Genomic DNA, 129,239 nt, shown 5'->3' with positions numbered 1-129,239 from the left:
CCACTACACAATTTCGCTGATGTTGCTCGTCCTCCTGTTACACAAGCAGTGAACCAGAAAAATGACAACCTCTCAGTTTGTTTGTGATTTGTGGGACTTTAGCTTGAAATTGTAGGTACTAACATCTCTCTGTATTTGAGGTCTGTGACCATAAAAGCCATTGATCCGGGATCATCTCATCAGCAGAGTGCAAGCAATATAAATGTAAATGGTTCAGTGACTGTCCCATGCACTTTGATATCAAACAGGCAGCGTCAAATAAATGAAGCGAGATGTAAAAAAATGGAGAATAGGAGAAAAAAGGCCTGAGGCCAGCTTGTAATAAAATTTCTAATAAATGCATACATGCATGTAAACATGCCTGTGCACATGCACTGTAAAGGCTCACAGCTGTGTGTGCTTGCATTTAAATGTGTGAACGGAAATACATTTTTTTTAAAATTGCATGCAACAGTGCAGAAAAACATTGATGTGGACCTGCTGAGTGCAGCCAAAGGGACACTTTCACTTGAAAATAAGAACATTTCATCAGCTGCTCATCTCTTTAAGTCCTTTGATAACAGATGAGCCGTGAACTTGATAGAACTGAGCCACTGACCCACAAGGTCACTTATAAAGCTATAGGGTCCGTCACTTTGGTGGGATTCTATTGTGAACGGCAGAGTGGAAAAGCATCCTATACTGTACCTGCAGCGTTGAAGCTCATGTAAAGATAATATAAAGAGAACAAACTGGATTTTGAGATGCTTGTGGCTTCCCATGAAAACATATTGTTCTGCTTTGAATGTGCGTAAAGGAAGTTTGGGGGGGTACTTTAGGAGGAACTTTGAGAGCTCACCCAAGTGTGCCGTGACTCACTGGAGGTTGGAAAAACAATGTTTAATGGATGTAACTGCAATCACACCATGAAAAAGGAAAGGAATGAATCACTGTCATAGTTTTTCAGTGGGGAGGAATTTGCATGTTCCGAGTTTCCTTCTGTCCAAAAAAATACGTATAGAGCATGTGAATTCCTTTGGACTCTAATGCGTGGAACAGAATGATGGACATAGTGAACATTTTAAATGGAGAAATCATACTGATAATCATAATAATGATTATGTAAATGATCTTGATTAGAACAACAACTGAAAATACAAGGTTCAGTCTTGGTTCCATACCAGGTGAGAGATGACAGGAATTGATAAAAAACTATTAAAAAAAAAAAACCTTGAAGAATTTATGTCTGATTTTGTACATTTCTCTCTCACATGCTCTTGTGTGTTGCCTGTTATTACGGTCGTTTAATTTCACCCACAACACATCGATCAAAGCTTCAGGTTTAATCTCAATCCCTCTTTATTTTAACCCGGAATTTATCATGCGTAGCAGCGTTTCTAAAACTAAGGGTCGCGTTTCAAAGTGGGGAATGGTTCCGATGCCATTAGGTTAGATGTATTTGAACCTGTGGTCTATACTCCAACTGACGAAAGATGCAAATGTTTGTAAGAACAGTTTGGCACTGAGCCCTTTAAAAGATAGTTACGTACAAATACTTTAGGCTACTACTTCTACGGCATACTGTGTTGTTTACATGTTTATTGCCTTCCGCAGTACAAAAACATGTTTGATTCTTTAGCAAAAATGCTTTTAGACTGCAGAGTACCGAGTATATTGAAGTAAACTCACGTGATGTTTTATTTATGGTAAAAAAAAAAAAAAAAAAAAAAAAAACTTATGTACTGTTCTGTAATGTGTTTCACTGTGAATTCTTGTCCTACTCACCTGTAAATTATACTGTATGTACTGCTTTCTAATGCATTTACTGTTATCTGCTGTTCCATTGACTTAACTTTTGTGTACTGTTCTGTGCTTTCATTGTAATTTGTGTTATTGCCAAGTTTGTCATGTTTGCGTCTACAGTAAATGTGGATGCAAATCAGCTATTTTTTTGGTGCAAAAAAGAAAACAAAAAAAAGATGCTCATTAATGTGCAATGTTCTATGGAAGCCCATTTGTGCCTATATTACTTTACAGGAAAAACAAAAATTGTCTCAATTATGAGATACTAAGTCAATTATGAGATGTTAGATTATGTTTTTAGATCAAGTCATGATTATGAGATGCTAAGTCATGAGATAGTATCTCATTATGACTTAGTATGTCATTATGAGACACTAAGTCATTTTTATGAGATAGTGTCACATCATTATGGACTTGGACTTGATTTTATATAGCGCTTTATCACCACACTGAAGCAGTCTCAAAGCGCTTTACACATCAGCTCATTCACCCAATCACTCTCACATTCACACACCAGTGGGACAGGACTGCCATGCAAGGCGCTAGTCGACCACTGGGAGCAACTTAGGGTTCAGATACTGGGATCGAACCCCCAACCTCTCGATCAGAAGACAACCCACTACCACCTGAGCCACGGTCGCTTAGTTAGTTATAATTCTGACTTGTATTTTTAGATCCAAGTCAAACTTCTGAGATACTATGAGATAGCCTCATTCTGACTCAGATTTTTTATTATCATTATCCTTTTCCAAGTTATTGTTTTTCTTACTGGCAGGAATGTATGGAAGCCCATTCTCATCTCATAATTATGACTTAATATCTTACAATTATGAAATAAGATATTTTATTACACTTCTCCTAGTTTTGTTTGTTTTTTTTTTTTACTGGTGGGAATAGACTTCCATTTTGTCCCTTTTAAATAAACACAAAATAACAATGGTAAACATGTTTTTCTACACTGTTCACTTTGTATGTGTACCATCAAAAAAAAAAAAAAAAAAAAAAAAAAGAGGAACGTCTGCCATTAAAGTATATCTTGATTTTCACATTTGAAATCCTTTGTGGTGATTTTTCAGTATGATAAGCAGTACTGATGTAACTATACAGTGCAATGTTGCACAGCTCAGAAACCAGTCTCTTCACATGCAACTGTTCCTCTTGACTATCTTCTCCCTATGTGTACACACGGTCAAAATATTTGACTTTATACAGACAAGTGTCCAGGCATGTATGCAGCAGACCTTGAGATATAAATTGGAGCCATACTTTACATCTGTGATGAGATTACAGATGAAATAGGTGGAGAAAAAAAGGCAGCAAACCGTGGAGTAAAAGAGGTTTTTTTAAAATGAAAACCACTCCGACCCTGGAGATGTAGATCTCATCTGTCTTTGCAGAAGCTGCCCCTGGGCTCTACTTCAGTGTCAGCTTTCCCAGTACTCCCACCATGACCATCAAAGCTTCCCAGTGACTCTAGTCTGCAGTCTGGGCTTTAAAACCACTCACACTTGTTGTTTCTACGTTCATCCATGTGGTTCCAAGTCTGTCACAGCCAGTTCTTATGTGCACCACTGCCCTGAAGACTAGATACCGTGTTTTAGTTTGTATTCTGTACTTTACAGCAATAAATACATCATACACATCTGTGTAAAATCTACTGTTTCCCCCGAAGGCTGATTAAAACAATGCCAACCTTATGGAGACATCCTTGAAGCAAAATATCAGATATTGTTGCAATAATAAGGATGACCGAGCTGAATGTTAAGGTTAAAAGTGATACTTTTATGCAGATTTGAAGAGAAAAGGTTGCGTAAAACCCAAAACAACAGCCTTGGTTTTGCGTAACAGTAGAAATGTTCTCCTTTAGGTGAAACGTTCAGCTTCTGCTAGATTTATCTGACAGTGTCATTACACAACATATTTCCACTGCTCTTTGATTTGCTGGAAATATATTCCTAAAAAGAAAAAAACCCCACATTTGATGATGTACGTGATGACGCTACAAATGGAATAAAATGACTCTGGGATTAGGTTTTTACAACATTTGGTTGTAAAACTTATGGAATGTCATTCGTGCCAACATGTTAATTCTATAAAAAGCACAAGTGCGCTCGCTTATACACCGGATTCAGATGATATTTATGCGTTTTATGAATGAACCTCACAACATTAACACAGTGACCTGTTGATGGTCGTTGATTTGCTTGTTTTCTGGAGTTGGAAAGGATTGAAAACCAATGTTCCCTGTAGTTTGAAGGTAGAGGCTTATATATTTTTTAGGTATTTATGGGTAAACCACTGTTATGTCAGGATAACGGTATATCCTACAATATGTGGCTATAACGAAAGTCAATGGCACCAAATTGGTACATTTTATATCTCCTGTTCTATACATCTTGCAATAAAAGTAATCATGGAATTATGAACATGACAATGAAAGAAAACTTATTGTCGAGGTTCATACAATTAGTATTTATAGTGAGAATTTAAAACACTGAATAAGCAGAAGGTAGACATTTGGTCTCCAAAGGTGCCCAGAGGATTAAAAGAGCAGTTACGCACAGATACAACGCACTGAGGGAATATAATATAATATAATATATAATATATTATAAAATAATAAAATATATACTGACCGCTGTCGCTGCAGGAGTAAGCTCCATGAGCCGGTGCCGGTTGATGGAGCTGATGTTCCACGGTGTCCGGACTGGGTCCTCCGTCGGGACCCCCGGTCCAATCAGGAGTCTAGAATCCATCCAAAGAGAGAATGTACGTGCGTGTTTTTTTCGGGAGGAAACTAACAATCCAAGTGGTCAGTCATCCTCACCGTCTCATATCCTACTGAAGTGGCAACAGCAGCATCTGTGAGGGGTGGGAAAACTCACTCCGTTTCCTTCATCCAATCCCTGAGTCTGACTGAGGATGGATCAGTGTGTCAGTAGGTCCGTTTGTGTTCCACAGACTCACTACAGGCAGGGGTGGACATCTGGCATATACCGCGCATCGTCTCGGTGGACCGAGTGGAGGCAGACATGGGAACAGGTGGTCAAAAATGGCCCAAAAGTGACAAGAAAAGAGTGAAAAGTGACTAAAAAGGGCCAAAAGCAGCATGTCCAAAAGATGGGCAAAATGTGGCACACAATAGTAAAAAAAATAATAATAATGTGTTACGAAAAGAAGCAAAATGTAGGGAAGACAGGAAACAAGTGCATTGGGCAAAAGTTGGCTTTGACTTATTTGGATAAAAAGTGACCAAAAAAAAAAAATAGGGGGAAAAAGAAGATTTATTGGCAAAACGTAGCTAAAATCTAAAAAAAAAAAAAAATTCGGAAGTTTTTGAAAAAGAGGCAAAAAATTGGAAATAGGAAGTTGCAAAATGGCCAAAGAAAACGGGAAAAAACTGTTTTCTAGGGGAATAATAATTAAAACATAAAAAGCCACACGTTGAGCATCACTGACCTTATAAGTGCTTCTGCATGGTGTCCTCTGGTTTGGACACAAAATGCCAGGGCTGAATTTTTGTCCCAGTCCACCCACTACAGGACATGAAAACCATCCCTGATGAAGTCATTTTGTGGCTGTACAAAACTAAACTGCCACTAACACTGTGTCCATTCATTCTAGATATAGAGTATATAATGTAACCTTTCTATACGACTCATCCTTCCTGCTCCATGTGAGCCTCGTGCGCTCTCCTGCTCGTTGTCTCTCGTGCGTAATCATCACACCTGATTGTGATCAGCAGCTCGTTATCAGGGCTAATGATTAGCATTTGTCAGAATCAGGTGTGTCAGAATGAGGACTTTGATTTCTCAGATCAACAGAACTCAACATGAAACACTGGTGATAATTAAGGATCTCATCATGTGTGACATCACTGATTATCAGCAAATCAGTGACGCACAACATATAGGCTACATAGTATATATTTGACAGTAAATTCATCTTTCTATGTATTTATTTTTAATTTTTATTTATTTATTTATTTATTTATTTTTTTTTTTACTGTTTTTTCTTTTCTCTGATTTATATTTCTTTATTTTCATCATGCTGTCGTTGTTGGAAGCTGTAAAATAGGGCTGAGCGATATGGACCAAAACTCATATCTCAATATTTTTTGTCAAAATAGTGATATGCAGTATAAATCTCAATAATTTTAATTCAAATGACCAGAAAGACAATTTAGGGTTACATTTGCTGTTGCAAAATGCCACACAGGCACATTTATTAACAAACAGTTGCACAAAATGTGCCAATTTTGGCCTTTTCTCTCATAAGGGACAGCAAGTGTGAGTGAGTTCTGTAGTGTGGCTTGTTTCAGGGAGGTTCTGGGTTATAGGACGCACTCAGAAATCCATCTAGCTTAGCTCTGCGTGCTCCTCTGAGAAGTAGTAAAAGCAGCGACTCCTAAAACAAGTGTTTTTAAACAAAATGATCTATAAAATATATATATACCAATATAGGCGATGTTGTAATTTGGCCAAATGTTACTTACGTGCTGTGATAACAAAATAATAATCCCAGACCCTCCTTCATAGGAGCTTTAGGCCTTGACTCTTAGCTTGTGTTTGCACCAGTTTTAGATCAACAAAGGCACTGTATGAGTGTTCTCATTTTAATAACTGTGCTAACGTGTGACGGAAAACAAGCACTTGACAACAGCAGTGTTTTGCTTCACAACATGGTACGCAAGAATAAAAAAAATTGCATCAAAAAAGGCAGAATCCATCTGATTTCACCACAACAGTGTAAGACCTTTCTGTAAATGTTAGTCATACTGTATTCCTTATTGACGGTGCATGTAATTTCTATTTTGTTGGACCAACAGGGGCATGAGAAACTGAATACAAATGTTGAGGTTCAGCTGTGTCTGTTTAAAGGGAGGAGTGTGTGTTAAAACAATGCACACAGACACACACTAAATATCTGAAAAGAACACAAAAATTGGACAAAAAGAGCATTACTGAAACCAAAATACAATACAATACAATAACTAAAAAAATGTTTGGACACTTTCCCTCAGGACAACATGTTTTTAATTTTTTTTTATTATTATTATCAGAAATAGTTTAGAATTTCTTCAACAAACATCCTTTTTATCAGGAGATGTTGACTTCTGCGATGTCTCGCACGGCACCAATTCTGACAGGCTTAGTTATCAAACTGTTTATATTCCACACAAATCAACATTTAGCTGGAACTCGCATCAATGATTGTTAATCAAATATTTACATTTTTTTTTTTTTTTTTGGGTCTGTTTTGAGTTGGCGCTGCTGACTCCTGCATTAAAATCAGATTTTGATGCAGTGAACTGACGCCGTACCTTATCAGATGCGTTCCAGGCCGTGTGGGATAAGTTTTAAGTTTGTATTGCCATGGAGGCAGATGATGAATTACAATGATGCAGTGACGGCAAGTATAAGTGCCTGAGAAGAGGAAACATACCACAGCAAACCAAAGGGGAATCTAAAGTTCTGTGATTGTTTGAGGCTACAACTTCAACAAGAGCCATTGTTTGAATATGGGTCAGTCATCAGAAGCAGCTTAAAAGAAACACAAACAACTGGCAACAAATGGCAGGTTTGAAATCCTCTCTGAATTAAAGCTGCAGTATGTAAGATTGTTTTTTTTGGCTTTTTTTTGGTTCCTGAGTGCAAACCTGACCGCCCGTGATTTTTTTTTCACCGGAGTTTAACCCGACAGAGCCAAACCGAATCCAACCCGATATTTATATCAGTTATTTTTTTCCTCATACAAATGACATATTTATATTTGTTTTAACAATAAACCCACTTTTATTGGTAAATGGACTTGATTCATATAGCATTTTATAACCACAGAGGTAGTCCCAAAGTGCTTCACAATATCAGCTTATTCACCATTTACACTCATTCACACGCCAATGAGACAGAGCTGCCAATCGACCACTGGGAGCAACTTAGGGTTCAGTGTCTTGCCCAGGGACACTTTGACACATAGACGTATATAGACTGGGCTCGAACCCCCAACCTCAGGATCAGAAGCCAATCTACCACCTGAGCCACGTTTGCTTTATTAACAAACAACTCTTAATGTCAACAAAGGAAATCAGCGCACAGGGCAACAAGCGAACGTCAAACACATACGCATAACCTCAGTGAATCTATTTACATGATCCTGGTAGCTAAACCTACCACCAATTCTAAATATCTGTCTGAACACGACCTGACCTGTTGGGTACCATTGGGCTTCAGTCGGATATTCATTCTCTAGTTTACGAGGAAGCCTGTGAATTCGAAACAGAGAGGGGAGGGAGGGGAGTGGCTATTTCCATTCCAGTCTCACAATTCTACATACTGCAGCTTTAAGTGCAACGCACATATTCAGCAGTTCAGGTGTGATTGCTTGTACCTGCGTATAAATTGTTCCAAATTATTACACATAGCTGTGTGTTCATCTACTTTATTCCAAAGTCTAACACACAAGGTTATTATATTTTGTTTGCCCCAGGAGTTCAAAGGTCAAACTCTTCCAGTGAAGACACTTCCTGTGTTCTGACCTGGTTAAGTGTTGATGGTGGCTCTAAGCTCCCGCTGGGTAAAGTAGATGAAAGCTGTCTCATAAGAGGTTTCTTGGTGGTGAAGTGTAATTGTATTCAGCACTAATGGTAGGGCAGACCACTCTAACAAAGATCACAGGGTCACTTATAGTTTGTGAGAAGATACAAAGTGTCACCTGAGACCCCAGAGACGGCTTTGTTTGTGGCTGAGAGCGCTCGCAGGTGATAAATAAAGCATTCCCCTCAACTCCTCACTGTTAAGATGTTCTATAGCTGAGAGCACTCATCCTGTGGACAGACAAAAAGGATAGAGACACTCGGTGTTAGATTGGTAATATTGGCCCATTGTCGGCACAAGAGAGACATAGAGGAATCCAAGCTTGTTCTTGTGATGCTCCTCTCATTTCTGTTTGGATACCTCTGATTCCCTGACCTCATTTCTTTATCTGTGCTTTATTATTCAACTGTATTTGCCTTCGGGGTTACATTCAGCTTTTGCACATTAAGGCACACTAACCTCATCCCTTGTAACCCATTTTATTGTTTATGTAATGCCTCTTTCCGCTGCTTTCCGCTGTTAACCATATGCCGCTAATGCTCTCTAATGCTGTTCAATGCCCCATATTACAGCACAACGACCTCTTTAACTACGTTAAACTCACACTGGAATGCCACGTGATGTTGTGAGGAAAGTCCATGAGAGCAAAGCTCAAATGTCACCCTTTGGGAATTTTATTATTCGTCCATTAAAAAGGAAAATGAAAATGTGAGCCTGTTCCAACGAAGCATGAACAAATACTTGTGAGATCGACACTCCTGACAGCGGAACACATAAAAACTGGTCCCATGATTGGGGCGTTCTAGGACATTTTAAGAGGATCAGAGTCTGGGACTTACACAATAGTACACAAAACAATACCACTGTATGTGTATTAAACCCTGTCCTTCCTCTTTGACACAGTCGGTTATATTTACAGTGACTAAGCAAGTGTAGTGGGGCCTGGGGTTATCATGAGGTGTGCAACTATCGATTTTATTCATTAAATGTTTGTCAAATGTTGCATACATCATTAGCTGCGTTTCCCTTACAGTTTTTCACAAAATAAAAACAGTATTTATACAGTTTTGACAAAGTAGAAATGCACTTTAAACGTGTTTCCATTGAAGGTGTTTTGGAGCCTCGTAACTCTGGTCAAATCTCATCCTTTGTTGTTTCACGTCTAATGTGGCAGTAATAATTTTTTAAATCTATTGCTAAGAAACCATGTTTTCTCAGCGAGAAGTGGTCATGTGACCAGATACGTCCAAACTCAGATGTTTCCATTGCCATTTTTTATTGTGCTATTCAGAGACTGCGCATTTTCCAAGGGTAATGGAAACCCAGCTAGTGTCTTTGGTATTGTAGGCAAGCACAAAAATGTCGCTAAATGTCATCCAAAAGTTGTTCTCATAAATACTCTGATAAGGATTTACCTCAGTTTGAAAAATGCTACTTGCAAGTTTGGTTTTGACTCATCATCAAAAAAGTTCCGCACTTTGCATTGTGGGATTTGGAGTCCCGTAGAAGAACACAAAGGTGGCATCAAAGTGGAAAAGCTTCTTTAAAAAAGTGTTTTTATCGTATTCTTACAGTGATTTCTTGTGTTTCTTCATCAGACATGGAGGACAGTGATTTGTTTGGCACCATTTTTGTTCTGCTTTGTTTATTGTGTTGCCCGTGATATAATTTCATGCCAATTTGGGCTTATTGGTACTTTTCAGAATCAGCATTAGAATCAGAGAAAAACTATATTAATCTCCAAGGGGTAATTAGAAAGGCAAAAAGTGGTTTTTTAAAGAAAAAAACAGCACTAATAATAAATAATAGAAACACAAATGCGGAAAACCAGGAGCAAGACTACACAAAGAGGTTGTAAGGTAAACAAGGTGCAATGGAATGAATGTGCAAATTAATGATAAGGTGCAACGGTGGCCATGAGAGTGCCAAATGCTTATGTGACAAGTTCGAATGAACTACGGCCGGGCCCACAAAACGTCTCCACGCCGAATAGCAAGTACCACGTTCCCGAGAATTAAGTCAAATGACTCGGTTCCACCAAGTGGAAAAGGTCTCCAAAAGGTTCTTGACATCCGTTCATAGAATATCCATGTCAATGAGCATTAACGGAGGAGTAGTCATTTGATACCACCAACTGTCGCAATATTTGACTCAAATAAATGAGAATGACTTTAATGGAAAAAAGGGGCCCTCAGGCCCCTAGTGAAATTGTGTGAGGCATAATTGTAATCTACAGTTTAAAACAATGTTAGTTATCAGGTTAAGCAGCTTCAAAACTCCATCAGTTCTAATCCATGTCTGGTAAAACGTGATTTATTTATTTTTTGTCTTCCAACAAACAACCTAATTCTCATTTGGGGTTGCTGGTGCTTTAATGTGTGTTTTTGATTAAACAAGTGTGCACAGTTATTACAGCACAGCGTGACACTGAGGAGAGAAGCATCTGCTTTCGAGTCAGATGCTGACAAACGTGCTGCTGTGCGTCACAGTGTAAGCGAGCGCAGGAAATGCACTGGGATGCATTAACCATGGTCACTGATAATCAGTCTCATCCTGAGACCAGTGACCACTCACATGTACAGCCAATGAAATCCACATAGAACCCCAATTAAAGACTGTATTTACCTGTAACTCACAGACTGTCAAAAATACAACACTTATCAGTTATGGGAGAACCCAAAAATGACAGTTCCTGTTGGCAGTAGATATGGCCTGACCCAGCTGTGTGATTAGTGCTATTTGATGCCTGACAGGTTGTCTGGAAGATGCTTCCATCTGTGTCTGTGCAAGACAAGAGCCACCAGATGGGAAAATATGAGAGTTTTCATGGCTGGGGTGAAAAGGGACGGACGTAAAGGGCTCCGAGCCTCTTCTGTCAAAAAGAATTAAGCTGAAATTTGGCTCCTTTTGACATGCTGCTGAAACCTTAGAATGCACAAGATGGATAAGAGCTGCAGGGAGGGTTAGGAGCTTTAGCCTCTGATGAGATTCTGCAGAGAAAACCAGATCAAAGACAATATATTTATCTTGAGCTTTGTATTAACGTATTGAATATAGAATAGTTAAATAAGAGTTGGTAATAATGTGTGCAAACATGCTCCCAAGCTTGCAGATTTGAAAACGTGCGCTGCAGATGAAGAAGAGGATCATCTATCACTACAGACTTTATTCACATCCTCTTTACAAGCTTTTAAACCTGAGAAGTAAAACGTAAAATAAAAGCGCCTCAGATTCACTGCAGATTCAAAAATGAATAAATGCCATGGATGCAGATTTATGGCTGAAGTTTTCGGTGTTATATCATCCACCAGCGCCAAACTGTTTCTAATTCATGTCACCACAGCTACTAAAGTGAGGTCATGGAGAGCAATTCACATGTCTACAATGTACGAGGACAAAGCCTATAGGAGATGGATGTGGCATGGGTTCAAAGTCCAGGGCCGTGTTCTAAATGTCATACTAACGTACTATTCATACCAAGTTTGACGTCAAAATAACTGTAGTGCGTTCACATTAGATAGTAGGAAAAGATGTGAGAAATACCCAGATGTATATTATATTAGGACATTTTTGAAGTATACACGATGGGCACATTAGTCATACTCAACGACCCCATGATGCATTGCGAGCGGAACGTAAAATCGTCCTGGGACTGGCTTTAGGCTAAGAATCAAACATCCCCTTTCAAAACAAAAGCATCTCTTGTCTTCCATCAGTTTTTAACATTTTTGTAAATAGGGCTCTTGTTTAGAAGTTAATCGGACGGACAATATGGAATCTCCGAAATGTCGGAATGAAATATCTTTTTTATGGCTCAAATGAGCACATGTTGATACTGACTATATACTATTAAGTTTGCAGTGTATAGTACAGAGTGTGACATTTCCAACACAGCCTTGTCTCAGCTGACAGTGGATGTGAGGGGACGATCAGAGGCTTCACAAACTGTCCTAATTACATTGTCTCCATTCAGCTGTGAAGCTTTCGTTTGGCTGATTTACCTTATTCACTATAAATTGTGCACATGCTGACCTATTACATAAGCTGTACTATTGTTCTAAAGAAGCCACATGTTCTAATGGAAAAAGATTAAATCATTTCAAGAAAATTAATTTTTCCATTATCTATACAATTCTAGATAATAAGATATATGTTATATAAAAGAAAAATAACAAAAATTATAATTACAATTGAACATTCAAACAATTAAATACAATACTTTGAAAAATGTGAATGTATTGGTTATTATTAAATTCTATTCTGTTTTACAAAGGTCAAAGTTATGCATTTACCAATGAAAAACGTGTAAAAAACGATGCGACCACATTTGTGTCATTTTTAGAATTTCTCAAGAAAACAAACAAATTTTCTTTTCTTTTCTTCATCACAATGAATGACGACGCAGTGGATCGAACACAATGCTAACTATTGCTTCTCTGGAATGGTTCGATTCTCTTGGAGCTGCTTTAACTATTGCACATTTGCACTTACTGTATGTATAATTCTACTCATTTAGGACCTGGTAATGAAGACGCTTGTTATGGGGCCAATGCTAGTGGATTGCTTGAATGACCAAAGCATGCACTGTTTTACTATGTCAGGTTTCTGTCACCCAAAAACAAATATTCAGCCGGTCACACACACACACACACACACACACACACACACACACACACTAACGCACAACATCGTAGGAAAACTACAGTGGTGTAACAGCTCTTATATGCAGATACATGGGTGAATTCATTTGATTACACAAGCGAGAGCTGGCAGCAGCAGCAGGTATTTGCTGACACTGGTAAGCTGCTCTGAGAGCTGGCGTTGCTCCAGACCAACCAGTTCAACACAAACCAAGTCAGAGTTTCTAGGACACGACAGCTGACGCAGAATTTCTTGATCTCTTTCTCCCATGTGTGCATAATCTTCCCAGATTTGGCCTCCAGCTGAAAATAAAATAGGCTTTGTTTACAGAAGTGCGTCTGTCGTGCAGTGCAGGGTGCACGGAGGAGGAAACACATTTTTTCCTTACTGTATATATGTATATTATAATAATAAAGGCTATTTGTTATGCATCCTGTGGGGTTTTCATTTTGTTGCATTTTCCATTATTTCTTAGATTTCTAAACTCTGGACAGAAAGCACTTAAATTAAATACGCTAAAGTCAAGGAAAAATCAAAGCGATCAGCAGATGCCTCTGAAGAAGACTGATAGTTGAAGCATGCCAGGACATCAAAGTAAATTTCTTGAAAAACAGTTGTCTGATTAAATGAAACCTTAACATATTATACAAAAAGAAGACAAAAAGAACTTGCTGGAGTTATTACGCAGAAATCAAGGAAACATCAAAGCGATCAGCAGACGCCTCTGAAGAAGACTGGCAGTTGACAGTCAAAAAATTTCAGATCAAAGTACATTTCCTGAAAAATTGTTGCCTGAATAAATGAAACATTAACATATTACTCAAAAAGAAGAGAAAAATAACTTGCTGGAATTATTACTTGGACGTCAAGGAAACATCAAAGCGATCAGCAGACGCCTCTGAAGAAGACTGGCAGTTGATAGTGGAAAAATTTCCGGAGATCAAAGTACATTTCCAGAAATACATTTGTTTGAATAAATGAAACCTTAACATATTATTAAAAAATAAGACAAAAAGAACTTGCTGGAATTAATGTAACTTAATTCTTTGATGTTGTAAGTTTATGAATAAAAGACAGCCGTCATATTTTCCTTTTTGTGACAAATATATGTGCTTTGTATATTTCAGAGGTGAGAATTGTTTAAAGAATATATCAGATATTCACTAAATGTGCTTTATTACGGGTTGTAGAAAATTCAGAAGCAAATTATGATAATAATCTGTTCACACCTTACAGGAAGGTACATTTGCTTTTGCTGAATTATGTATGAAATCAATTTAGAAAATATTTGATACAAATTAATAATCTCAAAGTAAATTAGAATTTTGTTGAGGAATGTGACAAGTAAGAGATAAACGTTGTGTGCAGATGATTTTTTTCATTTTAGGGTAGTTTGGAGAAACGGGTTAACACAATATTGTGAGTGATAAGTTTTGATGATACGAGACGTCTGAAATTCAGAGAGTTTGAAACAGGCTGTCGGAGTTCATCTTGGATTTAATTGGTTCTCAAACAGTGGGACATTGCAGTGAAATCACAGCAGGAAACAAGACTGAAAACAGAAATCAAATGAGAATAAACTTTACTTCTGTGTGTTAAGCCCTGTGATGGAGAGATCAATGTATCAGTTATTAGGCCTCAGTCCATAAAACATAACATGGCATTTTATTTTGAAGGAACTGAAAGTACACATAAAGAAGTAAGATGAAAAGCCATTCTTTCCTTTTATTTTTTAAAAGTTAGGATACATCAAAGTGTTTGATTAATAAATACATAGTTAAATGAAACATTGATATATCTGAACCTTTAAAAATAAATAGAAAATAACAGCTTTCATCCTACTCTCATGTCTGAAGCAGCACATATTGATGACGTGTATTTTCGGTTTCTTCAAAATACAATATCCTGAGGCTGTTGAGTCTGACGTCTTTTATTTTGAAGCCTGAGGACGTGTCATTTGATGGAGGTTTTGCTGAGACAGCAAAGTCTGTTTGGTCTGATAAATGATGGTTTTCCTGATACTTCACTCTGAGACCTGAGGATGTCCTAAAATGTACACCGTACACCAGGCTGCTGTTACAGATAAAGAAATTACACTTTTTTTCCAATGACTTGCTGCTGCACAGGTATTTGTAAAATGAACAAAGAGGGTGAATGTTGCACATGAATGTTTAAAGAACCAGGTGAGATGTCCAGGGAAAACGTTTGAGTCCTCCTGACATCGAGTAACTCGTCACCAGGATCATCAGCAGCAGCAGGGAGGATTAGGATGACATGGGATTACCATCAGAATGGTGAAATGGGATGTGTGATTTATCTGAATGAACGTTAATCCGCACTTTAAACCCTCGTCTCTGAACTCAATAAGAGACGGACATGAATGAAACACACAGTTTATTGCCATCGCTCTCACTCTGTCACCTGGATTAGAAAGATGAGGAGAAGAGGAAGAACAGAAGGAAATGAAGAGAACATGGAAGAACACGACACACTACAAACTTAATGAGTATATTCTGTCTACTGTACACTATAAGTATTATTAGGATGATGACTGTTCCTACTGAAGTATACTTTCCAGGTTTCCCAATATGCATTACGCATCAAAAACCTGAATCACACTAAGGCTAAAGTATCTTCGTTGATTCTCCACCTTTGAAAGTGAGAACGTAACCAAATAGATTATCAACATGTGCTCATTTGATCCATAAAACTCGCGGAAAACACATTTCATTCCAACATTTTCAGAGATTTTCAAAGACCCTCCTTTGTACTGACAAAACTTCTGGTTAACTTCAAAACAAGAGCCCGATTTACAAAAGTGTTAAAAAATGATAGAAGAAAAGAAGAGATGCTTTTGTTTTGAAAAGGGGATGTTTGACTTTTAGCTTTAAGTTGGTGCCAGGACGATTTTACGTTCCACTCGCAATGCATCATGGGGCAATTAAATATGACTAGTGTGCCCACCGTGTATACCTAAAAAAATGTCCCGATATAGTATACATCCAGGTATTTCTCACATACTCAATCATTCCATACTATCTAATCTGAACGCACTACATACTAATTTTGACGTCAACCATTGTATGAGTATTACCTTTCCAACAAGGTCTCTTTCTATTTCCTCGTTGGGAGCTAGAATAACTAGAAAATATGGTGTTATCACTTTAAAGAAACAGCTTTCTTTAACACTCTTTACACTGAATCCAGTAAAAACCACTACCAACAAACCTTGGCCAAATCTTCTCTTTTCAACATATCACCAGTTATCTGGATCAATGATCCTGATCATGGTAGCATTATCATTTACATTTCAAAGGCTTGGAAGAAATTTCCAACCATGCAGTACAGTATAGTCCACATGTTTGGGCACCAGCATGTTTTTGCAAAACTGCGATGAAATGCACAATCCGGATAAAACATGGTGGAGTAATTGGAGAACTAAACCGACAAAACAGAGTCAAAATGTATAAAGATCAATCAATTACAAATCGAGATATGATTTTTTTGAAATTTCACCAATGATGAGAGAAACTGAACCAGAATCAGTTTATTGATCTGGATCATAATGGAATATTCCAGGGTGTAAGGTCTGTATTCTTGTATTTTTTTTTCCAAAATCTCTTAAATAGTATTGCCTTAATACTGAAAAACAAATAAATAAACGCCAGTGAAAATATTACCGTACTTTCTTGGAGAAGGTGAAAATGCACAGAAGCTGCCCATTGGTTGGTCGAGGTATTAGAAATGTTCTATCGATGACTTCCATGGAAATAAAATCCAGATATTGTTCACTTTGACACATCAAACCAACGACTTATATTAAAAAAAACGTGATAATACAAATAAATAAACAATAAATTGCATTGGGATAGGATGCGATCAACAAGTAATCAATGCTATTATGTTGTTAGAATGACTTAGGATCATTTAAACAAGCAGGAAGTGGCCGGTTTTCAACCATACACAGTGAGATCAACCTATCATTGTAAACTACTTTCAGTACCAATTTGTGATTGGGCGATGTGGGCGGTCGCTCGACTTGGTTGGGGGACACAAGACGGAGAAGGTCGACCTCTATCAAAGTGGTGTCTAATGTCCAAGCCCATGTGAATGCAGAGAAAATAATACTGCAGGTGCATTCTGTTGTTCTTTGATTATACATTATTTCCAACATAAAAAGGTGGTGATGTCACTGGGAAAGGATTGGTCTCTCTCCTACACTGACTCACCCTTTTAAATAATGAGCCCTCCTTTTTTTTTTTTTAATCTATAAATCCTGTAGAACACATGTTTTTTAAATGGATGTATTGTCCTCACCTCCTCAAATATAGAAGCTTAGGTTCCCCCAGTTTGAGGACCACTGATAGCACTGGGTTGCACTTTCTTTCTGTTTCATGTCCACATCATTTCTGCATTTACTTGCTTGGTACCATATGTAACATGTGGAGTTACAACAAAAGATGTAAAAGGTACAAAAAAAATTAGAAATGAGGGAGAAAATTGAAACGAGAAAAAACAAATTAAAAAATCTACGAATGGGAATCTTGTTTTTTTTGGTCACCTTTAGAAAAAACATTGGGTCTATTCTGAAATTCAACAAATTACGGGCAGAGCTCCTGGAGCACTTAATACACGCACAGTCTACATTTATGTTATGCTAACCATGGTTATCATCCAATAGCAAAAATAGATTTTAATAGTTGGGTTTCAACTTACAGAGGACAGTAACTCTAAAATGTTTACAAAAAAATACGCCAAATTAAAATACTTTGTCTAAAATCCCAAGAGTTGGACTCGAATTAATCAACATTACTTCATACCCATTTCCATTTTTATTTTCAGCAGAAAAAAAGGTGAATTAGGGGGTTTAGTTATTTTTTAAACACACCTACGGACTACAAAATACATATTTATGGTAAAACTGTATAGATGTATGTCTCTTGGAGGAGAAAAGCATCTGAATCTGCAGAACCACAGCGCTCCAGGACCAGGTCCATACGCCCCTACATCAAACAAAAGATATAACCTTTCTGACTAAATACAGGCTTCTCATGAATTCATCACTGAAATTACAGTAGTTTTATACCACCTAACTGTGCAGCATACTGAAAAAATGTCTTACCCTAGTAGTGACCTCTTTTCTGTAAGTAATATCGCCTGTCACAAATAACAAATGGTTTAGGAAGAGTTTTAGGAACAAAACAACAACTTTAAGATGTATACTCCGTTGAAGCATCCAACGTGGTTTAGAGAATCAAATACGTTGAAGGCCGACCTCGCTACCTTTTTAGCTTTAGTGAACCCGAATCAGAGAAATTCTCAGGTGTAGATAAATCCCACTTCCTGTGTTTCTGTCCAGCAATTGATTCTCTGTTGCTTGTTCAGACCCACGGGCGCCGTGGGAAGTGCTTAACACCAAATCTGGTCCATTTCTAACCAACTCATGGTGAGACGGGAAGATTGACATGTGACGGCGTCGACCCGGCACGTGTTCCGTCAACACATTTGGTTATAAATAGAATGAAGTGCATTGCAACTTCACAAGAAATTGAATTCAACTGGAGCTTAAAGGTTGCATTGGATTGTAGTAGTTAAATATGAAGGTGAACAGCCACCAGTGTTGGGGTCAATTCTAATTGTTATCACAGCATTGATTTTTAACTACAATTATGGCATAATTATAATTGTTATTGTAATTAATAAATAATTGTAGGGGTATACAGACACAAAAAAGGCTCAGATACCCACATCAAAAATATTAAAACCTATATTTTCATTGATTAGGAAACAAAACAAGGTAACCAACAGATGAGAAAGAAATTAAATGATAGATATTTGTTTGTAGTGTATTTTACAGCTGATTTAGGACCTGATATCATAAGAGATGCTAATGGCAAGCTAACAGAAGAGGAAGGTTAACTTTTATGAGGTTATTTATTAATTGAACTTAAGTAATTGAGAACGTAATTGTAATTGACTTTGAGGATAAGAATAATTGTAATTTAATTGTAATTGGAAAAAATGGCTGGTCACTGTAATCGTGATCGAATTATGATTCAACATGGGTAATTGAAAATGTAATTGTACTTGAAAAATGTAATTAACTCCAAGTAAAGAGTAAAAGAGTAAAAATATAAAAATATTCAATCTATCAACAAGTTTCCCACAAAGCAACATGATAATTTGATCTATGAATGTGATGCTAATTGAGAAACTAGTTGTCGAACACTGCATATGTCAAACCAATTAAATTACAGCTTACATATCTAATCATTTCCTCTGACATTTAAAGTAATATAACATGTTTCTCTCCCCTCCAGTAGCTTTCCAATTCTTGGCTCCGTTGTATCATTAATAACGTTTCATTCGGGCTGAGTTCGAGTGACAGGGGACAGTTAAGCCATGAGATCTGAAAGGATGAAGCGCTGAGATGTACAACATTGAAGAAAAAACCAAGGTGGTATAGAAATCTGATAAAGGATGAGTTAGAGTTATTGTACAAGGGGCTGAAAATATCAGGCGAGATGGAGTGGAAGCATCGACAAAAGGAACAAAAGGGCGTGTGATGCTTCAATTGATTCAATTACGTGACAAAAAAAGTCTTCCAGCTCTGAGATGTTGATGTATTGATTAGTGGCCACTCAGTTACCTCCATCATTGTTGATACCTCATTCATCTCTAATGCATCTAATGTGGGTAGCATAGCCTTGATGATAAAGAAATATAACCGTAGAACTACGGTAGAGAGGAGTAAAAACATAGACATTAGAGGAAAAAGCAGAGAGCTGTGGAGGACGGGATCCAAAGTGGATGGTCTTGACTTGGAGAATTACTGTGACAGATTAGGAGTTAATGTTCAGCTGCACCTCTAATATGCACACAATAATGATGTGTGAAGCCGAGGGTTGAAATCAAAAGCACCAGAGGAAACGGTGATTGTTCGCTCGCTCATCTCAGAGCCATTTTTCACATGTTTTACACACGGAGAGTGTGCAGAAAAAAGGAAAAGTAATCTTAAAAGTACCGTATAGCTTGAATAAGTAGAATATATAATCATCATGTTATGTGAAAACACACAGCCCTTTTCCATACTGGAGTCTCTGTTTCTTTAAAATATGTAAATTAGGCACTGTAAAGAATGGATTATTAGTAATAAAAGTTGTGATCATAAGTATGCATATTCTTAAAATTGATTCTTCACCTGTTCAAACTAGCTTTTCCATAAACCCTTTTTTGTTTTGTTTTATTGCATGTAAAGCGTCTTTGTGTCCAAAAAGCGCTATACAAATTTGATGTATTATTATTATTATTATTATTATTATTATGTGTGTGTGTGTCTTGTTATAGTCCAGGCTTAGGCATTTTAATTGAGCATTTAAATCAGATGATTGTATTTGTATCATGTATTGTGTATGTGGAGTTGTGATGTTTAGCTTTTTATATTCTGTATCTGCTTCTACCCTCTGCACCATGGGACTATGGATGGAAATTAGCATTTAGCTAAATCCGGTGTATTAACAACTGTGGCTGTACATTAATACACACTGTTCCAAACAAAATAACTAAATAAATACATAAATAATCTGTAACTTTTTTTAAAATATCCTTGCTCAAATAACCTCTTCTGGACAAACACGTTATGTTGTTTCCCTTGACATTGTCTATCAGCTCATAATGATGGAATGATTTAGTGATAACACACATTTAAAAAAATCTCATTTTGTAAATAAGTAGAAAGAAACAGTATTTAGTGGCTGCTGAATAGATTTAGTTTTCTCATTTCATGTCATCTCACATCTGACGTATGACCAACACTGACATTGCAAATGTACCCCCATTTGAGAAACATGAAGGATATAAGGGTTTTATGCTGGGGTTACACAGAGTGCTGACATGTTACGTCATGAAACAGTACGTAAAATGTCATGAGTCAGTGGCCAATTGTCTGCAGAATGAGTATTTGGTTCAGCGCTCAAGGTTTTTTATTGTCCCAAAATATTGTTTCCATAAACAAAACAAAAAATTGTTTCTCAGGAACAGCGGCATACAAGAAAACAAATAGTAATAATAGAATAATAGAAATAAATAATAAAGTACACACAATACACACAATTACAGTAAAAATAAGAGTGCAGGTACACACCCAAATTCATCTCATCATCACTTATTGGACAGTTCACATTGCTCAACATTACTCCATCTGTCATCAGGCAGTAGCTACTGCACTTCTGAGGAGTAACTGGAATAAATGGAGAAGCATCAGGAGCTGCGCCTGCTGCTGTCTAATCGTGGACTGTGATGTTTACTTCAGCTGTGGTATCTTGAAACGGTGACAAATAAAGTGAGGGGTGGTCTCGTGTGCAGTGTGGCGTAGGCGTATAAATCACTTGTGAGAAGAAAACTTTGTAAGAAACATGTCGATCTGCGTCAATTTGTCGCAGAACTCTGTATATGGCAGTCAATCATGGCCTGTTGTTTTGTTTTTACACACAGCAAAATATTTTACAGAGTTGCCATTTCAAGATTATTGAGATCAGATAATAAGAATATATTTCCATAAAATAATGCTCATTTTACTGGATTTATGTTGTCCAGTGTCTGCTTTCCCATTTCCATCAGCGATTAGAATTTTAATGGTGTTACAGAATATCCAATGATTACCATTGCCTTGATGATACTTGTAATGAAGCTGCAGCTGCTTTGCATTGATAACCAGCCCCAGTGTGTGTGTGTGTGAACCAGTCATTAAAAAGTGTGTGTGTGTGTGTGTGTTTAATATTCCAATCAGAGGACCTCACATGAAATGAGAGAAACCTCTGGAAGTCATTCCTCACAGTTCAGGAGTTCCTACAATATGGTTCAAATATCTAATTAGCACAACGGAGTCGTGGTCCCAACGCAGCAACAGTGGCGGCAATAAATTACCATCAAATTGAATCAAATGACCGCCTCGCAAAAGTTGTGTTTCATACCTGAAGTTGTGTGATCAAAAAACTGCTGAATTGTTTTTGATGTCCAAAGTAACCATGGAACCATTGATTTCATTTACAGTACACTGTAAACACAAATAAGTTACCAGAACTAAAAAGAATTGAGGCAATCAATTGCTTTAATATGTTTAAGTTGATTAACTTAAAAGTCAATTTTTTCCAGAACTTAAGAGACTTGGATAACTGGCTACATGTCCTTTTTGATAACAGTTGAATTAAAGTGCTATATAAATTAAGTTTATTTCTAAATAGTCCCTATTTGAAACAACAAAAATAACAGAAATGTATCATTCTTAGTATGTCATTTTGTTGTGCTTACTTATAAACAAATATAGTTCTATTTATTCTGAAATTATTAGTTTAAGTTACTCAGACAGGAAGAAGGTTACATCAACTTGATATAATTAAGTTAGTCAGTAGAACTTTTTCTATAACTTTGAGTATAAACTACTTTATCTATTTAATTACTTTGAATATTCGGGTTTACAGTGATATGTTCTTACCTTTATTTAGGTTTGAAGAGGTATTCATAATTTTGAATATCCAAAAGTTTGGACAAATGTGAAGTCTAGATGTTTTTCTGTTGCGGGTGTAAAATTATATAATGGCCTCAGTGAGAAATTTAAGTTGTTTACTACCTTTACAAACCTAAAAAAATGTCTGAATTATACAATTACTCATGAATATTAAGTTAAGATAATAGATGTGTTTAATATTGGGTTTTATATATATATATACTTTATGTATTGAGTGTAGAAATGTAACAAATTACTTTACTTCTTCTAAAACGTACAAGTAAAATAACAAGTGGCCATAAAAGCAACTCAATTACAGTAATGTGAGTACTTATAATCCATTACTTTCACCTCTAAGCCTCACACACATTCAACTGCTGCCTTTATATTCTAAACTCTCTCCCTCAGAACCACCACAAACCTTTCTTTTTTTATCACTATAATACGTTGGGGCTCATCTGTTTGAATGGAATCAACTGTTCCAACCCATTGTTTTTCTTTGATAGTGAGTGAATGAGACGTCGATGGAGATGATTTTAAACTATTAAATCAGCTTAAATCTCTACAAATAACATAAAAAATGGAAATAATCTGCAAAAAAAGACAAAAATCTACCCTGAAAGTAGAGACTAAGTAAACTACACAATTACATGATTGCTTCAAATGATGTGTGACAAAAAGGCACTTTCCCTTTTTATTTACCCCTTTTTTCCTTTTATGTATTTCTTTTAAAATTTTGCTTTTTTTTTCTTGTTTGTTTGTTTTCCTTGCTTTATTATTTTTTTTCTTGACTTATTTAATTTATGACAGTTGCCTGTGACAGTGATTTTTTTGTTAATTATTGCAAGTATTTTAAAAAAAAAAAAAATCTCTACATTTATCCATTTCCAAACATCTGTTTTGCAAACTTACTGCATGATATTCACTCACTCTGCTGTGATGTCACTGAAATGTGTGCAGCCTAGTCAAAGAGGCACTGAAAAATAAATGAATGAATGAGAAATTGAATGAATGAATGGATGAATGAATGAGAAATTGAATGACCAAGCCCGTGCACGTGTTACGGGAGGATGGTCTGCGGTTGCTACGGTAACAGCTAGGGCTGGCTTTAAAGGACGCTCAGCATAATCTACATTCAGTCAATCAAAGGCCTGTGCACGTGCTCGCTTTGAGGCAAAACCGCAGCCGTTTGTGCATAAAGTTGAACTCAATGATTAGAGGAATTCCTTCAATTTACACTTCAACTCTGGGTGAAGTCTTGAGGGGAGGAAAATACCAGTTTGAACAGGGAAAATGTGGAAATTCAGAGAGGAATGCACATCAACAACTCCTCTGAAGAGGGATTTTTTTTATTCTTCCGAGAATAAGATGAGAGTCACGCTCGGGATGCGGCAGAGGATAAAAATACCCCTGAAGTTTCTATTTTCTCCGGTTGATCTCCCCCTTCCGTGTACGTGCTATTTTTAGCTCCCGTTGAATTGTAAACCCAGCGCGTGAGCTTCCTTGTCTGCCACTGGGCTGCACGTGAGCCCCTCCGCACGTGCAACTCTTCTTACTGATGGTGCGTCAGACACTTCCGGTGAGACCCAGAGAGAAAGAAGTGGAATTAATGTCCCCATCAGGGGGAAATAATGACACGCATAAATATTTGAACACTTCTTACTCAACATGCGAGTGCGTTGTTCAAGTCTATTTTAAGTCTATTTAAAGTAACTGTTTAAAACGACATGAGGTCATTAGCGACTCCAAGCTGATAAATGTCACTGTTTTTCCAATAGAAACATGTTCCAAAGAAAATCTCACTCCTTGCAGATCTACCAAATTAATCATCCATTCATTGTTCACCGTGTTTTTCTTTACAGAATCAATTTGGTATGTATGGGGTTTATGCAAAACAGTTGGTTTTCTCAAAGATTGTCTGCAAAACTTCTTCCCAATGTCTTCATCTGATGCACGGAATGTAAAGGAGAAAAAAGTAAATTACACACAATTCATGAAACCAAAAGCACAAAAAAGCATAGGTAGAGTTTGAGATTCTTGCCAGGGAGGACAAAAGAAAAAATAGAATTGAATATAAAGACTGTCTCAAGACCACATTGTGTGTAACATATGATAATAATAATGAAAAAATGATTAGTAACATAATTGATAATGTTGACTACAAAAATTTGCATTGACACATTATTTAATGTTGTAAATTCATGATAAAATCAGGCCGGCGGCCGCTTCCTGCTTCATTTTTGCTGCAGTACCATATATGAACTGCTGGGGGCAGTGTCGCTTCACCATTTAAATTGTGAAAAAGAATTGCACAACAAAAGTAGAACCAACCTAAAGTCTCAAAGGTTTGGGACCATTTCACTGAAAAGTCATACTCGATCTGTGACATGAAACTAACAGTAATATGTTAGAATCAAATGCAGCAAAACACTTTTATTTAAAAAAATCTCAATAACTTAGCCATGAAAGGAAGACAATCGTCACATGACTCGAGCACCAAAAAAAATAACAGTTCCGAAGATGCACATCATGTTAAATAAAAGTTATTATTAAAAAACAGTTCCTAATATTCTCCCACTGCCCCCCTCCGCAAACTATGGCTAAAAGTACCACTAGAACCTTTGTTTTAATCGACAACAGCTGGGTTTCAGTCACGTGATTATGACAACGCGAGAAGGATGTAAAAATGGAGAATACGCCTATGGGAAAAAACGGTTGCAGAGAGTACGTATTGTACTGATTTAGATCCAGTTTCACTACAAAGATAAAAACAATAATTAACAAATACGTTGGGCGTGACCCGTATCTCATAAAGATGAAGTTTGCCGACCATCGAGGCTGTTGGTATCACAAACTATCTGGTCCTTCAGACATCCTACCACACCAAGCAGCAGATGAAAGCCTATAAAAATATGGAAAAATATAACTTTTTTGTGAGCCAGTGGGTCCACAACCTCGGTATCAAACGGCTCCACGATGATTATCGTTTGGTCTTCGCCAGAGTGAGGTGTTCGGCTTTAACTGTGCACAGTGTGCAGGGGTGAAAGAAAAAAGGTAAATAATATAGTCAATGAGCATTTAACAACAACCGAATGCTATATAAGCACAGCCACAAAAACAAAGTTAACATACGCTAACATACCTCTGTGGTCGCTACAGATACTGGCATTAGCAGACTCTGCTTCTCCCGACCGCAGACGTAGGTTTAAAATCCACTGTTCTGTGAGCTTTTTACATTTCTCACCTTTGTGAACGACAATCTTTGGGACTCTATAAAATCTCTTTTCCTTTTTTCGGTTAGAATGATTGGAGCAGCTGTAAACTCCACAAAACATGGGCATTTTGATGATTTCAGACGGCAGATTCTCAAGCTACTTCACTTCCTGCCCTCCATCTGAATTCAACACTCTTGCGATGCAGCAATATGACGTCACATGAATGCAACCAATACTCAGATCAATCGATCAAAAGTCTCGGTAACACTTTAGTTTAGGGAACACCTATTCACCATTAATTAGTTGCATATTAGCATGCAAATTAGTAACGTACTGACTCTTATTTAGACATTATTAAGTACGTATTAATGCCTTATTCTGCATGGCTTTATTATACAACCAGTAAGTTGTATATGAACTATGGTCTCAACATGATATGGTTAGGATTAGTGTTAACGTTAACCCTAATCCTAATCCTAACCCTGTTTGGACTGCAAGACTGCCATTAAGTGTATAATAAGGAATTAATAAGAATAAGGCATTAATAAGTACTTATGATGACTAATTAAGAGCCAATATGTTATTAATGCTAAAAAGCAACTAAGTAATGGTTTATAGGTGTTCCTTAAACTAAAGTGTTACCGAAGCCATAAATGAGCATGTTTCAAATCTCACGTTCCCACTGTCACTGGTGTCTTGCAGTAGAGTGGATTTAAAAAGGATATTTACATTTTGTTCTTTTACTGTTTTCGGGTCTTATATGAACTTTTGGATTCACTGTCAAAAGTGTGTTTCTTACACGTCGGTACCGTACAGTGCACATGTGTTTTGTGTTGATGTTAGCCATTTTAAATTGAAGCTGACTGCAGGAAGTGGGGGCCTCTGTGTTTAAATCCACACTTTTTTGACCACTTGTATCGACTCAATCTAAAAAAGCTTTGGGATGGATTGTTGATTACATTCTGTGCAAAGATTTTCAAGAGCTGCTTAGGATAAATCTCACTGACTTTGGTGATCCGAGGAGTTTTGATGGCTAGAGCAAACGCTATAGGGGATATGCTGTCCACGCATACCACATCCCACCTCTGCCTCAATATATCTTCCCACCTGACTTGAATGAAGAGAGGACTATAATCTGGTCTTTTGTGAGTGAACATTGCTCAAGGTCAATGTTGTTTCTGCTGAAAAACTGCAGTGAAATATCATTTAACAATAATTGTTTGCATCTATGCAACATCTGTGTTTCTTTAGCGTGGAAAACCACAGAGAGCAATGAAAAAGAAATGACGATGATGACTATTGTCTCATTTGTAACAACTGTAACTAATGTACGTTACAAAAGAGGAAACTCTAAACCTTAAATTCCTCAGCGCTGTCTTTACTGATAATGTACTACTGATGTGTATGTATAATATACGCACATTTTCTAAATTGGTACAAATGATGGATGGCTGAATGTGACGTGACTTGATCTGTTTGCTTAGTCATGAACTGGTTTCTGATTCAGATTCAGAATACTTTATAGACTGGAAATTCAGTTTCAGTTGCATCCTGTCCAAGAAACATGAAAAGACAATCACATTTAACATGGGAGTACAGGAGCGGAAGTACTGAGCGCTCCGTATCTTAGATGAGAAGTGGAAAAGCATGAGGTAAGAAGAGGGAAAAAGGCAATTCCCAATCTGTGCTCCTTTATGGAGTACAGTGTTGAATTAGGAAAAAACCTTGGCACACACAGAAACACCAAAAAAGACACAATTACAACAAAATTCAAGGACATAGCACATATGGTCAAGGGAGGGGACTTGTGGAGGGATGGATTGCAGCCAGCTGCAGGGGGGCGCATGCAACCTCTTACTGGTGCCTCGCTCACCCCTCCTGCTGCCACTACGCGGGGGGGAGGGAGGGAGGGAGGGGGGGACGGTGGGCCAAAGAAGGCGTTGAAACGTGATCCCGTTCGCTTTATTCTGTACAGTTCATCCGTCGCAGATGACGTGAAGCTACCTTGGGTAGATCTGGTTCAGAAACAAAATTCCAGGTGGTGTTGGGGAAGAGGAGGAGGAGGAGGGGACGGAGCGTCAGTCAACACAAACATCCTGGAGAATAGTCAGCCTTGAATTGCCTTGTGTATGAAATATGCGATACAAATACATATGCCTTGCCTATAGAAGTATGTGACAGAAAATAGAAACCATGAATCAAAAAATATTTCAATAATTAAAGCAAGTAATTACCGTCACAATCATATATTCTCCTACTCATAAAATATGAATTGTGATCAATGCATAAGATCACATGACCACAAGAGTGAGTGTTACAGTTTTGTTTATTAGTCCAAATATCTATACATTTTGGTAGAATTTTCGACGAAAACTACAACAACATTTTTTGGTCAACAAATTATCACGATCATCATGATACTAACACATTTATTTGATCTTCTAAAGCTGCATGTAAACATCAACACACAGATCACAGTGTGAAAAAGAGGCAAACCATCAATTTGTGTGATGCGTTTTATTTCCCAAATCTAAAATTAGACGAATCCGTTGTGATGCAAAGGAAAGATTATGATCATCATGACATAAATGACCGTTATCCAGCTCGGCTGCCTGTGTTTACATCGCTGTGCGGTTTAATTTGCACATTAGAAAGGCCTTCTCCCTGGATGTGCCACATCGTGCTGCTAGTGCAGCTTTAAATGCTCCACATTACTAACAAACACAATTTGAATGATTTCAGCCTTAAATCTGCAGTTTTTATGACATAAAAACTTAATAAAAGTGCATGCATCTGCTGTGCAACCAATTTGACGTGGAACAATGCTAACGTTTGTTGTTGATGGAAGGCTAAATGAGGAAAATGCTTGGCTAAATGTTCGTGCTTTATAAAACATCACTGTATTGAACTCGCATTGCACAATATGTGGAATGCAGAGAAAGAAACAATGAGCTGTTTCTCCTCTGAAGGTCTGATGTTGCTTTCACAAAGAATGAGTCGGATTGGATTGAATCAGTGTTCTGCTTCTCTCAACGAGAACATTCTTCACAGTAGTAGATGGATGGAATCAGTCATTTCATTTGTTCTAGTTTGAATAATTAGTTTTTACCCCTCATAGTAGGATTTCCAATTCATGCGATCTATACCTGTACATAAAATGCATCAAAGTTCTAAATTCTCGCGGCTAGGCCAACAGTCCTGTTTTTGTCCTTCCAAATATTATCATTATTACTTGTGATGTGGTGGCTTTCGATTGATTGGTGTTATATTATTTCATATAAGAGCATCTGCTTTAGGGTTCTCTATCTGTAAGCTTAGGGTATCTGCTTGTTTCAACACACCCTGCCTGGAAAGTGATTTGACTCCCTGCTGTTTCCATTCAGGTGTGCCTCGTCTCCTGATTGCCTTCCTTCACTGTCTTGATAGGTTTGTTGTTGGACCGTCCGTTTTCTCTCTCGGTTCGTTTGCATTCTGTCTGTTGGTTCATTAGTTGGTCAGTTTTGTACATTTCTTGGTTCATGTGCTCCTTTGTTATTGGGATTGTAGACTTGATTTTTCATGTCTTCATTGCATTACCACCTAAACAGACCTCTTCAGTACATTAGTTTTCTTTTTGGATCAGACGACTACCTGGGTGTCTTCACTCAGCTCTTGACTGACATTTTTACATTTAAAAAAGAAGAAAAACTCACCAAACATTCATGAAGAGTGGTTTTCTCGCTGCTGTTGAGATGTTTGTGAGCTCTGCATGTTTACACGTGTCACTTCAAACAGTTGACTGTGAGAAAGGAGAAATCAGTTCACACACATTAAATAAACACTCACAGGTGATAGTTATTTATTTGTAACCATGTACCAACTCATCAATTTCCTCTTTTTTGATGAAAAAAACACAAACCAGGAATATGTTGCATATGAGGATTTGTAATTGAATTGAATTGTACAACTGCTGCCATCTAGTGGAGGAGAAGAAAACTGCAGGTATCTCTAGTTTAAGGTAAGAATGTCGGTTTAAATCTAATCTACGTTAATGATTAGATTTAGTGAAATGTAATAAAATCTAAAAGAAAATTACTTTGGTAAAAGCATCACGAAAAACTTGAATAGTTTATTAGTTTTTTGCACAGGGTGGACATTTTTGTAATCCTCATCTCTTTATTCTATTGTCTTTATTCATCCATTGTTCACATCAGATATAAGTAGTTAGAAAGGTAACTCACAAAAAACACTTTAAAGAAAAATGTGCTTTCTGCAAAAAAAGAAAAAAAAAATAATCTAAATTTGACATTTGTGCTTCAGGCACAGATTTATGGTTTTAAAGTAAATATATTGTGAAATTTATCAGCCAATCCTATTTATATGTTCACAGTACATCCTCTACAGTGATGCCAAAACATCAAATCATTTCTAAAATAAACTTGCTAATCGTTTCAGTCACAGTGAGAGAATTGATTCAACAGAGCCATCAATTCATTTCTAATTGTTCCGGAGACACAAAAAACAAATTGCTTACAATGAACAGAATGACATAAATTCCTACAGTCCTTGAGAGCCGCTGTCCTGCATGTTTAAATAAACCTGAACCTAATTATTGTGACTTGTTCAACTAAACAATTAAAAATGTCATAAATTAAAAAAAGCTTTTTATAATGTCATTGTACAACAATGAATGTTCTCTCCAAGAATAAGGAATGACATAACACACATTTAAATAAAAAACTGGAAAAAGGAATATAAATAACACTCACACACTATATATAATGATAAATTCCAACATATATCTGCCATAAATAAACCACTTAATACCTAAATATTATCCCTGTAGCTATTTATTTATTTACTTTTAATTGTGGCGGAGTTGGTCCTCCATATGATCATTCCGAGCTTAATATAATTCATAGTTTTTGGATGAAATCAATCTCTAATTTTATAACAAGTTTTATTCACTTGGAATGTTATTCTAAAACTGATTAAAATATATTTGAATAGAGGCCGTTACTGCATTGCTTAGCTATGGTAAGGTTGGAGTGAAAATGTTATTGAGTGATTATCAAACAAAAGGAGAAAAAGACGAGTTATGGTGGACACACCCCCTGTGGGAGTGCATTGGTAATAACTTTATTGCAAAAATACAGGTTCCCTCTATCCCAGAGCAACACAATCCCTCATGAACACACACACACACACACACCCACATTTCCCCGTCTTCAACACATTCCTCACACACTTTCATCCTTTAGTTTACATTCATTTGCTCTCTCTCTCTTTCTCTCTCTCCACCTCCTGGTTGCTTCTTTTTTTTCTGTTACCCATTGGGTGAGACTTAGCAGTTAGACAGGAAACAACAACAGTTGACCAGCAGCATTAAACACGAGGTCTCCTCCACCTCCGAGTCCATGGGAGCACCCATTGGGTGGGTGTGTTCACCTTCTGTCCGTTGCTTACACAGGATAGTGAGGGAAGGTTCGTTTGCATAGCGGACTCATGCGCTACAATTGGCTACATTCTCCCACATCCAGAACCCCCCCCCCAAAACAAACAAATAAACAAACATGAAAAATGAAAACATTAAAGTCGCTCTCTAAGTTAGGTGCCAACCTTTGGTTTCCTTAAAACTATCAGTCAAACTCAGCAAACTCTCAAAGAACTTGACCTTCACTGGTAGATGTTAACTTTAAAGCATATTATAAAAATATTAAACACATGTTAGAATGCTACTGAGGAAGGGAGTGAAGTCAAATCAGTGTTTGATCTGAGAAACTGCTCATATCTGAAAACAAACCTTAAATAATAATAATACATACATAAATACTATTTTTTTTTTGTTCAGGGGCCAAATACAGACTAGTTTGACCTGAAGTGGGCCACAGATTTTAGGCATTTTTACTTAGTGCTGCAGGCCGTATTGGACGCTCTAAAGCACATGTGTCTGGGCTCCAAATCTGTGATCTATTGTGTAAATTACCAAATAATTAAGCCCTTCTAAATACACAACTTCAATGAAACTCCACAATTTTTGGAGCATCGCAATTTTCCTATGCTATTTTCACTTGACTGCAGTCATTTTAAATCTCAAATTGTTCAAAAAACTTAATTTTACAGAAATTATTTCACATAATTATCCCAAATTAACTAAAAATTTGTCACAAAATCAAATAAATTTAAAGGTGAAAATCCTGCAGGGACTAATATCTGTCACTTATCGCCTTGAATACTTTTTGTATCATTTATACGTCGTGTCACGTGTAAACTTGGTGACATTAATTATAAAATTACTTGATTTCCCACCTAAAATCTGCAGCCCATTTAAGATCAAACTAGTTTGTATTTGGCCCCTAAAGTCAAATTAGTTTAACACCACTGCTCGAGTCTAAAGGGCCAGATTTGGCCCCCGGGCCATGAGTTTGAGACCTGTGACCTCAGGCCTTGGAGTAAAAACCAAACAAACCACTGACTTCTCTTGAGCTTTTCACTCACAAAGCATTTCCAAGTGCACTTCTGCTCAGTAACCATGCAAAGTGCACTTGATTCATCTGTTTTCAGAAAACTTGACCGAAGCGAAACCTACATTCTCTCGTTCCATCGCGACTTCTTCCGTTGGAACCGAAGCGGAGCAGGAAAGGAACTGAACAGGAAGCGCTTGTCTTTGAATAATCTCCCGGTAGAAACGGGAGAGCTGTCATTGGTCGGTGAGCGGTTTTTGGAGCGAAGGGGGGGGTGGGGTGGAAAACTCCAGCTAGACACTTGTGAAGTGCACTCCACTCCTATTTGAAATGCAGACATGAGGAAGTACCACGTTTAGTTTTCAATAGTTAATTAAGTATCATTACCAACATTCCATAAGGTCTTATTAATTAATATACAGGTTTCATACTTGAGTTATTTGTACATGACTTGTAGGTATTAGAGAGTTCAGTCTCAGCAGGTTTACTGTGTGAACACACACAAAGAAAAACCCCAAAAGAACAAAAAGAGAAAAAACTAATATGGCTGTCCATCTGAAACAGTTCAGCTACGTGTGCGTTCCAAAACTGGAAATGCCCGTGAAAGAAGAGGAAGAGTAAGAGGCGTGGCTACTTGGTAAAGCGTCTCCCCCCTGAGCTGAGGGTCCCGTTGGGTAAAAGCAGTGAGTCAACACGTCTCCCTCTCAGACTGCACAGGGAGGGACACCAACGTTTTGGGGGTTGGAGTGACTGCATAGACAGAGTAGTAGGTGGAATACGAGGGAAGGCGAAGCAAATGCTGCAGGCGCTGAGGGAGGCTCCATGTCTGTGCAAATGTTTGTGTGTGCGTGCATGTGTTTGTGTTAGAATGGAGAGAGTTTTGATTGATTGATTGATTGATCCAGGTTTGTGGTGGCGGAAACATCAGTGGAGGAAAGTGGGACTCTGGTCAGACGACAGCTTGACCCCCGTCAGACAAAGCCAGAAACTCCCTGCACCCCCCGACAGCTCCTGCATCACAGGAGACACAACACGGTCGACAAATCACACGATTAGTCATGTTTCTTTAAAAAATCTCTTCTCACCCAACCCACAAATGCCTTTAAGAAACTAAGAATATTTTCTAAACAATTTGATTCCATTTTTACCCTACACCAAACTTGCCGTATTTTAACCTATTTTGCTCCTTTTAATGCATTTTTGCTACATTACTCCCATTTCTCCATCAATTTTCAATTTCTTTTCTGCACTGTTTAACTTTCAAAACATTTTTGGCACTTATAAATGCTTTTCGCCACTTTTCTTACCTAATGTCGCATATATTGACCCATTATTGTCACTTTTGACCTTTTTTCCGCATATTTCAAGCTTATTTTTGCCAAATCAACCACATTCAAGATTTGTCATGAAAATGATTTTTTTTCCCATTGTGCTGAGAAAACTTAACCAATTCACTTCAAAACAAGAGTCCTATTTACAAAAGCCTTAAAAAACTAATGGAAGACAAGAAGAAATACTTTTGTTTTGAAAAGGTTTGAGCTTGAAGCCAGTCCCAGGACGCTTTTACATTCCGCTCGCAATGCATCATGGGGCGGATGAGTGTGACTAGTGTGCCCATCTAACGTGAACGCACTACATACTCATTTTGACATCAAACTTAGTATGAGTAGTATGTTAGTATGACATTTTGAACACAGCCTTTATGTGTCTAATAAAGATCTGCAACTCAAATAATGTGTTTTTAGTTTACACCAGTAGTAGCGCTAATGCTAATCAAAATGCTGGATGCCAACCAGGGTTTACCAAGATGTAGAAGAAGAATAAGGACATTTCAAGCAAACAGAAGTTAAGGCTACATTAACTCTCTCTACTTTGCTGTTACATGCTTTATAGTCAATATGACTTATATAAATATGATAAAACTTCAGGTAACACTTTACCTGAATTTTTATACATGAGGCTGATATTACACTGTCATTATTATGATATGACACCAGTCATTAGCATTAATAAAGTGTCGTAAAGGCTGTCATTAAGCGTCGTTTGTTAACCATTTGTTACCCTAACCCTAACTAACCCCAGTAGATCCCTCCACCTAAGCCAAAAAATAGCTGCAAAGGTGTCATAATTTAGCGAACGACTCTTAATGACAGCCGTCATGACACCTTATTAATGCTAATGACATGTAATGACAGTGTAATATCAGCTCTATGTATAAACCGTCAAATAAAATGTGACGTGACTTTTCTTTGCAGTTCGTTGGAAAAGTTCCAAGTTGTGAAGACTCAGAAAAAAAACTTCACTGAAATGATTTCCTTTAAAAAAAAATTGGTGTACAGGTTTAAAAGGTGAGCCGAGTGTTTACCTGTGAGGCGGTGGAGGGAGGTGGTGATGAGGAGGTGTTGGTGATGAAGAGGATGGAGGAGATGGTAGCGGTGAGATAGCAACAGGGACTCAGATGAGAGGAAGCAAGCAAGGAGAGGCACTGACATCAGCCTGCTTCACCTTTGAGAGATGGACAGAGAGAGAGAGAGAGAGAGAGAAATAGAGAGAGAGTGAGGGAGCAGGAGGACAAGAAGACAGAGAAGCAGGGCAAACAGAAGTGAGACAAACAGCAGGAAGAGGACGAGCACTGGGAGAAGCCATGTGTGCAGCGTGGGAGCGTCTCAGTGTTGACGTGAACTCACAAAGCTGCGTGTGGAGCTGAGGCGGCTGCGGCGTGACGTAACCACGGAGCCACTCAGGCTGCGTCCGATTCGCCTCCGGTTTTCACTGTACATCTCCTCAGCGTCATCACCTGGCTCTGCTCCGATATGCCTCTCTCTCATTGGCTGCAGAGGGAGAAGTGATCTGTTAAACACTGATTCAAAGTGTTGATGGTGTGATGGGGGTGTGGGGGTCGCTGGTCTTGCCTTCTTGAGGTAGGTGGGGGTGCTGGTGCAGCCGGCCCCGTACACGTTTCTCTCCAAGTCAGCGTTGGGGGTTTTGGAGCGAACCTGTCCCCCCACCCTGGATATGAGCCGCTCTGAGGGGCTGCAGCCTGCCAACATATACACATAACACACACACTTAACACACACACACACAGCAACTCTCACAACTTCAAACTGTCACTATTCTATTAATTCAATAAATGACAAAAATGACCATTAACTAATAATTTCATCGTAAAGCAACGTGCTTCCTATGACCTCTGTCCCTTGACCTCTACCCAATTCTTTTCTCTGATATTCATTGTAACTACACGACTTGTTTAAAGGAATATTAAAGTAGCTGTTATTTTACCTTGATTAAACAAAAAAATTATAAATTCCAGAAAGTTAATTTTGTCTTCTTTTTGAATAATATGTTAAGGTTTCATATATTCAGACAACTTTTATTTTCACTAAGTTTACTTTGATCTCCCGACATGTTTCGACTGTCAACTGCCAGTCTTCCTCACGGGCGAACTTGAACAAACTTGCTGGAATTGCTTTGTGGAAGTCATGGACAAAACTGTCCAAGCACTGGACACATCAAAGCAATCAGCAGACGATTCTGAAGAAGACTGGCAGTTGACAATCAAAAACATGTCAGGAGATCAAAGTAAACTTCGTAAAAAGGATTATTTAAAAAAAAAAAAAAAAAAAAAAATTAAATGATCATTTAAAAAAGTTATTTCACAGGCAGAATTTCAGTTGGGCCAGAAAAATGTGCTCAAAGGGCCATAAGGAACCCGCAGGCCGCAGTGTGCGACCTGTGACCTGCACAAAGCCGTCTGTGCGTGTGCGTGTGCATGTGCTAGTATGTGTGTGCGTGTGCTAGTGTGTGTGTACCTGTCCTCCCAGCCTGCAGACTGGCCTGGTAAAGTGAGTCCAGCTCAGACACCTCAGCATCTTCCCCCTCACAGCTGGGATCTCCGTTTCGCCCCAGTGCATGCTGGGAGCTGTGGTGCCCCGGCGACGACTGGCAACTGTAGCTGAGGTTCTGAGTGGAGGTCTGTGGCCTGAAGGGGACGCAGCGGTCGGGGGGCGTGTCATACGGCGTCACCACAGCATTGGGGTGGTCCAGGCTCCAGGAGGACCAATGACGCGTGCCGCTGTCCAGGAGGTACGGTGGTGGTGGTGGTGGCGTGGGGACGGCGGTGGGGGACTGGTGCTGGGGCGCCTGCCAAAGGGGGTTGAGAGGTTTCGGAGGCGGGGGGGTGGAGGGGGGAGGGTCTGAGTGTGTGGATTGTGAGGTGTTAGGGTCCCAGAGACGCAGAGGGAGCGAGGGTAGGGAGATGGCCAAGTGCTTCCCCAGGGGTCTCACACTCACCCCCCCTGCCTGCAGCAATTCACAGAACCTCACCCTCGCCCCCTCCTCCCCCCTCCTACCAGCGCACTCCACCTCCTCCCCTCCATCTCTCCCCTCCACCAGGTTGTAAGGAGCACAAGAGCGAGCGCTGTTTAGGGCGAGTGCGTGGCGAGGGAGTGGGGGGCGATATGGTGGAGGGGGCGGGGGCGGGGCCTGGCTGGGCATCACCTGGTCCTCTTCCTCCTCTTGATTGGGCGTCAGCAATACTTGGAGCGGGCCAGGCTGTTCACTGTAGGACAACAGAGAGAGAGAAAAAGAGATAAAACATTCCTGCTCTGACGTCAGGTGAGTTACTGCATCGCAGGAAGGTCACACACACACACACACACGCACACACACACTAAACAAACAGCTACAGTGGTGCAGCCACCGTTCACAGCCATGCTGTTCATGAGTCGGGCTCATAGGCAGAGTTTAAGAAAAAAAAAAATTAAATACTGTAAAGAAACCGTCTCGAATTCACGCCAACCATAATTTGTGTGACATATACAATAATGCAAAAATGATTAGTAACATAATTGATAAAGTTGACTCCAAAAATGTGCGTCGACGCCTCGTTTATTGATTTAAATACAGGAACTGCTGGGTGCAGTGTCGCTTCACCATTTACATTGTGAAGAAAAATTGCGCAACAGAAGAAGAAATTTGGGACCATTTCACTAAATACCAAATACTACACAACCGAACTAAAATCTGTGACATTAAACTAACAGTAATATCTTGGAATCAAAGCAGCAGAAAAAAAAAATTCTTAGGAATTTTGGAAAACTTTTGACCACTGGGGGCGGACTTTTTTTTTTTGGGGGGGGGCTTCCAGACCTGAACTGAAACAACAACAAAGTGAATCGACGAATAAATGTGGACTCGTACTGTGCAAACTAATTCAATCTTTCACCTCATAGATTTACATACACTTTTATGAGGTGGGTTTAATGTCTGCCAAACATTAGTACTACTCTTCAGTACTCAAGTAAAAGTATAGGCACTTCAATAAAAAAAATGACACTGGTAAAAGTAATAGTACTGACTTTGCTCTCTGAGTAAAAGTCAAAAAAGTACATGCTACTAAATGTACTGAAGTAAAAAGTAAAACAAATGTCCCTTCAACAATAAAATCATCAAATCCCATATATATATTATGTTTTTTTAACAACTTGTAGAAATCTGGTACATTGGACTGGAATTTAACTTCTTTCAAACTACCAACATTTGTCATTTAGCATCAATAGAATCATGTTCTCCAGGTTTCTTGAATGGAGAAGTTCCTCAGCTGAGCTGAAAAGCCTTTCAGAAGTAGCAGAAGCAGATTGTTGGTTTGCGTCTTTTTATGTTGTGACGTCATCTTCAAAGGTCTTAAAAGTAACGAGCTTATTTGTAAAATTAAGGAGTAAAAAGTACAGATATTTGTTCAAAAAAATAAGGAGTAAAAGTAAAAAGTCACCAAAAATATGAATGCTTTTGCGTCCTCTGTCCCCCCCTCCTTGTATTAACTCTCCTGTCTGTTTCATTCTCAGTGATTACCCAGCAGGCTTTGCAGCAGCAAGCTATAAATCACAGGCTTATGTTGATCAATAGAGGTGGGAGGAGGTAATAAAAAAAAAAGGCAGAGCTTTAGCTTTACCTCCACCTCCGCTTTTCAATCCTGCAGTTTACCAGCGTGGATTTACAATTGATTATGACTCGAGGTTTCAGTCAGAGTGCGTTTCTTAGCGCTGGCAATACATCGAGATTTGCTATTTCTCAGAACAACATGAAAAGTGCAGTTAAATGGATTGCTGAGTGCATCCTAACCCAGACCTCACTCACATGTGCTGTCCCCTAAAGGAGAAAAAAGACTAAAGTGGCACATATTGGTCAGCTGTTTGTTAATAAATGGGCCTGTGCGGCATTTTTCCATCGGCAAATCTAATCCAGAATCGTCTTTCTGGTAAGACTTTATTTGAATTGAATCGTATATCACCGTTTTGAGAAAAAATATTGAGATGTCCGTTTTGGTCCATATCGCCCAGCCCTAGCACAAGTTCAGGAGTTCAGCAGCAGATGTTCTTATCTTTAATTTTCTTAATGTCTGTGTAAAAAATAAACCCCAAAAAAAGCCTTCCTGTAAAATTTGTCCCTAAAATAAATAATTTGTGTTTGAAATGTGAATAATTCACCCTCGTATTTGTGTGGATATCCTAATGACGCCGTCTTCTTGCTCAGCATTCATTATTAATCAGTCATTACCACCTGAGGCCTGCTCCCGTTCATAACGTGCAACATTTATGAATATTCAACTACACTTGACACAAATATGCTGGAGACGTTTATTTTATCCTGTGCTGAATTACATTTTTGAGAGAGCAGCCTCGAGCAGAGGAAGTCGCTCTCACAGGAAAACGTGGAATATAAAAATACTTTTGTCACTTGGGAATTTGGTACGTTCTGATATTTCTGTGAATGTATCACTGATGTGCACCAGCTTCCTTTTCTGCAAACATTTCTATTCCAATGAAGGATTTACGTGGTAATTTAAACTCACTTTAGTTCATAGGCCAGATAAGGAACAAAAATCTCAAATGAACTGAACCAGAAAAGTGAGATTTTACCAGCAATGTTGCGGCTTTTTTTGTTTTCTAAAAAACACGTCAAACCCGAGGCCTGTGTTCCCTTTTTTGGCCCATCACAGCTCTGATGTGGCCCTCGGCATGAATTTGGTAATATTTACCTGTGCTAAGGATGTCAAATTTTCACTGGCGCTTATTTAGTTGTTTATCAGCAACATTACATCAAAACTACTAAAAAAAACAAAGAATTTTGGAGTAGATCAGGATCAATGTATTCAGATTCAAAAATCGAAAAATTTCAATCTGTCGTCATTGACCAAATTATAGAAATTCATATCTCGGGTTGGATTTGACTGATCTTTATGAAATATTACTCTGTTATGTTAAGTTGGTTACTTCAGAACCTCACTGAGTTTCATCTCGATTGGATCTGGATCTGACATTTCAGTGTGATTTTTTTTTGATACATTTGGACCTACAATATTGTTATTGATGGTGTTAATGATCATGGCGCTGATCCAGATAACTGCCAATAGCTGGAAAAAAGGAGATTTGGCGCTTGGCGGAGGTTTGCGCTCTGAGTGCTTTTATTATTGTTATTTCAACCTTCAACCTCAGTTTCGGTCATTTCTGATGGAATGCTTTGCTTTTTAGCAGATTATTTTATAACTAGAGTTTTTCATTAATGTGTAATAATGATTAAATAGGGCAGAATAGTCCTTAGATTGTTGTTATTTCTTAGGATAATTCTGACTTTGTCCACTTGAAAGGCAATGCACTCTGTATTTTGACACTTTTCTCTCAAAACCAGCATTAACATCCAACGCAATTTGATCAACAGGAAACCAGTTGTTTGTTGTTACTTCTGGACCACATTTGTAAAAATTAAAAAACTTAAATAATGGCTAAAGTTTGAGGTTTTTAAAGCAAACACATAAATGTGCTAGAAAATATATTTAAGTAAACAAATTCCAGTACATGCATTAAATCTTGCAACCTGAATGTTGGTTTCATTTTGCTGAAAGTTCCTTTCTCGTCCTAAAATTAGAAACCTGGAGGTAAACATCTAAACACAGCAGCAAGGAGTAAAAAACCACAACATTTAAAGATCCACAATCACAAAGCGAGACAGGATGGTTGGACAGCAGCCGACTGCAGCTTCACAGAATCACAGCATCACGGATCAGTGACAGAGGAGAGGAGAGCGATGGCGGACCAGCTCACAGGGAACGTAACAGCCACAGACATCAGCAGAACAACAATGAAGAAAAGCAGCAAAGCACAGAGAAGCAGAAAAAGCTGCTCTGACTCGCTCTCTTTGTTCCTCAATGGGAGCAAAAGCAGCTTTTCACTGCACGCCAACACACACACACACACGCACGGAGAAGAGGCTGTGTTGCACCAGAGGTTCTCAACGCGTCGGGCATTTAAACCCACCATCACTAACTTTAACTCATCTAATGATGCTTTGAACCTGAGGTAATACAGAAACATTGAAAATATATTTTTATGCTAAAAGTGTTGAGTGTTCATCAAAAGAGTTTTAACAGAACATGTTTTCATTGAAAAGCTGAAGAAATTGTCATTTATAATAAGAAAAATGTAGATACATGTAATAATTCTTGTTATCAAAAAGATAAATCTCAGTGTTAATTTAGCTTTAGTCAATAAAATGCCACTTAATTTTAGTCAACATTTAATCACTATTTCAGTTATAGTCTAGTTTTATTCAACTAAACGACAGTAAGATTTTAATCGACTAAATCTTTTATGGACAAAGTCGACTAAAATTTTAACTAACTTATTGTAATTTTGAAAAAAGTAAACTTAGTTCCGGTTGGATATCGTCCAATGTGAAAATTATAGATTTAGTTACTGTAGTTAACAAAATTAACGTAATTAGTATAAATATTTTTTATATAGATTCTGTGTATCGTTTTTAAATTAGTCTTAGTGTCGTTATTGTCAATCAAAAAAATGTTGTCGACAAATTAACACTAATAAATAATGAGGGAGACATTGTGCTATGAAAATAAGTCATTTATTTACCAAATTCTAGTGCATAACATAATCCCCTTCAAAATAAAAGCACAAGCTAAAAGCATGTGATCTTTTTTGTTAATCAATGTAAATAAAAAGTTGGTTTGCGACTCCCTTTTATTTCCTGACCAACATTTTGAGAACCTTTGCTTCACATTGCTAAGAGTGTGTTTTCGAGGGCACACACACACACACTTTCACACAAACACACAGCAGGATGTAGGCGCAAACAATAGAGTCAGGATTTTGGCCATCCAGAGCCGGACACACACGCACACACACGTGCTGAGGCATTTTAATACAGCCAGCACTCTGAGGACACACACACATTGAAGGCACCGCTGAGGACACATAAATGGGGGGACAGTGGTGGTACCTGCGAGGCCCCTGTGGGCGGGCGCTTCCTGTCTCCCGTTCCATTTCCTGATCCTGCCTGCGTGTGATTGGGCCCCCAGCGCTCCTCATGCACGCAGCTACAGCCAATCCGCTATTGGTGTTAGCCTCATGCAGGGGCCTAAACACAGCTGAGGTGGTTTACAACAGAGCGGGAGATAAAACAGGAGAAAAGACAGAATCGTAAGGACAGAGTGGGCGTGTGAGAGTGACAGCGAGAGAAAGAGAAATACATGGATTTAAGACATAAATGAAACAGTGAGAGCAGAAGAAGAGGTTACGATGGGGACGCCATGATTTATGCTTCTCTACTGTGAATGTAAACTGCAGTTAATGAAGATGTCACACGTCTGAGTCTAAGAGAGAAGAGACATCTGATCATCTCTCTACACGCGTCATGAAAGATGTGGTGTGATGTGTGAAAAAGTGTTGTGTTAACTGTTCATTGGCAGAGTGACTTAATGTGCCACCTTATAGCCTGATTTGTAACAACCACAAATGTAAAAAGACCGGAATTTTTCCCAATTTTTTAAAATTATCAAATACATGTTTTCGGCAATAATCCACAGTTTGAAGACGGTTTTGATTGCAAACAAAGCTTTGTAAACACTGATTTTCTGTATGAATTTGCACACCGGTGTCACTTTTAAACATAGAAAGGTTGATGCGGGTGTTGTACTGTGAAAGCTCTCATTTTCCCGCTAAGAACACAAGCATCTGAAGTTGGCTCCTACTGCCGCAGAGCAGACAACTCTGCTGTGTCAGAGTTTGCCTTTGCAGTTTTTTTCCCCCACTTTTACTGTTGCAGTAAACTCCACTCGTAACAATGACTCCACAATTAATCTGATTTCCACTTGTGTCAATAAGAGCAGTTGCATCGGCAACTCTAAACGAAGAAAATGGAAAAGTCCCTCAGGCATTTAGCTTCGCTCCCACTTTGTAACTTCATGGTGTAACTAAGAAATATGTTAAGTATTAAAAGTTAATTCTAACATAGTGAGAAACTAAACTGCTGCCACGCCAAACGGAAATTCAAAATACGTTTTTTTCAAAAAAGAAAACCATCTGTAGCAAAAATGTTTTATTAAAAACCCCAGTTTGATGTTGTCACCCCCCCGCTGAGGCTCCATTACACAGACTTTTGATTATTATAGAGGGGAAAATGAATGCTGGTGGCAGCTCGATGGTTGACGGCCTTTAAAACACGGAGGCAGATTGTCTGCATTCTAAATCCATCGATGGAGATGTGGGATCCTAAATTCTGTTACATAATCACACTGATGCCATCTGTTCCTTTTACGAGGCGTCCTCTCACTTCATCAAGGTTGAATGTACTCACATGGGAGTGGGCTTGTGCGTGCGTGTTTGTGTCAGGTATTTGAGGGTGAAGCACACACTAGGAGAGGCAGGACAGTAGTGATGATGCTAAGGGGGAGAAACCTGCCACCCTGCAGGCTCACACATACACACGCGCATGTAGATATACGCACATGCACATACATTTTTTGCAAAAACTATGATTAGCGTCCCTATAGTATTGTTTGAGTACTGTAACAAAGCACAGTAATACATTCTAATCCCATGTAAAGAAATCAAAGCCATTGCCAGTCCATCATGTTTCCAACACACACTAACACAGGTTTTTTCAACCACTGTGCCGTGGAATATTATTCAATTTCACCTAATTGGTCTAAAAAACATTTTTGAAAAGGCAAAAAAAAAAAAAAAAAAAAAACAATTTAAAAAATATAGTATCACATCGTTATTGTGAGCCCACTATTGTCTAACGTAGGGGTTCTCAACCCACGAGACACTAAGAAACTAAGAATGTTTTGAACAGTTTGAGCCCATTTTTGCTTATTATTAACCTTTTTCTGCAACTACACCAAACTTGCCATATTTTAACCTATTTTCATGACTTTTTCTTGCCATCTTTTTGCTCCTTTTAATGCATTTTTGCAACATTACTCCCATTTCTGCCACTTCTCCATCAAATTTCAATGTCAGTTCTGCACATTTTTTTCCATTTTCAAGACATTTTCGGCACTTTTAAACCCTTTCCACCGCTTTTCACACCTAATGTCACATTTGTTGACCCATTATTGCGACTTTTAAATTATTTTCCCCATAATTCATGTTTATTGTTTGCCAATTTAACCACTTTCTCAATTTGTCATACCCATTATTTAGTTTAAACAAAATGTTTCTACTTCTTGAATTATATTGCTGGCAGAAAAGTGTGGAAAAGGTTGAACACCACTGGTCTAACAAATTGTGAACTCAATTTATCATATATTGTACATCACACACTGTATATATATCAACATGTACATATCTATACACATATCATATAATAATGTATTTATAATACATTTCAAAGTTGTGTATTCTTACCCACATATACACTCAGACAGTGCAGACATTACTTCAGTTCTTCATTAAGTTCTTTCCAAACACACTAACACCACTAACTGAAACAGTAACTAAAAGTTGTGTGAATTACTGTAGAAAGTGTGGGAGGAAAGTGGAGAAGGATGAGATATTTTTGGTAGTTCTTTGGTGTAATATAACTAAAGAAAGCCTTTACAGTAAAATAAATAAATGAGTAAAAATAAATAAATAAATCCATGTCTAGGGCAAAGTGGATCAGCACTACAGACTCCAAAAGAGGGATAACGGGAGCAACGATCAGGGCTTTGAGAGCAGAGAAGCTCTTTGAGCTCCATGCTAATGAGCAGATGCTAAGCAGATTAGAGCTTCTAACACACTGTGAGAATGTGAGCTGAGAGTCTTTGTCGGACAAAGTTTACATTTTTCAGTTCTGCTTCATGCTTTTATTGGGCCGATACAAATATGAAGGTAGCTGTGGGCCGTAATACTCGCTAAGATCCTTTTCACACAGAACCAAACCGATGAAAACTAGGCCATAAGTGACGAGTGCAGACTTTTATTGTTCTTTTAACTACTTTGCAAAGGAATATGTTTTCCAGCTACAGCCAATGACTGGAGGAAAAGCATCTTTGCTCCTTGAAAATAATCTGTTAGCTGCACCGAATAAGTGCCTCTAGTACACATTTAAACTCTTTTCTGCAAAAGGTAAAAATCCAAGGCCTTTCCTGAATTGGACTCACAAACATCCGTAAATCATATTAAAAGCAGAATAAAATTGCATCTTAAACTATTAAAAATAACCGCGGTTATGGTAAACTATTTCCCCAACTTTGGCAGAATCCAGAGAGTGATATGCAGGAACCTTGTTATTTACTGATGCCTGACAGCAGTACAGGATTGCTTGGGATACGACAGCGAATGATTTATGTCTTTTTTCTCTGCTCAGACAGGTGAGCTGTCACACAGATGTTTGTCACTGAGCTGCTGGCCTCAGCCTGAGCTCCAGCTGTCACTTTGACTGGTGCTGCTTAGCAAAGCTGTGCTGCACTTTAAAAATAAATGGACATTTTGAAAGGGTTTTTTGTTTTTTCTTTTGTCCAATATAGCAACTATATATACTCCTGTTTGCATCATAGAATTATAAAATAACACAAATAGTAGGAAAACACCTAAATACGAGTGTAAAAATTGACAATTTTTTAAATTTCTGGCTCAGAGGAATTATCCTAAACCCTGTTTTCGTGCTGTCAGAGGTTTAGCATATGTGGGACATTTTCACCGTCTTTTCTCTCCAAGTATTTAAATTTCAGATGCTCTAATCATGTTCCTCTTTTTTCCTGTAGAGAAGTCAATACTGGGGCAATATTCATGCTCTCCTGCCTCTACCTGTTTGTACTTAGACTGCAACATTTAGGACATCCTGATAAATAAATACAAATACAATAATTTAGTCTTGATGTCACAAAACATACCAGGGATATCAACAGCGCTGTTGAGCATAGGGGCCCTCGACGGTGTCATTTTTCTCCACTATGGAGCGATGGCGCCCCCTACATTCAGTTTTCAGCAACGTAGGGGGGATTTTCTGTTGTTTTTTTTCCGTTTTTATTCGGTACCGTTGTAATACTTGTTGCACACTTGGACACAAAAGGGACTTTCAGGCATGCACGGGTTGTTTTAACTCTCTTTTTAATCAGAATAACTGAGAAACACATACTGTACATCAACCGCACTGTCTATTTAATACAGGTGATCTGCTCGGATACTTCCGTCTTTATCTGAGGACCCCTGCAGCAACTTAACTACTCCCAATGCTGCCTGTGTGCACATGAAGCTGCTCGTCAGTCATATTTATAACTCGCAACGAATCATTCTACTTGCACGCGCATGGATGTGAACACCGTCGAGTTTAAACATGTTCGGGCTTAAAGAGACATCGGCTTCATTCTGATCAAACGGGTTCAGGCCATGTTCTCCCGACCTGGGTGTTCTTATTTTGGCCTGGTTAAAGCTCTACTGTGTGTGTGTGTGTATGTTTTTGTGTTCCAATATTACTGCGGGTCCCACATAATACCTCATTTAAATTTGAAAAGCACATCTTGGAATCAGTCTTTTGAATAAAATTGTATTTCTTGTCCATATTAGTGGAGGATCTATACCAAGGATGAGTCACTAACTACATGCATCATCACCAATTCAACAAATAACTTTTAGCTTTAAAGTAAGGCTGGAACAAAGACAAAAACAAACAAACTTTTGCTTTACTTCACTAAATTTGGTCCTCAGAGAGTTAAACAATTCACATTTTTCCAGGCTGGTGTCCCTCGCTCGCGCGCGACATAATCCCCCCTATGCTGGGAAATATTCCTAGTGAGAACCCTGCATACTGTATATATGAGTGAATAGCAAATAATGGCAAAAACAATCATATATTTCTATTGTATTTGGATTTAAAAAAGATGATTTCATTCCAACAAAAGCAAATGCCTCACAGAAACATTCAAATGAGGATCCAAGAGGATGTGGGCCAATTAATCGTGCCAAAAAAACAGACATCTCTTCTAGAGCCACGCACACACCACACACGTAGAACTTATCCCCACCAAACATGAAACATGAACGAATCACCTCTAAAAGTAGGCTACGAGTCCAAATCTTACATCTAAAACCATAAAAAACACAATCACTCACACACAAACAGACACTGGACCAAAAAGACCCCCGCCCTGAGTGTTCTGGATCTGTAGGGGAAATGCTGTGTGAACAAATGTGATGCACGTTTGTTTTTTTTTAGCTGAAACAAGTTAATTAGGAAATTGAAAAAACAGGAGCATAGGGACACAGATTGGGGGGGGAGATGAGCCAACAGATGGGACTGTAGGACGGAGACGAGGGCAGACACAAGCAGGGACACAAAGGTCACGGTGATGCTAAACCAAAACCAAAGGTGATATAACTGCAACTCAGCACCTGGTGGGATAACTACATTAAATTACTTAAATAAGCATCTGATTTTGATATATGGAACATTCCATGTCATTTGTGGCCGATTTCGTTAGATCTCGGAAGCTAAGCAGGTCTGGGCCTGGTTAGAAGTTGGATGGGAGACCACTGAGAATTCCAGGTGCCACAGTGGCACCTGGAATTCTGGAAATCTGTTTTTGTGTCCTTGGGCAAGGCACTTCACCCACATTGCCTAGTATGAATGTAATGTAGTGTGTGAGTGACTGTTGGTGGTGGTCGGAGCGGCCGATGGCGCACTATGGCAGCCTTGCTTTCATCAGTCTCCCCCAGGGCAGCTGTGGCTACAATAGTAGCTTACCACCACTAAGTGTGGAGTGAAAGAATAATCCCTTAATTCTGTAAAGCGACTTTGAGTGTCCAAAAAAGCGCTATATAAAATTGATGTATTATCCTTATTATTATTACAAAAATGGCCGACAATTTTTACCAATTGTTCCATAATCATTTAATAGGCAAACTGTAAATATTTGCACGTTCTTATTTTTCTTCCGTTTTCAGCTTCCAATATGTCAAAAACTACACCACATAGAAAACTGAAATTTGATATAGCAATACAGCTCCACCTACTCCCTCAGAATATGTAAAAACATCTGCCATACATCCTATCTGGTGGAAATGCCAACCTATCAAAATTGGAAAAAAGTTTGTCAGAGTTTGGGTCTGGAACATGTTTGGGCTTTCAGTAAACGACTTAAAATACGCCTCAGATTCCTGTAATTTGATCAGCTTTGAGCTATGTACATTACATGTTATGCTACGTACATTTGTTGTTTATTAGTTTTTCACTATTAACATAAAACATCTTATAATAATATATTATATATTTACAGTCAATTGAATTACTAAGCAACAATTGGTAAAAATGTCAGAATTTTTTCAGACCGAAGTGCATGGAATGACCCATAGGGTAAAAACACGTAAACATTCACTCGTTCTTTTTCTCTCGTGGGACGGTTTCACACTCACACCCCAACATTGATCTGTACCCTGGTGCTGGAGCTGGTCCAGGTCCATGAATTTGCTGGGTTTGGGGTTGAAGCCCCGGGCCGCCTCCCGCTCCGCCTCCCTCTGCTTCTGCTGCTCCTGCTGACGAGCTCTCCTCGCCACCTCCTCCTGCAGCTCGTCCAGCTCGCTGCGCCCTGAGCCTGCAAACACAAACAAAAACGCAATCTGTAAATACGCTGCACGACTTCACAAAAGCAGAGAACAACAACTGATATCCCACAGTTTATAAATCATCCTCCCAGTTTAGCCATTTATCCAGTTTGGACATAATCTAGAGTTTTAAGGCTGGACTTTTGTTCCTTTGGCCTTTTTTTTAAGCATCACACTGAGCAGAAATACCCAATACTTCATGCTTTTGAATCAGAGCTTTTGAACCTTGGGGTCACCTAAAATGTCTAGAAATAATAAAACTTTCAAAAGATGACAAATTATATTTTAAAAATTCTACATTAAAACAACATTACTACTAATAATAATTATAATATAAATATTTTTTCATAATAATAATAACAATGAAACATTTTTATTAGTACATTTTTTATTTAATTAATTGATTAATTTATATTTATCTATTTTTGCACAATAAAAAATCAACACATCATATCTCAGAAAAAGATATACAGAGCAGAAAGAGGGAGAATGATTAAATAATATTTTCATATGAAAACACCAGACACAATCTCAAACAACTGTATTCGATACTTTCACTTTCTCAAATATAAATCTAGTTAAAATAAAATGCATTATAAAAATATCTGAGGTGGTGCTAATTGTTACTTTGTGCACTGATAGTGGCTACTCTGTATTCTAACACTGTATAGCAAACATGATCAAAAAACTAATTTTAGAGAAAAAAAAAAGTATCCGAGGTCGAAGACATAAAAATGGCATCACGACAAGAAAATAAACACTGTTTTAAAATGCTGAGGCTTTACTATTTATTAAAATGCCAACTCCATTTTTTTGTTTTGTGATCCAGGGTTGATGTTGCAATACAACAAAAGAAGATACATATTCATTCTTTCTGTTAATTAACATAAAAATAACTAGAATAAAAGTATTGTGGCTTCATGGTTACATTTCTATAAACACAAACATTCCTCCTTTCAAACAAACAGTGCTGTGTGCTTCCACTAATGGATATTCAGCTACAGCGTAAAGAAATGGAGCAATATGCTCCGTTGGTCATTAAGGGAATTACTTCTACTGTAATAACGCCAATATTATTATCATGATGAAACGTCATTATTTTCATTTTTCTTTCACAGGAAAGTTGTTTCTAATTGTATATTTCTCAATAAAGTAACTGCTACAGATGGTTCTGTTCTGCTAATAACAACGGCTCAACTGTATGTTAGGGTTTCATTTATTCAGACAACTTTTTTGATCTCCTGACATGTTTCAACTGTCAACTGCCAGTCTTCTTCAGAGGCATCTGCGCTGATTGCTTGGATGTGTCCTTGACTTCCGCTTGATAATTCCAACAAGTTCTTTTTGAATAATATGTTCAGGTTTCTTTCATTCAGACAACCTTTTTTCAGGAAATTTACTTTAATCTCCTGACATGTTTTTACTGACAACTGCCAGTTTTCTTCAAAGGTGTCCGCTGATGGCTTTGATATGTCCTGGACTTCCTCGTTATAATTCAAGCAAATTATTTTTGTTTTCTTTTTGAAAAAATATATAAAAATGAGACAACTTTTTTTCCAGGAAATTCACTTTGACCTCCTGACATGTTTCTACTTTCAACTGCCAGTCTTCTTCAGAGGCGTCTGCTGATCGTTTGGATGTGTCTTTGACTTCTGCTTGGTAATTCCAACAAGTTCTTTATGTCGTATTTTTGAATATTATGTTAAGGTTTCTTTTATTCAGACATTTTTTCAGGAAATTTACTTTGATCTCCTGACATGTTTCGACTGGCAACTGCCAGTCTTCTTCCAAAATGTCTGCTGATTGCTTTGATGTTTTTTTGACTTCCACGTAATAATTCCAGCAATGTCTTCTTTTTGAATAATATGTTATGGTTTCATTTATTCAGATTTGTTTTTTTTGGGAAATTTGCTTTGATCTCCTGACATGTTGACTGTCAACTGCCAGTCTTCCTCAAGCTTTTTGTCCTCTTTTTTAATAATATTTAATATTCAGACAACTTTTTTCAGGAAATTCAACAGTAATTATTGGATTAGTCCTATTGACATGATGCTCAGAGTTTAATGGAAGCATCTAAGCAGCTAAGAGTTCAAAAGCTCACCTGTGTCGCTGCTCGTCGAGGGCAGCTTTTGCAGGATGGCGCTGCTGCTTTTCGATTTGGGCACCGAACGCCACGAAGGTCCAGACATCAGTGCTCGTTTCTGCTGGCCCAGCTCCCTGCACAGGAAGTGGGAATAAAGTGAGAAAACGGCCCAGATTAAAACGAGATGAGGACTGACGAGAATGCAGAAAATATGTTCTCATTGATGGATTTGTCGCCATAAAACCCTCCACTTGTGGATCGTTTGTTCTGCTTCGCGTCACATTTCATGCTGACAAAGTGGAAGATGAAGAGAAAACAACAGCCTCGGAGAGGAAAACATGATGAAGAGCAAAAGCCTGAGAGCTCGCGACAGTAATTGTTATTTGTGAGTCTTGCACCTGTCGGGACTGCTGCTGTTCCTTTCACTGCTCTCGTAGCCGCTCTCCATCCTCTGAATCAGACGCGGCTGGTGCTCCACCCCTCTCAGGAGCGGAGGTGCAGGGGGACCCATTGTCCGCCCGCTGCCCGGAGACCTGGGCGGCCCAAAACCAGCCTCCAACTCGCCAACCTCCCTCCTCTCCACTTCCTGGAGCAGCGGCTGTGCAGTGGGGGCTCCTGCCAGAGGGGGCGAGTCCTGGGACTCTGCAGGGGGAGCGGTGGGACTGCTGTAGCCCAGAGCAGAGCCTCGGTGGCGGGTAAAGATGCTGTCGATGTTCAGGGCTTCTCTCCTGGGTCTCCAGGTTGGCCTGTAATGGCCTCCAGAGGAACTGAAGAGAAGCACAAGAAGATTTGTGATATTGGCTGGAATTTATTTTCTAAAAGATGAAAAATAGTAAATGATCCTTCATAACAGGAGATATGAAATATTGAAATCAAAAAAGCTGTTATTGTACTATGCTAAATACATGGTGATATTTTTAACATAATAACTGACTTCAAACAATAATTATGTATCCAAACAACTTGGTTGTACACGTTCAAAGGAATGAGTACAAGTACAAACTTAGTAGCATAAACTATTCAATGCTACAGTGAGCTTACACAGTCAAAAAAACTTAATTAGTCAGTAGATATTATCTATTATTTTTAGTTCACAATTACTCACATTTCCAGCCATGTCTTAAAATCTACCACCAGGCATTTTTAGTTCGGTTTATCCCTAAATTATGCACGATTTTTTTTAAATGTATTATGCTAAATATCTTTATCTTTGGCTAATAAATTCCTGGAACTCACTTTTTAAATATACATTACTCTGAGATGTTCCATATTACTTTAAATATATGTAACTTTAAAACAAAGCTTGTTAATGGAAAAATTATTTAAAAAATGTAAATCAAAAATAAAAAAAAGTGTTGCAACTCTTTTTAAGGCTGCAAAAGCTTTAACCAGATTAAAGAGAAAACACCACCAGGATATCACATTAGTTACTCATAGTGACATATTAATGCAAGCAGGACTCTTGAACACAAAGTGAATTCAATTTTGTAATGAATAAAAAGATCTTAAAACACACTGCAAAGTATGCTGGGAAAGCTTCACTCCAGATGATATAAAATAGATCAAGTTTTTTTTCCGTTTCGTGTTTTACTGTAAAACCTTGAGTAGAAAAAGTAGTGACGACTGCACTACAAAATGTGCCACGGTAGAGTGAAAAAATCTGCATCACTGGCTTAAAAAAGTTGGCTGGATGTTTACACTACTCCCTAATTCCAGTGATTAAGTATGCAAAAGTGGTGAATAATAACAGTGATCTGACTGTAAAATGCTAATTAAAATCAACTTATTTCAATATGACTTAGACCTCCTTTAAGGTCCGAAGTGTGTCCATGTACCTGGACTTGCTCTCACTGCTGGTGCTTTCATCCTCCCAGTGAGGCCCGCCGACCCCACTCTCGCAGCCCCCGACTCCTGACGAAGAGGACGACGACAGCGGACGAGAGGAAGAAGAAGAGGAGGTGAGGGGCCTGCGGGAGGAGAGGAGGAACACGGCCGTCTCCTTGTACTCCTGCAGCGGAGGAGAGGGAGGGCGGGGCGGACCCTCCACTGCTGAGTCTGAAAGCAGGAAAACAGAGAAGAAGAAAAAGAGGAGAAAAAGTGTCACAGAAAGTTAGTTTCGTCTCTCTTGTGTAACGTCCTTTTGAATGAAAAGAATAAAAAGTGGAACAGCTTTTTTTAAATAGTAAATAAGTTGAATTATGTTTCCATTTTAATATTTAGATCTTTGTTTATTTCCACAATTATCTTCTCTGTTGTGTGTCTTATGTGAAATGCTTTCAGGAAAATAAAGTTCTTTGAACAATTTGAGATTTAAAATGATGAAAAAGCATTAGAAAATTGCAATCCTCCAAATATTGTGGAGTTTCATTGAATTTGTGTATTTAGATATTTGAGGTATCTACAACTTCATTACTTGGTAATTTGGACAATAATTGATGTTTTTTCTGTCTTTTTAACTTTCTCCTGCGGGCCGACTTTGATGGTCTCAAGTATTTTTTCTCAAATGGGGGTACGTGTACCCCTAGGGGTATGCAATGGCACTACAGGGGGTAGAGAGAGAGAGAGAGAGAGAGAGAGAGAGAGAGAAAGAGAGAGTGGAAAATTAACAAATAAGAGCATGAAAAATATGGGGATATTAAAATGTGTACTTTTGGTTAAAAATACTAATCATGAACATGAACTAAAAATACAAGGGTTATTTTCATTTCCTCATTTATCATTTTGGAAATTATAAAAACTGTAAAAATAAATCTATTCAGGAGGCACTAAATACTGTTTCATTTATTTACAAATGTGTGTTATCGCTCATTCATTCCATCATTATGCTCATTACGTTTTCTTTTTTTTTATAGTATTTTGAGCAAAATGTTGAAGCTGGACAAAGGGGTTCGATTCAGAAATAAGAGAATGATGGTACTTGAGCCAAAAAAGTTTGAGAAGCACTGGTGTAAAGGGCTGGATTTGGCCCCTGGGCCTTGAGTTTGACAAAAGTGTGTTAGACTAACAGAATGTGGGCTGCGTCCCAATACACACACTACGCCCTACGGACTTCCACAAAGGGCGCACTTGGTTTAAGTGCACTTTGGATGTAAAGTGTGTAAGGGAACAAGTGTGCTGAAAGGGTAGAATTGGGACAGTTTGCGGTTACACCATCCACCTGAGTCAGGACGTCATAATTTTCTGTCCTCAACTGGATAAAATTAAGTGTATTTTTTTTTCTGTCCCTGTAAAAGATTAGAAATTGAATCAGCCATTTCATGTATGTTGAATATTTTCACTATTACAAGGAATTTGGGGACATGTACGGGACATAACTACATGTACCAAAGCCATTCCAATACAAAAAGTATTTTAATATAATACATATTACAGAAATTACATAATTGATACATTATTTACACTTGAAAAGACATTTTTCTGCCATTTTTGCAAGCAGCATGGTTTACTGTGACAGTTTTTATATCATCAATTTCTTTCTTTTTTTTAATTGGAGCGTCCCACGACAAAAGGATTTATGGGTAATTCCCTTCATCAAAGTCTGCTTGCATGCACTATTCACACAGATGTGCATGAAACTTGCATAGTGGGTGGAGCTAAAGCACACTCCTTAGGATTGGGACACCCTACACATTCGCACCCTTCAGCAGGAGCACGCAACCAAGGGGCACAAGGGTGCAAGTGTGGGTAATGGGAGGCAGCCTTAGTGTGAGTATTTGCACTCCACACTTACAGTCTTACCTCCAGTGTCAGAGCCCAGTGGCGGTGTGATGAGGTTGTAGTTGCAGACCACGGTGGTCTGGGACTCGCAGGACAAGTGGCTCCCCGTCGACTGGTGGAGGGGGCGACTGCGAGTGGCTCGGTGGCTCGAACTGTCCGTGGAGGAGTCGGTGCGGGTGTCGCTGGATATGGACGGTTCCCGACCTGAAGAGAGAAGTGACCTCCATTTGTTTACAGAGGTAGGTAAGTGCTGCACACGGACTCTGAGGTCTGGTCAGACAAAAAAAAAAACAAGTGATGCAGCAACTGAAAAAAGGCAAACGAAACAGGATGTTGTAAAGACGCAAGCAAACATCGCTGACAGTAGACGCATACGCTCTGTGTGCATCTCCTAGAACATGCATAGATACTAAATTAAGCAGAGAAGCTGATTTTTAACAAGAAGTTCAATGCACTTTGTGTTTTAATGAGAGAACAAATTTAATTTGACTATCTACCAGCAGCCCAGTCAGTTATAGGCCTGTACAATATTACTTAATGTCAGTGTTAAATAAATATTTTCATATTTTTAATTGATTTATTTTTTGAAGCATTAATATTAATTAAATCCTGTAAGAGCAATTTTTTTGCTTCAGTGAGGTTAGTAGACATTCAGAGCCATAAATGTAATGGAATAATAATTTCGGTTTCGGTTTTCTGCCTCGGTTTCGGACAAGAATTTTCAATTTGGTGCATCCCTTGTAAAAACAAACTCATCCGATCTTGTTTTCTCATACGGAGGCCCCGCCCAATGAGGTCAAACAAGAAAATAAGTTTTTCCAAGATGAAAATCGACATTCTCACATCTGAGGTGCAACAAAACAAAAAATGGTTTTTTAACCGTGTGAAAACTTCACTTAAAATGACGCATTTAAACGCTCTGTGGAAGAGGATCAGCTGCTGAGCAGGTGATGTCTGCCCCCCTGTGTGCACTGCAAGCAACTTCTCATTTTCGGTTTCGGCCAAGAACTTTAATTTCTTGCTTGACTTTCTCGTACCTGAGTCCTCGCTGTCGTAGCCGGCTTTGCTGCTGCTGCAGTGCCGGAGCTCCAGCTGTGGGTTGGAGCTGCTACAGGGGTTGGGGCCGTCCTGCAGTATTACGGGTGTCCCACGGGGGTCAGCGTAGAGCAGCAGCAGGGGCTGATAGTGGCCTTTGATACAGCGCGACACTACGTCCTTCCACTTGGGTCCGATCTGCATCCAAAAAACACACTCAGAAACGACTATTCATGTTCAGATATAACATTACACACACTCCGACAAAAAGCAGAAGGTCGAGCGCATTTTGTGCTGCTGAGCGTCCTTTTAATCATATCATATTATCACACTGTCACTGACCTGTGTGAACTGTCAGTGACGTGTCAAGGACAATTCAAATGCACAAAATCCACTGAACTCCTGCATACACTCACCTCTTTAACGTGGGCGTCGTCGAAGTACATCCACTTGCGTATCTTGGTCTGGAAGAAGAAGGTGGAGTAGTGCTTGCCGTAGTAGCACACCATGCCCACCAAGTAGAGCTCTGCCTGGCGAGCCCTCTCCTCTGTCACACGGTAGAACAACTACAGTGAGAAATAGAGAGAGAGAGAGAGAGAGTGAGGAAGAGAGGGGAGGGAGGTGGGATAGGAGGAGGAGGGGGGACACGTGCAGGAGCGAGGTGTCCGGTAGGAGGGGAGGTAGAAACACAGGAGTTACTGTGAAAACAAGCAAGTATAGATGCTGCATGCGGTAATCCCTCACATACTGCCGTCCTATTGTAAACAGCACACTAACACTGCTGCTGCTGCATTCACACTGCAGCTGCTCATGCACTAACTCTGCCCACATCTCACATTGATGTCTCAGTAAAGGTCACCTGCAGCAGATAAAGCAGCCCAACACACTTTCACACACACAGAAAAGTCATTCAACAATCAACCTGTCATTAAATCCTGACACAATGAACCACCTGAGTTTAAAATGCAGGGTTGGAGTCAATTACATTTTTCAATTACAATTACATCTTCAATTATCCATGTTCAATTACGATTACAGTGACCAGCATTTTTATTACAACTATTTTTTTTTTATCCCTGAGAGTCAAATATAACAAGAACATTTGCATTTCCTGAAGAAAATGCAAGGTGCTGGCTACTGCATTAGCCTTAGCATTAACGAGAATTAACCTGACATTAATATTAGCTAGCAGTAGCTTAAAATTATCATTAGCCTAGCAATAGCATCAACCGAGCATTAAAAAATAGCCTAACATTAAACTAGCATTAGCATGTGCATATCAATAATATTAACCTTGCCTTAGTATTAGCTTAGCAACAGCATTAGTCTAGTATTAGAATTACCCTAGCCTTTACCTAACATTAGAATTAACCTAGCAATAAAATAACAACAGCATTAGCCTAGCATTAGCATTTCCTTTTATTTTATTTATTTGCAGCTGAACCTAGCAATAAAAATAACCTAGTAATAGCATTAAGATTAGCATCCTCGCAATTATGTTCTCAATTACTGAAGTTCAATTACAATAACTCACAATTACTGAAATAATGAACCCCATAAAACGTAACCTTCCTCTTGTGTTAGCTACCTATTAGCATCTCTTATAATAATGGGTCAGTTTTGACCCACGTCTTAAATCAGCTGTAAAATACACTAAAAAATATCAGGCATCCTTATCCATCAAAATATTAATATTAATATTTTTGGTCTGAGCCTTTTTTCTGTAAGTACACATCTCAATTTCATTTTTTTTTTCTTTAAATGGTGAAATGATCCTCAAGAGAACCGACAGGTCATGGGAAAACATGTTTTAATAATTGGTAACTGTGTATGTGTAAGCCACAGAACTGTAACATTGTTCTCCAGTTTTGCTTTTAATTAAATTATAAATTATTATTACAGAATTTCCATGCCAATTACAATTAAATTATGATTACAACAGCAACACATTTTTTCAATTACAATTATAATTGACCCCAACCCTGTTAAAATGTCACCATGAGCTGAAATAAGATCAAAGAGCACATTTTTGGGTGAAAAGCTTCTTAAACCTTCCAATTTCCTGGAAGATATAAAGTCTATCCTCTGAGACGAAACTGAAAAGTTTCAGTTTTGAAGGTAGAGCGGATTTTAAGCATTTTATCAAACCGGAGAGAAGACAGATTCAGAAGAAAGACAAAGTGGAAGCTGCAGTAGGGAAGTGAAACAGATGGCTTTGCTTTGAACAGTGACATGAAAAAGAACTAAACTCTCACTGCAATCTCACTGTGAGCTGCATTCAGGGGGAAAAAAACCTGAGTTGCGGCGCCGGCAAAGAGAGACGATAATGGGTAAAAGTTGACTCACTGTAGCATATATTCATATTCACTAATCCATTATAAATGGCTATCACTTCAGGATGAAGTTTCAGTGGAGACAGCCATGATGAAATACACTGAATAAACATGACACGGAAGTGCTGGTCAGGAGAAGTATGCATGTTGGTTTTCTAACTATATAACTCTGCGTTCGTAGTGATATTTGTGCACTCGAGGGAAGCAAATATGACACACTACAACATGTGTGCATGTGGATTTCATGACTACAATGATGACAAATTATTATTATTGCATTATACTGTATTATTGCCATATTTTAAAAGTCACTTTCAAATAATATTTGACTTTTTCCTGACTATTACCCTGGCTTTTATTTTGAAAAATCAAACGTAGCCTTGCCCACTTTCTGTCCATTCAATATTTCACAGCATAGAGGGATCGCTTGGCGCACAAGTCTTGTAGGGAGGTCCAGGGGCAGATTTAAGAATTACGCAGATTAAAGAGAGTTAAAACAACCAATGCATGCCTGGAAGTCCCTTTTGTGTCAAAAATAATTTAAAAACAACAGAAAAGCCCCCTACGCTGGTCAAAACGCATTGATCAGAATCACAGCATGGAGGGCCCCTACACTCAACAGCGCTGGCGAGAACCCCGAGTTTGCATTTCTATGTATACACAAAATACAAAATATGTAGAAAGCCGAAAATATCCAAGCAACAAGTGACAGATATCAGTTCCAACAGGATCTACACTTTAAATTTACTCGATTTTTTGACTAATTTCAATTATTTTAAGGAATATGTATAATTTGAGGAAAATTTAAAGATTTTGTAAGAATTTTAACAATAAAAATGACTGCCATCATGTGATATAAGCACCAGCAAAATGGCGAGCACCTACAAATATTGTCAAGTTTTATTTACACAATGATTCATGTCATGCGGGCCAAATTGGATGCTCCAAAGGGCCGGATTTGGCCCCTGGGCCTTGTGTTTGTTACGTCTTGTTACATAAATCGTGTGTGTTTTTTGACAACAACTTTGAAATGTGAAAACAGGCTTTATAACATCCAGGTAACTAAATTCATGTTGTGATTGTGCGATGCCCTCACATCTCCAAGACGTAGGCAGGTTCCCAGGCTGTGTATGACGTCCTCTGCCAGGTCAGAGTGGTCCGAGTCCCACACCAGCCCGATGGACACGATCTCTGGGGAGTTCATCAGCACCCGACGGATGCGCAGCACCTCTCCACAGTTGCTCTGGAAACGAGAAATCAAGAAAAAGAAGAGGATTTTATTTTTTTATTTTTAGGAGATGTTTTGTTGTATTGAATGAAGCATGGACGGTTTTCTTCTTTCCATTTAATGTTTTTCAGTGACGTAAACCTCCGTGGAACGCAAAGACATTTTATGGTTATCTGAATATTTGGTTCTGAACAAACTGTCATGGAGGCGACTAACTTCTTATATAGGTTGCATTTCAAAAGTCTTTCCTGACTGGACAAAAAATTCCTTGTGCTTTTGTGCAATACAGCAGCCCTGAGCTTTTTTTTACACTATAAATTGTGGACTTATGAAATATTCGGTAGCACTTTAGTTGAAGTTTTATACATACAGTAAAGGCTGACACTATGCTGTCATTATTATGACATGACACCTGTCATTAGCATGAATAAGGTGTCATTAAGTCTGTCATTAAGTGTTGTTTGTTACCCTAACCCTACCGAACCCCACTAGATCCATCCACCAAACCCAAAAAAAGCCAACATGGCTCCAAATGTCTCATAATTTAGCGAACGATACTTAATGACAGCCTTCATGACATCTTATTCATGCCAATGACAAATAATGACAGTGTAATGTAAAACTTAAATCAACAAAGGATCACAGTTTGCAGAGAGAGGAGAAGTGAAGGAGTAAAAAAAAAAGAGCTGTGCTAAGTCGTTTTTTGTCCTTTGGGCCCTTCTGTTGAGTTCAGAACCGCTTGTTCCGAGTACTTCCTTTGAGTCGTGACCCACCATGAAGCAGCTACGCACATACAGATACACACACAGATACACACACACACACACACACGGCTTTTGGCAGAGCGAGCTTGGAAACAGCCTGAAAACACTCTAGTAACCAGAAGCTTTGCCAAACACACACATACACACACACGGCACTCTCACTTTGACATGTTCCCTCTCTGCTGACATTATCATTCATCATATTGTGGTGCAAACTAACTTGCTTGGCCTCTTAATAAAAACAAAAGTCCCCACAGTAGCCTCTGCAAAATTTTAGTGATCTTTTCCCCTCTTTTTGTCCTTTTTAAATGACTTTGAGTTACATAACACGGCTGTTGTTCAAACAATGCAGCAGTTCTGCAGAATGCTGATTAAAGCCTTGCTCAGAACAAAATAAAGCACCTCAGAGGAAGTGAGGATTAGCAGGAAATTATTAGAATTCATAAACAGGAAGTAAACAAACCAGGCATTAAAGGAAATGATACAAACTGGTCTCAGATGACACACCAGTGAAAGTTCTCAGACTGTAGCCAGGTAAAGGTTGTTGAGCTTAATATTAAAAACAGCTTTTATTATTTAGGAATTGTATCCAAAGTAAAGGTTTACCTGCCCTGCAAGGATTATAAAACTGTAATTAACCCAATTTAATTGTATTTTATTAACTACGTTTAGAATAGATTTTAAGATTTTAATGTTTGTTTGTAAAGCTCTTCGTGGTTTAAATAAATGAAGGCTTTTAATCAAACTTAAACAAACGTGGGAAATCGTAATTTTATTTAAAGCAGAACTAAGTAACTTGCGCTTAGCGCTCCCCCTAAAGGTCACTTTTGGTTTTGTCACTGTCGTAAAAAAATTTAATTCTTGTTTATAATGAAAATGTTAATAACACATTAAGAAATAAATAAGAAAAATTCATATCTAATATAGGTAAAACAAAAGTTTGCACAATATACAAAGAAAAATCATTCAAAATGTCGCTAACTATGAACACATTGTGCAACTATGATACTTTTATAACTTCTACTGTTTGACTAATTTATGGCACAAAAAAGGCATCATAATACTAACGACTAGAGAAATATTGCACTATTTAGCATAAATAAAGTTGAATAACTATTCTTATCTTGCCCAAATTATGTTTATTGTGAGATACATGAAATTATAAGTAGGCCATTTCTATGGAGAAGTAAACTATGTGACCTAAAACTAGGTGTGGAGGGAGGAGTGTTTATGTAAATATCGGTATTGGTTAATATCAGAATATCAATATTGGACAATACTGATACTGTTGATAATAACAGCTGATTGGTGTTTCTTCTTTGCTTCATTGAAGTTTAGTTGAAATATTATGGATTTTAAAATAGAAATTCACTGTAAAGAGGTTAAACGCTTCCTATCCTGTTCATTACATCCAACTGAAGCCATCTTCCCAATCCAAAAAAAATGTGCCATCAAGTACACACACACGTGCGCGCATACACTCCAATCTGCTGCTGACAGTCTCTTCCAGCAGCCGCACTTTCATCCAAATACCAGCCGTTTGTTTGAGTGAAGCCCAACGTGGTCTTAACAAAAGAGCAGCGTGACGGAAGATAAACACACACAGGTTGTGCGTCCCCCACAGGACTGTGCACTGCACAGTGTCAACGTTTGAAGCCCAAATGCGTCATTGGTGTAATAGGTGAGGAGCCGCTGCCTGCTGGAGGCCCAACAGGAGGCTTCATGTGTGGACACTGGCAGAGAGCAGAGAGTGTGTCGTGCCAAGACCAATCCATTCAACGGCAGCGTTTTCCCCATGTGGCAACACAACAACACAACACACAACCCTGCAAAACAAAGGACTGAAACCCTCCTTAGAGCATCATCCCCTCTGAATCAACACGCCTTCCTCTTACATAATCCTCCACGCTGCTGGATGTACATTAAATCTAATGCTCTTAGCCTTACCACTTATTAATAAATATAAGTCAAACCAATGCTGCCTGTTCACTGAATCGTGCGTTTCTGATGCACAATGATGATGATGATTACAGCCGAATGAAAATGAGGTCGCCATAGACATGCCAAACACTGCTGCTGCTGGTAATTGAAAGTGCTGAGAAAAATGGGGAAAAATGCAAATTAACTCCTGGTTATACAACACAGACACCAAAACAAAGGGAAGAAATAATGAACCTACCGTGCTACAGAAGGAAAAAAATTATTCCAATCTGACTTTTCACTTTGTTTCTATTTTACTGACAGATGTAACAAGAACCCACAAACATTAAACTAAAAACTGTTTTGTTTTTTAATCAAAGCTGCTGAGTGTGCATTGACGTGTGTGTGTGTGTGTGTGTGTGTGCATGTGTGTGTGAAAGTCTCACGGGGCAGTTGCGCAGGTCTCCCATGTTGCTGGCGTTGCGAAGCAGCTCTCCAAACATGTCCGGTGTGGGTTTTTCTCTGCACTCCAACATCCTCACGGCTTGGTTACTGCAACATTGAACACGCACACACACACACAGTTTGCTTACAATCAATAATGGATGATAAACCTGGACAGCAAATGAAACTGGTAAACAACTTTGATTTTTCAGTTTCTTTAATCACCCTGAATGAAAGCAAAGCTCATTGGTTTTGTAAATTTGGCATCAGATAAAATGGTCACCATTAAAACTAGAACACCGAAGTAGGAGCAGTCTGCTACTATGGGGACAGGAGATGGAAAAACAAGCTCAAACACCAGCAGCTAATGCTAGCAATAATAATTCCAGCAAGTTCAGTTTGTCCAGGCCATTATATTATGAATAAGTAATTTCGACTGCCAACTGTCAGTCTTCCTCAGGGGCATCTACTGATCGCTTTGATCACTGATCACTTTGATGAAAGCAATTGGTAAATGCTTTGATGTTTTCCTTAAAAAATAACTTGTAAGGCTACATCAAAGTAATCAGTAGACGCCTCTGAGGAAGACTGACAATTGGCTGCCGAAACATGTCAAGAGATCAAAGTACATTTTCTAAAAAGTTGTCTGAACAAATGAAACCTTAGCATATTTTTTCGAAAAAGAAGACAAAATGAACTTGCTGGAAATACTGTTGCTCGCATTAGCTATATTAATATATTAAGGCTAGCAACTTTATTTTAACATTCCAAAATACAACAGCAGCATGCTAAGTGGAAAAGGATTACAAATACAGTGACATTTCACATTGCAAAATACAAAATCCTAATATACAGAGTAAATAAAAACAATGTAGTTCTAATTATTTACTATTTTTTTGTATTACCAAAATAATTTAAATCATAAATTGAGGCAAAAATGGTGAATCCCTGGCCTACACACAAGTAGCAATACTTTGAACATATGTACAATAAAGATTAGAAATTAGACGTTGAATTAGAATGAACTTTATATGATTTGCAAAAGGGGGTTGTCTATAACCAGAAGTAGAAGTAGTCTGGCAGTGAATAAAAACAACGTATAGAGCATAAAATTAATAATTCATCCTGTGCCATTATATTATGAATAAGTAATTTTACAGCTAAATATATGCACAGGCTGTAACAGTCGATTATATACAACACATAAGCAACAAATGTGGCTACACAAAGTAAAAATAAAAAGCATTTCTGTGATGTCAGGCAGATTTTGTTTGTGTTTAAACTTCTGAAGCTTCTGAAGGTGAAAACTGCTGCCTGGGAAAACTGAGCTAAGCAGCCATGCATTAAAGGGATCCTCCACTGTTTTTACAAAAGTGGCCTAAAACCTTTAAAATGTCCTTATTAAAAGATCTATGCTTAACAAAATGCATTATTTTGCACCATATTTGTATTATTAACTTTTGAAAATGGGGCTGCGTTACCGTTTTAGAGCTTGTGTTCCGCCATCTTGAAATCACATGATTGATGATGTCACACTGCCTAAAAAAATCCCATTGTTTTCTTTTTTTTTTTCCACTTGTCTGCACATGCTGTCAAAGGTCAACACTACAAGAAGTGCAATCATTTTGAGACAGCAATGCATATTTTGTTATTGCAATAAAATAAATTCTTTTATTTTATCACCAGCCCTCCCTAAGGAAGGGTAAGAAACAATTTATTATAGGGAGGATATAAAAAGGGAGAGCAGTGTTACACCTAGGTGAGGGGGTGGTGGCCGAGGGGGAAGGGGAAGGGAGCAGGGAGGAGAAACTCAAGGCAGGAAATAGAAAGGGTGGGGAAGAATTGATTATTTTAAAGTGAGAGTGAGATGTGAAGTTATAGTAGAACATATTGTGCTTTTTATGTTGTGTAATCAAGTCAGTCTGGTGACAAGTGTGAAGTTTAGGTATAATGGTGGTGGCTGTGGAAAGTTAAACCCCATTGTTTTCTATTGGAGTGAAACATTCAGTCTGCTTTTTAGATCATTTGGCAGCTTTCTCCTAAGGGGCCTTTACTCTCCCTTAAACAGTGCGTGGCTCATTTTGACCAAAAAAAACTGTTAAATTATCTAAAAGTCAGGCTGAATGTTTCACTCCAATAGGAAACAATTGGATGTTTACAGGCAGTGGGGCCATGTGATGTTTTCAATCACGTGATTTGAAGATGGCAGAACACAGGATCAAAAACGGTAAAGTAGTCCTATTTTTAAACGTTATCATAGATCTGCTTATAAGTACATTTCAAAGGTTTTAGGCCACCTTTGTAAAAACAGTGAATCATCCCTTTCAGTACAGTTACTTAATAAACACCTTACTATAAATTTATGTTGCAAAAAGGAGCAGATATCCAGATTTAGAGCTTTGTATATACAGTAGATTGTTTCCACCTAGCATCCTCTCGGCAGAGTAAACTTTTTCATTTTGCGCTGTAGTTCATTAAGAAAACATATTTTTACCCAGTTATGAATCTGACCTAAGTTTGCCTTTTCACACCATTAGCCTGATGTGAACTTTTCTCCTCCCCCGTCTCGATTTCTGCCACCTCTTCACACACATACAATTAAATTTGATGCCAAAGAAAGACAATGGTACAACAATTTTTGTACTACAGTGAACTCACTTGATTTTTTGGTATTTGATTGTAAAAAAAATGCTTTCCAATGCAAACAAACACACAACTACCTAGACACGCAGTGTTTGTTTAGGGTTCTGCCTCCATTCATCCTTCAATTTCCTCTGCAGTGTTTCATTTCTCTGAGACAAATAAAACAAAACTTCCTGTTATTTTCTTCCTGTTAAATCGTTCTGGCCAACTGTTCCACTTATAGATCGATGCGGTCCCCCGAGTCCACTGAATCAAACACCACAATTGATTTCTTCCCCTTGTTTCCTTCTTTCGTGTGTGACTCTTATGCAACAGCTCGGGTCGCCGTGCACACCCACACAGAAACTCCAACTTCCTTTGCGTGTCCATGCACCTGCGTGCAGAGCGACACGCTAACATCCACCTTCACATGCAGGGGCTATGATGATCAGCCTCTTATATGCTTTTGAATATGCATGATCGTGCACGCTTACGTGTGCACGTATGGGTGGTGCTCATTCAGCAAAGACCCGGGCAGGAAGGGAGAGAACACGCTGTACCTTCCTTTACTGCCAGATTTACTGCAGCATGTGTGTGTGTGTGTACGTTGGACTTACCAGAGGGATGTAGTGGAGATGTAATGAACCATCTGAATGAAGGGCAGGGGGTCTGATGTGGCTCCGCAGCTGTTACACACACACTGCAAAGAGAAGAAAAAATAAAAAAAGACATATTGAGGTTAAACGTCTCACATGTTTATCAAGAAGTAATTTTGTTTTCAGCCACATTCAAGGTCAAACTTTATTGTCCATAAACACGTTCTGTTATAAGCTCCATCTGCTAAATTCAACAAGCGGCACAATAGAATTACATCGATGAGTAACAATTACATGGAAATGATGACCCGGGAAGGCCTTACACTTCACACCTTAAATCCTCATTTTTAATTATAGTGCAAAGAGAAGGATGATAGATTACAATGAGCAGCCTACCCCTCCTTATCAGGACCTCTCCTACAGTTGATACTTTTAAAAATCGTTTAAAAACCAATTTATATTCTGTGGCTTTTTAACCAAACTATGAACTGGCATTTTTGGTTTTGTATTTACATTTATTTTATCTCAGTTTCTTTTGCTTGTGTACATTTTATAACCTCTGTACTGCACTTGGTTAATGTCTGTTGTTCTAAAATGTGCTCTATAAATAAAATTGACTTATATTGGTAATTGAAACTATGTTTATCGTGGTGAATTCTACACCAATGCACATAGGAAAAAAAAATAAATTACAGCCTGTTTTCTGCACTTTTTTTTTTTTAAAGCATCATAATGAAGGATATTGTTAGATGTCATTTTGTATTTAATGCAAATGATCTGTATTGAAAAACTACGGAAATGGATTGGGGCCAATTTTAAATGGAGAATATAATTTTGGGCAAATCAAGAATAATGTCGAAATGTTGAGATTAAAGTTGAAATATGTTGAGATTAAAGTCAAAATTTTGAATTTATTAAGAAACCTTTGACTTTTATCACAATATTTCAAATTTAATCTAGTTTTTTCACTTTAATCTTGAAATTATATTTCGACTGTATTCTCGACATTTCAACTTTATTCTTGATTTGATCAAAATTGTCCCTAATCTGCTTCCGTAAAAAACAAACAACTTTGTCATGGAATACCCGAACATTGTAATTTCAGTCAATGCTGTTTAAGCTGTTTCACGCTAAGGCTGTATAATTTAAGAAGCAGCTAGGTTTAACCTAAAAAGGTGCGAGGGGACATCATACATCAATAAGTGTTATCTGTCACATAGTGCATAATATTCTTTTGGAGAGAAGCATGTACATTAGCTCAAAACTGTCCAGAATTCTGTTCCGTCACATTTTCTTCAGTTCAAAAATAGGAACAAATGAGAAAAAAAATCCAAAATAAAGAAGGAACAGTGAAGTTGTTGAATAGATACCTCACTCTAGGGGTCAAACATACCACTCGATTCTTTAACCCAGTGGTTCCCAATTGTTTTTGGGTCATGCCCTCATTTTGATTTCACAAATTTCTGGCGACCCCAGGGTCATTTTTTTTCTTTCTTCCTAGAATTAGTTTTTGATTATGTTTATTAAAGGGCATTACAAATAGTAGCAACAAGATATTTTTATAATGCTTTTTTTTAATTTACTAGATTTATATTAGAGAAAATCTAAGAATAGAACACAGTTGTTTGAGATTTATTGTGTTTATATGATAACTTGAAAATATAATTTTAATCAGTAATGGATTTTTTCAGGTGACCTAAAGGCTGAAAAACACTGTTTTACCCATTAGGACACCACAACCAAATATAATGAGTGATGCAGGTAATGTTTCCAAATATTTGGTTTAGACATAACTTATAAAAAGAAAATTAAAACAGTTTCCAGATCAATGATCCAATCAAATGGAAGTTAGGAACAGATTTTCCCACAATAGCTGTCGATTTTATGTCCCTACACATTCCATGCAGTCACTCGCTGCACACAGTGAACCAAGATGCAGCTCATCAAAGTCGTTTTCATATGCGTGGTTAGCACCATGGTCTACACTGAGTTTACTCACTGAGGCTTGTCCTACCTGTTCAAACAGAGTCATGGCAAACTTCTGGTGCGGTATGCAGTGTTTGGCCGTGCAGATGTCCTCTCTGCTCTCTGAGCTGATGTGAAAGTGGATTCTCATGAGCAGATTCTCCTGAAAAAACACAGCATGTTTGATCTCTCATCTCTGTCCACACTCTTGTTGATTTGTTTCTATTTCATGGGAAAGTCGAAGGATTCCCTGACAGAACATATTTAGTACCAATCGATCATAGAGCCACTCTCAGACACAAACATAAAACATATACACACACACACACGGTGGAGGTTTATGTGGCAGAAACGAAACAACAACAAGATTGGCTGCACAGAACAAGACAATAAAGTAGTCAAGTTTTTACCCGTAAGCATTTCTTTCCTTATTCCTTTTAACCACTTTAATCAACAATCAACAAAAGCTGTTTAGTGGCGTCCAAAAAAAAAATGGCTTAAAACAACAGTTCAATGGTTTAGACAAGAGTTCGTGTATTAATGGGCCAAGTGGTGAAAAATCCTGTGCTTTTAATTTGAAGTCAAATTTTAAAGCTGCAGAACACTGTCTAACAATGGCTGCTTTTTATGGAACCAATTTTATGAGATTTTCTGCAAAACCTACATATTTCACCAACAAAATAAACCCATAAACAGCTAAGTTTTTACATTTACAGCTATAATAATATGATTACCATATTATCTTATTATTTAAACACATGAAATATGCACAAACTCATTTAATCAGAGGTGTAAAGAGTACTGATATTATCCTACTCAAGTAGAAGTACTGTTACTTGTTTGAAATTGTACTCAAGTACAAGTAAGCCATACTATACATAAAATACACAAGTAAAGTAAAAAGTAGCTCAAATAAATAGTACTCAAAGTAAAAGTTACTAGTTACTTTTATACCCTCCATATTTATTTTTGGTAATAAATCTTGCCACGGTTCCCTTGCATACAATAAACATCTCATGTATAAACTTAAAAGGAAGAAACCAAATCTTGCACAATTGGAACTTCATTTAATTTCCATCTGTTTGTCAAAATGTACAATTATTTTTTAAATAAAATAACACCAATGAATTCAATCAATTCAAAATATAGGGTTTCAGGATAGCTACATTTATTAACTTTAAAAGAGAGGAAATAACAAGCATTCAATGGTGTTTTGGCGCGGTGTATTACATTTAATCATTTAAAAACAAAAAATTATAATTTACTCAGTAACGGTTGGGTGTAGAATTGCAACTAATTACTTCTTTTAAAATGTGCTCAAGTACAAGTAAAATTACCGATTTAGAAATATACTCAAAAAAGTACAATTACCCATAAAAGCAACTCAATAACAGTAACGTAAGTACTTCATCTCTGGATTTAATGAGTGTTAACTCATCAAGATGTGAGACTTTGTTTGCATTTTACCATGGCGTCCTTTTTCCCTTTACAACTTCATGTGTTGTGGGTTTAAAGCAGTTCACAACCACAAGTAAACTATAAGTGCACCATTAAAAAAAAACACTCTGCCACTTATGAGTATACAAAGGTTTAACACGCCTGCACACCATCAACTTAACCTCTTCACACACCACTCACTCAAACAAGTCGTAAAGGTGATCTATTTATGTTTAGGTTGCCAGTTCCTTGTATAAAATCCTCACTAGGAGCCACAAAGGAGGCATTTTTTCATGCAAAATGAAAATGATACGAAAATGGTCACTTACTTGTAAAGGGTTAAAGATTAAAGCAACAACTAATTCGGAAATGTCTCAAAGCACCATACAGTAAATAGAAAAAAAATACCTGCAAACACAGTCCACACATTCTCACTCCCAAAGTTCACACTTTAAATTAACTTTTTAATGCATGCGGATCTGTTACTCTAACTCAGTCTTTATCCAACCAATCACCTTCGTGTGTGTGTGTGTGTGTGTGTGTGTGTCGTTGCACACTCACAAAGCACTCGGCAGCGTCGTCCATAATTCCCAGCTGAAAGCGTTGTTCGTCTTGGAAAGTCTTGGCCAAGGCGCTCCGCAGTGCATCTGATGGCAGGACTCGCTCACTGCTGAACTGGAACTGAGCGAAGATACTCTGCAGACATAAAAAAAGAAAAAAAAAAACATATGGAATCCCATTAATTATTTATTCTCCTGCAACAAATGCAAACTGCACCCCTAAACACATTTGGTAGCGAGAGCGCTGGCTGCGTATCACTGCGTCTCTGAGACACAAAACTAGTCCAAACGCATCAAAACGATCCGTTAAACAGTGAGAAAAGTCGTCCAATCTTCTGGGACCAAAGTGTTGCTCAACAAACACGTTGGACGGGGATCACAACTGACTAGCCTCAGTTTCAGACTATCAATTATACATGGAATATGTGCTGCACTTTCCTGCGACAAACACAGATATGAGAGAGCTGTGAGGCAGAGAAACCTAATCAGAGAACGGAGAGGAAAGTTACAGCAGGACAGCAACAAACCTAATCCCACATTCTATTGTTCATTGTTCCTGTTGGTTCTACTACACTGTTCCGTTTTCCTGAATTATGAATGAATACAAAGTTGTGGCATTAATTTTCATGTCCATGTGCAAGAGACTGTGTAAACACAGACAGATTTGATGTGATCTGATTGGCTTTCATCCCATGTGACAAAATCGTAGTTTCGTTTTTATTGGTTGACAAAAACATAGATAAATTTTGATATAATTTTCGTTCACATGTATTTTTTTTTTTTTAAATTAGTTATAGTCTCCTTAGTATCACAAAAAAAAAATTTAGTTTAAATGTGGCAATAAAGCTGTGGTCTGGGATCTTCCTGCCATTCCACGCGGCTGCATGGAAAGCCCGAAGCAAAGGGAGCTCCCCCCTCGCTCTTCCATGAGCTACATTGAGATTCATAAGCAGAGAGAGCGGTCAGCAGGAACCCCAGGAACAGAACCACAGATGTTGGCAACAGAAGACATTGTTTAATTAGACAGAAGAGGAGGAGCTTGGATGGGGGTGGGTTGCGAGGCATTGTGGCAGTTTATATGCAGCGCTGTGACTAACTCTGACCAATGGGAAGCATGGAACATGATCAGCTGAATGATTAACTGAATTAGGGGATGGATTCTGTTACAGTTTCTTCAAATTAATTCAAAAATGTGTATTCTTAATATAATGTAAAATTGTAAAAATTTACAACATTAAACGGCGCGTCGATGCAAATTTTTGTAGTCAACATCATTAATTATGTTACTGATCATTTTTGCTTTATTGTATATGTTACACACATTGTGGTTGGCGTGAATCTCGAGAAGGTTTATATATTTAATTCTATTTGTTCTTTTGCCCCCCCAAGCAAGAATCTCAAACTCCACCTATAGATGTCAGATCTTTATTTGAAGCCAAATTTGTGAATGAAATCATAACCAAACGCAACATTGTGTTCATATGGAGGGAGCATTTTATTAAAATAGACTTTATATCTTTAGCATGTGCATGATGACAGTTTGCAAAGGAAGAGGTAATGCAGTCATGCTGACATGAAGGACCGTGTCCGTGTGTGTGTGTGTGTGTGTGTGTGTGTGTGTGTGTGTGTGTGTGTGTGTGTGTGTGTGTGTGTGTGTGTGTGTGTGTGTGTGTGTGTGTGTGTGTGTGTGTGTGTGTGTGTGTGTGTGTGTGTGTGCTTGCGTGTGTGTCATGGTGGCAGTGTGACTGTGCTGACTGCAGCAATGCGCCAAGGAGAATGGAGGGGGAATATACCCTACAGAGAAAAGGAGGGAGGGCAGGGAAGAGGTCGGTGGAGAAAGGAAGGCTGCCAAGTGAGTGAGAGAGGGAAGTGTGTATCTGTGTGTGTGTGTGTGTGTGCATGTGTGCGTATGTGTGCACAGACAGGAGCAATCGACACCAACTCCCACATTCATTCATCTTTCCCACTTCCATTTTCCCCTCGCTGTCGCCTGCCGTTTCATCTCTTCCTGTGCGCGCGCTACAGATTTCATGCATACAAATCTCAGCACAGGCCAAAATTAAAGTACCCCCTAATCATCATTTGTTGCTTCAGTTCCCTACAATGAATGCCTGAAAATTTACCATCCCATTAAAAGTTATTTTACTGTGTATCCTAATCGGTTTATTCAAAGTCTTTTACGGCTGTAGCTTTGGCAGCAAACGTTGCATCTGGTCTCTGACAGGAAGTGGAATGAAAAGTGACAGGAAAATGTGAATGGCTTAACACAGGGACAATAACTTTGATTTCCACGCACACGCACACACACACACACACGCACACACATTGGTATAAACATTTTATTTAAAAAATGTTTTATTTACAATGCAATCAAATGCAAACCTGTGGGAACCATGTTACAGTTCTATGGCTAACACATACGTAGTTAACAATCATTAAAATATTTTTCAGATTAGGTTTACCCGTTCGTTAGGGCTGCACGATTATGACCAAAAACCTAATTGAGATTTTTCGGACCAATATTGCGATTGCGATTTGATTTGCACTTTTTATATTTGATACATTTAAATGCATAAACTGCTAAAAGGATGCGTGAAGGAGTCATGTTAGTTGTAGACTGTCAAACAACACATTAATCTACTTTAAAAAATATTTGGTTTAATGTGGACAGCGCCCTCTTCTGGAGGAATCACAGAGCGTCTGTCGAAACACTTTAGGATCTGCTTCATGGAAACTCAACCTTTTATCTGTTCCAGCTGAATCTGAGATCGCAAGCCTCCACCGTTCTGATTGGTCAACATCGCTCAAACGCCAGAGGCAGAGGAAAAAACCCTCAACCTCTTACGGTTACGTTAAGCCTCTCTAATTAAAAAACAACTGAAATTAAGGGGTACACTGACAGCGAAAAGGCTCAGACACCCACACTAAAAATAATAATAGTAATATTTTCATGAATAAGGAAGTCTAACAAGGAAAACAAGAAATGAAAAAGTACTTGGAGGACAGACAATATTTTTTTGTGTATTTTAAAATTGATTTAAGACATGGGTCAAAACAGTTTTATGGACTGCCTTATTTAGTAAAGGCTCAGTAGTTGTGATTAAATGTAATGGAACTTTAGTAATTGAGCAAGTCAACGTAATTGTAATTCCGTTGTAATTGAACGTGTATAATTCTGGTGTGTGTCGCATCCTAGTGCAGTGAGAGGGAATTGTGAGCATCTTTAGGTGCATGTGTGTAGCAGTGTGTTATGCTGGGTAGGGAAATAGGATCGTGTGTGTGTGTGTGTGTGTGTGTGTGTGTGTGTGTGTGTGTGTGTGTGTGTGTGTGTGTGTGTGTGTGTGTGTGTGTGTGTGTGTGTGTGTGTGTGTGTGTGTGTGTGTGTGTGTGTGTGTGTGTGTGTGTGTGTGTGGAATCCCAGCACGGACCCTGCTGGCTCAGCGCTTTCAGACAGCCAATTAATTACAGAGAAGCACTGAAGACAGGCCAGCGTGTAGGACACACACACACTTAAGACACACACACCCACATTTGAGTGCATATTACACACACACACACACACACATAATTCCCTTCCCTCAGACATGTATCTGTCATCATTGAAGCAACAAATAGCAGGAACTGAGCAGCACAACAGTCATTCATTAAAAGCGTTTCAAGCTGTAACACATCCTCATCCTCCTCTTGGTTACACAACAGCCATTTAACCTGTTTCAATGTGATTGAATCATTCTCTTTTCTCAAACATGTTAAAGGTTGCTGAACTAATAGTGAGTAGATTTTAATAGATTTATATAACTTAAGGAGATCATAGCGTAAAAGGATTATATGATGTTTCAGGTCCCTGTGTGTAGAGATCAGAACAAACGTAGGATGAGGATAAGATGATTTTCACTGTGTTAAATAAATCAGATGTGTAAAAACAAACTTACAGCATGACCAAAATTGATTACTAAACAAAAAGGCCGACTAATTCTATTCCCAGCATAAATTATCAAAAGTTAAAGGAAAAACAAAGCCAAAATCATAATTAAACTCTAAATAAATAGTCAATTAAGGCACAAGTTGTGATTTATGACAGCAAAGAAACTGCAGTATCTACATGTTTAAGTTGTGAAATGTTGTCAAGGGAAAAATGCTAAAAAAAAATATATATATATATATATGCCAAAATATTAACGGTTTATTTCATTAAATTAAATTGATTTATTTTCTTGTGGTCCAACAACATCAATCTGTGCTCGGCAAGTTGGAGTAGGAGCAGCGGTGGTAGCATTAGCTTGTTAGCATTAGCTCTGCAGAAGCCTCAGGCGTCACTATCATGTTTAAAGCTAGGTTAATGCTAATGCAATGCTATGCTAACGTAAAGCTAGCTTATGATAATGCTAAAGCTAGTTAATGTTAATGCTATCTAATTCTAGCTAATGCTAACGTATGCTAGTGTAAATACTAGCTAATGCTAGCTAATACTAACTTATGCTAATGTAAAAACTAGCTAATGCTAATGCTAGCTAATGCAGTGCGACACAGGCCATCACCTGCATCCTCAGTTGCATTTTCTTCAGAAAATGCAAATATTCTAGTATTGTATTATTTTTTATTGAAAACGTATTGAGTTTTTATAATGAGAGCAGAAAAGGTAACGTCCTGTTATGTGAAACTGAAATGTTTGTTGGCCTTTATTCAAATAAAATATAAATACATTTGACATTAAATGTTGTTTACTTGTTTGTTTATGTCCATAATTAATTTATAAACAATTCCCTTACAAGAAACATTAGGAATCTATGAAACCTGTATGAAACCCTGTACTGTGCACTATTCAGGTATTTATTTCACAGTTACACCTGTGAATTATTATTTTGGCTAAAAAGTTACTGAATCAATTTCAAGTTACTGAATCGTTTTAAATTAACCAATATCATCCATGAATCGAATCACCAACAACGAATGATGATTTTAATCCAATTAGTGCTAAAACAAATCGTTACACCCCTACTAAATATGTATTTTGTGCAATAAGGATTTAAAAAACAAAAGAAACATTAAAGTGTAATAACTCCGGATGGCAAAAACACAGTGAAAGACTTTCATATACAGATTACTGGTATTCATTATCTGTGGGATGATATTTACTGCACATCTAACCACTTTACTTAAGGTTCTTCCAGTCCATCAAACCACAGCCCATTAGCATTTTTTTTTACCTTCAGAGCGCAGAAGATGCACGAGTCCTCCATGCACTTGTGAGTGGTCAGCTGTCGAAAGCTTCTGCGGAAGATGTCGAGATGCCACAAAACCTGCAGGAAAAAAAAAGAAGAAAATTACAAAAATTGGTTCTAGTTTCCCCCTGTTGCTCTTACTGTGCAACAGCAATGTAGTAACTTTATCAAATAATGTTTCGATTAAAATATACTTTAATAACTAAAATGAAAAATAGACAGTAAACCAAAGAGGATTTTCATTCTTTTATTCTCCAGCATATGAAATACCAATAAACACTCCTAATAGATTAGATTGGTGGTATGACGTTAGAGGGTTGCCATAGTAACACAATGTGTTATCCGACAGGTTAAATTTGCAGGTACACCGAGGACAGAAATAGAATCTCACTGCTACTCACGAACACTGCCTCAGCCACAGCATTTGTGAAGAAAGATACAAATAGTTTATGATCAGGAGAGAAAACAGAGGCTGGAGAGTCTGGGTTCAATTCCTCAACTTTTCTGATAGTTCAGTGGCCAAAAAATACCCATTACCCAATATTATACTAGCAGTGCAACAGTAGTAGTGATAATACTACACTACTTATAGTAATATTACTAAAAACATTAAATATTATTTACAAACCAACAAAAATGACCATCTAAAAACACTTAATAGATTGATTTGACACATTGGTAACATTTTTTCAGAAACATCTCTAAATCTAAAGATGTAATTTATGTAAAATGTATGGTTTATCATTAAATTGAGGCACAAAACCACAAACACATCTATAGGAATATTACACATTAGTGGGCTGAACTGGATTTTTTTGGGCTGAAGCACCCCATTTCTCTCATTTCTGAATCAAAGTACCCCATTTGTCCGACTACAAGAATCTCATTTTGTAAATAAGTGAAATGAAACTGTATTTAGTGCTTCCTAAATTGATTTATTTCTATAGTTTTTATAATTTCAAGTCATCTCCCCTTACCTTTGTATTTTCAGCTCATGTTCTAATCAAGATCATTTCTAACATCATTTTGTGTGTTTTTTATGTCATTTTGTGTGTTTTGTTAGTCTGTCTTTTTATTATTCAGTTCTTATTTTGTGTGTTTTTTGTGTGTTATTTAAATTATTCTCTCCGTTTTTGGTGTCGTTTGGTTGTTTCTTATGTCGTTTTTGTATGTTTCTCTGTTATTTTTGCATGTTTTGTAGTGATCTTGTGTGTTATTCTCTTCATTTAGTGTGTCTTTGTTGTCGTTTTGTGTGTCGCTGGTTATAGTAAGTGTGTGTGTGTTTTTGGTGTCATTTTGTTGTCGTTTGTCTGTTCTTTGTGTTATTCTGTAAATTATTCTCTTTTTTTGTGTTTTTGTGAGTTGTTGGTAATATTTAGTATGATTATCATTTTTAGCTAAAAACAAATGACATTTTTAATGCTTTTATTCGTTAATTTTCCTCTGTAGTGCCATTGTGTACCCCCATTTGAGAAAGTACTGCTCTATCGCACACTACAATCACCAACAGAATACAAAAACAAAAAGTAAATATAATCTGTCCATATGAACATTTCCAGCACTTGTTGACTTGTGTTATGAATGTCTTTAGTAAAGAAGGGAAAAATGAAGCCTAAACTGGGATTAACCAAATGAAGCTCTTAGTGAGTGTATATTAGCTTTAAAGTGGATGGATTTGTTGAGGAACAGTGAGTTTCCTCTGCTACATCCTGGCGTTTCAGTGTTGATCCTCCTTGATTGGGTGTGATTGACTTGAATGAGAGACATAATGGTGCGGTCCTAATGGAGGAACAGTTTACCATTGTGATTAATGACCAAGTCGGGAGCTTTGACTTAAATCACCAACTTCTGGAGAGAAAAACACAATCCTGCATCAGGAATCTTAACACAGTACACACACACTAATTTCTTGTAAAACTGAGGCAGAAAATCAACACCCAAGTCGGCAGCTCAGCGTGGCATTCAGCCATTTTCAGATAATTGTTTTTTTTTTCCCAGCAGCTCCTACTGAGAGCACTTTCTATTCTGTATAATTTCAGCAATTAAAGGGAGTCGCAGCAAGACAAAGTGCAGGAAAGATGCATAAAGTACCTGCACGAGGCTCAGAGAAAGTAGAAAGTTAGAAACTAGAGGTAAAAGTCTCCTTTTCCCTCAAAAGCATAATAGGAAGCAGTATTTTGCCTCGGTGTGCTGAAAGTTAACATTGACACAACAATGTCTCTGGAGTCTGTACAGAGATCTAAGGACGTCACACACATTGGGGATGATTTAATAAAGGTTTGTGTTTAAAAACGAGCACTACAGTTGATCTATGAACAGGACGCAGTGAGGAACCTCCTGATTTATGCTTTAGTGCATTTGTCTCTGGTGAATATGTAACACCACTCATGTTTATTTGCTATTTTCAAGATCTTAACTGGATTTCAGTCTCAAAAAGTAACGACTACACCTTTTAATAACTTTAATAATTTGCTTTAATTGTCAGAGAAATCATTTGAAATCACTTCCAATGGAACCAACATGTTTACTTCCTGTTATTCCTTGTTTCCCATGTACTTTAGTATTATTATAGAATAGATTTTTGTCTGATAACTTGTCCTCCAAATTTAATCAGTTTTAACTGATCTGTTAATGAATTATTGGCAAAATAAAAAAAAATTAAAAATTCCATTCAAACATATTGGAACAGTGACATCATAGGACGTTTACACAGCGCCTTCTGCTGTTAGTCATGATATACTGACTCCGAGGGGTTATACTGACTCCGAGGGGTTATACTGACTCCGAGGGATTATACTGACTCCGAGGGGTAATACTGACTCCGAGGGGTTCAGATAATGCATCCTCACTTGCATTTTCTTTGAGAAATGCGGTTCGTCTTGTTAGGATTGCTTTTAAGGTTTTTTTTTTTTTTAAGATCATCCACATTAAATAAAATTTCATCCGATTTAAATAAATGTCCACAAGTTTGTCTCTTGTAGAAGTTTTTTTTAACATTGTATGCTTCCGTTGTTGATTTCTGAATTAAAAAAAACAAAAGAAAAAATAACATTCGTTCATTTATGCATCGTTTGCATATAAACTGTGTCCAAGTGTGTGTGAAAAATTTCCGTCCCAGCTCTAGCGGTTTGTTTTAAAATGTGGCCCAGTTGAAAATGTAGTTGAATAGACGAGCGTTAGTGTGTGTGTGTGTGTGTGTGTGTTAAAGGCAGAGTGATAGGTGGAGAACAGAGGAAGCAGCAGATGACAGACTGCATGCTGACGCTGGAGTGCGAGCTCACACACACACGCACACACCCTCCTCTCCCTCTGGTTTATTCCGTGGTGATGAATCGGCTCTTTGCAACGACACTGCAGCAGCCACGAGGAGGGCACTCTCCCTCCATCCCCGTCTCCTTTTACCGGCATTCATCCATTTGTCTTTTTCCTCACTCACTCTCTCTCTCTTTCTCCATCTCTTCTTCCATCATTCCGATGGTTTGTTTTTCACTTCTCCTCGTACTCATCCCAATGTTCTCTCCCTGACGTTGATAGACGATGAGCAGACAGCTGGAGCATCCCTATGACAAAATACTACACAGTCGGCAATAAAAAGTTATCTCCACAAACACAGTTCGGCCATAACATTACGACCACAGAGCAGTGAAGTAAATAACACTGATCATCCCTCCATCGTGGGAGCCTGTTAGTCAGTGGGATATTTTAGGCAGCCTGGTAATTTTGCCCTAAAAGTTTATGAGTTAGAAACAGGAGAAGATGGGCTCTCATAACGCTTTGAGTGCCAGTGAGGTGATGGGGCTCCGCAATGGGCCGTATCTATCAAAAGGGATGCTGGGATAAAAAGAGGTGGACTGGGTCATGGGTGGCCAAGGCTCATTAGCCTAACCCCCCCTCCCCGTTTGTGAAGGCAGTGTGACGCTCTGAGCAAACCTTGGATTTTTCATCATAATCTGACACCATCTCAAGTCTCAGTGCTGCTGACCCTGACACTGTGGAAACAGAGTTTAACACCTTCTGCCTCTGAGAAACGAAGAGGGTTCAGGAATAATTGGAAGAATCCAAGAATCCCAAGTAGGGGTAGGGCTGGGCAATATATCGAGATTCAAGATATATCGAACTTCCTATGTTGGTGACATAGAAAATTACAATATCGCCTCTATCCTATATTATTTTGTATTAAAATACTAATTTTAGGAGTCACTGCTTTCTCTACTTCTTAAAACAGCATGAAAAGCACAGTTAGATGGATTGTTAATTGTGTCCTAACCAGTGGGCGTGTACTGTAGCTGCTCCAACTCAATGTTCTTGAAGCCAAAATACAGCACTTAGGGGCGCTTCCATCTTGCAAATTTGATGTCATTTGGAGCCAGAGTCTGTGCAGTAGGGTCCGGTGGGAGGAGCCCTGGTAACACGCCCCGCCCATTAAGCGTACTGCCCTGATGACTTACGAAAGCCCAGCTACGCCAAGAACAAAACATCTTGAATATTCAACGGTTTGTTCAGATTGTAGATGTTAGTACAAAACCACAATATATTTCAACTCAAATGTCTAGTTAAACGGTGTCTCGGCTTTCCTTCACGACGTAACTGCTATTCACAAAGAGAGCTACGCAAGATCAGCGGCTGTCAATCATCATCATATACGACGTAAAATCCTGTTTTTCAACCTCAAATAACTTATTCAAAACAAACTTCACAGAAAAATGAGCACTTGAACACAATGTAGAGTGATAATAACTAATGATGACAGCAGAGTTGAGGTTTGAAAAATAATTTATGCAATCAATATTTTAACATTAAAGTTTGACCCACATCCAACCCATTATCATTGATGAGGAGGGGTTTATGACCTACACTTCGACACATAGTCAGGTACTGGGATCGAACCATCAACCTCTCGATCAGAAGACGACCCACTACCACCTGAGCCACGGTCGCCCATGGTCCTAACCCAGATCTACCACTAAACAAGCCACACTACAGAACTCACTCACACGTGCTGTCCCTTACAGGAGAAAAAGCGAAAAGTGACACATATTGTACAGCTGTTTGTTAATAAATGTGCCTGTGTGGCATTTTGTATCAGCAAATTTAACCCAGAATTGTCTTTCTGGTCAGACTTTATTTGATTTAAAATTATTTTGAGAAAAAATATTGAGATATGAGTTTTGGTCCATATCGCCCAGCCCTAAGTAGTGGTGCCCCGATTCGATAATCATGTCGGATATCTGCAAATACAGAGTATTGATTATATCGGCCTGCAATACAAGAAGTCCATTCCAGACTCTGGTCCACTACTTCAAATAATGGGTCAGTTTTTCTCTATTCCTGATCATTGTTTTCTGGGTAATTCCACAAACAAACATCATCTGTACAAAATATTCCACTGCATTGAAGGTTTTTTTAATAATTTTTTTTTTTTTTTTTTTTTTTTTTATTTATTATTATTTTAAAATGTATGTAACTAGAGATGTTCAATATTAGCTTTTTGTCAATACTGTCAACCACTGAATGTTTGAATTCTGATATTTTTAGCGATAACCAGATATATACACAGAGCCCCTTCTCCCTCAACCTAATATTAGGTCACATTATATAATTCTCCATGGAAACAACAGGTAAAGGCTACTTTTAATGGAGGTATTCCACAAATAAACATAACCTGTGCAAAATAAAAACACTTATTGAGCTTTAGTTATGAAGAAAGTGACACATTCTTTCTTAATATGTATATATTATTTTATTTATTTTTTGCGCTGCAAGAAGTACAATCTTTTATAGACAGCAATGTATGTTTTGTTATTGGAATTAAATAAATGAATTTATTTTATTGCATAATTGTGACCATCACCAGCCATTCCTAAGGAAGGGTAAGAAGAACTTTATTATAGGGAGGATATAAAAAGAGAGGGCAGTGTTACACCTAGGTGAGAGTGCTTTAAAGTGAGAGTGAAATGTGATGATATAGTTGTGTATATTGTGCTTATTGTGTTGTGAAATCCATGTCTGGTGACATGTGTGGAGCTCAAGTATATTGGTGTTGGCCGTGACTAGAGGGAAGGAGTGAGTGGTTATACCTGAAACTGGTATTTGGGATCAGCGTGTCTAAGGTTAAGCCCAGTACGAGTTTATCCCACAGCCCAAGACATGCCAGTGCGTCCATGACCAAAGTTTTTGCAAGATCTGCTTCTGCGAACCCAGGCGCTGCCCCGGGCCCTTAATATGTGTTCTTAAACAAGAACATTCATTGATTTTTCAATATCTGTGAAAAAAACGATTTCGATGTAAACCAATATCACGTTTTATGGCTAATATCCACCGATGATATTGGAGGGCCGATAAAACCGCCCACCTCTATTTGTAGCTTATTGGTTAATAATAAATAGGTCAGTTTTTCTTTATTGTTCTATGAGTAACATCACTTAATCAAGCCTTTTCTAACATTCCAGACTAAAAAAATAAGTGATAAAAATATATATATTTTCACGTTGATATCGAATCAGGTGAATATCGGTATCGGCCAAGGTTGCAATATTGGTATTGCATCGGAAGTGAAAAACTTAAATCAGGACACTCCAATTCTGTACATTACAATCCAATCCAGACCAAACAAAATTAGTTGATACATTTTAGGACAATGTCAGCAGGTGTTTTTAAATTTTCCCTCTCGGAAAAGTCTGGTGTGAAAATACAATGTGGAAATCTGAAACCAAACATCCATTAAAACAAAAGTCAGAATTTGAAATGATACATATATATGTGAGCAGATCTAAGCCTTGGTAATGCTACACTACATTTTTCCACAGCTTGTTTTTTTACATTTTTTTTTCTTCAAAAACTGGGGTGATTAAGAGCTGAAATCCTTCAGTTTCCCCTCTTCTATCCTTAATCCAGCATCTCAACTGATTTTAAAAAGAACAAAAGGAGTTTTAAGATACATACACTGCAATTGAACCAGATTAGCATCCTGATTGCAAATAACACTATACAGTAGATGCAATCTTTGAACAGCCTTGATTTAAACCTTAAATTTTCTTTGGACATGATCCCCCTTGAAAATGAGATGATTCATCTCATGAGGTTGATCCTCCAATCAAATGTTCATAAATAAATAAATAAACTTCTTTGGCCAAAAAAACCCTAACAGCACTCGTTTTCAGCATTGAGTTTAGGAGAAAAGCTGATGCTGCACACGGCAGGTTGACTGCAGCAGCGGGGGGTTAAACATTTCTTGCCAAAGGGGCCCTCAGGGGCAGAGGAGTGCTGCGCTATCAGTGCATGAGCAGTGCAACGTTGCACTGCAAACAGAGCTGCATTACAGCTGTTTCTAACAGCCTGGACACAACAAAAGGGAAAATAAGCACACAGTTGATCTTTGATCTTTAACTTAGTATTTGTAGTTTCATCCTATACACACTGGGTTTATTAGAATATTTGTGCAAAGAGGCAGAAAATGAAGGGTTGACACTCTCCTGTCATTGTCCTGTTAACATAAAACATCTGTGTCCTTGATTCATCCAATTCTCACACTGCTGTAGCTCTGCGCACAAGTTATCCAACAAAAGTTTGAAGTTTGTGTCCTTCCCTTCTGTCTCTCCCTGTTCTTTTCTCATCCATCCCTCCATCATCGTCCTTACCTTCCCCGACTCTCTGCTCTTCCCTCCAGCAGGATCTCCTTCACTCTTCTTGCTTATTTCATACTGTATACTCCTCATCCCTCTTTCTTCTTCTCTTCGCCTCCTTCATCCACTTTTCCCTTCGCTCTCTGCGACTCTCCAAAAAACCTCTGTCCCATCGCCCAGGCACCGCTCCGATGCTTACTCCAGCCTCACTCCTCTCTCCCCCCTTTTCCTCACACCCTCTCCCTCTCTTTCTTTTCACGCCAGTGTGTGTGTGTGTGTGTCAGGTACGCTTGTGCCAGCTGGAAGTCTTTTGAGGAGTGAAGAGAGTCTTTGAGATGCAGCAGTCGCAGCGTAGCATGAGCATCTCCAAACACACACTGGAGTGGACGTCCCACACTAAAGCCAGACAACGCTTGCCAAAAGCCACCAAAACATGCAAACTCCCCTTAATATGGCACTAATCCCAGCCTTGTCACGTTTTTTAAAAAGCAATTTACTGCAGTGTGCAAAAGGGAGGCGGGTGTTGATTTTGTGGGGACGGATATGTGAGAACAATTTAAGCTTGGAAATTGGAAAAAAAACTGTAGCAGCTGTACTGTAATCCAAAAACTGCAGGAGTTATGAACGATTGCAATGTTTCCACATACGAAACGTGGGCAAATTACCACCATGGTAAAGATAGCAGCTGCTTGAAATAGTGCATTTATCTTTGTTAGGTGAGGGAGAATAATGGACACTCCATATTTGTTTTTAAATATGTTTACACCCAAACTGGAAAAAATTGAGAGAATTGTAGATTCTCTAACGTCTTAAAATAAAGCAAAAACGGCAGAGAATGGGCAGCATTATCAACATTTGTGTAAGAATTCAGAAGAAAGACCAATCTGAGCAATAATACAGGAAATGAGACGTTAGGACATTAAGCATCCTCACTATTGTTTTCCCGTTTATTTTGTTTGTCTTGTGTGCTAAAAGTAATTTTGTGCATTTTTGTTGTCATGTGTATTTGTCTAGTCATTTTGTGTTTTTTATGACTCCATTTTTTTCAAATGTTTACATTTTTGGAGTTATAGTGTTTTATTTGTTATTTTGTAAGTTTTTGTAGCATTTCGTATATCTTTTGTCATCTCATGTATTCATTTGTAATATTTTTGTGGTGCATTTTCTTTGGGGGCCACACAAAGTTAAAGGGACACCAGTTGACCACTTTTGAACTACGGTAATGCACAAAATGACATGTATACTTAATATCACTAAGGGATAATATCTTGAGTAAAATTATTGTACAAAATATATTATTTAACTTTGATTTGTGTGTGGCTGAAAAGTTTCATTAATTTTTAATAGTTTTGCTAAAAGTGGTTTTCTCCAAAGTACAGGGGGGGGGGATTGGGGGTTGGGGTCGGTGGCAGGGTGCACCGGGCCCTCAGCCAGTGGGGTGTCTGGGGGGGTGTTCGGCCTTGGGCGTGTGGCCTGGGGCTCCTTGGCCCCCGCTCTTTCTGCTGGCCTTGCGGCCTCTTCGGGCCCGGGGTGGAGCCTGGATTCGCAGAAGCAGATCTTGCACAAACATTGGTCATAGACTTGGACATGTCTTGGGCTGTGGGATAAACTCATACTGGGCTTAACGTTAGACACGCCGATCCCAAATACCAGTTTTAGGCATTACCACTCACTCCTTCCCTCTAGTGACGGCTACCACCATTATACCTAAGCTTCACACTTGTCACCAGGCTGGCTGAATGGATTATAAGCACAATATACACAACTATATATACACACGTGCGCTTCTGTGTCCACCCACCGCCCTGAAATGGACAGAAGGGAGGCCTCGCTCTGCTTTAGAACTCTCCCTTTTAACATGCTCGGGCTGGATAAACAAAACAAACGCGCACACACATACAAACACACACAGGCGCTAACAGCAGACGCTGTCCCCGCTTTCAGAGCCAGTGGACTGGGGAAGAAGCCCGGTGCTCAGCCTCAGCCGCTTCGCTCCAACCGATCAACATTTTTGCCGTTCACTCATAGGTTTTCACCTTTGTGCACAAATGTGAGTAAAATAAAGCTGTGTCATGTAAAGCAAATAACTCTTTGGTGTAAATAATAACATCTACATAAAGTTTCATCACGACAATGACGTCATTGATCGGATCGGCAAATTAAGACATTACAGCCAATCACATTAATTGCATAAAATGCAAAATATCGGTCGATCCAATATACAGTAGCCAATCAGATCGGTGGAAAACCTAAAAAACACTGCTTTAATGATTATTTGACCTTTTTTCCACAGTTTAAACAAATTCAGATACTTTCAAGCAATTTATGACAAAAGGTTTATGTTCCCATGTTTATGTGTGTGTGTGTGTGTGTGTTCCCATGACTGACCTGCAGGGCGCTGTTAAGGAAGCAGCTGTTCTGTCCCGGCTCGTTGCTAAGGCCTTTGCTGGGTGCGATGGAGTTCATGGTTCTCGGGGTCACCAGCCCCTGCACCCCGCCTGCCGCTCCGCCGCCCGATGCAAAGTAGTTCCTCTTCCACGACATCACTACCTGGACGCCCCCGTGTTGTCCGGGGCAAGGCGGAGAAGGGGCGGGGCGGCAGACCAAGGGACGGCCTCTATGTCACTCCCATGAGAGAAGACGAGTGGGAATGAGAGGAAAGGAGAAGAGGAAGAGGAGGAAGAGGGAAGAGGAAGGAGGCGGTGGAAGCAGACTGAGGAGCTGTGGTGTGTCTTGGGCTGAGATTTGGCACCCATACAACCCTCGTCGCCAGGCGTGGTTTTTCTTTTTTACTTTAAAATCTTTCACTTGGCTTTGTGTGGGACTGCTTTTAGGTCCTGGGATTTAGCGGTTTGTGTTTGGAGACATGAGAACGTTTCCAAAGCGTCCTTTGGCAGATTCCGTCAGATAAAAGTGGATTAGTTTCCACGGCTGCTCACATGCGGGGACTTCCTTCAATGCTTTTATTCCCGTCTTCCTATTTGCCTGCAGGACAAAAACACCAGGATGTTAGGAAACAGAACGTATAACACATTTTACATCTCACCACACAAGTGTAAAGGCATCTGATGAAATTGGTGTTCAGCTCTGCTTTTACAGAGTTTAAAACATTAAGTTTTCCAGGAGAACACCAACAACAAAACATTTGATGATCATTACTCTGTGGGGATGGGCAATATATCAAGAATCAAGATATATCAAGTTTCCTTTTTTGGCAATATAGAAATGTACAATATTATAATATGTATTTTTTGTATCTTATTTTGTTTTTAGAATACTTGTTTAGGAGTCGCTGCTTCCGCGACTTCTCAGAACAGCATAAAAGCTTACTCAGATGGATTGCTGAGTGCATCCTAACCCAGATCTTCCCCTAAACAATCCACACTACAGAACTCACTCACACGTGCTGTCCCTTACATTAGAAACAAACTAAAGTGGAACATTTTGTGCTGCTGTTTGTTAATAAATGTGCCTGTGCAGCATTTTGAATCAGCAAATTTAACCCAGAATTGTCTTTCTGGTCAGACTTTATTGAGTTAAAATTATTGAGATTTATAAGGGAAAAAATGCATCAAATGGTGAGGTAACTAAAGATTCCCAGCCCTAATATGAGGCCTGCACTATGGCTGTGCTCAAAAATGACACTCCGTACTAGAAGTCTGCCAATACATCGATTATTCAATAATCGCAATCCAATATGTGCCGATTCGATAATGATTCAGAAATGTTAAAAAATTGATTGCTTTTCATAATAACTAAATGACAGGAACACTACCGCTGCTCGTGGAACAAAAATTAAAGTTGTGCATGCCGCCCGGACACCTGATGGAACGGACCAGGTAAGGGGAGGCGATAACAGCAGCAAACTCTTTAGCTACAGTTACTGGGGTGGATGCATTGAAAATCGTGATAATAGTAAATATTGTAATAATCGTTGATTAATCGAATTGTAGCACCCTGAATCGTAATCGAATCGAATCATGAGGTTCCTTAGATGGAACACCCCTACTCCGTAATATTCACTACAAACTCAATGACTATATCCTGTCTACTATATGTCAATAGGCGGCTTTCTGAGCCCTTCCAGATTAAAAGACGGTAATTTTTTTGCTCTTTTATTCTTCAGTAAAAGGCCTGCGACCCACTAGAAAGGGGTCCCTGACCCTCTTTTGGGTCCGACCCACCAGTTGAGAATCACTGCTTTAGACCCTTTGACTTTTTTGAGTGACCTCAAATCTATAGCTATAACCATCATAAGACAACAACAACATCAACAACAACAAGGTCTTGCATGGGGACAGGAAGTGCACGGACACATTGGTTATTATGTCATTTCATAATCTCTACTTTGGGACATGAACTGGACCTCATGTTGAATCTCTGTACAGTTTCATATTGTTTACTGAAGGCAGCATGTGATGTTTGTCACCCTTCGATGTGTGTTTGAAGTTGCATAACAAAGCAGTAGCTCACAGATCCGCAGTGCACTCCCCCCCCCAATGCCCCTCCCTCCTCACCGTCCCTTATAGCTTCCCCCCCTCTTTGGCAAAGAGCCCTGGCCTCACTGCCAGGCTGCGTTACTGCCACAGCCACCACCCCCACCCATTGGCCAGAGGCCACCGGGTGCAGGAATGCTGCAGCGAGCAGGTGAGCAGCGTGGGCCGTCACCATGGCGACCGCAAAGTACAATGGGTTATGGAGCAGAAACGAGGGAGGGGATGATAATGAGAGATCACCACAGATATGGAAAGGGAAACGCATCGGTGCAAAGCAGGGCTGTAATCAATTATATTTTTCAGTTTCAATTACCTTTTCAATTACCCGTGTTCAGTTACAATTCAATTACAATTACAGTGACCAGCATTTTTTCCAATTACAATTAAAAATTAAATTATTTTTTATCTTCAGAAAGTCAATTACAGGTACGTTCTCAGTTACTAAAGTTCAATTGCAATTAATCACAATTACTGAGTCTGAAATAAATAACCTAATAAAAGCTAAGCTTCCTATTGTGTTAGCTTTCTGTTAGCATCTCTTATGATAACAGGTCCTAAATCAGCTGTAAAAAACAAAAACAAATATCTATCATCTAATTTCTCTTTTCTTTCTCTTGGTTACCTTGTTTGGGCTTCCTAATCAATGAAAATTTAGGTTTTAATATTTTTGGTGTGGGTGTCTTGATAAGGAACATATTTTAATAATTGTTAACTACAGATGAGTAGAACTGTACATCGAACTGTAACTTGGTTCCCCAGGTTTGCGTTAAATTATAATTGTCAATTTTAATCAAATTTTCATGAAAATAATTGCAAAGTAAATGATCTTAATTCAATTACAATTACAACAGCATATTAAAAAAAATACTATTACAATTTTAATAATGCTATAATTGTAATTCATTATAAATTACAATTATAATTGATCCCACCCTGATGCAAAGGTGAAATAAATTATTCCACTCTTAAACAAGGCTTTATGGGTGGATATTTCCTCCTACTACAGTGCAGCATCCTGACTTTCTATCCCAGAATACAGTGTGCATGTGCGTGTGTTTCTCAGCGAGTGTGTATGTGGGTCTCCCGCTGAGCTTGTGTAGAGTGTGCGATGATGACACATACTCGCTGTGACTGCACCCTGCAGACACACACGCACGCACGCACACACACGCAGTGTTGAGTGTGTGTGCTTATACGCATGCGTTATATACGCCCGGCCCCGTGTCCCCACATCTTGGGCTCGTTACCATGGAAATAGGCCAAGCAGCAAGCACGCGGGGGGGAAAGCCGAACCATGTGATTTTACGCAGAGACACACCGTTGTCGCACTGAGTGAGAATGCGCACACTAACGTGAAGAAACACACATGGGATAGGCAAGTGATGATGATGATGATGATGTGTACTGATGGTGGAGAGTTCTTGGAGGCCTGACTGAGTCCAGGAAAAAGTCAGTCACCGAGTATGACTTTGTCACGTGACTGCAGGTTTTCAATGTTTGGAACGTAATTCTATCAGTGAAACTTCTGCTGCCACTGCAATACTAACACACGACTGTAGCAGAAATGAACAGAAAACACTTTATACAGGTTAAAAATGCCGCGTCATGGTTACAATATCTTCCACTGAGTATAAAGCATTTTTGGCATGATTTTGGGACATTTTGTACATCAAAAACCAACAAAAATGAATATATACAGAAAAGAATCACCTGAAATGGAACTTGGGGAAATTCGAGATGGAAAATCTGTGTAATATTTCTTGCAAAACTTAAGATACGTTGCTGTGATTGTGCAAAACTATGCAGCTTTGGTATGCTAATCGTTTTCAAAAGTTACTAATTGTGAAACCAAAAGTCCATGGAGGTGACTTTCACATGTTACAAAACTTAAGAGGGTGTTTGATTATCACTTGATGTTCTTTATTGGTTATTTGGTGTTGTGTTTGTTTTTTGCATTAATGTGAATGTGTGTGGGTCTGTCATGGTTTGAAAAGGTAAAAAAAAAAAACAACACGAAAAATGTTACGTCAACGTCACCACAATAGCCATCTACGGTATATCGTTACATAGGATTTGTATTAAGTAATTTTTTATTCAATGTGTTGATGAAGATTACAATAGTTATTTTAATATTTTCACAACCAATAATTAATTAATCAATATTGAAATAGTTCATAATGGAAGCCAAATATTAAACTTGCTTATGATAAACAAGTCTATATTATCTTGGTCTCTTTATTTCTGTTCACAATTGTAAATAAATCAAACAAATAAAAAAAAAGACAAAGAAATAAAAAAAAAAGAAAAATAAATGTAATAGATAAATTAAATAAATTAATAAAATAATCCAGTATTATTTTGAAACATGTCAAAAAAAAAAAAAAAATAGAAAAATGTACTTTAAATCCATGTTTCATATTTATGACTTTGTATTTCGTAACTAGTTTCCAAACTGGGACTTTACCAAAAAGTCTCAGAATAGTATTTTGGTTTAATATACAGTATTTAAATCTGTATGGATAAAATAAATGTACAAATATGTATGAAATAAACCTATATGACTCTGTTATTCTTTTCTTCCCATCCGACATGAACAATATGTATTTGTCTTTGACAGAACTCACCTCAACCTTAGAGGGAAATATATTTCCTTCCTTTGACACCACACACACACACAATCTTTGTTTTTGTGTGTGTGTGTGTGTGTGTGTGTGTGTGTGTGTGTGTGTGTGTGTGTGTGTGGTTCAGTGACAGCGACGTCTGTGTCGAGCAAGTAGAACAAAGCTGATACTGTCCCAGAGGACAATAGGCTGTCTCTCACATTGTCTCCTTTTGCTCTCAGGCAAACATGAAGACAAGCAGAGTTAGTGTAATTTGTAAAAAAAAAAAAAAAAAAAGAAGAAGAAGAAAGAAGCCCTGATCATTGAGAACCCGTCTCCTGTGTCGGCATCTTCTTCCCATCCACATCATTCCTGCTGCTCGCGTCTCTCACTTTTCATCCACTGACCTTTATTTTTCATTCTCGTTCACTCTTTCCTTTTCATCAACCATTCATCTCCGTCTCTGCTTTTTGTTTCCAAAAAACTTCCCACACACACACACACACACACAGACAGACGTACAGTAGTTTCCCTTTAAGTGGGTTATGTGTAACTTCAAATAGCTTTGGCTGACAATAGGGAGGGCCCAAAGTTCAACCACTCAGCGCTGCTCTTTCACCTCTCTTTTCCACTTGGATTTAAAGGGAAAAAAAAGTGTTCTCTGTGTGTGTGTGTGTGCGCGCGTGCATGCGTGCGTGTGTGCGCGCGCGCGTGTGGCTGTGAGCGTCCGAGAACAATGGCTAGGTGCATACACGTGCAGCACCATGTGTGAGCCTATTACTGAGACTGTGATCGTCAAGGTCACTTCCTCGCTCAGACGGTGGAACGTTTAAGTGTACATGTGAGAACAGACACAATAACATACACACAGGAGTGCATGCACACGCACACACCAGCCACACACAATAACCTAGATGCAACCCATTATAATTGTGCACATGTGCTTACCCAATCCTATCAGTAGAAAACATAGAGGGGCGAACCAATGCTTAATATTTAGGCGCTTACATAACCAGTACTATTCATGATGCATGCTGGGAATTATGGGAGGCTTTTTTTTTTTACAGTTTAGGTGAAGGGAAAAAAAAGAGAGGATTTAGGTGATAGAGAGGAGAACAATGGAAACGAGAGGGATAAAACGATGAGGAAAAGACAGGTGGAGCTGGAGATAAGGAAAATGGAGACATGAAAGGAAATAAGGTGAAATGATCGGGAAAGGAAGAAAGCAGGGGAAAATGATAAAGCAAATAGATGAGAAAGAAAAACAGACAGTGAAAAGGAAAAGATGAGGAAAGGAAAGAACATCACAGAGAAGAGAAGAGAGAAACACAAGGTGGAAAGGTCACAGGAGGTATTTTACTTCCCTTTTCTGCATCATTCTACATCACCGTCCTGACAGCTGCTGCCAATCATGTTCACTCACCAACAAATAAACGACCATTCAAGCAACTGATATGATGTGTAAGGGAGTTATAAAGCAGCTGAATAAGTTGTTCAAACTAAGCTGAGCATCTGCCATTTGAGGATGAATATCCTGATCAGGGTTGAGGGTGAATTACAAGCCAATGTCACTGGTGGGTCATTCCATGACATTTCACAAATGGCCCACGCACTTCTGTCATGGAAAATTCTACCAATATACCAATTGTTCTGTGATTATTCAGGAGTCACACTGTAAATTTTTACTTTGATCAGATGAATACTTTGTGAGATATGGCCAATTTAGTTAAGTGTATTTGTCGATTTTCGCGAGTTTTTATTTTTCCTCTATTCTTCCAATATTTCTAAAACTACATCACATAGGAAACTGTAACTTGGTATAGTAATACAGCTCCACCTACTTTCTCAGAATATACAAAAAGATCTGCTATGCATTCTATCTAATGGACATACCAAGTCCTCAAAATTGGAAAAAGGTTTGTCAAGATTTCAAGCTCCAACATGTTTGGGATTTCAGTAAACTACTTAGCATATGCCTCAGCTCACTGTAATTTCATCAGCTTAGCGCTTTGAACATAGACTGTTCACATCACTAATGATTAGTCAGATATATGCATTGGTTCTTGGGTGACAGTCTTTTGAAATCCGAGAGTAGGTGCAGTTGTATTACTATAGCAAATTTCAGTTTCCGATGTGGTGTAATTTTTGACATATTGGGAAGCTGAAAAGGGAAGAGAAAGATGGACGGTAAAAAAATCGACTCATACCCCCTCACTAAATTGTCCATATCTCAAAAATAGAGATGTAACGATTCACTCAACTCCCGATACGATTCGATTCACGATACGATTTTCTCACGATTTATTTTGATTGAAAAATATTGTACTATTTTCCTTTTATTTTTCATTGTCAAAAGAATCCCTTGATAAACTATTCAAAACAATGAAATTCAACTAAAAATAAATCTTGAATGAAATAAATACAGGAATAATACAAATGAAGAAGAAGCCCATTCATTTAAATTCTGATTCTATAGTAAACAATGCAAAACTGCATAACAGTTCTTTTTCTTTTTAAAAGTGCAACTGAAAATGTATTTTGTGCCTTAATAATTGGACTTTTAAAAAAAAAAAAAAACTGCACTGTATTTACGTCAGATATTTGTTTGGACCAGCAGAGGGCGCTGGTAACCCAGTGGTCAGTTGGGATGCAGCTATTCTGTGCAGTGAAGAAGAGATGCTATGCTAGCAGACAGAGTTAATAGAAAAACGTGACTTTTACAGATATTCACGTAATATTACAGATATTCTTTCGGTGCCAAAGGGGTAAGGAATCATTTATGAACATGTTTAAGAGTAGAAGGCGGCCAGAAAAAAAGTAGCAGATTCTGCCCGCCGCCTCAGCATTTGGACAAGAGAAGGATAAATATATAGCGCCCTCTGCTGTTTAAAAAAAGTACTGCGATTTTCAGAAAGAATTTTCGCTACATCTCTACTCAAAAAGTATTTAACCAACAACGTAAATATGAACAGTGTGCCAATTGAATAACTAATGAACAAGCGGTAAAATTTTCAGAATTCTTTGAGACCGAAGTGCATGGGATGTCCTGAAAATTTGTTGAAATGACATGGAATGACACTGGTGCAAAATGTCGAGGCTCCAATTTTCCGAAATTTCACCAATTCTGTTTCAGAGTTTAACAATTTCTGTGTCAGTTTACAACAGCTTTGCCTAATCAGAAATCATCATTACTGGTTTTCAAACTTCCCGAAATTGTGCCAAACACGCTAAGTTTGGTTAATTGAGCTGAACATTGTATTGTATTAATTTAATAATTTGAATTCACGCGATGAAATCCCAGGAGATTTGCATGAGATTTGACATCTGTTCATTGGTTAAAGCAGCTACACATTAGACCACTGGCTTTATGGAAGAAAATTGTGAGAAAATGTGTGCTTTTGTCCCAAAACATGCATGTGGGTTATATTCCCTGTCATATTGCAATTTATGTTTGATTTTGTTTAAAATGTATCATAATAATTAAATAATAATAATAATAATAATAATAATGACACTATTTTTCTGTTTCTAATTTTAAGAAGCAAATTCTGTCTTTTTCGTCTGTATTCTGCAATCACGGAAAATCAGAGGCCCTAAAAATGCTACGCAGGCACTTTTATTAACAAAATCAACATGTTACACCACTTACGGCTTTTCCCCTCATTAGGAACAGCATGTGCGAGTAAATTCTGTATCGTGTCTTTCTTCTTAAAAATAATGACAAATGACCCGATTTGTCAACTGGTTAACTGGTTGGCAGCAGCCTATACGTTCAGCGTAACAAAGGTTATCATTTAGTAAATTCTAGCTCGATGAACATAATAAAGCATGCATAGCCTCAGAGTTTGGCAAAGAGCAAGATAAAAGTGATGGCTTTATTAACCTAAGCACAGAAGCTGCAACTAAATAAGATGCCCTCCAAAGTATTTCATCAACCAAAACTAAAACTGATGATTAGTCCGTCGTAAATGCCACAGTGACATTTCGACTTGGTTCAGAAGGTGAAGGTGTGCTGCTGTTAATGACCGAGTGTGTCGGAAATGTTTCACTATATTATGAGGACGAAAGTAATTTGTTCTAAACAACTTTTAGTTGAATGCTTTTGTGTGAAGTCATAGGAATACCAGAGTAACATACTATTTCAAACCACCTCACACACATGACTAACTAATGTTAGGGATGTCCCAAACTTTTTCACTTATTTATATATATATATATATAGCAGCCTTGAGTATTGGCTGATACATCTGACACAACACTAGGACAAATAATACATAGTTTTATTGCTTATTTTGGAGTGCGGAATGTTAGAAAAGGCTTGATCAAGTGAATTTTACTCAGAGAATAATAGTCAGCAGCAGTAGATATGAGAAAAACTGACACATTTATTATTAACCAATGGGTTAATAAAAGGTGGGCAATTTTATCAGTCAATATTAGCCCTAAAACATGATCAGTCTACATCTTTAATATCGTTTTTTTTCCACAGATATTAAAAAACCAATAAGTGATTTTGTTTGAGAACACATATTAAAGACAAATATGGCACTTTTTTCATAACTAAAGCTAAGTATTTTTTATTTTGCACGGATTATGTTTATTTGTGGAATACCTTCATTAAAAGGAGCCTTTACCTGTTGTTTCCATGGAGAATTATATAATGTGACCTTAAATTAGGTTGAGGGGGAAGGGGCTCTGTGTGTATATCTCATTATCGGTAATTATCGGAAATCAAACATTCACTGGTTGACCATATCTGCAAATTTTATATTGGCAAAAAAGCTAATAATGAACATATCTAGTTACATACATTTTTAATTAAAAATAAATTGAATAAAATAAAGATTAAAAAAATAGAAGACTAACCTTAATAAACATGTCCTATAAAAATATCGAATCAGAACACCCTTAACAGATTGGAATTGTTTTATTTAATTTTGTTTAAACGCAATTGGCCGAAGTCTTATCAAATGTTTAAATGTTAATCAATAACAAAATACAAAACTTGATAATTTAATTCTATGACGCTATGCACTTAATATATCGAGAAATACCTATATTCTTCTCGTTTTGACACTCACTCACTAAGAAGAGAAAAGCAGAGGTGAAAGTAACGGATTACAAGTACTCACGTTACTCTAATTGATCTTTCGGAAAAACCCCGCCCCCCATGTTTACTTTTGAGATGTACGACATTTTCCTGAGTTGCTCTGGTCTGGAATGGTCTCCCGGTGCGCGTTAGTGACTCTTTTTGGAGCAATACCTGTGCGATATCCACCAGATCCAGGCAAAAGCGGTTACAATATGCTGTGGAGGGATATATTCAACATATTAAAACAAACATTACAACTGTCGAAGCGATTCACCGAACGGGCACAGCAGCAGCTCCAGCTCACAATCGACCAGCTGTTAGCACTCCATGCTAATGCTACGTCAGCCTATGCAGCGAGACACGACATCCCCCGTAAACTGAGGAAGAAACGACTGGGATGTCGGGGGCAAAGCGGGGGCAAAGCACCGAGCAAGGAGGAGAAGGTATCATCCTATCCTTCCGTCCGTCATCATGGGGAATGTTTGATCTACATCTCTAATAAGATGGACGAGCTAGCAGCGCTAACCGGCATGAGAACGACTTCCGGGAGGCGAGTCTGCTGATGTTTACGGAGTCGTGGCTCACAGCGCTATAGGTATGTGAATGTATAGTTATGTCACCTTATTTAATGAAAATCAAATCAAGCTTTATTGTCATTTTGCTGAACATACATATTAGTGCAGACAAGATGAGATAGCCTTAAAAACGTACACATCGTACATACTACACGTACACACATCCCTGAGATGTTTTTATAGTTTTATAATCCATTGTAGACATCGCTACAGTTGTGTTTTTGGCTTTGGGAACGGAAAGAACACGACTCCCCCATACACTTCGTTCATCGCCAAACCGGTGTATTTGATTACACAACTTTCACAACGCTACACTGCATTTCAGACCGGACTCTTTTCAACGTTGCACTTCTAAAATGGAAGGTAAACAGTAGCGCTCTGGTGTTAGTTGCGGTGTAAATCATACGTGTAAATGAATAAGAAAGACACAATTGAAAGTTTTGAAGCTGCATGTGCCTGCGTGCGCATGCCTCCGCTACAGGAGAACAACACTCACGGACACGGAGGCAAGGTTAGCTTAGCATGTCGGCAGTAATACACAAAAAAAAAAGCGCAAAGGATCACAATTTGTAATTCCTAAATGCGCAAATAAGTCCTGGTGGAGCTGCAAACAAAACGCTACCTTATTCACCATAACAAACCACCACACCACTGAGTATGCAGCATTCAAAGCTAGAAATCAAGCTAATGCTAAAGCTAAGCTAGCGCGGCAAAGAGCCATTGGGCTGCTGTTGCAAACTTGTTACACTATTAGTGTGAAATCATTCTACAATATTCACTCTTCATGACAGTAAAATAAAACCGTCCTAAGTCAATCTACTGCAGTAATTCAGTAATGCATGAAAAAAAAAAAATACCGTCATAAACAGTGAAATCGTTAGAATTTTGAAAAATACCGTGATATACACTTTTGGTCATACCGCCCAGCCCTACTCTAGTCTTGGGGTACCTGGTATCTGACCTGCACAAGCCATGAGCACACCGCTTCACCCACTCTGAAAATGTCGGACCCTGTTTACATAGTAACGGTTGTTCTGACGTATGACTGGACAATGACTGTTTGTGGGCGGGGTTTTGCGAAGGTCAACTGAGTTGCTTTTAAGGGTACTTGTACTTTGAGTATATTTCTAAATCAGTAATGTTACTTGTACTAGAGTATTTTTTAAAAGAGGTAAAGTAATTTTTTACATTTCTACAAACAACCGTTACAGAGTAAATTATTATTTTTTGTATTAAAAATGATTGACGGACATTGCGAAACTATAAAAATGAAATAACCAGAAAACAATCAAATGCATCACATCATAGCCAAACAAAATCAGATTAATTGTAATGCACCTGCATAAACAGCATTGAATAGAGGTTATTTTTACAGTTTTAGAGTTCATAAATTTAGATATACTTAGAGCCTGAGAGCTTAATTAGGTGGTGTTATTATTTTATTAAAACATTTAAAAAAAACAATTGTACATTTAGTCAAACCTTTTATTTTATCAGATGCCTTTGTGGAAAATAAATTGTGCAAGATTTCGTATTTTCCTTTATTAGTTTATACATGAGATGTTTACTGTATGCAAGGAAACCGTGGCAAGATTTATTACCAAAAATAAACATGGGGATGTGAAAGTAACTATAGGAACTTTTACTGTGAGTACTATTTAATTGAACTACTTTTTACTTGTACTTGAGTATTTTATGTATGACTTAGTTTCAATCCAGTAATAGTAGTACTTCTTGAGTAGTAGAATATATCACTACTCTTTACACATCTGGAGAAAACTGAATGAAAAAGAACAGAACAAAGGTTTGATCATGAAGCATCCCATTGGTTCGTTCTACAAACGCTCGTGCATCAAACTAAACGTGCCTTTCCTCTCTCCCTCTGCGTGTGTGCGTGTGTGTGTGTGTGTGTATTCACGTGCCACTGTCTGAATGACGTGATGCGCGCGGGCCGAAGTCATCAATCACGCGGATCAAAACCGCAACATTAAAGCAGTGAAGTGACGACAGTGCCGCGTGAACCCGCTTTGGCTGCTTGGTTCTCACTAAAAAAATCCATCAACAAGTCACTGAACACACACGCACACGCACTCCACGCAGAACAGGAGTTATCCGCGTGGGACGGGTACAGTGCACCTGTGCAAAGAATGGCACACACTATGGAAGTGTGTGAGTATTACGGCATGGATGATTTGTAACACAAATCAGCTGAGGCTGGCACAGCGCGTGCTGATGACAGTGGAGTATGTGATGGTAAAATGAAAACATCTGGACAGCGTTGTCACATCTGGGTCTCGCGCTGCCAACTATGCACACATTGTAACAAAAAAAGCGGAGCCTCGCGCTCCCGTACTCACCCTCCAGTCCGCTCGCGTGTCCCGCCGTGTGATATTTTACCGGGAGAGTGGGCGAGCCGTGGGCGCGTGCGGTCCCCCTGGCCCCCTCCTCCCGCTCCACGCCAGCCAGTGCTGCGGTCGCGGCACGCGGCTCTCGCGATACCGAGCCATTCTCCATCCTCACCGAGTGACGTATTGCTGTGAAACCGGGCCGGTGAGTCCGGTCAGATGCCGCCGCCTCCTGGGCACACGGGATGTGCCAGTGACGTCATCCCGTGGCCAGCACGTGCGTGCTGCGTTACTACTTGCGTTACAAATCGTCCTCTGCGCTACTTATTTACATGCAGACTAAGCTTTTTTCATTCATTAATACAAAGGATAGAACAATTTTATAGAAACCAATGAGAAACTTATTATTCCTGGAGAAGATAGTTTATTTTTGAAGAGATTTAATTCAACAACACTATTGGCATTCACCTTTGTAATAATAATAAATAAATGAATAAAATGATAAAATTTAAAGTAAAATATTTTACCTGTATAAAATAAATGAATGAAAGTTATTAAAAAATATATATTTGTAATTTTTCTTTTTTTCCACTTATAATTATTTATTTGTATTTTATTTTCCTCTTTATTTTTTTACGTTTATTTAGTTATTCATTTGTTTTTAATTTTGGCAGGTTTGGTCCTCCATAGTTTTGGGGGTAATATGTGCGTAAATATGTGTTTAATTTCTCACAACCTTTGGAGGTAAAGGTGCTAAATATTTTCAGAATTTAATCACAGTTTTCAGTATTATCAGCATGTGTGCCTTAAAGTACCCTTACACCTATCTAATGCTCAGATATCACTATATATAATTATATAATGAAACACCTAAGGTAAAAGCTTTTCCTTTTTCTTTTGCCTATGACTGAGGGACTTTTTAAATCGTTTTATTGTTGATTTAATGTTTTTAAATGTTTTTTTAATGTTTTCTGATGCACTTTTTTTAATAATTTAAACCACATTAAATTACTTTGTATGTGAAATGCCTTTTTTGTTGCTCCATTCACTACTCTGAGAGCAATGTGGTCCGTTTGTTCAATCGGAGTTTTTCCAAAATAAATTAATACATGATTATGCCACATTTATTTGAAGAAAACTTCCAAGGACTGAACTTCATGATAAAATGGCCATCATATAATCAGTGAAAGTATTTTTTTTATTTTATTTTTTGCATTGATACATTTTTTTAGGAGTGTAGAATGCCGAATCATTTAGATTCACACACTTCTAGCACGAGCTTGTAATTTGCAAACATGTTTTCTAAACCTATGCAGTTGATTAAAAGCACACAGAAGGTCCAGGTATATGTTGGCTACTTCACGTTCCATCATCTTGTTATTATTTCTCATACAATTAGAGGTTACATCATTTTTGTGCTTAATCAGCATCTCAGTTGCATATATTCTGTTGTTTGTGGTGTAAATTCAAGATCCACTTCATGCCTTTTTCTAATGTAACAGTCTAATCTTATTGTGGGTGACTTTATAACTGCCAATGTGTGTGTTTTTGGCTATATGTCCAGTATTTAAAAGCTTGTGTGCATGTATGTTCACAGGTCATCTGTCTCCCCGTCAAAGGGGATGGTGTCCAAGTCCATGTGGATGTGTGAGTTGTCCTCGCTGCAGATCCAACCAATGGGCGTGCGGTTGAATGAGGGGCGTGAGCGGATGTCGGCCTGCAGGGAGGGAAGAGGCTCCGGCTCCTCAGCTGACACGCCCAGCTCTGGCAGCTCGAACGTCAGCATCTTGGAGGCCTTGTCGTAGCCTCCAAATGGCAGCGCACTCCTAGGGAGGGCCAGCGAAGGAAAAGGACAAATAAGGAAAGGATCACCAGCGTCACCCTCTAAAAAAGTCCAAAAACATGCCCTTTTGCTCTGAATAACTTGTGAAAATTGCTGTTTCTCCTTAAAGCTACTGGAGATGATAATTTTTCTAAAAAATAAAGACAGTCGTGAGAGAGGTTAGTTTTACCCTATGATGTCTTGTTGCAATAGCAATTTTTCTGTAATGGCCACATTTACAGACCATTACGTGCGGCCATTGCAGACAAAGTCTGGTCTGTGATGGCCGCATTTACAGACCATGGAGACGCCCCAAGACGTTAACCTAACCACTAGGAACAAAACCCAAAACCATGCAGGCAGACCTGCTAATACTGTATCATGTTTTTCTGCAGTCTGTGCCTTCTCCTCGTCTGGACACTGCTGGAACTGGCAGTTTCTGATCAATGGTTCACGGCTCAACTAGTCTGGGACACTCTGATGTTCTATCTCTCTATCCTGTTCTGTTCTCTTCCTTCTGTCCACTAACCCCAACCAGTCGACGCAGATGGCTGCCACCTCTGAACCAGGTTCTGCTGGAGATTTCTTCCTGTTAAAAGGGAGTTGTTTCATCCCACTGTCGGTGATGCTTGTTCATGTGGATATGTTCGAATTTTTCCTTTTTATTACAAATTTTATATTTTGATAGTGCTTTGAGATTACTTTTGTTATAATTAGCACTATATAAATAAAGTTGAATTGAATCAATAAAACAAAGATCATTTGCTCGAAAAAAAGATGTAAAACATTGAAATTGCCGCTTGAAAGTTTGTTTTGATCTCCATTGTAAACTCTCAAGTTTCACACTTTGCATTGTGGGATGTGGATTCCCCTATTCCAGGGGTTCTCAACCTTGGGGTCACGAGACACTAGGAGGGGTCACCAGATCCCTTCAAGAAACTAAGAATATTTTTTACACAATTTGAGCTTATTTTCATTATTTTTAACCATTTTCTGCAACTACACCAAACTTGCCAAATTTTAACCTATTTTCATCACCATTTCTTGACATGTTTTTGCTCCTTTTAATGCATTTTTGCTACATTACTTCTATTCCTGTCACTTCTCCATCAATTTTCAATGCCTTTTCTGCACATTTTTTCCACTTTCAAGACATTTTCGACACTGTCTACCACTTTTACCACCAAATATCGCATATGTCACTTTTAACCTCTTTTTACCATATTTCGTGGTTATTTTTTTCAAATGTAACCACATTCACAATTTGTTGTGCCCATTTTTTGTCAGTGTAAACTAATTGTTTGAATATTGACACTTTGAACCCTTTTTACCACTTTTTCTGTCTGTTTTTGACCACTCTAATTTGCAACTTTTAACTAATGTCTGTGGTTTTTAAAATTCCATTTCACCACCTTTCCCACCATTCTTGGTCATTTTGAACCCATTTTATTTGGATTTATATCTTTAAAATGACTATATACTATGGCGTGAATAATACTAAACTTCCTGGATAACAGTGGATATTATTCAGATAAATAAATAAATGTGGTTATCACAGATTCATATAACAATGGACAATAATAATATTTTTGCTGACTTTATGGATGGACCCCAAAATGCTTTCCCCTTTATTTCCATCTTCATGTACAGTGGGGGTCCCTGGTCTCTGACTGGCACCTTTATTTTGGGGGTCGCAGGCTGAAAAGGTTTGAGAATCACTGCTCTAAAATATATAGTAACAAAATGACACATACATGAAAGCTAAATATTTAAGCTCCTGCCACAATGTCATTGTTATATCGGGTTTTATTTCAGTCGGCAAGTTCTCACTCCAATTCGAGAAGCTTTTCTGTGCCACAGAGACCAGTCTTTATTTTATACCTGAGCTCATCCAGACCCATTAGTAACCACAAAGGATACAGCGTCTATTACTGAGGTCCGTAATAGTCACTAACTCCATTATTACAGGCAGAGATCAGAGGCTCAGATAAGATTAAGATAATGACCTGTGGGTGGAACAGTAGGACCAGTGGTAAGGCGCGTTTAAGTACATTTCTAAATGTCTCTGAAGCAGAAGGAAAGGTTGTAGCTTCTTGCTGAGTAAAGTCATGGCGACAGTGCCTGGAGGGAAATTCTTTCTTTTTTCCTTTGATGAAACAGCAAAGTGCTGTTTGAGGGAGTGATTCGATGACAAAAGGGTCAGTGAGGGAAGTGCAGCTGCAGGTATAAATAAAAAGCTATACTTTTTCTCTTTATCTAAAGCCCAGTAACAATTACTGGGATATTATCTCAACTGTTCTGCATTCAGTCCTGTCATCTCTCTCCTTTTGAGCTCTATTTCTTTAATAAAGAAGCACGGCCTGTGTTATGTGTGACACCATATGATGATACAAGAGCTCAGATGACATTGTCGTCTTTATACCTGTTGAAGCTCTTGTACAGAGGCAGTTCTGGTTGGATCTGGATGGGTCCCGGCATGCTAGATCTCATTGTTGCTCTCAGCTCTTCGTTGCCCTTCATAGCTCGTTCCCATGGCGATACATACGTACGTACATACACTTTTCTGCTCTCCTCCTTTTCCACTTCCTCATCCACTGTCTTCTCTTTTACTGGGATAGAAAGCAGAGGTGAAAGTAACTGATTACAAGTACTCATGTTACTGTAATTGAGGTGCTTTTATTGGTACTTGTACTTTTTTCAGTAAATTTCTAAATCAGTCATTTTACTCGTACTTAAGAACGTTTTAGAAGAAGTAAAGTAATTTGTTACATTCCTGCACCCAATCCTTACTGAGTAAATTATTATTTTTTATGTTAAAATGATCAACGGACATTGTGAAACGACAAAAAAATGAAATGACCAGACAACAATCAAATGCATCACATCATAGCCGACCAATCAGATTAAATGTAATGCACAGCGCTAAAACAGCATTGAATGGAGAATATTTTCTCAGTTTTAGAGTTCATAAATATAGCTATACTTAGAGCCTGATCATTTTTTTATTTTGAGTTGAATTTATTGGTGTTATTTTATTTTTAAAAGAATTGTACATTTAGACAAACCTTTTATTTTATACAGATGCCTTTGTGGAAAATAAATTAAGTTCCACTTGTGCAAGATTTGGTAATTTAATTCCGACTGGCACAAGTTTTATCCCATATCCCTTCCTTTTTAAGGCTATACATGAGATGTTAACTGTATGCAATGAAACTGTGGCATGATTTATTACCAAAAACTAACGTGGGGGGTGAAATTAACTAGTAACTTTTACTTTGAGTACAATTCAATTGAGATACTTTTGACTTGTACTTGTGTATTTTATGTATGACTTACTTGTACTTGTACTTTAGTACAATTTCAATCAAGTAACAGTACTTCTACTTGAGTAGGAGATATCACTACTCTTTACACCTCTGATAGAACGTAAAGCCATTTGTTGCACATGCAATGGTTTCACAAAGCATATGAAAGAGTGAACAGAACATTTTTGGTTGTTACTTTCTTCTTTAGGCATCTCGGGCTTTGGGGGAACAGGAGGAGGCAACATCAGAAGGTTCTGGAGGTTCTGCTGGATCATTGAAACAGAACAGAAGATTCTGTCACAACGTTATATCGTGGATCAAGCACTAGAACCCCATGCGTTATCTTCTTTACTCTCACCATGTTCTCGTTGGTCACGATGAACTTCTCAACTCGCTGCTGCCTCATCTTAAACATCTTGGACCCTCTGTTATTGAGAAGGGAAAGCTCCTCCAGCATCACATCCTTGGGGGTCTTTATTTTGGTGCCCAGGTCCAGTTCGGTGGCGTCGGCTTCCGTCTCATCATCATCTGATGAAAAGGAGAAAAATGCAAAAGGGTAACATCATGAAAGAATAATGCTGAGATGTTTTTTCTTTAATAATAAAAGTTATTTCCATCCATTTTCCATCATAGTTTATGGAGCGTCCTTTATCCCTAATTCATCTGTTAGCCTGTCCATGTACTGCAAAAAATAAAGAGGCTCATGACACCTTGACCACACTAACAGCACACCTCACCGCTGTCTGACTTCATTTATGTCCTGTGTATGGTGTACATTTCAGGACATCCTCAGGTCTCAGAGTGATGTATCAGGTATCAGGAAAACATCTGTCATTTGTCAAACCAAACGGCCTCACTTGTCAAACAAAATAGACTCATTTAATAGTTCCAGCGAGACTCATTTTGTCTTCTTTTTGTACAGTATGTTAAGTTGAGGTTTTGTTTATTCAGACAAGGTTTTTCACGAAATTTTGATCTCCTGACATGTTCCATGAAGTCAAGTGAAACTTCAAAGGAATCACCAATGGCGATCAGCAGAACTCCTCTGACAAAAGATGACAGTTGACAGTCGAAACATGTCAGGAAATAAAACATTTCCTGAAAAACCTTGTATGAGTAAACGAAACCTAATCTTAACAAAACGGACTCATCTCCGCGAAACCTCCGTCAAATGACACGGCCTCAATTGTCAAACCAAACGGCGTCACATGAAACGGCCTCAGGCTTCAAAATGAAAGTCATCAGAATAAAGGGCCTCAAATAAAACCGCCTCATGCCGTAAAACATAACGTGGCGTATTTTGAAGAAACTGGGATACGAGAGTAAGTCGTAAAACTGTTTTATTTTTATTTTTAACAGTTAAGATATATCAATGTTTCATTTAACTATGTATTTATTAATCAAAAAATACCTTGATATATCTTAACTTAAAAAAATAAATAAAAGGAAAGAGTGGCTTTTCAAATGAAACACCTTTTCGAGTTTTATGGCCTGAGGCTATCAAGTCTCATAACTTTTATTTTGATGCCTGAGGCCGTTTCATCTGACGTAGGTTTTTCTGAGTCATGAGTTTGTTTAGTCTGATAAATGACAAAGGTTTCCCTGATACCTGACCTCACTCTGAGACCTGAGGATGTCCTAAATTAAATGTACACGGTACTGGTGACATGATGACCAATGCTGACTTACTTCTCAGGCACCCCTGACTTTCTCATCTTGTTAAGTCCCATGACCTGGATTCTGATCCTGGTTCCCAGATCTCTGGAGTTGATCTTATAGTAAACTCGCCCACTTATTGATTGCCAGTCATTCAAAGGCAATCACTGGTACACACAGTCAGTCCTTTAGTCCAGTGGTCCTCACTGTGACTCTAATATTCTAACAACATTAAAGTTTTACATTATAGTTCAAACCGGGCTTTAATGTGTTTTAAAATGCAAACCACACACCAATATACTTGATATTATTAAACTCACTTTTGCTTTCATTCTGCTGACCTGGCTTTTAAGAATTTGCATCTATTGATATTACTTGCTCCTGTGTATTGTAGAGTTTAACAATGCGGCCCCACAGATTTTAAGAGCTTTGGTTTGATCTGCCTATTTCATGCATGTTTATGGGTGTATATGTGTCTTTATCATTAATAAAAAAATAAAAAAAAAACTTCAGTGTCCAAATGCAAAAAAATATTTCAGACCCAAAAAACTGCATTTAAACACCTTTTTCTTTGATTGAAAAGGTTGTTGTTGGTTTTTTATTGAATAATAAAGACACAAATCTACCTCCATATATGTTCAGTAGTTTTATCCACATCTGCTTTTCTCTCACATTTAAAAAATATCCCACATGCAAATCTGATAAATGTCAAAAAATACCTCACAGTTGGAAGGTACCGTACTTGATTCAAGCACCATTTACATGATTTCATGCCTAATTTGCATGTTCTACCTTAGCGCATGTCTTTCCTTTCATTATGTCAGTTATTTTAAATGGAGGCTCATTTTCTGTCGCTGTGAGAAAAAGTCTGTAATGTCCTTTAGCCTGGCCTCACGCTGATGGTAGTTTTTGGTTATTAACTGTTCCCATTTATAAATACACACTGAAAACAAAAACCATCCAGTCCCTAAAAAGTTGGTTTGATTTGATCCAAAACATCATTGTTTTTTTAGTTTTTAGTTTTTTTTTTTTGTCAAAAAACATGAAGAAAACTCGTACTCTGTGATGGATGCACTGATGGATGGATGGATGGATGGATGGATGTGTACTGAGCTTATCCAATGACTGCTTGAGCGTGACTTTGAACAGATGGACCAACTGATGGTTCTGGCAGAGTGCATTGGGTGGGTCGGCCTAGCAGTAAGTCAAATCTCTGACGCACTTAAAGACATTTGGGAAACAGTGGAAACCTCCTCCAAAGCTAGAAAATAAAAACCCAAATTAAACATATTGTAAGGCAAGGTGAGAAAATCTATTAATGCTGCCTCACTTTCACATTGATGCACATTCACATTGGTGGAGATAATAAGAATTGTAAAACTCAGAATAATATGTAATAATATAATTGAAATGCTGTATATATGGTATCTTTGGTATAGTTATAACAATGTATAGAAATTTGGTTCTATGTACAATATAAATGAAGTCTCTCCCTGAATTAGTGTAATTATTATTGTGCTCATATGTATATAGGCAGCTTATATTATAATTGTGACTTGTTTACGGCTAGTTTATAATATTACTGTTTGTATATCGTTTATGTATATAGATGTATGTGTGTATATGTATATATTTATGTATAGGTGTATATCTGTACACAGTATATATGTATACAGTAAGTGCATATATGTGTACATATATAAGTAGCTTATAAATGAATTGGTTTTGATGGTTCTTTTCATTTTATAAGTATTGTTTTTGTTTTTACAAAATAAATCAGATCAAATCAAAATGTTGGTTTTGAAAGATCTCGTACTTTGTGTGTGATAGTGTGGCTGTTACCAATCTGACTGATGTTGGTCAGGTCAGTGATGATCTTGTTGGACTTCTTCCTCTTATTGGAAGGGGCGGGAGTTTCAAAAGGCATGGCTGGAGGACGACAAAAGTCAAAGTTACATTTTGCACCGTGCTGCTGCTCTATGCTAATTCAGTTTAAAGATGCACAATGAACTTTTTGAGCATTAACAAACAGTGTTTTTAAATATGTTTCTGTGAATTCTGCTTTGAAAATACTCACAAGTGCTCAAATATTTAGCTGCAAAAACTGAACATAGATCTATTTTTTACACCTGAAATATTTTTGCATTTCAGCATCTTTAATTACAAAAATTAAAAGAACTACTTTGAACCTTTGGTCAATATAGTAACTATGTTTTCAAAGCTACCTTTCATATTTTTAATTCAATGAAATCATTCATTCGTATCTTCTGTAACCACTTGTTTTTTTCTTTTACAGGGTCTTAAATCTAGGATCAATAGTTTATGGAGAGTTTGAAGAATCAAGTAAATAAAGCAGAGGCTCTCAACTGTTCTGTTAGGGTTTGGGACTCAAAAACCTCCCACAAATACAAGCTGCAATATAATCTTCTTCAAACTCTTCAATTTATTTTCATATTTTTACATTAAACGGAGATGTTTGAAATAGACAAACACAGTGGGCACCATTCAAAAAATAATTTTGAAATACAAGGCCAAATACCCCCTTTTACTCTAAGTAAAAAGGAATACTATAGTTTAATAGAATAGAATAGAATAGAATAGAATCAACTTTATTGGCCATGTAATGTATGTTACACACATGAGGAATTTGACTTGTTGAACTGTGCTCTCTCTAATAATGTATACATTAAATAATAACAATTAACTAGAAAAAAAATATAAACAAATATAAACAGTAGTTTGACTAATATGTCTATGTCTATCTATCTATCTATCTATCTATCTATCTATCTATCTATCTATCTATCTATCTATCTATCTATCTATCTATCTATCTATCTATCTATCTATCTATCTATCTATCTATCTATTATCTATCTATCTATCTATCTATCTATCTATCTATCTATCTTTCTTTCTAATGTGGTTATTAAGGACAAATAAGGTATAAGAGATGTTTTTAAATGTACTGAACATTGACTGGACTGCATAAAAAGCAATTTTCTGGGCCCAGGAAAAAGCCTGCAATGCATGAGAAATGGGTCCCGACCCACAGATTGGGAACCTCTGACGTACAAAACAGGATTGAGTAAATAAATGTCCTGCTTCTTTTCCTTCCACAACCATTAGAAGATAAAAAAATATGACCTGCTAATGACTTTTTTAAAAACCGAAATGTCATTTTTAAACCGGCAGTAAAAGTTCTGCTGGGCCTTTCAAAGCATTTGGTCCGTCACATGTCGTGAACGCGAGCGTGACAGAATTAGCAACAGGGCATAGTGTGAACGCTGTTCAATACGGCTCAAAATCCCAAGGAAAGCCTGCATGCACTTAAGTCGTGTACATGAGCGTTCTATTTCTCGGTTCTCGTCCAAACAGTCACCAGATTCCCTAAATGAAGCTAAGCGCACAATAAGTAGAGTGTGTAACCCCTAAATGCCCTTGAGAGCACTCATTTCTGGCAGTAGCTCATGTCTTCTCTTGACAAAGTGCAGCTCAGATAGGGCCCAGCACTACGTCGCCGTCAATTTCTCAGGTCAAAAGCAATTAAGTGAAGCTGGACGTGAATCCCAGAAGAGGAGAAAATGCAGGCGGGTCTACAGGGAGATAGATAATGTAATTGCTTTTCATTTGCTGTAATTGAAGCTTATTTCCTCTAAGCTGATGACTCCCACCACTGTAAGCTAAGGGGAGGGGGCGTCGGCATGAAGTGTACCAGGGTTGGAATCAGTTAAATTTTTTCTGTTATAATTACGTTTTTAATTACCCATGTTCAATTATAATTCAATCATGATTGCAGTGACCTGCATTTTTTCCAATTACAATTAAATTAAAATTATCTTTTCATCCTCATGAAGTCAATTACAATTACGTTCTCGATTACTAAAGTTGCTTAAAGCTGCTATCCAGTTTCTGAGAAATGTCTCGATGTCCCGCCCTAAACAGCATCACTTCCTCCCACTGCCTCTCCAATCTACCAGAGGCCACGCCTCTACTTTTCTGCACGTGCATCGCAGAACATAACAAGGTCGCATTAATATAGGTCTATGGGTCAGGTAAGAGCCAAAATCATATTTACCTGTTTGCTGTTGCCTTGTTTCTGTGCACAGTTTCGTTAGGTATTTTTTCGGTTTAAAAACAATCATACATGAACACGGATTTCTCAAAAACTCTGGATATCAGCTTTTACCTTCCTTTTGCTTTCTGTTAGCTTCTCTTATGATAACGTCTCCTAAATCAGCTGTAAAATACACTAAAAATAAATATCTATCATCTAATTTCTTTCTTATCTCTTAGTTACCTCGTTAGGTTTCCTAATCAATGAAAATATAGATTTTTATATTTTGGGTGTGGGCGTCTGAGCCTTTTTTATGTCTGTATACCCCGAGATTTCAAATTTTTTCAAATGTTAAAATGTGGGAAAGCTTTATATGAAGCTACATATGTGTAGAACTGTACATAGAGTGTTAAATCATAATTGACATTTTTTTAATAGAATTTCCATGGCAATTACAATTACAAAGTCAATTATCTATTATTGAATTACAATTACGACAGCAACAGATTGCTAAAATAACAATTACAATTTGTTAAGTTGAGGTTTTGTTTATTCAGAGAAGGTTTTTCAGGAAATGTTTATCTCCTGACATGACAAAAGAAGACAAAATTAATCTTGCTGGAACTATTACATGGGAGTCAAGTGAAACTTCAAGTGAAACTTCAAGTGAAACTTCAAGTGAAACTTCAAAGGAAACATCAAAGGCAATTGGCAGAACTCCTCTGATGAAGACTAGAAGTCAAAATATGTCAAAATGTTTCCTGAAAAAAAACCTTGTCTGAATAAACAAAAACTCAACTTAACATACTGTTCAAAAGGAAGACAAAATGGATCTCGCTGGAACTATTGCAATTACACTATAATTGTAATTAATTCAATTATGCAATTACAATTATAAATGACCCTAACCCTGAAGTGTACAAACTCCAAAAAACACCCACATACCAATGTTTCAACACCTCATTGAGGGAGATTAAAAGTTGGATTAATAACCAAACTACGCAAGCAGTTTAGATTAAGATGGAGGTGAGTTGTGGGTTCTGTTTCTGAGGCACTCCTTGTCCCTGATGACCACCAGCCTGTTTTAGCTCCAGATAAATCTCCAGGGGACAGCTGAGAAGGAAGGGCATCAGTCAGCACATTCCTCAATGCACACATGGACTAAAAAACTCCAGCGCAGAGGGCCACATTCCTGGACTACAGTGTTAGGTATACGATGTGGTTGGAGAGGAGCTTTCAAGACGCCAGGATTCTGATCTTCACAAATCTTCACGAAAAAAAAAAAAAAAAATTCAACACGTATTCAAACCATGCATGCTAAAATATGTGGTAGATTTTCACTTTTTTGATGAAATCACGGTTATCCTGTTGCGACAAACTGTTGAACCATCTCTATCAATAATTCATCAAGTCTGTAAAATCTAATTGAAAAAAACACTCAAACATAGTGGAAGGTAGCAGAATCTTCTATTTGAGCTGTAAAGGAACTGTTTCATCTGGCAAATCAGAATCATCAGCTTCACTTAATCCCCAAACATTCACTTCACTACATCTTTTCACCATCCTGCCTACCTATTAGTCACAAAAATCCACAGGAAGACTCGGATAAAAGATTCCCAGGTAGGTTTGTGTCCCAGAGCTCGTTTGGAACTGTCAGCCTTGCTCTTGCCCCGCAGTGAGTGAAACCCTATCAGCAGGGCTCCTTCAGAGCTACGAACCAGGTCCTGCAGGGGTGGGGGTGAAAGGAGTACTGGATATTGGTAGGTGTGGTAAAGGTGCAGAAATCAGGAAACCACCCACCGCCAGGTCACAGAGTGTTGACTATTGTGCCATTCATTCATTCATTGCATTAAGGTGATAAGGTAATAAGAATATAATATGGGATAAAGTAGTAAGGATAAAGAAAAAATGAAAATTTGATCAAATGACGCCTTTTTAGACAATATTCATGTTACACTAATTAATTTCTATAGATTTGTTGGTGCACTGCATAACATTGCTGTCTCACCGCAACAAGGTTGTAAGATTGAGTCCCAGTTGAAGAAGCCCATGTGTCCCCAAGCAAAAAACACTGGATAATGAAGAACAAAACTGTGTATTATTATTGACAGTAATAAAATACACCTGAGAAATGTAAAGTGTACAGCCCTGGGTTCAATGATGAATGGGCCACTCCTCATCTCATTCTCTCTCTTTGTTTGTTACAATCTGATGGATTCTTAGAAGAACGGAGTCCTGGTGGTGGAATTTTATTTAATTTTTTTGTAAATAAAAGCTCAGTGTTTTGTGTTAACCAGTATCATAAAATCAATTATTGATATATCAAACATCTTACTTTGCATTTTCATTTTGTCTTTTGTTTCTTCCTGACTTATTTCTTACTCTTGGGCAACATTTCATATTTTCAAAAGTAAATTAATCCATCAATACTTAGCAAAGTGATTCAATCACTCAATCAGGGGTATAGCAACACATCGCAAGAGGGTACTTGGTCATTTTGATCAATTTATTTGAATAATAATAGGAAAATGAATTGCTTAATAAAATGCTGTCATTCTTGTACTTTAATGAAACAGGAATCATTTATGTTCCAGAGGCCATTTAATCATGTTTAAGTTCTGACGTGAGGACACAATAATTAGTTAGCTGTATATTACTGAGAAAAGTGTTTACTAACTAATGAAGTAGACACATGAAAATTGCGTTAAATTTGAAATTATGGAAGTTTATGATATGAAGAGGGGGTAGCCTACACCTGATTTGACAAAGTTGCAAAGGGGTCCAAGGGACAAAAAAAGGCTGGGAACCACTGGTATACACCCCTCTTAAAATGGCGGCGGGGGTTGCTAGGTCAAGTGTCCTGGATGCTGATGTCACTGGGAAAAGGTGCATAGCATAGCATAGCATAGCATAGCATAGCATAGCATAGCATAGCATAGCATAGCATAGCATAGCATGCTTTTATGTTACTTGCCTGTCCTTGTAAGTTGCAGATCTCTGGAGTAAATATTTTTCTTTTATAAATATATCTTATTTATTTACTTAAAATGCAAAGAAACACCACATGATAGTCCCTGATATTTACATTTCAATCATTGTATCTACCTTGTCTTGTGCCTCTATTTGTCCTTGCTATAAATTTTTTCCTTGCAATATTTTTTTTCTCTGAGGAGCCACTGTAAGAAAAGTCATTTACCGCTGGCATAATTAAAGTATTTCTGATTTTGTTTCTCATTTTCTTCCCCTATGGATGAGAAAGGTCTACATAATATAATGTAGAAAGATACCTACTGTACTTTGAGTCTGGACCACAGAGGTTGATTAATCCTCTAACTGTACTGTGGACACAGGATTTATATGACCTTGATAAAACTGTGCACTGCACATAAATCCATCACTTTGGGCTTTTGTCAGGGTTTACTCCCTATTTTAGTGGTTATATACAATTTTTTTGCACTAAAGTCGAATAACTGCTTTTTAAAATTCAATATTATGTATTTTTCAAAAACAAACTGTTTCGCACACTTGGAACGACAAATTATATTTGTCGAAAATGAAGGACAATATGATCAAAGAACCAAAACCCTGAGATCTGACACAGTAACGGGAGGAAAGATTTACCGGTAATGGCAGAAGCAACAAGAGGGAATAGGATGTGTGAGGTGCCATTTTTCTTTCATTTTCAACCACATTGTAAAACCCATCAGTTTGGCATTAAGCATCTGGCCAAATAGCTGCAGATTATCAGCTCAAATAGGCTTAGTGAGTCTGCATGCACGCAACAGAATGAGGGAGGAATTAACCAAAAAAAAAAAAGAAGCTTAAAAAGTGACAGATCTGACATGTTAAACAGGCAGATTCTAAAGAAGAACTTTAGTTATTACTGCATTTACACTGGTAGTCCATGAAACCTCTATTGAAGTGTAAATTATTAGTTATGGTAAAGAATGAAATGAAATCTTTACCCTGCACAGGTTCTCTTTGTTATTGTTTGTATTATCATGAACTGAGAGAAAATGCTAAATAAACCAATGTTTTCCAACCTTTTTTGTATCATATCATTCATTTTGCTTTGTAAAAACTTCTGCAGCAGACCAAACAATTTATAATAAATCATAAGAAGTCTTGTTTTGATTCCTGCAGCTACTCACGGGCATGGATGAGTGTTTGTTTTTTCAGCGATACATCTTATAAATAAGTGACTCTAGTAGCAGTAATTCCTAAAATAATGTCTGCTCTGCTGTACACTTTGGGCACAAATGTGGAGGTAGATCAAGCTCCACCTGATTCACGATGTGCATTGGTATTTAGTATATACTTGGCTTGCTTTTACTATTTATCTGTGGCCGCTGTAACAAGTGGATTTCCCAACTGTGGAATCAATGAAGTATAGTCTGTCTCATTTTATTCAGTGCAGAATCACGCAAGGTGAGTTAAGTTTGACACGTTGTCTATAAGATGATATAGAAAGGTTAAAGTTTCAGGATGTATGGGGCTGATATGTAAGGAAGCCCCTTTCCTCCAGTAAAAAAAATGAAAGAAAAACCAAAATTAGGAAAAGTAAAATAATAATGACAATCACGAAATATCCTTAAGTCGTGATTATGGAATATTATCTTGTAGTAATGAGATACTAAGTCATATTTTTGACAGACTATCTAGTAGTATCTCATAAATATGAGATAGTAGTACACATATGTCAAACTCAAGGCCCGCGGGCCAAGTTCGGCCCACCAGATCATGTAGTCCGGCCCACGGGAAGATTTTGCTCAAAGAGGTAGTTATATAATTTGTAGATGAAAACGATAGGGGTCACAATACTACATTATTTACAGTGATATTAAATCGCAAATTTTTCGACAGAATTCTGGCAAATTACATTGTAAATTTTCAGAAAGTTTGTTGCAAAATCAAGGAATTTTCACCAGTTGTTTCACATTATGGATTTTTCTGGTCCGGCTCACTTCAAAATGGGTCGTATGTGGCCCTTGAACTAAAATGAGTTTGACACCCCTGAGATAGTATGTCATAATTATGACTTAGTATCTCGTAGGAGATGGTATCTCATAATCATATCATAGTATCTCATGGTTATGACTTTTTTAAATTATTATTTTTACTTTTCATAGTTGTTTTTGTTTTTGTTGTTTTTTACTGGGGAAATGGGCTTCCATCGTGTTCCACATTGTTACTTTATTCAAAATATTGAAAGTGAGAGAAAAACACTACAAATATGATTCTTTACCTACTTGTATTGGTAGTTTACCCTCCATGATTTCTGCTGCTAAACTTACCTGAGGCCCTAAAGTTAGCTGCTAAAGTTAGCCCACCGTTAACTGATCCCTGTAAGGGGTCAAAGGTCGGATCGTTTTCCGCTGCTATGGTTGGGTTTCAGGGCTTCAAGGACGTATGGTGACTCTCAGAAAAACTAGATTTAAATGTACAGTCTATGATAATAGTTGTCTGTTTAGCCACTAATAGAGAAGAGACATGTTGGTTAGTAAAATTATATAACAGATTCTAGAGGGAGCATTGTTAGAGTTGAATAGAGGTGTTATTAATTCATAAGAAATATGAAATGACACAAAGAAGGCCTACAGTGCCTCCATGTGGTTAACAGTTTCAATTACCATAAAACAAAACATTCTTCATGCTCCAACTTCCTAATTTATTTCTTAAATCAGAACTGCCCATTAAATTGGTCAGAGTGGTAAAACATGTAATGGGACATACTGGATCCCAGTGTGAAAGTGGGCAGTGACACAGTGAGAGATCGAGTGACAGCTGAGGTGAGTCATGTCTATTTTTATTCAGCTTCATTCCTCTATGGAAAAGAAATCGCAGCCAAACAGACACGTTACAACCTCTGTTGTCTCACATCAACAAAAGAAACAAAATAGCTGTAACTGGCTTCAGGCATCACGAATGGCTACAAACAAACCAACTAAACACACTTTCCTTCCTTCTTTGTCCTCTGTAATAATTTCTCTCATACTACAGCCTTAACATTCACATGCTCTGTTCCTTCGCTCAATTACCCATCATGCTGTGCAATATTTACAAAACTTTCCCAAGCTTTTCTTCTGCCCTTTCATGCTGCATTGTTTCCTTGTTTTCATTTCATTCCAGTTCATAAATCTTTAAAATACTGTAAAACTAAAAGTGTTAAAGAAGTGAATAAAGAAAATTAAAAGATTAAATTTGCTACATGTGGTAGATCCAAATGGATCAGTGTGATACACTCTGGAGTTTTAAAACAAACAGTTAGATGTGGTTTTTAAAAACCAATCGTCCAGGAGGAAATCTCCTCACTGTGCAGTGGATCCAGGGCGCCACACACTGGCCTGCAGACCCAGGTTGGATGTGCTGAACCTTGGCCGAGGGACCCTGCTGAGGTGGGTGCTGCTGGTGGTGGGACTCAGAGGGCTCAGATCTGGAGCACTTTTAAACTGCCTGTCAGCCTGTGCTGTACCAGGTGTGGTCGACTGCACTGCAAGGCCAGCGTGGGAGAATGTGGGCAGCTGTGGGAGAGGGCCAGTAGGGGCAGGAGGAGGTGGAGAGAACAGGGAGGTGGAAGCCCACTGTGGAGGAGAAGGATGCGCCCCAGGCTGGTAAGGGGTTGGAGCTGCTGGAGGAGACGAGATATCTGAGCACCACAAAGGTTCGCCAAGTGTGGTAGTCGATCGAGGAGCGATGACTTTGGGGGTGTGGCTTATGGATGAAGGAGGAGGCGTGGAGAAGCGTTTTACTTCGTAGACACGTGCCGTCTTCAGAGGACTTGTGTTTCCTTTCTGCTCCTGGTAGGTGGAGGAATCCTGAGGTACGCCACCTCCATAACTAAACAGAGAGGAGTTGAGCTGGTATGGCTGGTGGCTCATGATATCCACAGGCTTCAGGCTGGCTTTCTTTCCTTTGGGTCCAGCAGTTCCAGACTTTGTCATATCTTGTTTTTTCTGGGCCTTGAGAGGGCAGGAGGGAGACAGCAGGGGGTTGTAGCTGATGGGAGGTGGAGCACGTATATTGGGGGAATACTTCCAAGTAGCGGGAAGGGAAGGTGTGGGTGACGGTTCTCTGGTCTGGGCTGGTGAGTAAGGAGCCGCGGCTACTGATGGAGATCGCTCCACAGTGTATCGATCCATCCGGTGTTGTCTTCGGGCAAACAGCTGCCCGCCCTTACCTCCCAGTTGTGGTACTTCTGGAGCTTGCGGTTTTGGGGCTACAGGGGGAGGCCTGGTGGCCCGCTGGGCCTGCATAAAGTTACAGGCCTCGGCTCCAAGCCTCAACCAGTCCTCCTCCGGCCCGGACTCGTGGCCAGCGTCAGTATTTGTCGGAACTCCAGGTTCAGCAGCAGGTGCTTTCCCAAAGTGGTCATCCATGTTCTGCACCATAGACAGCAGGTCAGGGTTTACGCACACGTCTTTTTTCCGGATTGCGCTGAACATTGGCTTCTTGTTACTTCGACGACGTGCATCATGAAGGATACCGGTGCGAGCAGCTGGGATGGAGATACGCTCCTCTCGCGTTGCCAGTGAGTCTATTGTAGAAGCTTGTTGGGGAGCAGGAGTCACCACAACTGGTATGTTACTGCAGGACGGGGGCTGAAGTGGTTGGGTGGCATGGGGAGCAGGATGATGCTGGTTCAATGGAGACAGATCAGGAGGATGAGGGAAGAAGTTTGGAGGAGATGAGATGCAGGTGGATAAAGGATTCAAAGGATGTAGCGGTGGGACAGCAGGGGGTGAGAAGGGAGTGGAGGGGGGAGCCACAGGCGGGGGGTGAGGAGTGTTTGGACTAGTTGAAGGCTGTGAAAACTGTGTGGAGGACAGAGAGGAGGGAGGAGAAAGAGCCGATGGTGGGGAGTGATCTGAGGTGTGAGTGTTGCCGTTGATATTTCTCGGAGGGATGTACAGGGAGGTGCTGGACACCGCTCTTTTTGCATCGGATGGATACTGATTGGGAGAGATGGCTACCATGGAGACGGCCGCCACAGGTTTGTTTGCCATAGTCAGGGCAGTGGGTTTGGGTTGTGGAGGTCGAAACATCACAGAAGTCACGGTCGGGCGAGAAGACAAAGGCCCGGGGTAGAAAGGACGAGCGGTGCGATTCAGGCTTGAAGGATTAGAACTGACGCAGGATAGAGAATCTGCTGCTTGGTTTGGACCTGGATCGAGGGTGGGTGCACACTCCGGGTGGTCATGGTGTCCATTTAGACTTCGAACGGGGGTCTGGTTGGGTGAGCTCAGGACAACATTGGCCCGACTCACATTTACTGAGCCCCCATTGGTCATGACCACCGCTGGAGGGGACATATTTAAAGAGATGTTCGTGATGCTGCTGTCCAGTCCCGAGACCTCCAACCTTGGGCTTTGAGTGACAGTGGGGGCAAGTTGTGGGGTCTGATGACCTGATGTGTCAAGTCCTAAGCTCTTATTTGCTACTGGTGTTGATGGAGTGGTTGGGGTAGTTGGGGCGGTTGAAGGGCAGGCGGAGCTTCTCCTGTCCAGCAAGTCGAGATAACCAGAATCCCACGTGGGGTCAAACGATGCTGAGAACCCCTCCTCGTCCACTTCAGAGCCACTTAACGCAGAGCTTCCTCCTTCCTCCTCTGTCTCACCCCCAGTCTCCCCCTCTGTATCTCCTCCTTGATCTCCCTCAGCTTTGCCAAAGCAGGTGAGCGTGTATTTTTTGGCTCTCTGTCGGCGTTTCTTGAACATAAGCACCCCCTTTGAGTTGGGATTTGGAGCGTCAGTCAGCAAAGATGCAATGGAGCGGCATTTAGTGCGAGCTTCCTTCACCTGCTTCTCTACCAGACTCTCACCACGCTGCAACTCTGCAAGACACGAAGAGAAGAAAAGGCCAGAAATAAATTTGATGTGATAAAAAAGGCGACAATAACTGATGCGTAATAGCATGATTTGCCCATGCTGGGTGTTTGTTACTGATGAATGATACAGCATTATGTGTGTGATGGATTTAGATCTGAGAATCCTGATGCCCTCATACGCCAAAGCGGTAGGATCAGTGTGTCTTTATGCTTATGTGACTCATCTCTGTGGCAACGATCCCTAATCGTTACAATCTACGTGGTTTGTGGTTAAAATAACATTTGAGTCAATCATCATGATGTGTTCCTTTGGTCATCACAACTCTGTGCTCACTGCATAACTATACACTGATGTACGCACTAAGCTTACAGAGAGCTGGGTGCAAAGTGTTACAAAGCAGACAATGCATCATTGTAATCAGATTACTTTCTCTGTAATTGTACACAAGCATTAAAAACTTACTATTAGTTCCTTTACACCAGTGATTCTCAAACTTTATTGGTTGAAATACCCCAATTTTCTTATTTCTGAATCCAAATACACCCTTTGTCCAACTACAACATTTTACTCAGAATCTATTATCTATTACAAAAACAACTATAGAGCATAATGATGGATTTGATGAGTAATAACACACATTTAAACAACCTCATTTTGTAAATAAGTGGAAAGAAACAGTATATTAGTGCCTCCTGAAAATATGTATTTCTATAGTTTTATTTCTAACCCTGTTGTAGGACCAAGACTGACTCTTGTATTTTCAGTTCATGTTCTAATCAAGACCATTTTCATCAAGAATTGTTATGATTATCATTTTTAACTAAAAATAAACATTATAAAACCCAACATTTGTAACGCTTTCCTTTGTTAGTTTTCCACTCTCGCTATCTCAAGTGCCCCCTGCAGTGCAATCGTGTACCCCCATTTGAAAAAAGCTGCTTTTCACTATATGAGGCTTACAACAGTGATCATCATTTTGATAGTGTTATTTACTTTTTTTTTCAATTTTGGTAAATTCACAGATATTTCTACATGACCTCAGACCCTGAACAAAGTTTGTGAAAGATATAACACATTTTTATATGATTTTGTAACAAAATTTTAAATAACTGAGCACACTTTGTAATAAATGCACTATAAATGCACTTTTTGATAAATTCTTACAATTTGCAAAGGTTATTAGAAACTGAAACATATGATTATATATTTTTTATTTTGTAGCATTTTGTAATAACAATCATATTTGCATGAAAACTATTGCATGCAGAATTTATTTTCATCAGAATACACACATCATGACAAAAGGTGTGAGGTATTTCATCGTGAAGAGATTTTGTCAAGTTATAACAAAAAGCCATGTTATTCTGTAATGTGGCGCTATAGGTAAAACTATTATATTTCATCTTTTTTTGTATTCCTGGTCCTAGTTTTCATTGATGTTTTTGTACTTAATCACTATATTTAAAACAAAAACTTATGTGTATCCTTTATATTTAACGTGACTATGAAACAAGAATGTCTGGTAGCAGAACAGGAGAACCCAGGGATCACCAGTGTCCTTACAGTTCATCCTCTGACGTTTATGGAAGTCAGAACATCCTAATCTATCCAATAGCTGCAGAGATACCAAGGCAGTGACGACTAATGTCAAGAGTGATGATGACACCAGCACAGTTATAAATATTACAGGTAAAATCTCCTCATCTTGTTGTTGTTAGACTCAGACTTAGATTTCCAATCATTCATACAGAGGACACAAGGTTAGTGTTCAGCTAATTTTAACACATCATTGAGAAAATGTGCAAAAAAACCGCGAAAATTAAAGGTTTGATTAAAACACATATTTCTAACTCAAGGCCCGCAAGAGCATCTGGTGCAACCCACAGGGAAAAAAATAAAAAATCCGCAAAAACAGGACTTTTTGTAAATTTTCATATAAGTTGTAGATGAAAGATGATGGAGTTTGCAGTACTACAATATTTACAGTAATATTAAATCACAATTATTTTCATTAATTATCTTGCAAATTATCCCACGGAATTCTGGCAAATGACATTGCAAAATTTCAAGAAAATTAGTTGCAATGTCACATCATTTTGACCAATTGCTTAACATTCAGGATTTAGTTAGAATTTGTGCTTTTTTCTTCACAAAAACATAAAAATTCATATTGATATCAAATTGCAATTATTCTCGCAAATTATCCCACAGAATTCTGGCAAATTGCTTTGATAATTTCAAGAAAATTAGTTGTGAAGTCAAGAAACCTTCACCAATTGTTTTACATTGTGGATTTTGTTTAAATTTGTGCTTTTTCCTTCACAACATTGATTTTTCTGGTCCAGCTCACTTGAGGTCAAACTAGGTCCTATGTGGCCCTTGAACAAAATTAGTTTGACACCCCTGGATTAAAAGTAATCAGCACTAAAATCCTATTTTTTGAATCCATTATGTTGTAATTACTTCCTCTTACCTGCATGTAAAGTGTGTGAGACTGCGTTTCCACCCACGTCTGAATCTCCAGCAGATGTGAGGATCCTCATCTCACAGTGACAGTGAATGAGAGTGTGTTTCCCAGTCTCCCCCCTGTTGGACCCTCCCACTTCCACACAGGTCACCACACAGTGTCTCTGCAGCTCTCCTCTCTGGGCAAAGCCCATTTAAAGACCTTTGTCTCCTCCAGCTGCCCAAACCAACGCATGATGTCAACTCCTCTATTCCTGTCTGCCTGACAGACATTAAACACCTGTCCGCACAAACACACACACCGACCATGTATCTGTGTGTGCGTTTCATTTAAGGATGCTTTCTATAGCATATAATCTCAAATGGAGACCGTAGCTGTGATTTCCTGTTCAATAATGACACTTAAGGAACACACAAGGAACTTTAACTGAAGCAACATAACTAGAGCAATCCCTCCCCAAATGTGTGTGTTTGAGTGTGTGTTTGTAATGTGAGAAAGGACAGATCCCAGGTCACCAGAGTCGACTTTCTGTCTACAGCAAAGCCCCTCATCCTACAGGCCTGGATAACAAGTCACTCGTGATGACAACAATTGCTCAAAGGAAACACGAGTCATTCAGTGCATAACTATTCAGTTTACTCAGCAGATATCTTTGCATCTCTAAATGACCTAAAATTACACAAACTAATTCACACAAAAAATGTTTAACTCGATATAAATCTAAAATGTTGTGGTTTCATTTATTCAGACAACCTTTTTTTCAGGAAATTTACTTTGATCTAGGACACACGTGTCAAACTCAAGGCCCGAGGGCCAAATCCGGCCCTTTAAAGCTCCCAATTCGGCCGGCGAGAGAAAGTTAAAAAATGACAGCAAAAACATGACTCATTGTGTAAATCACCAACTAATTCAGATATCTCAGAACTGCAAACTTTGGCACATGATCAGTAATTTTGCTTGTTTTTCCACCTAAAATCTGTGGCCCATTTGAGATTAAACTGGTTTGTATTTGGCCTCTGACTTACCCCTGACCTAGGAGATCAAAGTAAAGTTCCTGAAAAAAAAGTTGTCCGAATAGATGAAACCTTAACATATTAGTTCAAAAAAGAAAACAAAATTAACTTGCTGGAATGATCAATATGCATCTGCTTAACTAATTCTGAAAATTTAGTTTTAAGTGTAAATTATTTAAAGAAATAAAAAATCACCCAATTAGTTCCTCAATATACAATCAAGGAGGAAAAATTGTTCCACAAATACTAAGACTTCTGAAGTACAAGATCCTGGAGTTTTGGATGAATTATAGACATTTCTTCAGACACGAAAATCCAAATTTGGTACAAAAATGTTGAAAGTGAAGTTAATTCACCCTTAAAGAAGTGCGTGTATAGCCTGTATCTATAGCTGTGTTTAAGATAGAAACAGAAGTAGGTGTTCTGTGTGTGCAGTGTACTTTAATAAAGAACCATCGGTTTAGCCAAACAAGGCCCATTGTCTATATTTTGTTTTGTTATCATGCAAGAATTTGTACTAATAATCAGGAAGTAGCAGCAACGGTAATAAATAATAGATTTTAAAAGCTGATAAATGTATATCGTGCTGTGATTACCATAATTATTTTCAAATGTGTTTGAGTATTTGTTCTTCTGATCCTTGCGTGGCATAACCTGTAGTTCCTCCTGCTTCTGTAAATACGTAAGTGCTAAAATGGAGCCCAGTGCCTGTTATTAAGGCAAATAGATAATTACAGACAGTTGCGCCTGCCTTTGAAGAATAAAAAACATCCAGGCCTCACCCCTCGCAAAAAAATTTCAACAAAATATTTTTTAATGTTTACATTTTTTTACCTTTACATGCCAATTTAAGTTCGCAGAAAATATAAAACCAAACATAGAATCAGATTTCTTTTCCAGAGAAATTCTAGAGAATTGATTTTCAATAAAGTTGTGAAGTTTCACGCAACTATACGTCTTATTAATTAATATTTTAAAATCTAAATTCACCATTAACATTAAGTAAAATACTTACATTTAAATACATTTTTGAATATCGCACATTTGAAAAACAGTCATTACAATGTTTTTTCAAAATACATCTGACAAATGGTTTCAGTTAAATCTATTTAATTTTTTCAGTTTTTCCTCTTTATATTTTTTGTTTGTTTTCTGTAGTATTTCATTTCAGTTACATTTACGCAACTGAAATTGGTAATAGTATATCTAAATTTTTCCCAAACATAATCTAAAGTATTAGTTATATTTATTTAATTTTAATGAGTCTTTTTACTCAATTTCAAAGCTTTCAAATCTACTCAATATTTTTTTTACCATAATATTGATTCATTGATTAAATTGGGTAAATGGCTGTAAATCTTTTTAGAATTTTTTTTTTAGAATGAGAAGCCGAATGTATGCAGGTTCACTCAATTGAAAAAATCAGATTGTAGACAGGCTTCACTAAAGCAGAAAACTGAATAAAACTTTGAGTTACTTTAACAACCGCTGAAACACATACATTTTTGAGTGTATTGTCTACAGGAGATCGAGGGAAACACTCACTGGCTTGCCGGGCCTTGTCCATATACGTAGTGGAGAGCTCATCACTGACTGGGCTCTGCTGTGGTCCTACCATGGGCACCAGATGTGTAGCAGAGCTCAACATCAGAGCCTCTTTGGCCCGTTGTGGAGACACTAAAGGTGGGCAGCTCAGCGTGACGCAGGCTGGGGCCTCCTGAAAGCCACTGTCTCCTTCTCCCTCGGCCTCCACCTGATCAGGGGTCGGGGTGAATGTGTGAGGGGTCAGAGTGTGTGGGGTGTGTGTTGAGGGGCTCCACTCTGTTTGAAGGGGTGGGTAGAGGAGGTCCCTGCGTTGGACGCTGAGCAGACCCTCCCACTGCTCCTGTGTGGTCCCTGATGCATCTGTAGCACTTTCATACCTCAAAGAACAAAGGACAACCACTGTAAGGGGGTTGGGGTCAATTACATTTTTAAATTACAATTACGTCTTCAATTATCCATATTCAATTATAACTTAATTACGATTATCATGACTGGCAATTTTTTATTATTATTTATATATAAAATATTTATTTATTTTATTTTTATTTATTTTTATTTTTATTATCTGCACCTTATTTTTAGTTTGCACATTTTCTTTGTGTAGTCTTGTTCCTTTTTTTCTGCCTGTGTGTATAATTATTATTGCTAGTGTTGTTTTTTTTTTTGTTTTTTTAATATGCTGCTCTTTGCTGTTCTAATTACCCCTCTGGGAGTTTTTTTCTGATTCTAATTCTGATTCCTTCTTAAATCAGGTAAAAAATACACTAAAAACATTATCTTTCATCTAATTTGTTTCTCATCTCTTGGTTACTTTGTTAGGCTTCCTTATATATGAAAATATTGGCATTAATATTTTTGGGCGTTTGAGCCTTTTTTCTGTCAGTACCAGAGTTGGGGTCATTTATTGCCATCCCCAATTATGACGTTATTACTTTGTAATTGACATGTACATTCTATAAAAACTATCAATTACAATTTCATTAAATTAAATGCAGAAACTTGGAAACCATGTTACAGTTCCATGGTTTACACATACGTAGTTATCAATTATTAAAATATATTTCAAATCAAGATTACCTGTCAGTTCTCTGCAGGATCATTTTACCTTTTAAAAAGACTGTATAAATCTAGGGGTATACTGACACCCCATCATCAATAATAATACCAATATTTTCATTGATTAGGAAGCTTAACAAAGTAACTAAGAGATGAGAAACAAATTAGATGATAAATAATATTTTTTAGTGTATTTTACAGCTGATTTAAGACTGACCCGTTATCATAAGAGATGCTAACAGAAAGCTAACACAAGAGGACAGTGACATTATTGATTAATGGCTCAGTAATTGGGATTATTTGTAATTTAACTTTAGTAATTAAGAACCTAATTGTAATTCACTTCAAGGGGGAAAATAATAATTGTAATTTTAATTGCAATTGGGGAAAAATGACATGTTCAGTTATAATTGAGTTGTAATTGAACATGGATAATTGCAGACGTGATTGTAATTGAAAAATGTAGTTGACCCCAACCCTGAACCACTGTATCATATTCACAACTTCTCCTCACCCGCTCATCTCTGAGGTCTCCTCGTCTTGATTATCATGGCGTGCAGGTGAGCGTGCGTGAGGAGGGGTGCGGCGCTGACGGCGGTGAGTGTGTGACTGAGTGTCTGCGTCACTGTCCGTCTCCCCATAGTACGCCTCGCTGTCTGGGGGTGAGGTGAGGTCTTTAGCTCTCTCAGTGGGGGTGAAAAGAGACAAACTGGTGGGGATCAAGGATGATGGGGAGCGACCAGAGTGGGACAAGACATGCAGCCCTGGGGGGGCTCTGGAGGGAGGGATGCAGAACACAGAAGGGTTAGGGTATGAGATGAGCTCAGTAACTGAAGGTGTAGATGGATGTGTGGAGACCTTTTGACCCTCAGGCTGAGTGTGGAGCACTGTGAGTCTATGAGGCTCATGGCCTGGGCGTGGCTCAGCTCTGCACACATCTGGTCGCCAATGGCAACCAGTTCATCGTGTTCCTTGAGTCCAGCTCTGCAGGCTTTACTGCGCCGGCGCACCTAAAGGAAAAAAACAATAGCACTGTATCAGGGGTGTCAACTCATATTAGTTCAGGAACCAAATATGGAGCAGTTTGATCTCTAGTAGGCCACAGATTTTATGCAGGTAAACAAATAATTTCAACATTATTGTGACCTAGTTTACAATAAATATGCAAAAATACAAAATATGTAAGAAAACTGCCCAAATCTAAGCAATAATTAACAAATATTAGTCCCAACAGGATCTTCACTTTAAATTTTCTTGATTTTGTTACACATTTCTATTTAATTAAGGAAAATATTATGTGATATTTTTGGAAAATTTAAAGATTTTGTAAGAATTAATTAATTTTTCTAACAGTTTAAGATAATAAAAAAAAAACGAGTTATCGTGAAAACTGTGAGCCCCTGCAAATATTGTTGAGTTTCATTTAGAAAATGATTCATGTTTTCTCTCTCATTTTTACTTTCTTCTGCGGGTCGAGTTGGATGCTCTAAAGGGCCAGATTTGGCCCCCGGACCTTGAGTTTGACAGACATGCACTGTATAATATAATATCAACACACTAATAAGGGCGACCGTGGCTCAGGTGGTAGAGGGTCGTCTTCTGATCAAGAGGTTGGGGGTTCGATCCCAGTACCTGACTATGTGTCGAAGTGTCCTTGGGCAAGACACTGAACCCTAAGTTGCTCCCAGTGGTCGAATAGCACCTTGCATGGCAGTCCTGTCCCACTGGTGTGTGAATGTGAGAGTGATTGGGTGAATGAGCTGATATGTAAAGCGCTTTGAGACTGCTTCAGTGTGGGGATAAAGCGCTATATGAATCAAGTCCATTTACCATTTACAGACGGGACACTGACTTCCTCCTCCCAGCACGGTGACGCAGGGCCAGAGGACGGCCCACCCTTCTCCCACCCACTCCGTAACCGAGCTCATGCTGCTTTATAAACACGAGACTGAGCATGGGGGCGGGGCGTTCACCAGTACATACATAGACTGTTGAAAATACATACATAGCACTGCGCGAAGGACGCTGACATGCTCACCTTCATGGGCGTGTCTGTTTACACGTCAATCATGGCAGAGAGTTTCCTGGAGGCGCGGCTTCTCCAGCTCAGTGCCGTGTCAAATTAGTCATCAAAGTGGGAACGCATCATCAAATTAGAGCCAGGTGTTTGGGCTCACCCTGCAGTAAGAAAGGAGCAAATCACCTTAACTAACGATTGATGGAATCAATGAAAAAAACACTTTGGGCATGTGTATGAAGCCCTAATAGCACTTTTATGATGTTTAACGCACAGAAAAGTAGATTTAGCGTAACATGGACCCTTTAAGAAGTGGCGTATTTACAACAACATGATTTGATCAGTGGTGATGAAATGCTGAATAATATCTTATTAATAATAAATTCATTCATGGAGCTGCTGAGATGTTAAATTTGTGAGACATGATGTCAGAGTGGTTTTTTTTAGCAAGTATGTCAGATGGTATGTTGGTGTGTGTTGGGGGGGTTGGATGGAAAGAAGATATTCTTGTCCGCTAGATTACGGTATCTTTTAAAAGCAGGACACAAGTGTGATTTATATCTGTTTAACATTTGTTTTTTATCTGTCACCTCTCAACCTAACTATTGGTGTTACATAGAGCTGGACAAGGTGTCCATGTTGTACTTTGACGATCTGCCAAATGTATTACACACATATATACAGTACAACAGGCACTAGTGCTGGGTTTGAACAGCTGCATCTCCAGCTTGGACCGAGGGGCATGCCTGTCATTCACCATTTGTTCTCCACGTTTCCCAAAATAAAACCGTGCATGAAATTCAATCAGAATTCCTCGACAGACAGACAAAGACGAGGCACTGCTGTGATGGCAAGTGAATAAAACATAACACACACACACACACACGTTATAACACAAGATGATAAAAGAAAATGTGTAAAGCTGATTTGTTCTGTATTAATATATATCTGTGTGCGTGTGAAGTGCTGCGCCTTTTTCCATGAACAGCTTCCAGTTCCTCTTAAATAAGCTATTCTGATCCTCCAGCTGCAACTGGGCTTATCTAAAGTATGTCCCACCAACACCACCACCACCACACTGAGTAAACTGTCATTAAGGTGACCTTATCTGCTGGAAAATCCAGGAAAAAGTGAACTCTGTAGTGCCTGAGCTGCGCTGAATCTTCAATCTGAGGTTTGGATATAGCTTGAGAATGACTCCACAACTTTTCACATCATCAGTGTGAGCAAGGGCACATTCCCGCTGTCCGGAATAACTTTTCTATAAAGGAGAACATCCTGAAGTGTCGACAAATGCAAATGTAGATGGAAAAAAAATGACCTGAAAAGATATATGGACTTTTTGAGAAATGCAGTTGAACAGATCAGCAGAATTCTTAGAAAAACGACATGATTGTATTTGTATGTTTTTTTGTATCTGAACTTGTGATACAACTCGTACCCTCAACGATACATCTCGCAACTTTTTTAGTATCGCGATATCTTGTTGTACGATATATCGTCCTACCTTTACAATCAACGTTACAAACCAACATTCTTGTGCTCCCTACTGCCCCCTATTGGCTTGTAGGATTATTCTTTTAATCTGCCTACAAATGTTGACGGGACTGATGCATATCAAATCAAAAACAGATGTTTTAATAATTACAATAACACATCATTGAGTCGCAACCCGTTTGGGTATCATGGCCAAGATTCCTTGCCTACTCGACTACTATATTTGGAGTTTGCATGTTCTCCCCATGCTTTTGTGGGATTCTTTTACACTAATCTAGCTTCCTACCACACAACATGTGTGTTTGATAATTAAACAGACAAGTGAAATAAACTTGAATTAAAGGATGCCAACCAAGCCTGTGGATGAATAAATGAAGCTTTACATTTTATTCTGACACATTGTTGAAAATGTTTTTTATATGAACAAATAATATGATATACAGCATAAACTAAGAAATAAAAAGCTTTTTAGTCTTTTTAAGACATACATCTGCTGTCTAGACCTTTAAATGTCAAAAGTCGGCCAATCTGACCTCAGTAAAGCCTAAAACAAGGAGCTTGGACTTGTTTGACAGGCAAAAAAAAAAGGTTAAAAAAATAACGTAAAATACACTTATTTAAAACCCTAACCTTTCTTTCAACTTTTATTAGAGTTAATCTGTTTTAAAAGTTTTTTTATACCTTACATTAGCATACACATTGCTGCAGTACGTCTCCTTGTACATAAAGCCAGAGGTTATAATTATATAATTCTACACATTCGCAGCTGTTACAAACTAAATTTAGAAATGTTTGCTCAGATGTCGGAACAAAAAATATAAAAATAATGAAAAGCATTATTAATAGCCATGTAATAAGATACATTTTTAGTCACATACATTCATGCTTGGAGGACAAACCTTTTAAACTTGATGCTGCACTCACTATCTATAACAGGGGTGTCAAAATGATTTTAGTTCAGGGGGCCAAATACGGAGCAGTTTATCTCAAGTGGGCAACAGATTTTAGGTGGGGAAAAAAAGCTCAATTTCAACATTCATTTGGGCTAGTTTGCATTTCCGCATATACAGTAAATCATATATACAGTATGTAACGTATGACACCGACAATATCCAAAGCAGTAAATGACAGATAACAGGATCTTCACTTCAAAACTGTGATTTTATTACATATTTTTGTATTGTAATTTGGTAGGAAATTGTAACATTTCATAAAAAGTGTCTTTCCACAATTTGCTAAAAAATATGACTTTGATCGTGTGATATACGCATAGGAATAATGTACGCCCCTGCAAATACTGTGTGGCTTCATCATATTTGTGAATATAGAGTAGTTGAGAAATCTAAAACTGAATTATTTGGTATTTTTGCACATGTTTTATTGTTTTCTTTGTTGTTTTTACTTCTCCAGGTGGACCAAATTGGACACATTTGCCAAACACAAGGCCCGGGGGCCAAATCCGGTCCTTGAAACCATCGTATTTGGCTCGCAGGAGAAAGTAAAAATAACAGATAAAACATGAATTATTGTGTAAATTACCTAATGATCCAGCTGTAGCTATCTCAAATTCACTGATTTAATAAAACTCAACAATATTTTTAGGGGCTTGCATTTTTCCTTTGTTTATTTTACATGAATGCTGTTGTTTTTTAATTGCAAATTGTGGAGAGAAATCTCAACATTTCCTCAAAATTACACAAAAATTGGAAACAAAACTAAGATTTTTTTTAAGTAAGTTGAACTGATGTTGAAAACTAGGGCACAATGATATTATAATTGTAAACTGTGGGCAGCTCACTTGAGATCAAACTGGTCCGTATTTGGCATCTGAACTAAAATGAGCTTGACACCCCTGTTCTATAGGGCCACATTTGGCCCCCGGGCCTTGAGTTGGACACACAGGACAGATAACATCATTACACAAACAAGAGGAACCCCTGGATTTTTTTAATTAATGTTATATTTACTGTTTGAAGCTAATAACAAACATAGTAAACTACAAGTGAGAGTATATCAAGGCCTCGATTAGCAGCTGCAGACAAAGTAAAACCCATTGACTCGTGTTACCATATTGGCAGTAAATCTAATCTGCAACATGTTTTATGAACACACACACACACACACACACACACACATACACACACTGTACCTTTGCCACCTGTAAAGGTTTGTGCAGCTCAGCTCCTCCTTGGAGTCTGAAACCCCATGGAGCTCCTCCTGAGAGGGAAACCACCAACTCCTCTGCCACCATCCCAGCTTCCTTAGTCTGGAGTGAAGGTGTGTGTGTGTGAGAACGTTTACAACACCGTGTCCACACACACTCTGGTTATATCAGTTAAGTGTCTCCACGACCACAAGAATCCACACGCACACACACACCGCAAGGGGACAGTGGGAGGCTGCTTTCATCTCTCCGTGTGTGTATGTGTGTGCATGTGTGTGTGTCTTCATCCATTCAACACTTGCCATGTCACTCTCAGCTCTTGGTTCCATTAGGAGATGCTGATAAAACCGTTCATAAATAACCACACAGGCCTCAGTCCTGTGCTTGGCTGGAAGCCACAACACAAATATTTGGCCTCATTTCTTCAAAGCACCCAAGTGCTTTAGAGCCAGGCAGGTCGTATGAGAGAAGAAGATTGTAGAGGAGGAGTGAACTGGAACTAGAGTATTTGAAGAAAATGCAAGTGAGGATGCAGGTGCTGACCCACATCATTGAACACTGAATTAGCATTCGCTGGTATTAGCATTAACCTAGCATTAGCTGGCACTAGCGTTTGCATTAGCTATCACTAGCATTTACATTAGCTAGTATTAGCATTAACATTAGCTAGCATTAATCTAGTATAAGCATTAATTAACATTAGCATTAACCTAAAATTAACATTGGTATTAGCTCAGAATTAACTAGCATTAACATATCATTAACCTAGCATTAGCATTAACTTAGCAATAGCATTAATTAGCATTAGAATATTATTAGCCTAGCATTAACACTAACCTATCATTATAATCGATTAGCTAGCACTAGCGTTTGCATTAGCTAGTATAAGCATTAACCTAACATTAGCCTAGCATTGCCATGAACTAGCATTAGCTTAGCACTAACGTATCATTAACCTAGCATTAGCATTAACATGGCATAGCATTAGCCTAGCAAAAGCATTAACTGAGCCTAGCAATAATATTTACTAAGCATTAATCTAGCATTAACTAAGCATCAACCTAGCAATAGCTTAGTATTTGCCCAGCATTAG

At 38.3% G+C, this 129,239-nt stretch overlaps 3 protein-coding genes across 7 annotated transcripts; all 3 read right to left on the bottom strand.

Moving 5' to 3' along the window:
- Positions 1 to 30,836: 30,836 nt before the first annotated feature.
- LOC114481543 (inactive ubiquitin carboxyl-terminal hydrolase 54-like) lies at positions 30,837 to 96,924 on the bottom strand. 2 transcript variants are annotated; one of them, XR_003676250.1, is made up of 21 exons: positions 96,735 to 96,924; positions 84,003 to 84,599; positions 73,978 to 74,070; positions 68,772 to 68,906; positions 66,823 to 66,936; positions 64,830 to 64,912; positions 61,593 to 61,698; positions 58,331 to 58,477; positions 55,318 to 55,467; positions 54,904 to 55,099; positions 53,888 to 54,070; positions 51,985 to 52,204; positions 50,548 to 50,916; positions 50,168 to 50,283; positions 47,898 to 48,056; positions 41,480 to 41,627; positions 35,998 to 36,746; positions 35,095 to 35,222; positions 34,870 to 35,013; positions 34,548 to 34,687; positions 30,837 to 33,193 (listed from the first exon to the last, which is right to left on the bottom strand). XR_003676250.1 is itself a non-coding variant. In XM_028476468.1 (20 exons), the coding sequence occupies exons 2-20, from the start codon at positions 84,156 to 84,158 to the stop codon at positions 33,107 to 33,109; spliced, it is 3,483 nt and encodes a 1,160-aa protein (XP_028332269.1). In that variant the 5' UTR covers positions 84,159 to 84,599; positions 96,735 to 96,924; the 3' UTR covers positions 30,837 to 33,106. The 2 variants fall into 2 exon arrangements, 1 of the variants encoding a protein (XP_028332269.1); XM_028476468.1 differs by lacking the exon at positions 34,548 to 34,687.
- Positions 96,925 to 97,899: 975 nt separating this feature from the next.
- On the bottom strand, positions 97,900 to 109,295 carry LOC114481544 (myozenin-1-like). Of its 4 annotated transcripts, none has more exons than XM_028476470.1 (6): positions 109,135 to 109,295; positions 105,348 to 105,434; positions 102,208 to 102,377; positions 102,031 to 102,112; positions 100,967 to 101,153; positions 97,900 to 98,548 (listed from the first exon to the last, which is right to left on the bottom strand). In XM_028476470.1, the coding sequence occupies exons 2-6, from the start codon at positions 105,430 to 105,432 to the stop codon at positions 98,314 to 98,316; spliced, it is 759 nt and encodes a 252-aa protein (XP_028332271.1). In that variant the 5' UTR covers positions 105,433 to 105,434; positions 109,135 to 109,295; the 3' UTR covers positions 97,900 to 98,313. The 4 variants fall into 4 exon arrangements, with proteins under 4 accessions (XP_028332271.1, XP_028332270.1, XP_028332273.1 ...); XM_028476469.1 differs by having other exon boundaries at positions 102,031 to 102,115; positions 109,135 to 109,294; XM_028476472.1 differs by having other exon boundaries at positions 102,046 to 102,112; positions 109,135 to 109,293.
- Positions 109,296 to 113,351: 4,056 nt separating this feature from the next.
- Positions 113,352 to 128,341, bottom strand: LOC114481825 (synaptopodin 2-like protein). The gene is made up of 5 exons (XM_028476871.1): positions 128,132 to 128,341; positions 123,327 to 123,478; positions 122,983 to 123,243; positions 121,413 to 121,789; positions 113,352 to 116,392 (listed from the first exon to the last, which is right to left on the bottom strand). The coding sequence occupies exons 1-5, from the start codon at positions 128,231 to 128,233 to the stop codon at positions 113,871 to 113,873; spliced, it is 3,414 nt and encodes a 1,137-aa protein (XP_028332672.1). The 5' UTR covers positions 128,234 to 128,341; the 3' UTR covers positions 113,352 to 113,870.
- Positions 128,342 to 129,239: the final 898 nt, after the last annotated feature.

Source organism: Gouania willdenowi, chromosome 19 (assembly GCF_900634775.1).
Source record: "Gouania willdenowi chromosome 19, fGouWil2.1, whole genome shotgun sequence".
NCBI classification, from domain to species: Eukaryota; Metazoa; Chordata; class Actinopteri; order Blenniiformes; family Gobiesocidae; genus Gouania; species Gouania willdenowi.
Note: the sequence above shows the minus strand (reverse complement) of the source record. Positions and strands in the feature narration are given on the sequence as shown.

Excerpts from the sequence above, each read along its gene's own strand:
- LOC114481543 (XM_028476468.1), bottom strand. The coding sequence starts at position 84,158 with ATGTCGTGGAAGAGGAACTACTTTGCATCGGGCGGCGGAGCGGCAGGC. Across the intron at positions 52,205-53,887 it reads ACTGGGCTCTGACACTGGAG|ACTCAGCAGTGGAGGGTCCG; the intron begins GTAAGACTGTAA and ends TCCTGCTTTCAG. Across the intron at positions 35,014-35,094 it reads CCCCCACCTACCTCAAGAAG|CCAATGAGAGAGAGGCATAT; the intron begins GCAAGACCAGCG and ends CTCCCTCTGCAG.
- LOC114481544 (XM_028476469.1), bottom strand. The coding sequence starts at position 105,432 with ATGCCTTTTGAAACTCCCGCCCCTTCCAATAAGAGGAAGAAGTCCAAC. Across the intron at positions 102,116-102,207 it reads TCGTGACCAACGAGAACATG|CAGAACCTCCAGAACCTTCT; the intron begins GTGAGAGTAAAG and ends TCAATGATCCAG. Across the intron at positions 98,549-100,966 it reads CTGTACAAGAGCTTCAACAG|GAGTGCGCTGCCATTTGGAG; the intron begins GTATAAAGACGA and ends GGCCCTCCCTAG.
- LOC114481825 (XM_028476871.1), bottom strand. The coding sequence starts at position 128,233 with ATGGTGGCAGAGGAGTTGGTGGTTTCCCTCTCAGGAGGAGCTCCATGG. Across the intron at positions 123,479-128,131 it reads AACCTTTACAGGTGGCAAAG|GTGCGCCGGCGCAGTAAAGC; the intron begins GTACAGTGTGTG and ends TTTTTCCTTTAG. Across the intron at positions 123,244-123,326 it reads CTCAGCCTGAGGGTCAAAAG|AGCCCCCCCAGGGCTGCATG; the intron begins GTCTCCACACAT and ends CCCTCCCTCCAG.